This window comes from Oxyura jamaicensis, chromosome 13, assembly GCF_011077185.1.
Source record: "Oxyura jamaicensis isolate SHBP4307 breed ruddy duck chromosome 13, BPBGC_Ojam_1.0, whole genome shotgun sequence".
In the NCBI taxonomy this organism is placed as follows: domain Eukaryota; kingdom Metazoa; phylum Chordata; class Aves; order Anseriformes; family Anatidae; genus Oxyura; species Oxyura jamaicensis.
In genome coordinates this window covers 18,537,333-18,669,385 of record NC_048905.1, presented here as the reverse complement: position 1 = coordinate 18,669,385, position 132,053 = coordinate 18,537,333, and the positions used below count along the sequence as shown (strand labels likewise).

At 46.5% G+C, this 132,053-nt stretch overlaps 1 protein-coding gene and 2 long non-coding RNA genes across 6 annotated transcripts in view; 1 reads left to right on the top strand and 2 right to left on the bottom strand.

Moving 5' to 3' along the window:
- The first annotated feature begins 35,597 nt into the window (after positions 1 to 35,597).
- LOC118173944 lies at positions 35,598 to 93,900 on the top strand. 2 transcript variants are annotated; one of them, XR_004754460.1, is made up of 5 exons: positions 35,598 to 35,652; positions 74,591 to 74,816; positions 83,666 to 83,759; positions 91,596 to 92,679; positions 93,563 to 93,900. It is a non-coding gene; the product is annotated as an uncharacterized LOC118173944 (long non-coding RNA). The 2 variants fall into 2 exon arrangements; XR_004754461.1 differs by lacking the exons at positions 91,596 to 92,679; positions 93,563 to 93,900 and adding an exon at positions 85,062 to 86,247.
- Positions 93,901 to 107,038: 13,138 nt separating this feature from the next.
- Positions 107,039 to 113,408, bottom strand: LOC118173556. Its single transcript, XR_004754281.1, has 2 exons — positions 108,785 to 113,408; positions 107,039 to 107,661 (listed from the first exon to the last, which is right to left on the bottom strand). It is a non-coding gene; the product is annotated as an uncharacterized LOC118173556 (long non-coding RNA).
- A 212-nt stretch (positions 113,409 to 113,620) lies between these two features.
- KCTD16 (potassium channel tetramerization domain containing 16) overlaps positions 113,621 to 132,053 on the bottom strand; it is a 59,153-nt gene continuing 40,720 nt past the window's right edge. For all 3 annotated transcript variants that reach the window (XM_035338244.1, XM_035338246.1, XM_035338245.1), the window contains one exon: positions 113,621 to 117,723. In XM_035338244.1, coding sequence (XP_035194135.1) covers positions 117,272 to 117,723 — 452 coding nt within the window. In that variant the 3' untranslated portion in view covers positions 113,621 to 117,271. The remainder of the gene's footprint in view (positions 117,724 to 132,053) is intronic.

Below are 132,053 nucleotides of genomic sequence, written 5' to 3'. Positions count from 1 at the left end.
TTCCTTTGCAGGAGCTGGTAGCTGGTGCCTCCTCCCAGGAGGTGGCACACAGAGTCAGAGGGGAGTTTAGATCTGTGCTCTGTGGCGTTGCAGCCCAGCTGCACATCTCCAGCTCCCCATCAGGCTGTTTTGAGGAAGCACACGTGTCATTCTCCTAGGTACTAAGGTGTCTGGAGGAAAAGGTTTCCATCCAATCTCTTGCTTAAGTAGAAAAGTTTATTTAAATAGGTCTTGGATGTGACTTGTCAGGTTTATGCTTTAGAGACCCTGCAATAATTTAAACTGTAGTTTTTCAGAGCTGACATAAAAATCTATGGAAATAAATTGCTTCAGAGTGAGCCCCACCACCCCAGCACTGGAGACATGGCCAGGCAGGGGTCTGGGCCACCAGGAAAGGGTCCGAGACAATCCCAGGGACAGCTGCTAAGGGGATGAGCTGTGGTGGTGGTGGTGGTCCCGTCTCGAGCAGAGCCTGGAGGCTGTCTGGGAGATTTACAGGAAAGATATTACTCCTTCTTCAGAAGAGGTAATGTGAATGCAGGTAGGGAGCAGTGACAACAAAATGTGGGTGGTTCGTGTTTCTCATCAGCTTCCACCAAGCCCAGCTCCTCTCTGCGTCGTCCCACTCTGGGATTCCAGGTCTGCGTTTCACAGCTAAAATTGCCACGAGGAAGAGGGGCCTGTCTGACGCCAAGAACACGGGCTTGGCAGCACATAGGTTTTTCCTTTCCAAAACAGAAGATTTCATACTCTGCCATGTGGGAATTCAGTTTTTCCCAAGCTCTTGTTCTGATGTCTGTTCCTTTCTGAGCGATCTGTTGGTTTTTGAGGCTGGCACCCCATGTGAAGCAGGAGGGATTATACTCACAGATTAGTGCTGCAGTGATAGCACAGCACACTGACAAGATGCTCTACAAAACACAGAAAAGCAAAGACATAAGATACAGGGAAAAAAAAAAGAAGACATTTAAATTTGTTACTAGGAGGAGTAAAATAAACATGGGAACATTTCCCGGGAGAACTTGTTATGGTATATATGTAAAACTAGAGAGGGTCACATGTGTGGTATTTGCAGAAACATGTCGCTCTCAGTCGTGAGTTACTCTTCTGTGACACTGCCGCTCTTTGCCTACTGCATGAAGCATACCAGGTTAATTTGCCCAAACTGGTAAAGTGCTTGACCTTTTTGAACATGTTATGGTCAAGAAAGATCAAAAAAGGGAAAACTGCAGTTGTTCGATTTTTTTTTTCCCTGATATTTCAGCCACAAAAAAAATATCTTTGAGGCTATTGAAAAAGTCAGTTATGATATAAAAGAATGTTTCTACTGAAAATTTTAAGCCAGCTTTGCTGAGCAGGGGTGGTTTGTGGTTTCCTTAAGGAGTCTGTGTTGCTGGGGCAATGCAGCATGAATGGGGTGGAAATCTGGTCTGTTGTCCCAGGGTAGTTCCTGTGCCATGGGACTCTGTGCTCGGATATTCCTTACCTTACTTTTTCATTTTATTTTATTGTGGTTACAGCAGTTAAGCACAGTTATTTAATAAAGGTAATTATGAGGATATTGAATTAGGAAAGGTTAAACTTGTTGAACTGTAAAATGTTTGCTACTTTTGGTATTGAACTGATTAGTTTGTTGCAGGTATTTATTGGTAAGAAACTTGAAGAATCAGCACATATTAATACAAGGCCCATTTCCAACTCTTCACAGCAATTATTTGATTAGCATTTCTCACAGTTCTTACAGAACTTAAATAAGCAGAGTGCAAACAATCGTTCAAACACTGAGTCCAGTCAGTCGCTGCAGAATGAGCTCTAGGAGCAGAGGCAAGCCCGGGAGCAGGACAGGTAAAGGACTTTGGCAGCCAGAGGGGGGACTTCACGGCCGTGCAGTGCTGCTTTTCTGTCGCCTCATTTCCCAGTGGGTGAATTAGCTTTCATAACATGGAGATCTTTTTTGTATAGGGCTGACAAGAAAGACAAGAAAGATATTTGCAGGAACTTAATGAGTTACTGCTGCCTCCTTGGTGTAGACCGAACTGTCGGGCATTCAGGTATTTCCACGTGGAAAATAAATCCATGTGGATTCCTTTAACTAACTTTGGTTGGATACCCAGCAAATGTCCTTATGCCTTCTGGCACTAATTTGTCTGAATTTGTCCAGGCTCTACTGAAGGCATTAAAAAAAAAAAAGTATTCAAGACCTCAAATCAGTAGAAAAATGTCCTCTTGTAATCAGAATCTTCTCAGCATTTATACTGATAGATACCCACTTCTAAGCTGGTGATTACATGTTGCTTTTCACTCTGTGGTCTCACACACTCAGGTTTCTTCATATAAAAATGTGGCTTATGTTCTGATTATACTTCCATAAACATTGCCTTGGAGATCATCTAACAGATTATTTAGTGTTTTTCTTTTTATGTGCGGTGGTATTAAAAACGAGGCCTTTTTAATATTTGTTTTTTATTTTTAACTCATGTTAGTGATCTGTTTTCATCTCCTGTGGAAGCTTGTGAAGTACTTCAGAGCTGGGCCCTGGCACAGATGGGTTGGTCACAGCCCCGCGCCCGACAGGAGTGCTCCCTGTGCCATGCGTCGCTCACGGGCTATTCCGGAGCTCAAACTGCTGAAGTGGTAAAGGTGCTGGTGTATTTGCTGCATTCCTCAAGGCACAAACCTAATAAATTTGTTAGGTTTGATATCCTCTGGTACCTGCTTGCCTGATGGTATTTGAAGTGCTGGGACCAGCTCTCAGGAAACGCAGAGCTGTCACCCGGGGGTCACAGCTGCCCAGAGCAGCGTGCTGCTCGCCAAGGGGTCTGTCATCAACGCTGCTGGGAGGTGGAAGAAACACGACAGCCCTGTTATGGTCTGATTATCCCCCAGAGCGATAAAATGTGCTTTAAACTGGCTGAACGGGTAATGCTCCCTTGTACACACTCCTAATCTCTTTAATCAGGCAGACATCGTACACGCAAGAGTTACCAGGACTCATGTCCTTAGGCACATGATGCCAAAGTAGAAATTTATTCCGCATCATATATCGTTCATAGCTACACTTTTTAATTCCGTGAAGCAGGGCTGTGCTAGGGAGCTGCATAGCTACATGATGTTAGGCTCGCCCCCCGCGTGGGGCCTGGGCAGCGTGGGCCGGCGCCAGCCTCCTGTCCTGGAGGCACTGGGCCCGGGTTCCTGCAAAGTGCTGAGTAAGCTGTGGTAGTCACTGGGGAGAAGAGCGAGATTTAACAACAGCTCTGGGTAATTAAAGAGCATGGAAAGACCAAGTGTACTTTACTGTATTTACTTCAGATGGATCTTTCCCATCTGATGAAGGCTGCTTCTTATTCAAGCTGCACCTTAAGCTCTTAGAAATCAGGAGGAGCAGGGTGAACAAAAGTTAAGATGTTTAGCCACAGAAAAAACTCTGTGTTTAACACTTCAGAGAGTGAAAAGGATGAAGAGAGAACTGCAGGTGGAAGGAGAAATACATCAAAGTACCTCTTCTTTGTTGGGGCGGGTTGCTCTTATTTCTTAAAACAAAGCTGTAATCTCAGTGTTCATAATGGTGCTGTTTCGTGGCACAATTAGATAAATTTGAAAGGAGCCTTTGAACTAGAATCGTAATGAGAACTTACACCCTGGCTGGTTTGTGTTCCCCAACTTGTAGCACTTCTCTGCTTCGTACTGAGGTAGCTGTAGGCATGTACAAGAAGCTCAGAACAAGTATGAAGACTTCTTATGACTTATTTAATCCTCATGACAACTTATTGTTGCAAAGAACCAACTCAAAGCTCCAGTGTTTAATGCTCAAAAATGGTGGAGTTAACATTAATCTTGTTGAAAAAAGATTACAGCAGATTTCTTCATCCTGTTGCCCCCTCAAACAGGCATAAGTTATTGATGGCACTCTTACTTGCTGTATTTTTATTTTACTTAATAAAAACACATCATTGAACCTCAAATGTGATAAAGAATTGTTTGGCCAAATTACTTTCTTACAGACCAGCTCTTCACTCGAGTTCAGTATGAAAACAAGCATCTGCCAGAAGATGATTCTTATTCAAAAATCCAACCTGTAAGCATTAAAATTACATATTTAGGTGAAGATATGGGGGAAAAAAAATTGTCATTTGTATGAATTCATAAGGAGTTTGTTGTAGGTATTTGCAGTACATTATCTGAGTATATATTGTTTTTTGAATATGTATTTATAGGCAGATATTTACAGAAACTGAATAATAATAATAAAAGTACAATAGTATTTTCCTTTCTTAAAAGCATAATATGTTGTGCAACGTGGCTTCCTCAGCGGACTGGTCATACAAGCAGGACGCAGGCAGAGGTGAGTAGAGCATCATCCCCGATCGCTAGAGAAACGGCTTCCTGCTCCTGGGCGCGGAGAGCCCGGCGTCTCCAGTAATTTCAGCCAGGCCAACCCACAGCCACGGAAGTGATAGGTGACCAAATCCCCTGCGTATTTATAGGACTGGACAAAGCGAACAGGAATTGGGCATTTAGAAACACCTTCGGGCATCCTGGGGCTCAGGTCACATTGCAGGTCGTTCGGATTAGCAGGCATTAGAGCAGCAGAAAGCCCTCAGTCAGGTATGTCTCAGGGACAAGTGTAGGTCTTCAAAGAGTAGCGTATCTTTGCAGGGCAGTTGTCTTGATTTGTTGTCCTCACTTGAAAAGACTTGTCTTAATAATACCGATGTAATACTTGCCTCATACTTTTGAGTTAAAAATCGGCTTTTGATTACTGCATTTAACTAATTTAGTGGAAAAGCTCAGTACTGGACAGATTGTGGCTTTTGGGGAGTACAGCAATGCCTTTTAGAGTCTCCTCAATGAAATTGGATCTGTTGTTCTGCTTTAAATACCACTGACAATGTCAATATAACCAAGTATGCTTTGACAGGGAACATTGTCTCATCTCATATATTAACCATCAATTGGAAGACGAGTACAGCATTCTCCAAATACCACAATCAATAAGGGTTCAAGTGGCAGAACATCCAGTGTCTGGTGAGAACGGGGTGCCTTTACCAAGCAGCCTTTCTGAAAGACAGGATGTAAGACAGTCTAGCTCGTTTGGTAGATATGCCTATTACTTCATCTCAAGAGAAGTAAAATGTTTTAAACAAAAAACATGATCTAGGAGAGACAAAGGACTCAACCCTGATTTCTTTACTCATCTTTTTCCTTTGAGTGCCCATGGTACAATCTCAGCAAGGAGGAGATGCAACATTATTATATTCACCTTGAAGAACAGAGGTGATCCAATCCCTGGATGGAAGTAACTACTATATTGAAAAGTGACATTTGTGTGACATTTCCAGGACAGGAGAAGAATAATAATTAAGACATTTTTATGGAGTAGCACTGCTTATCTGCACATCTCCATGTGCCTTTCAGAAGTGTAGGAGATGTGTCATCACCTTCTGATAGAGAAATGGCTTAGCAGAGCTGGGGAGGACACAGGATGATACCTTCAGCCTCTGTCCCAAGTCTTATCTGGCCTGCCGTGAAACAGCTGAGCAGCAAACTGTGGGGAATATGCTGCTGCCCAGGCGTGTTTCCTGTTTTCTCCCAAGCACTGAGCAGGGCTGGGGCTGGGCAGAAGCAGCAGGGAGGCTGGTTTGGAGGCAGAGACGTGGGCCACAAACATGGTGTAGGCACAAGAGTGCTAAAAAGCCCCAGGAGGTGCTAGATTATGTCTGGAAAATAACTTCAGGGCATTCTCCTGGACTGTTGTGCAGCACCTTGACCAATACAGGGTGCCATGAGGATTTCACAGCTAACTGCTGGCTGCCAAATTAACTTTTTCTTGAACTGTGCTTGCTTCTATCTCATTAATGGACACTTTGTGAGACTAATTTACAAGAAAAGACAATGAAATGAAAGCTGTAGGTAAGGACTTCCCAGGTCTGGCCTTCTGCAGACACCAATTTGCTCTCTGATGAAAAATTTCAAGATGTGCCTACCCATTGCTGGTACTGTGGACTGAAAGTGAATGTCTTTACATCAAGACTGGAGAGGGTAAGGCGGCAGTGAGCTAACGTGCACTCTTGTCCATAGGGTTACATGTCTAAGTTAAAGTCTATGCGATTGGACAGCTTTTATTGCCTTTGACGTTCACTGTTGGTCTATCACTCCTCAGGAATAAAAAAACGTGCTCTGGCTATCAAAACTGTTATGATCTGAAACTTTTTCTATTTGCCAAAGTACTTGAGCTCCAACTGAAATGAGGTAAATTGAATCATATTAATGCTGAGGAGTTAAACTCAAAAGGAGGTTGTTTATCGTTAATAAACGTTAAGGCAAAATTTAAAAGCATGAGCAGGTATCCAGGGAAAGACATGGTTTGCTATGACAGCGAAAGGTGGCCCTCTGGGTAGGGTGTGTGTTCGTAAATACACAGTGGAGCGGTCATATAAGCAAGCTGCACGCAGACTCCTGCTGACAGGGAATTAAGGCGATGCGGAGCCTTGTAAGTACACGATATAACTGCCTGCAGCACGGGGGTGCATTGGGTGACCGACCTTCGTGGCCGTGTTGTAGGCACAGTGCACTGCCGCGCGGTTTTACCTACACCAGGGACAGCACAAGTGCAACCCGCCCGTGAACTTGTGCACCGTGCTCTGGTTTGCTTGGACCTGCCTTTTGCCTTGAAAGTGATCTCTGTTGCTTCTAATCAGGCAGCAGAGACCAAAGGGCACATTAGATGAGATTATTAATGGCTCCAGGAACCCTTGTCCATAACTTCGGACTGCAGAGCCGTGGGGCTGTTGTGGTGTGTTAGAAGGGCTGCACAGGGTCCGGACAAAGGTCCGTTTCTGAGTCCTGACGTGGTGAATAGTCACTAGGGAACATCAAAACGAGAGAAGGAAAAGGTAGCAGCTCTCACCCAGCTTCCACCTACACCTTTGCATTTAGCACCCATTGACAGCCTTTTCGGCAGGAGTTTGCCCCTTGTTTTCTGAGCGCATTCACACTTTGTGCTTTTCAGTGCATTCCATGGCAATGATTTCCAAAATGTAATTACATGTACTTCTTTTTGTTTGTTTTAAAACTGCTGCTAGATAATTTAATTTTGTGTTCCTTGTTCTTGTTCTATGTGAAAGATTAGTTTTTCCCTATTCACCCTTAATCTGCCATTCATAATTTCATATAACTTCATTGTGGCCTCTCCCATTATACATACAAAACAATTACATGCGTCTCACATTTCTCCAGCATTTGATAAGCCATCAAGTGTAAAAATAAGAAAAACATCCCCCTAAGCTATAGCATCGAAAAATCCACAGTTGAAAAATAGCTGGAGATTTGCACTGACTCCAGCTATTTTGACCAAATAGAGATCAGCCTTTGGGCAGATTTACACCTGAAATTACAGAAATAGATCTCCCTATGTGCAGGCTGGAAAAATGAAGAGTAACTCTTGATCTTCCTCAGCAATGTGCTGTCCTTGCTAAGGTACAGGAGCTAGTGCTACTTGTATTTTATTTCATTTGACATAGACACAGGGCTGTGGATGTGGAGAGCTGCTGCAGGAAAAAAAAAAAAAAAAAAAAAGTAAAAGTGAACAGCAAAAACTGTGATTAATATGAAATAACTAATTGTGCCAGAGCTCTGGAGGGAGAAGTAAGGATTAGAGATAAGAGAAGCACAAATCTTTCTGTTTGTTCTTTTTAAATGAAAGACTACTATTGTTTAAATTTCTTCTCATTGGTATGCTATATAGAGTGTAGCTAAATTTTCTTACTGCATTTTGTTTGCAAATGTTTAAGAGGGTGACCTTTCAAGTTACTTAATGAATATGCCAAATACCTAAATATCAATCGTTTCTTTTACTAAAACATTGGCTTTGGTCTGTCTTGCCTTATGGAAAGTGGATTTTTCAGCCTGTTTGCTAGCCAGCCATGGTGACAATCAGCCTGTTTCTTAGACTGATTCAGTGGAAAACACAGCTGGGCATGCAACATCCAGAAGCTGCTCAGTTACACGAAAAGAGATGCTTTGAAAAACAAGGTTGTGGAAACGCGACTGCGCATTTGTCTGTTCAGATGGTAACATGGATAGCTAGGAAACTGCTTAGACACCTGCAGAGGAGTTTTAGCTTTTATATTTTCCCTACCCAGCAGTGCAAGACCCAGCTTTTCAAGTATGCGGGAGAGGTGAAGGAGCAGACACAGCCCCAGGTTTATGGCTGGTGGGGAGGGCGCTCCCCTCGGCAGTGGTGCCTGTGCTCGGGGCACAGCGGGACGCAGCGCGGGCAACGCCACGCCGTCCCTCCCAGAGCCTCTCTGGGCTGAACAGGTGCTTTCATCCAACAGCTGAGAAATTATATCCAGCTGAAAATGTAGTTGAAACACCTATGTTCTTGTAAATGCCTGGGGTCCTGTGGCAGCTGCCGGGACAGCAGGGCAAACCCCTGGCCATGAGGAGCTGCCATAACGCCACGAGGAGTGTACCTGCACGGATCTCGCACCTCAGTGAATGATGTGTGCAGCGCCTATAGAGGGAACAGAATGACCAGCTTCAGTGAGGCATCCACATCTAAATGATGGTGGCTGAGATGAATTTCATCCAAGATGATTGATTAATCTCTGTGTGCCTACTGACAAGAGGAACCAAGCAATCCAACGCATGCGGGACGCCTGGCGTGTGACACTGGGGCTGCACGGGGGGCAGTGATCGGGAGGAGGCAACCGAACCCCGGGCTGGAGCCCTGCCAGAGGCACCCCAGAAAGTGCTCAGCACACAGGATTCCTTCTTCCTACAATCATTGTGGTACAGGTAGTCCATCTTCCTGGAAGTTTTCTGGTTCCTGGAGCCAGTGATGCTCTCCTGCAACATCTCTGGAAGTGTTTCTGCTTACCAACCGCAGAAGTTTAACAAAGTGAAGATTTGTCCCAGGAAATCGGGGATCTCCACCGAGGGGAACTTCTGCTCCACTGCAGCTTTGAATGCATGCTTGGAGGCAGCAGAAAGACAAGGGGAGTGTGGTGAAGCTCGGTGTGTTTGTTTAAAGTACAGCTTTATATAAAGTGCAGCTCCATATCTGAACTGAAGCCATGAATTTACACAACAATCTGTGCGTGCACATCATTTATTGTAGCCGCTGTTCACAGAGGCCACACGTGGCATTAGTAAAATGTGTTAGGCTTGGGATGAGGTGTTTTTAATCAACCCTTTTTCCCACAAACAGGGCTAGTTGTAGGATTATCATGTTACAGATACGTTAAATGTGCAATAAACACACCATCAAACCCACTGTAAATGCAAACAATTTTCCATTCTGTACAGTAAATGAGGTTTGACAGAAAAAAGGAATTTGCTGTAGGGTCTACACAGTCATCCCCCTGAATTATAGCTTTGTATTAAATGTGAAATCTAGAATGTACTAATTTACACCAGCAGTCCTGGTTGCCCTCTGAGCTACTGCTGTGAGAAATATTAACAGATTGCTGAAGTACTTCAACTTTAGAGAATAAAATGGTTCGACCTCCTGATCAGATAAAGTATGTCTGGCTGCTAACCAGAGAAACACGTGCTTCAGATAAAAAGGTATTTCTGAAGGAAAAAATAAAAATAATAAAAACAACAACAACATAACACAACAAACAACCCTGGGAGGTGGAAGAGTAAAAGATATTCTGTTCTTATTTCTGGGAAATAAAACAGCATATTTGTGCATTGATTTACATTGATTCCAACCATCTTCCAGCCAGGATTCACAGTCCCCTCTTCCTGTTTCTTAACATGCTACAGCACATGGATGTGGCCTTCGCAGTGGAAATCCATACATCTGAAGGATGCCTCTGGTGCTAGCACATTCCATGGCTTCTTTGATTAAACTCTACTAAAACATAATTACCTGGAACGCCTTACTATTTCCTTGGCAATGCTCACGCCGTTTTCAAACCAGGAAGGCTTTTGTCCAGGCATTAGAGCCACACATGGCACAGAGTGGATAGAGGGAATTACTGTCCTCAGGACAAGAAAACATTTTTATGCCATCCAGCTTTTGCAGCCTGTAGGAAAGGAGCCACACATTTCTTTCTGAACCACGTGTTGACGGCAGACTTCGGCTCCATCTGGGTTCAGGTGTTCCACCCAGAGAGCTGGTGCGTGGGTTTTGCCAGCGATTCTGTGTGACCCGCCGTGGGGCGAGCAGCGGTGCTGGCACCCACAGAGCCCCCCGGAGCCCCCGGCCGGGGGGCAGAGGTGCTGAGCCCCGGCTGCCCCCCGCTCGCTGCTCCCCCCGGTCGGGCGATGGGGCGGCGGTGGCGGGGCCAGTGTGAGCGTGGCGTTGTCCTCTGCAGGGCCTCCTCCGAACAGGGAGCAGGAGAACTGTCATGTTAACATTTTAGCTGCCTCCAACCTCCTCCTTTCTCCTTTTTTTTCCAAGCTTGTGTATGAAATCCGCCTCTTCTCCCCTACGCTGCCAGATGAAACTGCTGTACAACACTTCGAGTAGTGTGTGAAAACCCCTGCCTCTCACAGGGAAAGTTTGAGTCACAAAATGTCAGCGTGCAACCCAAGACAACGGGTGAGTCAGGATGGTTGCTGTGGGCTTCAAAAGAGGTGTTTTAATCCTGCAGGGCTGTGCCAAGTCAAACTGTTATTCTGAAAGGTGTCTCTGCAAAATGGGCCCACGCTGGCCAGATGCCAACAGCCACTCTGCAGCCCCTTCCTTCCTTCGTCCGAAGCTTGGTGCAATTGGCGCTTGAGATGCAGCTTCTGCTACAAAGGGGTAAAAACCACCTGAAGTTCCAGACAGCAGCAAGCTGAATGCTCTGCTGCATTGTTACACCTCACTTCTACCGTAATGCCTAATGCCTGCGTGCTTGCCCCCAAGGCAGGAGGAGGCTGCCCTGGGGGTGCACTGCAGGGGGACCCCATGGCCACACCTGATGGTGCCGAGGAGGAGCAGCCAACAGCCTCCAGCCACTGTCTGAGGGCCAGGAATGCCTCATGGAAAGCTAAGATGGGAAGATACGACAGACAAGCACAAAGTCACTCTGTTTCCAAGCAATGAGGATATTCTTAGGCACGCCCATGTTGCCAATTAAAGAAAGTAAAACAAAAAAGCTGTCCTTTGCACTAGCAATCAACTAACACAACTCTGGTAAAAATAATTCAGAGCAGCTTGCAGCAGATTCTGAGGCTCAACACCCAGCTAGGGAAGCAGGGAGTTTGTGGTTCCCAGCCTGAGCATGGGTGGTAGGTGCTGCAATCCAGCTTTCAGGCTCCCTCACAAGGACCTGCTGCCACCAGCCTCACAAAGGAGCCAGAGCAAAGGAATTCATTCCTTGTTGTCCCAACACCCCTGGGAATCCACATACTCCCCTGGTCTGCGGCCGACCTGGGGGCAAGCACATGGAGCGTTGGATCAACCATCAGCTTTTGTCCATCATCTCCCCAGCATCAGAGGAAGAACTCTGCTTCACTAATGCAGATGACAGACACAGAATAGGTGGCTTTAGTTTTCTATTTCTCCTGTACACCTGCAATATTTCTTCAGACTCTAGAGAAAAGATAGCGCTTTCTTTTATGCTGGGAAGCTTAAGAGCAATTCAGAACTATAGTGCAGTACCTACAGTGCAGCTTCTGAGTCTGGGCCCTCCAAAACATGATTAATGACACGTCTTAATGATGACCCATACTAGCCTACTTGTTTCTTAAGCTTTACTGAAAAAGGCTGCAAACAACTCTGTAAGCACCAGAATGAAATGATGCCCCTTTGCAGCTGTATCTTACCATACAAGATGTGCGGGGATTTCTTTACTGATGAGGTTTATTCATTAATTGTAGCCACTTGCTAAGTTAGGCTTTCCAAAATCTTAGTGCCCTGGCAAGAGAGGGACCTAATGCCAAGAACCAAACCTCATCTGCTCTCTTGACACTGGAAGAAGAAATCATAGTGCTCATCTTGACTTTGTGTTTTTTTAGGTGGCCGGTAATGATGGAAAAGATGAACAGCATCTAATGGCATACTGGCTTTCTAAAGATTTGGCTTGTGCACTCTGCAATATACAGACAATTAAGTGCTAATAATAGCTCATGAAGTCTGACTCTCACTTGAGTTACGCCTCTTTTTGATCACATGAGCAATTGCACACGGACAGTTTGGCCAACATGGATTTATTGTCTGACAAGGACGCAGCCTCCCCAGGCCGCGTTCAGCATCCTGCGGCCGCGGAAACACCCCAGCCACGGTCCTGCACAGCCTGACCAGGGCTTTGCACCGTTCAGGGCTCTTTACAGTCTAAGCAAGCAGAACCAGCTGAGCACTGCCAAAACAGCACGGAGCAGTACTTTGCGTCCCATCTGGTGGCCAGTGCAGTCATGTTTGTGTCCTCTGCTTGTTGTATCATTATTTTTGTTTGTTTTTCATACAAGTATTTTGGGCGTAGTTTTCTTTGTTCAAGGAACTGTATTTGTATACAAATGCTAGAAACTATACACAAATAAGGCTGTCTCTAATCCATCTGTTATGAAACATGCCATAAAAACAGCAAAGAGAGCATACTGTGCCATTTCTTCTACGGACACCCATCCTGTCTGGCTAAGCTGTGCTGGGGGCGAGGGCTCTGCCCGTTCCCAGCTGCTGATCGTGATGTCAATCTGCCAGCAGAGCTGAGTGTGATCACTCTCTAATCCCTCCCATCCAAAATGAACCTGTTAAGAAAAGACCTACACTTTAAAAGGCTTAAAGCAACACGGCACATATAAAATGTTCTCCAGGATATGTCAGATGTCTGAGCAACTCTGTGGAAAGATCTGAGCAAGAAGCTAAAATGCAGATGAGCAGGTAGGATTGCAATGTGGGTGGTATTTTCATGAGATAGTATGGCTACAACAGTAGAAGAAAGCTTGTCTATATGCTAGGTGATGCTCACACATCCAAAACATTCAAAGAAAATCTGATGAGAAGCTTTTCAGCAACCTATGAGGAAAGTTTATGCAGATAGCCAAGGTGAATCCATATGAAGAACTACCTATGTTCTTCATAGCACTAATGCTCAAGGGTCAGCCTCTGGGAGACTCGGTGTGAAATCCCAAACCATCAAACACAAACTGCTGTGTGGGGTTGGAATGAACAAGTCAGATACAGCTTTAGCAGGAAATATGTACAAACATGGTTCAGAGGGTATTTGGTAGGGTGCAAACTGCTGGTGTCTTAGAGGTTGCAAACTTGTTGTCCAAGTTAATGTGAAATTTTTTTCAAGTGATATTCAGGCAGAATGTGTGAGTCTTGCAGCAGAAAAGAGCTACTGTCTTGTCCATTTAAGTTAAATGCTCAGAATTCATTAAACTTAATGTTCTGTTCTGTCCAATCGTTAACCTGCTCACACTGCCTGGTGCTTTTGTTTCTGTAATCATCAGAGACTGTGAAATTGACTTTAAGCCAAAATGGATTAGCATCTTTATTATTGGCCTGGATGATATGACACAGTGGTGCACCCTCAGTGAGTTTGCAGACCACACTGAGACTGTCTGGAAAGTAGCTTTGCAGAAAAAAATGTGGGCTTCCTGGTGGGCACCAGGTTGAACATGAGCCAGCAATGTGCTCCTGCTGGGGAAAAAAAGTCAACAGCCTCCTGGGCTGCCTTAGGATGAGTGTTGCAATCAGGTCAATTATCCTGTCAGAGCATAAGGAAAACAAATACTTTTGTGAGTGGGATCAAACACTGGAATGGGTTGCCTGGAGAAGCTGTGGAGTCTCCATCCATGGAGAGAGATGCTCCAAAATGCAATTGGACTGAGACCTGAGCAACCTGCTGCAGCTTGTGCTGCTTCAGCAGAGGGTTGGACTAGATGGTCTCCAGAGTTGTTGCCAACCTTGGCTACTCAGATTCATGTGAGCTGCTAATGATTTTGGTGATGAACCAAACTAAGGAATATGTGACCAGATTTCTTCTACACTAAGCTCGGTGACTCTGGGGCACTTGTAGGCAATGGTAGTACATGTGCTGTGATTCTGAACATGGAGAAAACTAAACGCAATTGAAAAAAACTGAGAAAAGATATGGAAAGTGAAGAGGTAGTGCTGTCTTATCACTGGTTGATCACTTTGTCTTGTAGGTACTCATCCAGCTGGAAGAAAAGATAGAGCAACCTGTCCATTGGAAATCCTTCTGTGCAAGGACTGTGCTTTTGTGTTTATTTTGTAAAGCCCCAGTTAATTTATGAATAACGAGTGTGATTATTCTAAGAGCTAGAAGGTTCTGCCAGAAAGACCGAGAGTTGTAACAGCCTTGAGATATTTTTCTCATTTTGTTCACAATATAAGTGATGCTTGAATTAATATTCATGCTGAAATAAAATTTGAGGGGGGCTTGGTCAGTAACACAGTAAGTAAATAACACAGAGAATATATATATATTTTTTCTTTTGGTGGCATAAAGGTGCAAAATACAAGATAAACTGGGAGCTTTTTTCACACCTTCCGAAAAACAGAACAAGTATTATGCATTTATATTCTGTTTTGCCTTTGTCCAAGGACATTAATTATCCTCAAACAGCACAACTGGGTGACAGAGCAGTGAGTTGCCATGTGGAACTCCAGGACAGTTAAGGCATCATAATGAATTCTATTAAAGTGAAAGTCACTTATAAAGTGATCAAAAGCACTGGTTAGGCTGTGTAAATGACTTACCAGATACCAGAGCGTCGTTACCCATTTACCATATGGGAGTAATGGAGCACAGGCTGTGCAGTGTTGGAACGTGTTCAGATAATCCATTTACTCAAATGGTGAACGTACACTGTACTGTCGAGGGATGCTTTATGCTGCAGAATAATGACATGGATGTTGTTTTCACATTTGATGTCTTCCTCTGTTTTCATCCTGATTTGCTTCCTATTGTGATATTGCTAATCTTTCTTCTGCAGTAAGTGTTGCTGTTCTGTTTGAGCAACTTTGAGCGTTGCTGGGAAGTCGCACCAACTGGCACACACCCTGAGCTTCCGAGCTACGTGGAGCACTACCCTTCCATTCCTTTGTCAGTGTGAAAATTAGGAATGTAAATAGATTAATTAGGATTGAGCTCTGTTTGTACAGAGCAAACACAGCTTTGAGTAGCTCTGCATATGTTGTTGAAGCAATAACGTTTAACCCGGAATGCACTTTACAGCAATTACAAATGGAAAAAGGGTCATTCTTCCAGTTGGTCAGCTCCTATTACAAAATAGTGTACACAAGGTCATTATCACTATTAGAAACATTGCAGTAGAACCCAAATTTTGTGGATAAATGCTTACTTATTGCATCATCTTTACTTCTATTAATAGCAGTGCTCCAGCCCATTGTTCTATTTCCTTCAGGTAGTTATGATGCACTACTTCATGAGGCATCTGAACGCCTTCTGGATGAGCAAGTGAGCAGCTTGGGCCATGGTCCTCCTCTCCTTCAGCTGCGCAGGGAATAAATTAATTTATTAATTTAAATGTTATTGCTTGTATTCATTACTATAAGCTCAGAACACAAGGTCAGGAGGGGAAAACAAAACAAAAACAACAACAACAAAAATTGTGAAGGAGAAGGTCCTGCAGGAGGTAATCCTGTTTATCCTACACAACTTGCTTCTTTAGAGAAGATAATCACTTGTGGTTTTAGGTTGGGAAAGATGCCCTGCAGGGGTGGGGAGAGCAAGCAAATCCCTATTCTACCATCCCTTCTTTGTTTACACTTCATGGCATCTTTCTGATAGTGGACTGGACAAGCAAGAGATGTCCTGGATTATGAATTTGATACCCAGCTCTCATGGGGGGTCTAACTAATTTTGCTCATTCACAAAGTTTAGAACCAGCCTGAAACTGACTTTTCTTCTGCACAGAGTTATTGCCCCAGCACTTCTCTCTTTCCTCCATTTGGGATCTAATTAACCCACTTTTTGGGTGGATTCATGTAGACATCAATCTTTATTTTTCCCCCATCAAAAGCTAATAAAAGTTTTGGTTGTTTTTAACTAGATTAAAAAAATAAAAAGTCAGCAATGTGGCCACAGGAGAAATCTACTGATCCCTTATGCTGGGGAAGCAAGAGCAAAGCAGATGGAGATGCCAGGGTTTCTGCTATGCGCTGATACTTGACTGGGGGCAAGGCTGAGGACAGACTAATTTCTGCTCTGTGGAAAAATGGCTATAGGTTTCATGGGTACGCTAAGCAGGCTTAGCCAAAAGACATGCTTGTCATTAACTACGGCTCATAAACTCCAGCATTACAGGAGACGGTGCTAGAGACAAACAGCAATGAAACCAAATGACTGTCGGAGTTTTCAAGAAAAATGGCAATGGCAAGAAAAGCAGAAAACTGTTGCGGCTGCCAGGAGCCTGTAAAGCATCTGCATCAAAATGCATCACAGCACAGAAGTTGGTTATTCAATAACTTTTTTGGCACGTACAGCAAGTGGCTAAATAGCTGAAGAAGTGCCGCTCAAACACCATTCTTATGGGTAACTGCTAGCAGTCCAGTGAACATCAGTTTGTTCATTTACCCAAATCTAAAATGCTCGCCATGCTCCTGGGTACTCCTGGAACGGCGTTTATTTGGTGCTGTGCCTTCGGGCTGAAGCGGGTGGTAGCTGTGCTGCTGTGGTCGCTGCTGGTGCTGCCCGGGGCAGGGGGCTGTGAGCGGGGCTGGGTGCCGTGCCTCAGGCAGAGCCTCGGAGGTCTCTGCACCTCACCAAGGATGCTGCCAGGCTTTTGCATAAAACTGCCAGGCAAAACTGCCATAAGGACCGCAAAACACTTCTCTGAGCCTCAGTCATCTCTGGCCCCTGGAGGGGAAGAAGCAGTCTGGTTGAGGGGAGCCAAAGCCAGCATTTACTTCCTAGCAGACGTCCAAATAACTGCTCTGAAACCTACTAAATTTCCAACTTATGGGATTTCCGATCTTAAAATTGGTCCCTTTTAAGTGCCTTCTTGGTTGTCACAATTTGGGGTGGAAAAAAATAAGGGATATTTGTCAGGAAGAAAAAAAACAAAAACAAACAAACAAAAAAACTGATGACCAATTCTGCCACTGATGCTTGGTTTCTTCACAGTTAATATATATATATATATTTTTTTTCACTTTGTTTTCTTAGAAATATGACTGCTTTTTACCCTGTTTTGTGAAACCAGTTTGCATCTGAGATGCATTGTCTGAGATCTCGGCAGTGATGAGACTGGCATCGCTTCTCTGAACAGAGCACCATATGCTTCCTTTTGTGTTTGTTTGCTGCCTCCTGAACGCTCCCGGATAGTCTCACTGGTGAGTGTATGACAAAGTACCAGAAAGACGTTAGTACACAAAAGCTGCCATTCTCACAAAAGGGGAAAAAAGTGATAAATGCTTTTCTCATCTAAAGAAAAAGATGAGGTCTTATTGCAACTGTCAGTTTGGTTCCAAAAATATCTGTTAGCATTTTTCATGTTAAGATCAAGATTTTTAGGAAAGGTAGGTAGATTCTATCATTATATCTGCATTGGTTTCCTTAAAAAAAAAATCACCAAGAAGTACCAACCAACTCTGGATGTGACTTTGAAAATGTCTCTTATTAGACAATCAAAGGAAATGCAGCAGGGTTTTTAAAAGCATCTGAAAATGAAGTACCTTGTTTCTATTCACATAAAGTTACCAGGAGTTAGTCCCGGATCAGGAATGCAAAGCTTTTCTCTTAGAAGTAGATATTTATTTGTCATGCGAGTAACAATACGGAACTCAGAGAACAGACATTATTCTGCTGTGCTGGGAAAAAACAAAACACGTTAGAAAGTTCAGTAAAAGAGGTAGTCCAGGAAATCTGCCTGGTGGTGCTCCTAACGTGTCCTCTGGCTTTTGGGACTACCTGGGATATTTGGGGATGGGGGACAGAGTTCATCTTGGCTCTGCTGTGTGAATTCTGTGAGCCTTTTCTGATTTTCTTGCATGCCAGACATGGCTGCAAACATGATGTAAAAACTGAAACAAAAGAAAAAAATAAAAAACACAAACATTTTGATCAGTTTTGGTTTCAATTGATCAGACACTGGCAACTCCCTTTCCTGCAGCACGTGGCCACTCTGCTCTCTGGCCAGGGCAAAGGTAACTTGTCCCCATGTCCCCAAGGACTCTGACACCACAGCTGACCCCCCCAGCCAGGATGAGGCACAAGCACCGTGCTCGGGGCGGTGGTGTGGCTGAGCAGCACATCTCCGGCATCTGTGCCTAACCTGCCTCTGCCAGGACCCCAGCACAACAGGAATATTGCTCAGTGCATCAGCATTACAAAACTAATTATGATAAATCAGCCTCTGTGCGCCCGCAGGAGGGGTTCCCCCATGATCAGCAGCCCTCAGAAAGCCTTCTGCTTCCTGTGGTGGTCTAATGGTTGCTCCCTGAGCCCCCCGATAAATCACGGGAGGAACGACGGGAGGGCCCTGTCACCGCGTGAGCGCAGGAAGATTCCTCACTGTTATTGTTCCTACTCTGTTAAATCCTGCAAAATGAATGGAGATCATCTGAATCCTAAGAACCATAACAAGTACTCTTCAGCGTTAACCGACAGCAGACGGGACCTCTCAGTCTGTTACTTTACTTCGAGATGGTCAATCTTTTGCTAATTACCAAAGCTCAGGGCTCTGCCTCCTTATTTGTTTCCTTCTGTTTAGCTTCTCCACATCAGCGTCGTTTATCACGTACAAGGTTACTCTCTAACCTTTACACCTGCCACGAGCAGGTACCGTGTTTTTACATTTGTAATCTGTGGGTGATCTGTTCCAATTTGCCTCCTACTGCAATCATTACTGCAGGTGGTGTGTTTATACAAGCAAGGCAAGGCAAAAGCTGCCCTCCAGCTCTTCCCCTAGAGCCTGTCAGCCTCTTGTTCCTAATGGCCTCTCCGTAGGTACCCTGCTGTCGAGCTGTCCTCATTTCTGCCTCTGCCACGTCGTGGGCTAGCTGCGGGTGTAGGTGCCTGCAGGATGGCAGGAGCTGTCCCGAAATCCTGCTGCTCTTAGACAGGTAGGTTGGGGAGCTAAAGGAGTCGGCAGCAGACAGGTGGCCAGAGCCCTCGGCACGTGCCCGGCTCCCGACGGGCATCCCCTGGTAGTGCCGCGGCAGTGCCTGGTGTCCCCCTGCCGCTCCGAGGACGGCACCCCAGGGGCCTGGCCAGCAGCCCTGGCCACCAGCCCTCCTCTGGGTCCCAGCTGCGTGGCGTGGGCAGCCCCAGCCAGCACCCCGTGTGCCCGGGAGTGCGTGGCCGCTGCTGGACCTGGCAGCTGCTGACCTGCAGCGGGGACAAAGTGCGCAGAACAGAGAGCTGCAGGGACAGGCACTTGTTCTGGTGGGCACAGGAGCCAGCTCTCTGTAAGAAACCGAAACCAGGGCAGGTGGGAAACATTATGAAGAGCTCATAGGACTCTCCTGTCCCGACAGCAGTGTGCTGCCTTCCTTGTCCTGCTGCTGCTGGCGGCCCTGACTTCCCAGGCAGCTGCCGCCCTGCTGTTTGCAAAGCCACCTGTAGCAACAGCAACGCTGTTTGCCTGTACTGCTGTAACGGGGAGTCAGAGCTATGGGTAGAGAAACCACCGCACATGCATGGCTACATCTCAGAAGTAAGCAGTTATTTTGGAGACTGGTTTTGTGTAAGATAGCCTCAATTTAACCAGGAGATTTAAAACACCTTGAGTTTAGAATTTTGTTTCATTGAAGAAAATCCCTGAAAACCTCTGTGAAGAGGATCAAAGTATATTTGATTTCAGAGAAAACATTAAAACCAGTTACAATTTTTTTCATTTTGAAATTAATTTTGTTGTAACTTTTATAAGGGTTGAGATTCACAGAATCATCCAGGTGTGATTCTCAAAACCAAGCAGTTCAGTATTCTGGAAAGCTTATGTAGTTTTTTCTCCCATACCTTAAAAACAATCCCTTTGTCTGTAAGCACCCAGAATACTTATGAGTTGAAAGTCCCCCAAAATAACAGCTCAGTCTAACTTTCATCTCTCATTTGAGGATTTGGGGCATGCTCAGCTCTGAGTGCAGGTGGTGCTGCAGGGAAAACTCCCGGGCTCCTGCCCTGTGGGCTTAGTGCTGGCAGACTATTGAGTTTTCCCCTCAAAGTCAACAGTGTTTTCCTTTAATGCAGCTGGTTGCCATTAAATAAAATTGATAGTTCCCCTTGCAGCCATGTTGTGTCATTTCACTTGCTGAGTTGTTTAAACCAGCTCCATTTGATCAGCTCTCTTCTTGGTTGCCTTTCTTTTCTCTATTTTTTAAGTTTTTTTCCTGGAACATCATTGATGATTATGCCATCTGAATATAATGATGGAACAAGATGATCCTGGTGATCCCAGCTGTAACACAAATTAATTTTACCCTTTCTATCTGTTTGCTCTTCATCCCCAGCTCTCCAGTGGCAGGCTGCATGCTTGTTACCTCCGGCTCCCTTCATGAAGCATGACAGGCTGCTTGCACGAGTGCCTGGTTTTTATACAAATTTCCACACACATAGATTCAAATGATATCTTTAAGGAACATAGGTCTGTGTCTATAGGTGTCCACTTGTACCTTTGGAATTAAGGTTGTTGCTTTGCTCTGCCTGCTTCTGTGGCTGTAGCTAATTGCAGGATCACCACTCGTTGCTCGAGCAGAGCACGTCGGGAAGTACTTGGACCTGATGACATCTCATTAACTCTTCTCTGAGGCAAAGAAAAATCTGGAGGCAGCCTGTAGTCAAAATACTCATGGAACAGATAAGTTGGGATGCAGCAGAGCAGGCTGTGATGTACAGGGCCAGCGTGGGGTAACCCTGAGGTACCTGGTTTGGGGCGAGGAGCGTGGGGGGCCTTCTGCCAGCCGGGTCCCAGCTCAAGGGGTGCTGCGGGGCTCTGCCAGGATGCTGACTGGCTTCAGGTGAAAAACAAGCTACAGAAACCTCAGGACTGGGACAGGATGCTGAGATTTTACACACAATTTCTGGTTCTTCCATTATCTAAAACACATAAGCCTACAGAAACTGCAAAGCTAGGGAGGGAAAAGAGCTTTGTCCCCTGCCTTAAACCTTTGCAGAGCTTTTTCTTTCCTTGCATCCGTGCCAGGCAGTGACGGTGAGCAGGCAGCCCTACAAAGCTCTGCGTGGCATATAAAGCACTCGCTGCCCAAACGGATCTGCGCATCCCCCTCTGACACAGCCTCCCCCCTGCGGGGTGTCACCGAGACGATTGCCACGGCAGGGACCGGCCACCCTGCTGCAGGTGGCGGCTGTGACCCACACCGCCTGCCCGGGCAGCCCCCCGGGACCCAGAGCGGGCCAGCGGGAGGCCGGGCGGCCCCGGCTGTGCTGAGCTGCGAGTGCGGACTGCCGAGAGAATGCTGCAGTCGGTGTTCTGGGGGTTGTGGGAGGAAAATATTCAGTACGTCTTTCTGTAGGCCTGGGCATCAGAGTAAGTCATGACTTGGGCTCTCCTGGTCCCACCGCTGGTTCCCATGTTGGTAAAAAAAACCTTTTCTGTGTCTTTCTGCCCTGCTGGCTCAGTCTGTGCTGAGGTGCAGAGCTCTTCCGAACCATCACGCTGTGCCCTCAGTTACATCTCTATGGCAAAGGCGTACAGGCGCACAGAGGAACAGAATAATTCCTCCTTCTTCAGCTCATTCCCTGCAATGGCCTCGTGCAGCACTTCTGCCCTCGGCAGGGCTGGTGCAGGAGTAGGTGTGCAGGACTTGACAAAGAGCCGTGTTGCGGGTGGAGGACCCGGTGCTCGGTGTGCCCTCCCTGGAGCTCCGGCAGGCCTGAGAGCGGTGGCAGCGTGCTGCTGAGCCTGCTGGATCTGCCCTTAAGTGGTTGGGGAAAGGGCACCGTTGGTGAGATACCGCTGGTGTCATCTGGCCATGGCTAGTAGGCTGCGGAGTCCAGCTTTGCTCTTTTTGAGAAGTTTCTTAGTGCAGGGTGTTCTGTGGCTCAGCTACAGCTGAGTGGAGCCGTCGGCAGGACAGCCTGGACATGTCTCTGGGACATCTGCCAGAGGCCTCACCTGTATCAGCTGGCAGGGCAAGGAGCAGCCTCTCGGTGTGGAGACCACCCAGAGTTACTGCACAGGGCAATGCAGTTACTGCTCCCCTGCACCGTGTACCAATGTCCCCTTGAGCAGTACATTAACAAGGATGGAATGGCATTTGGTAGCTTTTTCAGGCATCATTTCTGAAGGGTGATGGTTAACCTGAAGTTTCTGGTGCTTTCATATTTTAGGTGTGTTTTTTTTGTTGTTTGTTTGTTTGCTTTTTCCCCATGAGGTCTGTTCTGTGGAGAAAAGGGTGCTGTGCACAGTTAGTTGGCAACCTCTTTCCTGCTCCTGAATTTTAAGGTAACCGAGCTGACTGGCTCTAGGTGGACTTTGCTTGTTCTCAGCTGCTAGAGGCACACAGATTTATTTTAAAAGACATAAATAGGAATTTGAAGAGTTTGGTCAAAAATGGAGACAGACAACTGGAGACAGAGGGAAAATGCGTTAGAGCAGAAGGAGCTTTGTTTCTGCCATCAGCGCAGCTCTAGCAGCTGATTTTGTCTCTGCCTTCTGATGTGCTCTCTTGTGAAACATGTCTGGGGGAGGCAGAGCTCCTGGCACAGAGCTGCTCTCATGGGCTCCGAGAACTTTGCTTCCACCAAGCTGTTTACTGGGGGTGGAAGGAGAGTTTTGTTTCAGCCCTCAGTAGATGAGGATTTGTGAAATGTTTGCCAACACGGAGAATGGTATTTAGCTGGTATGGTATGTCATAACTCCTAGATTTTCGTGTAGCTGTATAATTTACATGAGCTAAGGATCAGCCCCCGTATGTTGGCAAACACTCCAAACTCACGTTGCAGGTTGAAATGGTGCTCTCCCGTATCTTTAGCCATGTATTTTTTTTAATTGTTATTAATTTCTGGGTCTTCGGCAGTTCTGCAAATATGGAAGGTGAAGACATTCTCTGAGCACCCCACTGAAGGAAAACCTTGGCTGCATCTACCCCACTCCCACGAGACTCGCCAGTCAGCTCATTTTCTCATTTGGGACTTTTTCCTGCACTGGTACTAACGTATCTAACGTATACAGTTCTCTTAGAAATCTTATTTCCAGAACGTTGCCTGGTTCGGGGTCCGGCAGGGTGCTGGTGCTGGAGCAGGTGAGCCGTGGCTGCAGGGCTGGCGGTGACTGGCACCGCGTGGCCCCCTGACGGGTCCCTGTCTGCCCCTTGGCACTCGTGTGCCCTGGTTGCTGTTGGTTTGCCCTGCTGTGGCTGTAAAGTGAGCTGACTTTAAGGGTGGAATTTATTTGCATTGTTAGGGTGTCTTTTTCACGCCTACTTTAAATATTTTCTGCCATCAGGCTGCCTTCTGGTCCCAATTAAATACCTTCTATCTTTGAATGTAAAGACAAGCTGATCAAGAGCCATGTTTCAACTCACATAATTTAATCTGGTCGTCTTAAGCTTCTGGGAGCAAACTTTCTTTTTCTCACAACACGTCTTCCTTGGCAGAGCTGGAGAGCTTCTCTCCAGCTGAGATGTTCTTTTCCACTTGAAGCTCATTTTCTTTTGCTTTTTCTTTTCCATTTTTCACCTGTGCTATCTTTCTGCTGTAACTTAGTCTTGCAAATTTCAGTTCTTTTGTACAGCTTGTTCCCCTGGTAAGAAATACAGATTGTGTTGTAGAAACCATCTCTATTTTTGGACTACATTTCAGCTATTATCCATTTTTGCAGTCCTGAATTTTTAAGTGTATTTTTAGGTTATTCTTTTTCCTATTCTGATCAATACTGTTATTTTCCCTAAAATGCTTACATTTCTTTAAGTTCTTGTGTGATGCTCCCTAATTAATACCTAGCACATTCACAAATAGCAGTTATTTTCTACCCAGTTCAGGTTGTTCCAAAATGTAAGTTTATATTTCAGCGTGTTTGAGAGTTCAGTAAAAAAACTGAGAAAGTAGCAGGACTAAGACTAGGTGGTGGCTAAAAACAAAGGGAAAAACAAACAAACAAACAAACAAACAAAAAGGAATTTTTTTTCTCCAGTGTGGCAGAGTTTTAGCATCTACTCACTAATGCTGCAACAGTCGCTGGTGGCTGTGCGGCAGCACTGTGCTCTTGCTCTGTTCCTGGTCCAGGATCGTCAGGGTGCTGGGATGTGTTGCTAGTGACAGACCCTGCGGGTGTGGGGGGTGGAAGATGGGCAGTGAGATGGGATTGTGGTAGGAGGATGCCAGTGGTGGCATTTTTGGACTTGTTTTGAGTTGCTTATGGCTGCTATGAAGTTCCACTCTTCTGTAAAATCCAGCCTCTCTACCACGGCTCCCACACTTCTTTCCCGAGGGAAGCCTGTCTGATTGAGCTGTTACTAATGCTGGCAGGAGAGAGGAACAAACATTTCACACACTGCAGCATTCTGCCTGCTTGGAACTCCTGGAAGTGCTGCTGAGTGCCTCCCTCTTACTTCAATTTTTACTTAAAACATCAGGGTTTTACTAATGAAGGAAACACTTTTGCTCGGTCATTGTGTTTCTTTTGGGGTGCTGTCAGGGACGTGGGGTGTCAAACCTGCAAGTGTGCAGAGCCCCACTGAGATGTGCTGGGCGTGGGGTCAGAAACAGCCCTGGTGCTGCCTGGGTCCTCCCGCAGCTCACTGAAGGACAGGCGCGAGTCACAGCCCTTCCTCTTGGCTCAAGGACATTCAGGAAGATAATAGGTGGGAAAAACAACAGCTGATCCTGAGGCTGAAACTGGAAGCCGTTTGTGCATATAAATTAGTGTGTGACCTCAAACTGTCCTGTTTTCCGCCGGCTTGTCAGCATCATTCCTTGCCTGAGCCTAGCCTTTGTCTTTCCTTTGTCCCTCTTTCACTTTCACATGGGTTCCCTTTTCTTTGCACTCTACTGGCACCACCCTGTGCTGACAAGTGCCGGACAATGTGGCTTGTCTAGAGATGGGCGCTCTTCATTCTGCTCTGTGGAGGTGTAAAAATCCTGCCTTGTTCTGCACAGGTTGGTTGCAGGATTCCCCCAGCTTTCAGGGAGTATGAACAGTCTGTTTTCTTTAAAATTAATCTGGTGCTCTGAGCTCAGAAATGGCTTGTGAGCTGCAAACTTGCGCAAACTTGCTGCTCATTTTAACTCCATTTTACCTGAGCTGGAATCTTCCACGGCCAGCAGTCCTGGGTCTCCCAGCAGGCACAAGCCGTTTGCCCACCTGTGGGGGTGTGAGCCAGCCCTGTGACGGAGCATTGCTTCACCTCCCCTCTCTCACCTCTCCCTCATTTCTGCCTGGCAGAACGTTAATGGGCTACACCATGTGTGTCTCTTTGAGAGCAAAATGCCAGCAGAGAAGTCTGACAATTAAAAGGAGAGAGAGAAAAACAAAAACAAACAATCAAAAATCCACAACCCACCTACCCACAAACAAACATCAAAAGATAAATCCATGAGCCCTGTATTGCTGGATGGCATTTAAGTACGAGCTGGCAGCTCTTGGATCCTCAGGAGGGCCAGAACCTTCTCCCTGTGTGGCATGGAAGAGGACCAAAGCCTTTTTCCCTACTTGGTATCAAATATGACTCCTGAAGGTGTGATATGGAGGGATACAAGTGACGAGTTAAGGGAAGAGAAAATGCCACCAAAGCCAGCGAGCAGCACCATGCCACGTCCCCTGCAGGCCCCGTACCTGCTGCTCTCTGCTGCTGCTCCCAACCTGGGAAGCAGCCACGTGGAGACAGCTCGGAGAAATGTTAATCCTTGAAATCCTTCACAAGCCAGAGGAGGCTGAGCATTTCATGGTTGAAGAGCAAAGGCCGTCAGGACCTGAGATTTTGCAGCACCCACGTCGGCTCCCTGCCTGTGCCCTAGGGCACGTGCCGTCGGTAGCTGCTCCAAGAAGAGCACAGAAAGCACAGGGAGAACTGCTGGACTTCCACAGCAGCGCATTTCCTTCGGTCAGGTTGGTGGCTCACAGAGCTCCCGACGGGCAGGGGGGAGCACGGCAGCGTGCAGGTGCCCCGATGGGGATCCCACCCCTCACCTGGCACCGCTGCGTGCTGAGTGACCTCCAGCACCTTCCAAGGGAGGGGGACAGGAGAGCGAGGGACGGTGTGCAGGAACGGGGCAGAAACATGGGCTTTTCTGCATTATCTCTCCCGGGTGTATTTTAGGGTGTTTTGTTTCCTTAAGCATATGCTGATGGCAGCATCTACTAATTCTACATCATTAAAGCCAAAGCACAAAGGCTATTCAAATTTCTCTGTCTGAGAACCTAAAAGCAGTCGGGAAAATCCCTTGAAACCATCTGCCATCCTGCGTGTAAGTGTTCAGGCACTTGTTACTTTGGTTTGCGTTGACCTTTACTGACTCCTGAAGCACAGTGAACTGGCAGATCTCAGAGGTTTCATTTTTGTTCCAGTGCTGTTGACAGGGTCTGAAACATTAATTGGGCAACTACCCCGGTTCCAGTTGCAAAAAGCTCATTTTCCACGTAGTGCTGACAGCTGCAGAATGCTTACTGTTGCTGGGGTCCTCAGGCCTGGGAAGCTGAGGATCAGGACTGTTTTCAGGTCAGGACTATGGCAGGTAAAATCGAAAGATGTTAAGACTGGGCAGACATTAATCATTTCACTGTGAACTGCAAGCACATTTGAAGAAAGTATCACATTTCTTCAGCTGCTTTGCACTCACATTTCAGTTCAGAGGTTCGCAAGGAGTGTTTTGATTATTCTATTTCTATTGATGTGCTTTTATGCTGTGTTCCGGTAATGTGATAAGAACATCTTCTGCGTGGGCACTCGATGCCTGGGCGGCCAGGCAGTGCCCTCTGTGCCCACTGGCAGCGGTCTGGGTGCTACCAAAGCGTCCCCAGCATGGTCAGAGGAGAGGCGGTGCCCGCGGCAGGGTGCTGGCGCCTGCAGGTGCTGCTGCAGGAGGGGGGGCTCGTGCTTACACAACAAATTGCTTGGGGAGGAACGATAAAAATAATGAGAACACGCGTGATTACCTAATGATATTTGATAATGTGTGCTACTGTCTCGTTTTGCTGGAATGCAGCTGGGGGGCTGGTTTAGAAGCAGCACTTACTGCAAGGGCTGGGCTGCTCATTGCCAGCCCGTAATGCCGGGTCTGTGTGACCCCTGCAGCCCCCCCGTGTCACTGAGGGTCAGAGGAATTCCTGCACAGCCGCTGCAGCGGCGCCAGCACCGTGTCAGCACCATCACCACCATGGGTTTACTTGAAGAGGGTGTGCAGCTTAGTTTTTACTCAGTGAATTTGCTGTGATCTAGGTCAGTGCTCGGGACACATAATTCGCACTGATATGCCAAGCAGCCTTCCAAACAGATTTGTTAGTAAGCTTTAGGGAAAAAAAAAAATCTCCAGGTGGTTTCAAACTTACAAGGTCCCTGTTCAGGTTCTTGCCCTTCAGCTTCCCAGGGAAAAGGTTTGGATTCATTTTTCTGGCTTTAGGTCTCGATGCATTGATGAGAGAAGCTGAGAGTAACCAACTTCAGTTTTCCCTCAGAGTCACTATCTGTGAACATCTACTAAAGAGGTTGCATGTTGCAAAGAAGAAAGCTGCGAGGATGCCTGCGGTCAATGTGCACAGGCCAAAGGAGCAACTAGGAGTCTTGATTTGAAATGAAGGCTCAATATCATAAACGTGCTGTCCGGAAGCAAGGCCAAATACACAGTGTATGTGTTTTTGGGTGGTTCTTCTGTTATTCCAGCAGATATTTAGAGTTGAGGAAGAAATTATTATTTTTTCATTGAATCCGTTTGTGATGATAAATGATGCATTTTTCTATCATTGCAATGCTCCAGTCTCTAGGAAGGTCTTCCTATTTCTTTTGTACCTCAGGTTCAGATCATCATTGTGGCGTGCTCATGTTCTAGGGTTTGTCTGTGCCTAGTTTCAAGTTAATCTGTTGTGACACAATGACACTGGAGAGATGAAATAGTTTCAGTACTTGGCAAACTACAGTTAATGGTAGTTGATGAGGAAAGCAAATAGTAAAATTTGCTTTCTCCAGCAAGACTATCATCACTAGTTTGTCAGGTTGTATTTCTCAGCGCCAGGTCATGTTAACTTCTGCTGTGGGATGGTGCTGAGCTGCAGCAGCACAACATGGCATCAGAGCTTCAAATTAAGGCACGGCAAGTTACTCTGAACAAAATTCAAACTATGGTGAAAAGCCTCTGTGGCCACACAGGGTAGGAGCACAGGTGTATTTGCTGCAAGGCTGGTGTTTGCTCTGACTTCAGATACACGTTTCGGTCAGGCTCCTGCCCTCTCTGAGCCCTGTGGGATGTGCATGCAGCCTGGCCGAGGTGGCCGCTCAGCCCAGACCTGGAGCTGTGATGAGCAGACACTGCTTGGTGCTGCTGCCAGCCTCTGCACCGGCGCCGCGCTGCGCCGTGGCAAATCCACACCAGAACGGGTTTGCTCAGCCAGCATGAACCCGATTGGGTTTTGTTTATTATTAGTACTAGTTTAGTGCATATTTGCTCAATGTTTCAAAAGGGTTTAGTGGCAGTGAGCTACATGCTTATTTCTATGGCTTATTTTTTTTTTTTTTTCTCCAAAACATGACACCTTATTTGCTAATAGGTGTTGCTATGAATAATCAAAACTAAATTGCAGCTGTCAAAGGAAGAGAACATCGCAGAGGTAGTGATGTTTTGTCCTTGGCTTCTTTAAAAGAGAGTGCTGATGTCTGAACATCCATCCTACCTCTCTTCCTCTGTGTGGAAGGATTTCAAAGAAACAAATGGAGATTTAGGAGACATCAGGAACGGGGCACTGAAGGCCTCAATTGCCATTGTATTTTCACAGCTGGTCTATCATTATGGTTGCTTGCACTTTGTGCAAACCAATTAAAATGAATAAGTGCACTCTGATCTAATATTCAACTCATTTTTTGGCATGCAATCACTCATAAATGCACATAAAACTGGAATTCAATTAATCAGATCGTACAATAAGCCTGTCTCTTCCTATTTTTTCCTAATACATTTTTTCTTTGAATAAAAATGTAATTGTCGGTGCAAAATATCAAACCAGAGCCACATAACGAATAGCTATGGATTTGTAATTAAACCCAATAAAGCCTAAGATGATGTATAAAAGGCAGAGAGCTAAAACCGAATTAAAACTAATTATGGGAAAAACAAAGCCAAGTTGGTGGCTTTTTTATTATTATTATTATTATTATTTTTCCGGGCGGATTGCAATGCCACTGGTTGAAGAGCTGCCGCCAGCAGCGGGCACGGACGCGCGGGGGCCGGGGGCAGCCCAGTCCCCTGCCGTTACCGTCGGCAGCCGCGTTGCAGCCGTTTCCCGACCCCGAAGAACCAGGGGCTGAGCTCCGGGGGCTCCGGGCAGCACGGCAGGGTTTTGCCCCGGCAGCCCCCGTCCCGGGCACGCTCCGGCCGCCCCCCGCTGCCAGCCCGGCCGGGTCCCAGCGAGCGGCACGGGCTGCGGGGATGAGGAAGCAGAGCCAGCAGCAGCCTGGTTGAGATTAGCTTTGTGCCCTCGTTGCATTCCTTGTACTAGCTGATCTGAAATGGGAATGGGTTACAAACAGACACTGTTTTCTTTTCTTTGCTTGGTTCCCAGCACCAAAGTTTCTGAGGCATGGAAAATACATGCATGAAGTTAACCCAGACTGAAAACGACTGGAATTTGTCCTTAAAATGGAGAAAAAAATGTTAGATTTCTCTTCCCAGATTTCTCATTGTTCCAAAATAACTGTAATTATTCTTTTTTTTTTTTTTTTTTTTTTTTTTTTGTTTTTTTTCATTTTTGAAAAATTAAATTTTTTTAACGAGCAGAGAGAATCATCTAAGTCTGGCCTTTCATTTCATTCTGACCCTAATCTTTTTTTAAAAATTGATTATAGGCATGACTCCCTAGTGCCTATTTTGTGTCTTTGTAGCATTAATGGTCTATTGAATAATACCCAATTGCTTTGTTTATCCATAGATGGTATTTTTTTTTTCTTTGCTGATGGCTGGCACTGGCTTTGCAGCTCCATCTTTCTTCACCTGACCACCTCTTGCTGCCCTTTAATTTCCTCCCTTTCCATGCAGCCCCTTAGCCTGCTGTAGGTGTGGGGCATGCGCTGCGAGCCCACCTTGTCCCACCTGCATGGGACTGAGTGTGCGGGGCTGGGCACCCTGGCACTGGCTGGAGCTGTCCTCCTGAGCAGGTGGCACCTCTGGGGAGGGAGGCCCTGGACATGCAGCTGCTGAACCTTCCATGTTTTCCGGCGACCTGCAAACTCCTCCTCATCTTCACCTTCATTGCAGCGGTCCCAGCTTCATGCCAGGAACCCCTCCTGAGCTTCAAGTTCCTGCTGGAAGCCTGGGGAAAGCTGTATGGTTCTGGAGAAAAAAGGTCACTGGTATTTTTAGTAAACTTATTCTCAGAAATGTCCAGCTCATGACTAAAATTTTTCAGACAAATCAACCTCAAAAAAGAGCACAGAGTGAGATGTTTCAGTCCAAGCAGCCAAGCTGGGAAGAGTGTAATGGTGGGACACAGCAGGGAAAAGGTAAACCTGGATCCTTCCACACTGCTCTTTTTGTTTGTTTGTGTGAGTGTTTGTTATTCTGGCTGAAAGAGACAGATGAATAGCAGAAAACTGTTTCTTTTGCCTTTTGGGAGCCGGGTGAGCCCCCTCCTTTCTTCCCTTCCATGGCTACCGTGCGGAGTGGCAGAACTGCGCCTGCAGTGGGAAACTGGGTCAGGGGCACGCTATCGCAGCTCCGAGTGCTGCCTCTTGGTGATTTACGTGTATCAAATGTGATATCCTGCTACCTTCCATTTCACAGGCTCTTCGAGGTGTCTTAAATAACTGACATCTCCTAGACCTTGCCCTTGCTGTTCATTCTTCCCCTCTCCCCGGCAGCACACGTGCCACGGGGGAGGGAAGCCTCAGCTCGTGCACTTCTTGCAAAAGTTGTTGAGCAGCAAAAGGCTTGTATGGGTTAAATACTGAAGTCTTCTGCAGGCAGTGCTGGAGCTGTGTTTTCAAAGCAGCTCTTCTGTTCACGTGTCTGAAGTGATTTTGAGCTCTTCTGGAAACACAGCCACTTATGATGTGACCTTCAAGTGTGAAGGAAAGAATGAACATTCACAGACTCCAGAAGGCTCCTGCTGCTCCCAGCTATGAGTGGTAAGCTCTTAGGAAAACCTTGAGTAAGATCCAGATAGAATATAGCCTCTTATTTTGCAGCGGTTTTTAACAACATCATCTGTACCAAAGCAACAGGAAAATGATATAACTCATCTCATCAGACTGCGAGTAAGAGAAAAACTGCACCTGAAATCAGAGAGAGAATGAGATCCTAGTTTGCACATGAGCTTGGAATGGAATGACTACTCTTTGGGTAATGTTTATGTTTTTTTATACTGAAATGAAATACTGACCACCTAGCCTAGATTGTTAGGCACATGCATTTGACATAAGTTAAATAGTAAATATCAGGTATTAAAGCTATCTGGCACTAACATAGCAACAAACATTGGTGAAATTGTGGTGGAGATTCAATCGCAGAATTCAGTTATTGGCACACTACAGCCATATCCACCCCCTAAATATCTTCCGCCCTGTATTAATTCACCTGCTCCACAACGGCTGTCTCACAGCCTGACCCTCATTCTGCAGCCTTAACCTGAAGCTGTTCTGCGGGAAGTTAATAATGCTCTTGTGCAGGTACTGATCCATCCTCGCTTAGCAGGCTCCTCTTTAACAATTAGCAGCGTTAACAACACTCTTAATATTATGTCAGCTGCACAGTCATTATTCACATTCAGTGCCTGGACTGTAATTGAAGCCATCTGTTTGATGCTTTCTCCTCTGTTCGAGCTTGCTGCTGGAGCTGCCATCTCCTGCTCCTTGCTAGGGAGCAGAGCCCTGAGCTATGAAAATGAGGTGCTGGCAGCGGCGTTCCTTGCTGGCTTTGTGCAGCAGGTCTCACCCCCCCCAAGTGCCACTTTCAGGTGTGAAGCAGGGCTGCACGCTGGATGACAGATGAACACATTAGGTGATAAGTTATTGATCCCGGTGACAGCACGTGGTTTCTGTAGAACCGTGCTGGTGGTCCCCTGGGCATGGTCAGGGGGTATGTCCCCTCTGCTCCCAGCCTGCAGCCCCTGGGGCACTGCCACCTTCCGAAGGAAAGGCTTACCCAAAGGTCTTACTTTGGTGGGCTCGGGTGTTCTGAGCTGTGATCACTGGGGCAAAGGAGCTCTGTGTCCCGTGACAAAGCCACAAGCCCAGAGTAGGTTTCCTCAGTCATATCAGGGCAGGTTATTTTCCTGTTGCCTGGTTTTACCCACTAATAAAACAGGACAGTCTTATTTCAGGAGACAAAAATACTTAATTCCACTAAATGAATCTAGAGAAAAACAAGCTATGCAGTATATTGTCTTCATCCTCTGCTGTTTCTGATGCGCAGAGATTCTTTCCCTGTGCTGGGTTTGGTAACCCCCGCTGACCTCAGTGATGCTTACACTGAACTCAGTCATTCCTCGGGCCAAATGGGTGGAATTATACCTAATAATTTAATTTAGGCTTAAGCACTAGCCTTTTATGACACAGGTGCTACTAAAGGGCATGGTTATATTGTAATTCAGGCAGACAAACTTGCGCTGGTGATAAACCTGCCAGGAGCCATGGAGATAATAGGCTACCCGCACCAGCGAAGGCTCCAGCAAATCGTGCAAAACCAACCCAGGAACACGGGCAGGTCTCCAAGAGGAGTCCATATGGAGCCTGAGCTTTCCTCATCCACAGAGACAGAAAATCTGAGCTAGCTAACTGAATGTGGCTCAGTGCAACTGTAGAAGCCGTTGAGCCTCTGAAGACATATATCCCCAAATCTCACTTTGATTCCTACCTATATCTTTGAATTCTCACCTATGCCTTTGAATCCTTCCTATATTCTAACTCATTGAAATCACGTCACATTTCTATTTATATATTTGTCTGTGTCGTACGTTTATACACAAAGAACTCTGTTGACAAACAATTTGGTGTTTGGAACATTTGAATCAAGCTTAAATACATTGAAGTTTCTGTCACAGACAACAGAACAGTTCCATATTCCCTGTCCTACAGACGAGCATTAGAAACTCTGCTATCAAGATATAAAGCTTCAAGAATGCTGCTCAATAAATAATGCCCACTAAATGTGCACTTTCTGTTTTTCCTTGATTTTTGGACTGTTTAGACTCATGCTCAGCTGTTTCTTCATGTGCTTGAGTGCAGGCAGTGGCGTTGCAGCAGCATGTAGGACCATGCAGAACACTTTTCCTTGAAGGAGTTGCACCACTGAAAATAAGGGTTTGTTTTACAAACACCATGTTTCTCAGACATATTTCTCAGATTTCTTCAGGCTGGAGGAAAGCACCATCTCTTTCACAGGGACCGAAGAGTTTCCTAGGAGCACAAACAGTTGATCGGGGAGCTGTTGGGGAAGCTGTTCCGTACGAAGCAGCCCGGCTCGGCGCCCTGCTGCACGCTGCGGGCAGGGAGCAGGCAGCGGCCTCCCTCGGTGGGCTGCTGCTGGCTGAGCCCCCGCTGAGCAGCCCCGCGCAAATGCTGTGAGCGTGATCGCACTGCTCAGCACAGGCTTTACTTGTTATTCACTAGCTGAAGGCAGTCTTGGATGGTAAATGACACAAGGGTGCAGGTTTTCTCGTCTGAAAACCTCTGCCTATGACCCTTGTTAAACTTTGTCTTTCCACCTTGCTGTTCAGAGATGCCAGTTATCATTGCCCCCCCCCCCTCCCCCCCCCAGATTTCTTTTGATTTAATGAAGTAGTGATTTGTTAAATTTGATTTTCTGGCACTATTATTCAGAATTCTTTTTTTATTATTTAGGTGGTTGGTTGGATTTTGAACTCTTTCTTAGTGACAGCTTGCTTAGAAACAGTATCTAAATGGCACACAAAATGTTGACATTGCCAGAATCCATTTCCAGGGACTCAATTTTGTATTTCCATGCGGCTTCCTGCCAGCCCTGGGAGGCTGAACTCAGGAGCAGGCATTAAATCCAGGGCTTCACAGGGCAGCGCAGGTCGGTGCTGGGGCAGCTGCAAGCAGCTCCAGGAGCTGAACACGCTGCAGCAATCAGGCGAGCAGAGCTGCTCCACCTCTCCCCGAGCACCGGGAGACATTTTGAGCTCCCTCCCTGCAATCAGAGCAGCACAAGGAGAAGTGAGGTGGTCTTCACTTGCGAAAGCCTTGTCTGCAGGTGTCCCAGTTTGTGTCTTCAGAGGAGAATCTCATACTGATTTTTTTGGCTGTTTGATTTTTTTTTTTTTTCCAGAAGATTACATTGGGGATTGAAGATGTGCTCTTCCCTTCCCTTCCCTTCCCTTCCCTTCCCTTCCCTTCCCTTCCCTTTCCTTCCTTCCTGGCTTTGTAATTCATCTTCAAACTCCTAGATGTTGTCACTTGGCATCTGGAGATCATTTACCTTGTGCAGCTCTGTACGAACACAGCAAACACAACAGAAGTGCACGCAGCATCTGCCCACAATCTGGTGCTTCTATTCTCTCTCTCAAAAATGAAATTTGCCCAGGTTAAATTTAAGCGACCAATTATCCCTGCCAGTATGTCACCTAGGCCACCCGAGACGTGGCTGCCAACTGCACTCATGTCCCTTCAAGCTGCGACGCCGTCCTCCTCGGCCATGTCACTGCCACCCACCCTCTGGCAGGGTGCTCTCCCCTCGCTTCCCGGGCCAAGGCTGAGCCACCCCCGCCTGCCGCCCCCTTGCTCTGCGCTGCTGCCGTACCTACGCACTCTTCCTGCTCGGCTCCTCCTGCCCTCACACATTCCTGCAGCCACCAGGTGTGCCCGGTGCCCGGCTCCCCGTGACCCATCTGCATCTCCCCGGAGCCTCCCCGCGCCTGCCCCTGCCCTGCGCTGCCTGGGTTGCAGGGGGTGCGCGGAGGTGGCGCTGCGCCTGCATGCGCGACACAGTTTGTTCTCTTTGGTTGCCTAAGATTTGCTTTCTGTTTATTTTTGTCTCTCTTTTTCTTTAATTATTCTATTAGTACAACATTTTAAGTGTATTAACCAAAATAATGTCAAAGGATTTTTACTTCGGTATGTGTGCCAACAATAATCTCTGCTAAGTCTTAAACAATTGTAATAAAATGAGTGTCTTGCTGCTAATGATACCTCATTTGTATTAAAGATGCTTTAGTAGAAGCAGTTTCTGCAATTATTTCAACTAACGCTTATCTACTATGTCGGATTTTGAAATCAAAGTACATGCATGGAAAATTACAAGCTACTTGGCTTTGCTCAGCAGTGGCACAATAATTCCAGAAGCCCGAGAGCACTGCTGGCTTTTGAAGATCATTTCGGAAGATTAGCTACCTGTAGTGGAAATTAGCAGTGTGAATTGCAGACCCACGATCGGAGTCCTCCGAGTGTGGCAGCGGGTAACAGCTCCAACAGGAGCCTGACCCCCGGCCATGGTTGGGTTGATTGACTAAGAGCAGGCACCTGGCACCGGGGTGGGCAGGGGCCGGTGCAGCTCCCTCAGGGAGGTATAAAAGGGCCTCACGGGCAGGGAGAGGGCTTTTGGGACCAAGGTGTGATCTCTGGGAACCTGTGACTTGTTAAAGCTGCCAGGCTGAGGAAAGGTTTGTCTGAGTTTTCTTTCTTTTAAATTTTAATGCTGCTGTTTTGAAGAACTGTTTAGATGCTGGAACAAAATTGCCTTTGGATCAGTTCATGAGTATGCTTTTATAAGGCTCTTTTCCTAGCTCCATTAGAGAGCTTTCTGGGGCAGCTGTTACATCTCGGTGCTCCCTGAAGATGTTCCTGAGAGCCCCTGGTACTGCATCGAGCTCTGGAAATGAGCAGATGAGGCTATGATTCATGACTGCTGTCCTAAATGCATTGGAAAGTAATTAGCAGTGATGGGTAATTGGGATCTATTTCAGCAAAGGGCCTCAAGAATTTTTCTTGAGCTTCAGGGTGAATGATCTGTGCAAAGCTGGATACTGGAGACTTTACTAACTCGTTCAGCCTCATGACTAGTGCTTTGCTTTAGTTGCTGGTTACAAGCAACTGGCTGAGGAATAAGTAGTTGGGGAAGCATGTTGCACACAAAATGCGTGTATGTGGAATACCTGAAACTTTACAGGGATGAAATGTGTCCCTATAAAATTCTTTAGGAAGAAAGAAAGCATTACTTTTAAAATCTGACCAAGTTATGTTAAGTGTAGCCTTCCAACATTTTCAAGCCAAGTAAAACTTGGTTAATTTTCCTAAAGAAAACAAATATAGACTTAAATTTTTACAAAATCATTAAGTAATTACAGGCTTCTTGAACAGGAAAATTCCTACAGACCTCAGCTCTTCTGCCTTGTTCTGGGTGTCTGTGTTAGGTTCTCTGGAGCAGCCTCAGACCAGTCACCCCCACTTCATGCCCTGGTTTCACTGGTTTGAGTGACTGCTGAACTGCCTCGGTGCTCCATCATGCTCCCAGCTCGGGTTCACCAGCCAGAAGTCCCCACGTAGCTATATGTATCTGGGCAGGGTTAAGGGTCTCCTGTTACCTCTGGAGGCTACCCCAGTCCGAGCTGCTACCCAGCTTCCTTACCTGTTCAGGGTGCACAGGAGGCAGGCAGCTCGTGTCGCGCTGAGCCCCAGCTGCTCTGTGCTGCGTTTCTCTGTGCCGCCCGATAAAGCCTTGCTGACTGCCTGCACAAGGCCTGAGAGTTGGTGTTGGCAGGGGTCTCTGATTTCAAGTCTCTGTTTTTAAGGGGGATGGTAAGCAAGTCTTCAGAAACCTCTTCTGAATCTGTTACCTTGCATTTTGTAAGTTTTGATCCTATAGAGGGAAGAAGCTCCCCTGTCCTTGTCCTGAGCCTGTGGCCCTGCAGCGAGGTGCTGGGGCTGCTGCCGGCGGGGTACAGGAGCAATGGCACGCAGCTCATGCGGATTTAGTTCCTTCCTTAAACCCAAACGACAGCATGGTAAAAAGCATTTATGCCTCAGATTTTATCACTGAAGTGTGGAGAAGGAAAAGCCACTAACAAGTAAACTTCAGGGAAGAAATTAAAATATATGCAAACACAGATGCTGCTTCAGGAGAAATTTTTGAAAGTTACTTTTTAAAATAAATGAGAAAATATATAAAACATTTGCAGCTTGGCGAAATTCAACAAGCTGTGAAGATTATCAGCTGGGCCATGAGAAACTTTCTTCAACAGTGATTAATAAGTAAAATGCAACACAAAATGAAATGGGGGGCTTTAGAGAAGCGGAACTTTTTTTTTCTCCTGTTTGAAAATTGTATCAGTATGGAAAGCAGCTATAGTTTTAGACTTAAGCTTACTTTAGACTTAAAAGCTTGCATTTAATATAGTCTTTAGTATCTCGGGTGAATGGTAGGGGCTGAATATGGCCCCAGAAAGGACAGTACTGAGAGTGGTGGTGAGGAATTCAGTTTCTCGTTAGCCTGAGTATGGTATTAAAGTTGTTCTTGTATTTGCTGGGCTTTTAGTTACAAGCTTTTTTTTTTTGAGGGGGGTATTTTTTAAACACTAATTAGAAAATTAAGAATACTCAACTCCCACACATCAATTTGTCATGTTCTGCTTTACCACAGTAATTTAAATAGAGGGAATTCAGAATTTCAGTGTGATACTCAGCCTAAAATACAGGCATCTACCTACAGCAGAAATGTATTATTTCATTAACAGCTCCCCACTGCAAATCAGGAACACAGCAAAGTATGCACGCTAACTTGCTTACAAATAAATGTTACTGCTTACCTTCACAGTGAAGCAGGCGAGCTTCGTGTGGCCTCGGCCTGTGCCTTGGGGCTGTACCTGTCCCCAGGGTCCAGGGCTGCGTGGCTGGGGGGCGGCGGTGGCTTCTCCTCCAGGGCTGAGCCCTTCAGTTTGAAGGGGAGGAAGCGGAGCAGTGCCCCCCTCCCGGCACCTAGTTGCTGCTTGGTGTGCTGAGGTGTGAAGGCAGGTCTGTCCTGAGCTTCCATCAAAAACCCACAACTTTCCCACTTAGCGTGAGCAGCAGTACTGGCAGGTTCAGTAATAAAGGAACTGGTGCTGCTCCGTGGGCCTGTTATGCTTAGAGTATGCCTACAGAGTGGAACGAGCAGCTGTGGTATTTTGTCTTAATTTTGCCAAAGTGAAACTTTTTTTTTTTTCCTGAGATGAAGAGAACTTTTGAAATCAAAATTTTCTCTTGAGTGTATGTTCTTTTCTTTAAATCTAACTATCCATCAACTTTGCAAGTAATTTCTAGAGTTCAATTTAAAGAGGATTTTAATGACTTTCCTCTAATAAATTGTACATAGAGATAACAGTATGCAGTATAGGCTTTGTATGAGGGAAATGTTTCACAGCCAAATGTAGTTCACTATTTGCTTAATCTCCATGTTTTATGTCAGAACCTTTAATTTAATTTTGCCATTAGCTTCTAAAATCTGCCATGTCTGAAATGCCACATATTAAGAAAGCCTTTTTAATGACATTATATCCATTTTTTTCTTTGTGATATTAATTCTGAAAAATGGAAATTAAAAAGTGGTGAATGTTATTTCAGTACATTTACTGGAAGCAATTAAAGTACAAACACATTTTTGTGATTGCAGAGGAGCCAGTACTAGCAAACGTGAATTTTTCTCTAATGACTATATATTTTCCCCCTTCAAGGAAAAGTTTAAAGTATCAACAGAAATGGTGGTCTTTTTCAGAGATTTTTCTCTATTTAATTGAACGTCGCATGTGTGCTTGCCTCTTTCAAAGTGTTAAATCTAATCCTCCAAGCCTGAAAATCTTTTGTAGGCATGAAGGTCATTAATTTTAATTAAATGGAACTTTTTTTACACTTGCTAGAAAATGAGGATTAGTCTCAATGAATTTCATTAAATAAACAGCAAATCACAATTTATAACATCTCTGAACAGATCTAAGCCCTCTCAGCAGCTGTGAGCTGGGCGGGTGGCAGGGTGCAGCACAGCCCAGCACACCCACGGGCTGCGGGTGTCCTGCGGGTGCGCAGCCACTGCTGGGCTGCTCTGGGGCAGGGCTGGTGCCGCTGAAGGGGCACTGGGGTTGCAGCTTTCTGCTAGGGCGTCCACTTCAGGGCATGTTCAGCGTTTATTTACCTCCTGCATGTGCATGCTTCTTCCAGTTCCTGTATTAGCAAGCAATTCCTGTTTTTGAAGAGGTGATCCAGAAGTGAGCTGGATTTCCATTGCAAAGTAATGGAACTGAAGACCAACGATCATTAATTTACTTTTTGAATAATGTAGCTTGGAATTTCTTTGCACAGAGTGGTGATCGTACTTAATGAAGACATCTTACACAAGTGGATGAACACCCAAATATTATGAATAAATGACTGGATGAAATGTGATCGCTACAAATAACTGTTGCACTGATTAATAGGAATGGAATAATTTTATTTCACAAGTATGGATGGTGTCCTTCCCATTTTCTGTTCCCACCTTGCCAGACAGATTTTACGTGATAGAACTATGAAACTGAACCTCTAAACCATTCGGTCCACTTTTAAATCCACAACAGTAACAAGGTGTGCAGTCTTCCTCAGCATATCTAAGGCTTGTTTAAATCAGGAAAAAAAAGTCTATCTACAAATACAACCATAAATAGAGTGAAAATTGGCTGATTTTTTTAGACTTTTGTTTTCCTACTGTCAGTTCATATTCCGCCTTCTGGTTTGCTCATATTCTTGGTGTGATTCAGGACAACTATAACAATTTCTTAAAAAATCTTGTGCAATTTGAGCTGCGAAGACCTGTAGATTTCAGCTGGTACCCAACTGCTGTTCTGAAATATTAGCTGAATACTTGCCCATAAGGGAAGAAGTGGGTTGCATTTAGCATGACAGGATCTATGTACACCCTGCAGAAAGATGTTCAGGGGGCTGATTTAACTCCCAAGTGATACAGCCAGTCGGCTTTGGTAATGTTTCCACATGAAGTACCTGTGGTCATGTTGGATCCCTGCAGCAGAAGAGGAGGGGATCTTCTGTTTCACGGCCGTGTCCTCCTGTGGGTGTGTGCCTGTGTACAGCACTCAGGTGTCTAAATGAGCCCATTGGGAAGAGGAGTGTCTAATTGTCCCAAAGGTGTTACAGCTTGTGACTCTTTGCTTAAAGAAACCAAAATCCAAACCAAACCCATGCCCTCCCCTTCCAGACCGCATCCCCTCAGGCAGCCAGCCTGTGCGAAATGCTGGGTAACAGCCCGGCTGTCGTCTGCACGTGCTGGAAAGCTCCACTGCACGCTTGTCCACGTTTTGAATCACTCCCTTCAGACCTGTACGTACTGTTTTTTCCAGATGCTGGGATGTAACTTATAGACTACTCATTTAAAATGTAGCTGCAAATACACTGGGGAGGCTCACAGTCCTACGCGCAGAGTTAAATTTGGTACATTGGGCCCGCAGTAACAAGCCGCGTGTTGTCCTGTTGTACTGAGGATAAACTGTGGTCTTCCACTCCTGTAGTTTTGCATCTTTTCAGTCATTCTAATGCTCTCTGACTTTGTCTGGCTAATGCATCCATTTCTCTTTTCGGCTGAGGTTTTTGATGGCTGTGAAAATCAAAGCATTTGAATATCTGAGATTGGATTAGCACCACAGAAGCTGCTCTTCCAGGAACGTCTGCATCTCAGCTGCCAGCTCTCCTTTTACTGCAGACTGACAGGATAGCTGCTCAAAGTGTTTCCTTTTCACTTCTTGTTTGGCATGTCTGATTTAATTAATAATGTACTGAACTGCATGCAGGATCTTTCTCAATGGGAATCCCGAAATACACTTTGTGTGAAAGCTCTCTCAGTGCAGTGTATAAGAAATGGTTGCTCTTGCTGGTCAGCTTGAAGGTGTATGGTAAGTATTTTGCTAAAATTAAAAAAAAAAAAAAAAGGCACTGAAAGCAGCCTGAGTGTAGAGTATGTTGCTTTTATTTCAGCCTCTTTGGGTTTGAAAAATGGCTGTTGTTTAGCATGTTTCCAGGCAAAGTCTGATATTATCTTTAAAAGAAGCAAACTGGTGCAACTTAAACAGCTCAATGTCATCCTGGAGTTTTTTTTAGTAATGATGCTGCTATTCCTGGCAAATAAATAGACCCCTCAGCTCCTTTGCTGTGGGCAACATTGGAGTCAACATCTGTAATTCTGCTCCCCTCCTCTGGTGTCGTTTCTGAATCGCTGAACTCGTGACCAGCAAAGGCAGGCTTGTATCAGCAGCTTGATATTTATATCTTGGCAGGGAGCTGGTGTTTGCTGGTGTCATTTGTCTCTGAAGAACAATATCTGTAGTACATGAGAGTACATTTTCTACCCTTCTCCCTCGCCCCCATTACTGATGTCACCTGAGGCTGGCCATCTCCCAGCCATGCTGCTTTTCATAGCACTGTCTATTTGTACCATTTTTCTCATTCAGATGGGGGAAAAAAATCAGCACGGCATCTCAGCTATCTCAGCTGAGGGTGGGGGGGGGGGGGGGGGGTTGAAAGGAGGTCCTGCAGTCACTGGGCAAACCTGCCCACATTCACTGGGGCAGAGGGGCCAGCTGCCCCGTGGGGACAATGCTATCCCCATGGCGTGGCTTACTGGCAGGCTGATCCGCGGTCTTTGGTCACCTGGCATATTTCTATTCCATGAAGAGCGATGTGCCTTTCTAGCTGAGCTGAAATGGGGAAATTTCTCCCTTGTAGCAGGGCTGCCCCCAGGCCTCCAAAGCTGCATGGTGCAGGGGGCATGGCTGCACACAGGTTTAGGTAGAGTTACACCCAATTATATTGTTTATTTTTAGTTTTTCTTTAACTTGACCTACCATACTGCGAATTTGCTGCATTAGGTCTTTGTCTACTGTAAAAAAAAAAAAAAAGGCAATTGTTCAATAATCAGTAAATACTGAATTTAAGAAATACATGTTCGTTTCTCTCTAACTGAAATAATTTTAGGTAGAGGAGCTTAAAATATGTTGTAAAATATAAAAGCTCTTTAAAAGCAGGAAAAAAACGCACTCTTACAGGCTGGCACCTGCTGGTGTGGTAGCTCTGCAGCTCTGAGGTAGCTGGCTTCCCTTCCTTTCCCCAAACATTTGATTAAACAGGTTCAACTAGAGGGAAAGCAAAGCTTTGGGGGGCAAAATGAATAAATGTGGTAAGAGTGAGCTGCTCTGCAAAGGTAGAACAAAGACATCAAAAGAGGTGAAAAGCAGAGCTGCCTTCTAAACTGTACAAGGTAGAGGTCCGCATGGAACGTGATGCGGGTGCTCCGAGCACTGCTCCCGTGTGTCTGCCTGCCCCGTGCTGCCCAGGGTCAATGCGCACATCCAGCTCCGCAGCAGCAGGCGCTGCAAGCGCCTCCCTGCCTTGTCTGTCTAGCCTGTCATGGGTCTTCTGTCAGCAGCGTGTTGTCCCAGGCCTGATCTGAATTAAACGTCGAACTAGTAGGAGTAAATTCACTACATGCTTGTCTGCACAAACTGGGTGTAATTTAGCAGGGACGCCTCAGTGCCTTTCAAAGTGGCATCTCACTTAGTCAGAAAAAAAAAATGGAATAGATAGCAAGCCAGAGGTCTGCAGCAGGATGTCATAGTATTTTATAGAGCCAAAGAAAACTATAAAACCAAACTGAAAAACTCTGACAGCCAGAAGAAATGGACAGCCTCAAGCAGCTTTTTTTGTCTACGTGATTCAGTGTGCTGCCTCTGAAAACACATTCTTTCTGGAATTTAAATGGCTGCAATAAGGCACAATTGTGTTCAGCTAGGACAGCGAAGAATTTTCTTCCTGCAAGTTTACCTGGTTTTTCAGTTGGTTTGTTCTGGAGTAGGCACTGCACAGGTGCATGAATTCCTGCATGCTTGGCATGCATTCAGCATTACCCTGGGGCACTTCTCACTGTGTGCAGCACACAGCTGCGGAGCGGTGTGAGCGGTGTGAAGGCAAAGTAATTTTAAAGGCATTGCTAGAAAGGTTAGAAAGCTGAAAGTAAATAAAAAGGAACTCTTCTTCAAGCGTTACTTTTTATTTTCTTAAGAAAATAAGCTTACACGTGGTCTTTGCCTGAGAAGGACCAAGGCTTCCTTGCTGGCTGAGCTTCCCAGGGGCAGCGTCCCCATCAGGAGCTGCCTGAGTTGGGCAGGAGCTGGGACTTGGGAAGTGGGGGGAGGTGACAGAAATCTGGGAATGGTAGATGAAAGCCAGTTTGGCCCGAGTTTGTAGCAAGTCATGCTGGCAAGAAGTGAGGGGAACCATGGAACCATCCATGTTTTAATTTTAAAATAATTAAGTCATTAATCAGCCTAAAAGTTTCAGCATTTAGCTGTGAAACGTGAATGCAGAAATCTAGGTGCAGTCTTACCAGTGTTGTTTGAAGAGGGATTATAGATTTTTGGCCTCTTAAATATGCATCTAAATTTGGGCAGATTCATTCTTGGCATGGCTCTATTAACTTACAAGTGTTATTATCAAGAGTACCAAAATGCCAGCAAGCTGTGTATTACAATGAAGCCAGGGATGTACAGCAAAATGATTAAGGAGCTTGAAAAACTTAGAAGGAAAGATTAAAAGAACAAAATGTTTCAATTGGATAAACAGCAACTAAGAGTGGCTGTGATAATCAGCTACCGCTGTGTGAAGGGTACAAGTGCCAAGAAGAGAACATAATTTTAAAATGGATTCAGCTACAAGTAACAGGATAAACTATATGGCACGGATGAGAGGTTTCTTCTTTTAACATTCAGAGCTGTTAGACTGGAGAGATGCTCCCAGATGTTTGTCTCTGGCTAGGTCACCCCTTCTAGGCAGAGTTTGGTTTCTTTCCCTTGCCCTTTATGTTTTCCCAACCTACCTGGGCTTTGTAGACTTCTTCAAGGGTGCGTAGCTCTGTAACAAAGAGTATTGGAAAAGCAGTTTCCAAGGAGGACTGTAGACTCTGATAGGCAGTGTGGCGCCTCAGACGTGTGGTGTTTGCAGATCCCTGAGGAAAATGGGTGTCAGTCTCTGAGAACCCCAAGTTCAGTAGGCATCAGTGGGAATGAGGATGCTGAGGGGCAAAGCTACCTCTGAGGAAAATAATGTGGAAAATAGAAGTGAATACCCAGACAGCTGGCAATACCTGCATGGGCATTTATGTACCTAATGCCAACATCCAGGCACTGCTGTCATTAAGTTCCTGTTTGGTTTTCATGTCGTTCTGAGATTGCCTTGGCATAAATCCCAATCTGAAAAGTTTGCACTGGTAAGCATGTCAATACCACCTAAAACCTGATGTTGAGCATTGCTCAAAATCCTGGATCAAAGCTATGTCTGTCTGACAGGCTTGCTGAGCACAGCACACTTCCCCCTCTTCGTTGCACCCTTTGGCAACTGTGAAGCAGCTGGGCTCAGGTAGGCCTTAGAAATCCAGATGATGCTTTCCTGATCAGGTGGTTCTGAAAATCCAGCCTGAGGTAGTGAGAATGCCTTGGGAATAAAGACGTGGTATAAGGCAGAATCTTCTGTGGAGAGGTGCAGAAGCTGCAGGGTGCGGCAGCACATCATAGACCCTTAGTTTCAAGAGGCGAGCAGGTGTGTGCAAACAGCCAGACTCGTGGGGTGTGAGGCTGCTGTCGGTAGAGCAGTGGCCGTGATGTTCCTGCAGCAGTGCTTACAAAGGGGGGAGCAGGCACGACCTCCGGGGGGTCAGGGATGCTCCTTTAAGTGCTCGGAAGTGGTGACACCAAACTGCACCTGGCGATCTCTGAGCCATGTTTGTTTATGAAGAAGTCTGTAATCGGCAGCAAAGCTCATGTTTGTTTCACAAAACATTGGGTAAGGGGAAGGAGAACGTCCTAATTGCCTTCTAGGTAAATGCTTCCTTTGGTTTATCAGGCTCCTGCTTTAATTAACAACGTTTTCCTCTCAAACATGTGGTAAGAATGTGCTGGGGGTGAAGACAGCGGCTTCGACCAAGCTGCTCACACTTTGAGATAAAATTGTGCAAAAGTATCTTCTCTATTTCCATAAGTCACATTCTGCTTGGATCTAGCTCTTCTCCCCAGTAACCTGCTTGGTCTGCAGCCTTGCACAAGTGTTGGTACAAAGTGCTGGACTCCTGTTTCATTTTGTGCCATACCCTGCTTTTCTACTGATACTTTAATAACAAACATCGTGATGGCTTTATGAAGGAATGTTCTATTACCCCGTTTTTTGTTGTTCTTGTACTCAGACTGCTACTTTATGCAGGCAGCTGTTGAGCTGAACACAGTTTCAAGAACCTGCAACTAGCTGCTTTGTTCTCTAATGTTAAAACAAATCTCAGAACACTATTGTGATATAGGAAAGTGATTCATTGAAAATTGCCAAGTTGGACTAAGCATCAATTGCTGCTGATATACAGAAGTCACTATAAACTGCCAGAGTGTAGGGCAGAGGCATGTTATATGGCATGTGAGAAATGGCACGAATTCTCTGGTAGAAATCTATTAAACTGCTTGGGGAGGAAAATACCTGCAGTGCTCATAAATACCGATCAGTCTGACTTCATGGCTTGCCCAATAGAATCAACATCAGATATATTCTACTTAGCTGACTGGCTTTCACTTGGGCGGTGCCTGCTCTGGCAATGAGATACCGATGGTATTTTAACAAGGACTTTTAATAAAAGGGGCCATAGTTAGGCTGGGATAAGCCTGGTACCTCTGCAGAGAGTGGGGTAAAAGCCATTTGTTTGTCTCTGTATGACAATAAAGCACTTTAATTCCAGCAACCAAGGAGGTAATGCTGTTTGACAAATAAGCTTTTATTGCTTAGTATTTTTTCAAAGCACTCTTGAAAAATGTCTTTGATAGACTGCTAGTAGAGAGTCTTCAAAGTATTGCTTTGAAATAAGGTGTGGGAGGGAGAACTTGTATGGAATTATAGCTCTTAGGGAAATCTGTTGTAAATACCTGTTGTACAGCACAACCTGATCTATCCCATGGACACGCAACCTGTCTGTCAAACACTTTTCAGCTACAAGAAGTTTGTCAGGAATATTCTGGGGGCTTCCAAAAGTAGGTGATAAACTCTACTGGAGGCAGGAAAATCTCTTAAGGCTTTGCTAGAGCTGCTGCATCAATGGCCTCTGGGACACCCCTGCCATTAACCAGAACTTTGGAAGAGGATGTATCTGAAGCCAGCTGAACTGCGTGTGTGGCTGTGCAGGACCTTGAGGAGGCTGTGCTCACTGCTGTGACACGGGGCTGCAGCGCTGCCTCCTGCTCCTCCTGCCGCTTCGTTCAGTGCAGCCGTCTGGGCAAGGCTCTGCCTCTCCAAGGCCCGTGTGCTCACAGCTGCTTCTCGCCAGGTTTCTGAAGCACCATGCTGACAAACTGCCAGGCTTGAGCCTGGTCACCAAACCATTGAACCAGGAGTAGCTGCAGCTTTTGCTGACCCTTCAGCTTGTCATGCACCTGAGAGCTTTGGGTTGACATAGGATGTGTGAAGCCTTCAGACTCATTAGCTTAATGAGCTCCCCAAGCCTGGGAGGTGCTTCAAACTGAGCACAGACTGGAGTTACACGTGTCTGCTGTCAGAGACAATTTTTGTGAGCCAGCCATAAGCTGTGCTAGTGCGTTCTTGCCATTCCTCATGTTTTGGACCTTACTAGTAAGCAGAGCACCGTATTGTTTTCTGTAGATATTCCCGCCCTGCCTGTAAGGGGTTTAAGTGCTTGCACTCACTTCGTGTAAGCCTGGCTGCGTTGCTTAGTGCTTGGGAAGTGAGTGCCGGGTGAAGTGAAGAAGTCAGTGCAGTGAGAGTGCGGGGAGCCTGCTCTGGCACGTCTAATTATTGTGCCTGCCACAAGGTTTACTGAATTTTGGCCTCCAGGGTCAGGGATCTTAAATAAAATCTTCAGACCTGGAGGGATAAACGTGTTCCGTAGTGCCATAATCAGTTTGGAGAATGAGCTTGTGCTGCAGCTTCAAATTAGGTCTTCAAATGGAGGTGCTGTTAATAGGATTTTACGTGTGCTGTGAAATTTCTGAACCTATCTGCGCTGTTGTTTGACATGCAAAGTGCGATGTTGTCTTTTTATTAGCAGCGCGGCATGTCTGACGTATCTCCCTGCTAGTGCTGTGGATAGACATCTTAAAAGCAAATTGTAATCGAAATTCTGAGCAGGATGAGATGAGAATTAGCTGCCTGTCTAGTGCTTTTCTGTTTATCTCCAAATGTCAGCACTCTGCACTGAAAGTTTTGATAGGAAGGCATCTGTTGTTCCAGGCTAGAGAATTAGCAAATGAGAGAATTAGGGTGTGTGGAGAGAGAGGGCTAATTGAATCACGCAGCAATGACAATAGCTCTGGAATATGCTCATGGCAGGTCAAAAGCAGCAACAAGGTGAGATGCAGCAGGAATGACTCATGCTGATTTGCAGAAAAGCCCTTTACAGAGCCTTGTATCACCAAATGCCTGAGGCGGTGGCTGAAGGTGATGCTCTCTGTGCCTTAGCTCACCGGTGGTGGTGGGGGGGACAGGAGACAGCATCTTTCTAACACACCTGAGGATATGGGCTCACACCCATCTTCTGGTCTTGAACCCAAAGAGACCCAGCTGTAAGGGCATGTTTGAGCAAGGAGGCGATGGGAGTGCATCCCTGCGACTCTGCTTTTTGTGTGAGGCCCTAGAGCTTTGGGGCCACCACGTCTCCTGATGGACCATTGATTCTAACACCACCTTACCAGTGGTGATACTGCAAGCAGTGATAGCCCAAGGGAGTATTTTCTGACACATTTGTGGGCCAGACTGGGATATTTGGCCTGTGCTGCTCAGATACCATCACTGAAGTCAGAAAGTTTTTCCCAGTGTCTGTCCTAACAGTAATAAAGGCTTCCAGACCTGAGAAGGTGGGCTAGGGAACTAACCACGCACAAAGTTGGAACTGGTTGTGTAGAAGCTGAAATAACATTTGTCTAAAAATGGTTGTTGCTGTTAAAGGTTTCATGGGGTGAAATTCAGCAGGATGATGCGCTCTTTTGAGCTATCATCATCTAACTGTTCATGCCTGTTAATAGATTTGGAATAACTTCCACTTTCTTTGGTTAAAGAACTTGACCCACATGGCTTCTGCTGCTGTTACATGGATGCTAAGACTGGTGCTGAACTGTTTTAAGGCTTTGTGCCTTCTCAATCAAAAGTGAGTGTGTATCTAGAGGTCTGTAAATCTCGCAGTCTTCTCTAGGTCCTTGCCCACGTCTGCTGCAATGTAAACAGCATTTGTTTCAGGATGGGGACGCACTGAAAGGATCAGAATGGAATAGTTTACATTTTGCTTTCCTGGTAGATGCAGTCACAAGTGAACATTGCGTCTCTGATCTTTTCACCTGAAATCAGTAACTTTTATTGAATCATCTGATGGAGTCACTAGTTATGTTGTGGCACGTTCTGGACAGTATTGTCCTGCAGAGAACGAGTGAAGTTATTGTGTGGCTGCCCATCTTACAGCAGCTGATGCTGTTCTGCTGCTGGAGGGAGTGCAGAAGGTCCAGCTCCAGACCTGCTCACCCCAGGTTTCTCACAGCTTTTTGTCACTGTTCTCACACATGCAAATTCCATTCCTCTCCCTGTGGCTTTTCAATCCATGCTCCCAGCAGGCTGTTATATTTTTAACACCTGTTCAACACTGGGACTTCCTTACAGCTTTCTGTAACCACACCAGTGGTGCTACTTTTACCAGGAGTACAGAAATGCCAGCACAGCACCGAAAAGTCTCCAACAGTGCAGCTGTATCTATACAAATCCTTATCGTACCACTGAGCCTCAGCTCAGTTTATTCTTTCCTGGCTTTACGTTTCATTATTTGCAGCATTTTCTGACACAATCTTCATCATCATTTCCAAGTTCACTTGGGTTACAAAACTCCTTGGAGCTTCACTGCAGCATTTCAGATGCTTTCTGGACTGGGAGAACTCTCGCTGTGCTGGTAGAGTCCTTCATGCTTACACCTGTGTGCAGACAAGCACATGTAAAACCCAGCCAGCATCGCCTCTGGCACATTTGCACACTATTCTGTACCTTTCAGGTGTCTGTGACCCCCTGTTACTGCAGCGGGGGGGCTCTCGTTGTTGCCCCTTGGCTGTGCGGATGCCGCACGGTGCGCAGCTCAGCGCAGAGCGCTGCTGGCTGCTGTCTCTCCTACCATCTGTTTGAGAATTATCTGTTCCTTGCTTGTTTTTCTATTGATCATGCTGCTTGTATACAGCATTATGATCAGCGCTCTCTGTGGAGCACTAACTGCTCCTTCCATCTTCCTCTCACCTTCCTTACTGCTGATATTTCCATCTTGGCAGCAAAAATAAAAAGACCAAATAGAAAATAACCTTTTTCTCTAAGACCTCTTCAACAACCTCTGGAATGAGATGAAAATGTAATAGCAAGAGCACTATTTGATTATATAATTAGATAAGGTCTGTATTGTCCTGTGATAATGGGGGCTGTTGGAACTGCCTGCTAGGTGAAACCTGGCTTTTTGAACATTCAAATTGTTTAATTTGGGAATTAACTTGTCTTTTGACAACACTTCTTTCAATTAATTTTCAGGAGTACCTTAGCCAAAAATTTTAAACTATGTTAGAAACCCAAAAGCTCAAAAATGACACCCAAGGTTTTTCTGTTCTGCAGGATGAAAGTTACCAAACATTCTTGCATCCCTATGCCACGTACCCCAGAGAGATGAGACCTGGACACATTTGAGTTGCATTTAAACTTAAAGATAAAACTAGGAAATTACCATATTTTCCCTCACTTCCTGATTTGTCATTACTGATCTTTTAATTGAGATTTTAGACAAAGAACATGACACAGTTATTCTCTACCGACTGTTGTCTTTGCTGTAAGACTCCAGTGAGCAGGTAATCTGTTAAGTGCTGGAAAGAAGGGAAAGTTGACCCCTTTTAAAAAGGGCTGTGCAAAAGGCAGTTCTCCTCCATACCTGGCTGCCCAGGTATGTGCTGGACAGAAAGGGCCCTGCTGGTCAGCTTTTTCAGGTGATCCCTACACAACATTTTCACAATCACTTCATCACTTGATTTGTTCTTCGTTCCAACCATAAGCACCATGCAGAGGAAAAACTCAGTCCGTGCTTCTCAGAGCTTGAAATCTAAATGAAGAGAAGAAATATTGGGCCTCCTGCCCACAAATGGGTTTATAAGACAATTATAAATCCATAAATGCACTTATTAGAAAGCAGATGCCTATAAAAGCAGTATCAAACAATTCTGCTACCAGTGCAGCTGTCTGCAGTTCTTCAGTTTCAGTCCATCAGAACGTTAAACGGCAGCGAAGGGAGGGGGAACCAGGAGTATTTTTGATAGTATTTGTTCCATTATGCACCTACTTTATTCCTTATGCGTCATCCTGTGGCAGAACTTCTTTTCAAGAACGCGCTGTGAGCTGTTGAGCAAGTGCAGGGAAGAGGGTGCTGTCAGCGTGCTGTGGAGCCAGCACGTGTGGGAGTCGCTGCGAATCTCTCGGGGAGCGCTGCGCTCTCGGCAACGAGATGGAGATGTTCAGTGCTCCTTCATCAGTGAGGGAATGTAAATGTGGTGAAAGTCTGTGACGAATCAAATCCTGCTTTGTGGTTAACCTGCAAAATGTTGTTTTAAGAGAATTCTTACAAAGCTCTTTTATGCAAATGTGTTGTATAGGAAAGTGATGAGAAAGTGATGAAGTACTGTGGGTCCTCACGTGTGTTAAGAATTATGGCTGGTATACAGTGAAACTGATGTTACTAAGAAGCTGGAAGAGAAAATACAGGGAGAGTTTGGGAGGAAGGCGTTTTTTAAGGAAAAAAGATAGTTATCTCCCTTAAAATTAAGGGGAGTAAAATAAGAGGTTGGGATTAAAACTTGTTGTATAAGTGATTTGTAGCTGAAACTTCTTGTCCAAGGTGTAGAGGGAGGAAAAAGTTTGAGTTAAGGTGTTCTCATCTCTTGCTGCAATTAAGGGAAGATCTTGTCCAGCATGAGTAAAAGGGCTGCTTGCACAGCTGCTTGTAGTTGTAAAACCAAATGAACCCTTCCATGGGTGTGCGGTGTACCCCTGGAGGTCTGGGGACCATTCCTGTCTACAGCATAAATGTGTTAGTTTATCTCACACAGAGGGAGCTGTGGTGACCTTAGTGCCTGTACGTTGTCACCTGCACGTCTCCATCCTGCATCACACTGATCCTACTGCTGGAACCGGGGAGGGCTCTGATACTGCCTGCAGCTCAGCATCAGCGTCCTTGGTGTTTGTTATCTCAGGGCTTGAAGAATGGGGTTTTGATCCAGCTCCATGGGGACTGACTTCCTCTTGAACTAAACATCTGGTATGAAATACAGAGTGGTAAAAGAATTAATTTTAGCTCTACGCAGACTGTGTGGCTCTCGGGAACAATGGGAAGCAGCAGCAGCTTCCATGTACTGGGAGCTATCAGCTCCTCGTTGCACTGCAAGTTCAGATCCCTCTTTTTTCTCTTCCCTGGCAGCAGCATGAAAGGGTAGGAGGAAAGAATAAACTGAATGCTAATCTCCTCCCCCCGCTCGCCTTTAGATACGTGTTTCAGAAATGATTTGTTTCTGTACAAATCCTGTTTTTTATACCTTTTTATTAAACAAAGCCTCCAAATAAATTTTAGCTGCTTTCCTGCCTGCCTAATCCTCATGTTTTCGTACAGATAAATCCTGTATAATTAGCTGTAGCTCCACAAGACTGCAGTGCCTGACGAGAATGAAATGAAACATTTCATCGCACAGCAGCAGGCAGGCGGCTCCGGGTCAGCATCGGGAGTGGGGACGGCCCCGGCCCTGCTTCATGCCACATGTAGCTGCTGCAGCCCCATCACAGCCCTCATCTCTAATCTCTAGCTGCCCTTTCAGGGGGTGCAGAGTGTGCTGAAGATGGTGGGATTGAAAACAGTTGAAACCTCATGTTTCCATTTGAGTAGGAAAGGGTTCTGCATCCAGATCTCACCACTCTGTGCTCGGCACCCTGTGTGTTCGGCTGGCACTCACGGGGGGGGGGGGAACCAATCCCCCAAGCTGTCAGTGAAGTCCAGGTGCTGCAGAACAGGCACCCAAACTTAAGAATGGCAGAATAAGCTTCTTTAGCTTCTTATAAGCTTTTTTAGAAAGATGTATTTGAATTAAGGACTGAGTTGGATCTTTTTACCAAGGTGTCTGATTTTTAAATTAAAGACTTGCTAAGATACATCAGCGAGTTTTGGCCTCGCACGACAGGGACTGCGGAGCTGTGGGTAGTTACGTTCACTGGTTTCCATAGATGTTGGCTTGGTCCCAATGTGCATAATATGTTTGATCATATTTCCACTGCTAACTGTGAGTTGCTTGTGTTGCATTGTCTCATTTTTCTTCTTGAATCGTATATGATTAAGCAAATATTTCATCTCTAAAATGGCTATTTAGCACACAATACATGGGTTTTCATTTCAAATCACCAATGCCTATCATTTATGAATTCATCCAATTGTGGATCATACAGAACAGTCACAGGGACTTGGCGCAGAACAGGAAAAGCTTCCTTTTGGTGTTTTTTCAGGTTTTGTGCTGGTAGGGACTTCTGGCAGTGGTGTGCAATGTTTTTCATGTCTTTCACAGAATCTTCCTAAACTATTTGATAGCAGGGTGAGGAGGCTTTTCCAGCTGTGTAAGTGACTGAGACAATGATACTAATAGCAACAGAGTTGGAAAGATGATTCTTTTAAGGGTGAGCATTATGTTGCACCACAGAGCGGGATGTCAGGTTAACCTGTCTCAGCTTGTAGCTTTGCCTTGTATCTTGTCTCTGTGAATCACTTCATTAGCACAAGGGCAGAACCACTGCAAGATAGCGGAGCAACTCGTATCATCTATCCAGCAGACCACTTGAGTAGTTTTTTCACTAGAAAGTTGCTCTGGTTCTGGCAAAGCAGCTTAAAACAGGGCAGCCTTATTCTTTTCACAGCCCAGGCTCTGGGCAGTTGTCTCACCTACCGACATTACTAACCCACTACTTGGGCAGCTTTGTGTAATGGCAATTGGCATCTGAATGTTAATTTCTCTTGCTGACTTCTTCTGTGACCACACAGTCTTTCTCTTCTGCAGAGCTGGGAGACATGCAGTTGTACATAAAGAAAGCACAAAAAGAGAACTCGGTAGGAGTGGTTTTAAACTGTAGAGCTATCCTGATCCAAACATACATCAAAGCACCCAGGCATCAAACCAGCCTGCTTCAGAGTTCGAGAGAACATTTCCACTTCAAACTACACAAGCTTAATATTTTTCAAGCAAATTTTTCTTCTGTCACATAAAAAAATATATATATATGAAAAAAAAAAAAAAACACAAAAGAAAAAAAGGAACTGAGATGCAAACATGGCTTTTTGTTTTTTGGAGTGCAGGGAAGTTTGTGTTTGTGACTGCACACCCGCAACACCTCCGCGCTGCTGATGTGCCCGTCCGCCTTCGGGCGCAGTGAGCGCCGTGTCCTGAAGCACTCAGTGCCCAGCTCTTGTGGAGCCTGGAGAGGACACAAGTGTCCTGACACTTGGTGATGAAGTTCGAAATGGAAACCAATTTTCTGGATCTCTTTTTAAGCAGCAGCTGCTGAAACTAACATTCCTTATGTTCTGTATGAACAGTGCTTTGTGCATAGCATGTTTCTCCCCCCTTTCCACCCCAAGAAGGGTTAAAAATATTGTTTTTGCTTTGACCTTGAGCTGAAAATGAGAAGTCTCAATTTTTTTTTTGAAGGCACAGGGCTGGGCAGTATTACAAACTGAGCTCAGCTAATGCTTAATGCTGTTGTTTGGTGGCACTGAGTATATCATCCCAGGCTGCATGGAAGTATAGAGAAAAAAAATTGATTATATTAAGAACATGGCAGACTGATTTTAAAAAAAAGGCGAAACTCTACAAATGTTATTTAGAAGGCCCTCCTTCCTTTACCCAAATATGAAAATAAATGATGAAAGGAGGACAAAGATTATAACCTCTCAAACCCTTTCCTTTGGGGTTGGTTTTTCTCCCTCTTCCACTATGGCTGTGGCTTTTGCCTGACCCAGAGCTCAGGGAAGAAACTGAAATTAGTAATCACTGTTAATGTGGGTGATTGCTGGGCTGCTTCAGCATTCCTGGCCTATCGGTGCCCCACGGCTCAGGGTGGCTGGGGCAGGGTGAGCCGCTCCTGCCCGCCCGCTCCCACAAGCTCTTAGAACTCTGGAAGCGCAGAGCTTCAGGATGGGGGCATTTTTAGGAGACTTTTTGTGGTGATCAGACTGGGACTTCATTGTGAAATGAAATCTCAAGGAAACAATGTAGAGGAATGGTTTTTTTCTTGTTAAGTGCATGTAAGCAGATGGCTTGTGTGTCTTGAGGTATTTAAGGATTTCTGTGTGGTAATGCTCAAAAGAAAATGCCCACCACTTCTTCACCGAAGTGATCCCTTCTGATTATTCAGTTATCACGTTATTTAAGCAATCTAGGAACCGCAGTGGAAAGAATGGCTTGCTAAATCTTTAAAATGAAGCTGAACAAAAAAAAAAAAAAAAAAAAAAATGAATGCATTCCAGCAATAATTGGTTTCTGTACACAGAGATAAGCTGCCAAAATAACAAGGCTGTGATTTGAAATGCTGGCTAGCCTCCTACAAGAAATTGTTGGTCTGATTCTTAACTGGAGTAAAAAATAACGAAGTTCCACAAGAGTAATGGTGCTGTGACAGCTTACATCAGCTAAGCATCTGACCCCTTCCCTTTCAGGGCATACAGAAATATATTGGTGCAGATTTCTGGAAAGCACAGAACCTGTCATTTTGAAATAACTCTCTAAAACCTTTCCCAGGAAGACATGGTAATTTATGCAATCACCACAGTGGGACCTTGTTGATTTTCAAAACAGGCAAGGAAAAGTGCTAGCATGCTCCATTGCCTCTAAGTTGTGAGGCTATAGAACAAAGTTGGCTGGGAAATAGATTATTAGGGAAGCAAATCAGAAATGTAACAAGCTGTGCATGGGCAATGTTCCTGTGGTAATCAGAGGACGAGTCCTGTGAGAAGAGGCTGAGGGAATTGGGTGTTTCTGGTCTGGCAGGAGAGGGCTTTGGGGGACCTAGCAGCAGCCTTCCAGTAACTGCAAGGAGATCATCAGGAACGTGAAGCCAGGCCCTCTGCTGAGATGCAAAGAGGGAGAAGGAACAATGAGAGTCATCAGCTGGGGAGGGGAGGCATGGACTGGATACCAGGATCAGACTTTGACCATGAGGATAACTAAACACTGGCCCTTGAGGATTTGGTGGCTCTCAAAACTTGACTGCTCCGAGCAACCTGGCCAGAGCTCAGCGCTGACCCTGCCTGGAGCAGAAGCCTGGGGTCTTCCTGAAGTCCCCTGCAGCACAAATGATTCTGTGACCCTCATGCCCATGGGAGGAAATGAAAAGATTTCTTCTGACTTCCATCAACCCTGGATCAAGCTCACAGCACATTCTTCCATTTTCTGATGGAAGAATATCTGTGGAAGTTCTCTGTATTCACTTAGGTGTGGTGTAGGGGCAGGAGCTTGGCATAAGAGGTTAACATACGAAATTGAACACAAGTGAGAGATTCTTCAAGGTCCAAGGCTGCCCAAGAGTTCTCACATGCAAAATTATTTATGGAATCAGTGCAAATATGACTTAATTCTGTGTGGGTTCAAGAGAACAGCACGACATGTCCCTAAGGCACAATTTCCTCATGGAGACAGCTCTGTTGGCTTCTGAACTGAAGCAAGCTCAGCTCACTTGCTGATTACAGTGTTATTCTTAAAAAAAAAAAAAAAAAAAAAAAAAAAGGCGCTTTAAAGACATGCTATTATATTTTGATAATCATTTAGCTGGTCTTAGATCAGGAACTAAATTCCCAAGGATTCTCATTTGTGCAAATTATGCCCTGATGCTTTGATATGTACTTGCGTGTGACCTGGCATGATGCATGATCCGAATGTTTCATCTCTGCATGCAGGCCTCCCGCAATAACAGATGTCCAAAGAATAGGCTGGCACCACTCAGTAGGTTGTTAGAGACAGAAACATCCCAGAGTAATTTATATGATTTTAAAGAATGCACAATGTAATGCATAGGGTGGGAGAGAACAGCTTTTTTTTTTTTTTTTTTTTTTTTTTTTTTTTTTTTAATACAAAAATCTCTGCATAAAACTGAGGTGAAAATAGTCAGCAATGTGTGGAACAGAAATAAAAGGAATTTGTTTTGCTTCCCTGCTTGCATCTGCTGGCAGTAATTGAATATATCATTCCCAGGAGAAAAGAGAAGCAGCTCACCTGCTAGAATTCAGGCATTAATTGGTGTGAACATTAAGAGTCTCTTGAGAAAATGGTACGTACATTCAGGGTGTTGGCGGTTTGTTTTTCTTGTCTTGGCAGAAATGAAGGAAGACTTGCAAATATATAGTGGCTAAAATGGTTGAAATCCTGAGGTCAAATTCTGTGACTCTCATTCCACATTTGCAGTAGACAAAGTGCTGATTTATATTGAAGTATGTGTCCAGAAAGGCACAGATCTACGATCTATGCAGCTGATGCTTCTCCAGACTCACAAAAAGGGTGCTGAACAACTTAGTTTGCCATGCAGTCTCTGGTGCTGTTTGAATGTTTCCACTTGAGAGAGAAACTTCCCAGTATCTTCATTCTCTGCCAACTAGTCCTATAATTTTTTATTTGGTCTGTTCTTTTGAAGCAGCTTTTGCCAGCAGAAATCTACAACCTTGCATTATGGCAGGCAGAGCCCAATAAAACTGGAAGCTGTTGGTGTTTTTGTATGCGGTCAGGGCTTTGCATCTGAATGCTGAGCAGTTCGGTCTGGCTTACAAGACAATAGTGCTCATCGCCTTATATCGTGCATAGAATATATAGGCAGAGAAACTGGGCATTATATCTGCAAGCAGTGCTTAAGGTATGGTGTACTGCTGACTGTGCTGTGATGTGCTTTTGGAGGCTGAGATAATTATGAAGAAACAACAAAGATAAATGATTTCATGAAGCTGGAGTTGTGTTCAAACTGTTCCATTCATACCTTTGTCTACTGTAGTGCTTTATACACGGCTCTGCGGAGTGGTACACTGTGAGAGTGGTTCTGAGCTGCCCGTTGTGGGATGGGTGATCTGGCGGTGGGTTTTACGTGGTCATTGCTGCAAATGCCGTCTTTAATTTGAATGCTCTGTGGTATGTTTCAAGGCTGCTAGGTACCCTGATTGCTCTGCTGTAACCTATTAATATTCTTTATAAACATTTTGTTAATATCCATTTGTAGAAATTATAGAAACTACAGGAGTACAATAAAAGGCCGTAATGAAACTTACAGAGAGATTGCCCACTCTGAAATACTGTCGTTGTGGATTGCAGCCATGCAGCTGTGATTATGTTGGTATAATATAAAATAAATCTAATCTAGATTACTTGACTGCAGTTACTGAGGCAGGAATTTGTGCTGAGGAATTTGTGGTTTGCTTTGCAAAATGCTGTGGTTACTTTAATCAGTTTTTATTTGGCTTATTTGTATTAGGGTAGCTTATCCAAGTCTTCAAGAGAGCTTCAACCACACAGGCAGTGCCAGTTCCAGAAATACTTGTGTTCAGCTACATGCTGAATTGATTCCCACATAAATTGAGATGTAAAAACTAAAGGTATATACCATCCACTTATGATCATATCTATCAGGTGTATTTCAGATTGTAAGCTTTTAAAGGTTGTAATTTTTATTTTTTTCCTACAATAAAATGCAGTTAACTGCAATTTATTATCTAAATTATCATGGTTTTGGAAAGACCAGTGAACTTCCAGAGTCTGATAAGAAAACGAAGTGTTGAGATATTTGTGTGCTTGATTTATCTTGTTACATGACCTGAGACAGGTACCAACCATTCTGGTACTGCCTTGTTTATTCCTCTCCCAGTCCTGTGTTGCTGTCTGTCAGGAACACAGAAGTTCTTGAAGGTCACATAAGGATGCTGCCTGTTTGTCCTTTCTTATGAGGGACAAACAGTAGAACATGCTCAACTGAATGCATAGGTTAGGAAACTAGGGAGGTTTTTTATTTGCTGACTCTAGGTAGCAAAGCAGATATGTCAGGTGCCTGGGATAAGATGAGCTTGCAAACAGGGAGGTAATTTTTCCTCTCTTGGGACTGAGGAGCTCAGTCATGAATGCTCATAATTGCCTGTTGCAGCTCTTTGTTCTGGGCTACTAGCAAAATAGCCTCGTAAATAGTGTCTTCAGATATTATCTGAGCCTACTTCCAAGTAAATGACTTACGTGCCCTGGAAGGTCAAGATTTGTGGCGATTTTTTTCTGTACTAAACTGTGTCTGGAACTTTTGGCTTTCAGGACAGTAATTGCAAGAACACTTCTGTGCTAGTTTTGTAGGTAACATTTTTAACAGCTAAATGAGCTGGTAACACTTCTAGCTATGCAAGAAATGCACTGCTTTTGGTTTATATGATAAAGTAGTTTTAAATTGGATTCCCTCTATGCTTCTCTGTGAAGTCACAGGAAGAATAGCTTTTCAATGTGCAAATATTATAGTCTAATACAAATGTAAGCTAGGATTTACTCAGCTGTTTTAATCTGTATGGATGCTGCTTAATTATGAATGAAAGGTTTTTTTTAGCTGAACTTAGGTATTTTTATGAAGAATCTGCATATAATAAGCTACAACTGAAGATATTTTTTTTTACTGCATGAAGACATAGAACTTCATATTTGAATTAAATTTAGGGCTGGCATAAAACAGTGCAGCTAACTTGACACCCAACATCAGGTCTGGAACAATATTTTTACTACATGGTTTTACAACTTCCTTAATGTTTAGGATTTTTCTTGCAGCTATGCTTCATCAGTTTTTAGCAGAGTAATCAATGAAAGAGATAAATTAAGTGCAGAAAAACCTAACATTGATTTTGTGATAGACTTTATTCTTCCAACAGATTATGTCCACTTGTGAAAAGAACAGGTCAAGAACTTTGTAGCAAAATTGATTTCATTGGAATGTGCCAGTTAACAGGAACTGAAAGGTGTCACAGGAATCTGCCCAATCTGCAAAACTTGGCGTTTTGCCCTGGGGAGAGGCTCTGAGCTCTGGCTGAGAACCACGGAGGCTGCTGGCTGCTGTGCAGTGACAGCTGAGAAAGGTAGGGGGATGCACTTAACTTACTGCTGGCTCTGTGGGGCATCCTTCATATAGGAAATATCAAAACATTGCTTCCAGCATGATTTTTATTTTCATTTAGTGGGAAATTAATGGTTTTGAACTGAATCAAAGTGGAGCCTGGGGTTCCCCACGGCTCCGTTCTCAGACCAGTTCAATGTTTGAGATGAAGGACTTGAAGGTTTCATTGATAACTAATTGTGTGGAGCTGTTGACTCTTTACAGAGTGGTGAGGCCTTGCAGAGGTATCTGGACAAATTAGATGGGTGGGCAATCACCAGCAATATGAAGTTTAACAAGAGCAAGTGCCAGGTCCTGCACCTGGGAAGGGGCAACCCTGGCTGCACGTCCAGGCTGGGGACGAGACGCGGGACAGCAGCCCTGCAGAAAGTGACCCGGGGGCTGGGGCGGACAGCAAGCTGAACGTGAGCCAGCAGTGTGCCCTGGCAGCCAGGAGGCACAACCTTGCCCTGGGGAGCATTCTGGTCCTTGTGGGTCCCTTCCAACTTGGTGATTCTATGAATGGGTACAAAAATGAATTAGGTATTAATTTTTTTCTTAAAGGAGAAAGCCAGATATGGTTTATTGGTTGTTTATGGCCTAAGTCTATACATGTCGAAATAAAGGAGAAAAAGCAGGGCTGATTTCAAGAGGGCTGGCAATAAACTGCAGTGGCAGCATTGGTTGGAGCTAGGTAAAAAGATCACTTCAGAGGTTTTCGAGTATTATGAACCTGGAGTTTGTTACCTCCATCAATGCTCAGGGCTGAGCTCCACCGCAGCTCCCGTATGGGGCTCGAGGTGTACTGGGGAGGTGTACTGGGGAGTTATTTCACTCTGTATGAGGGGTGGTGCTAACTACAGATGTTAAGACCCTCAGCTGAGGGCTCCTGCTGTTTATTTACTGGTTTTAAAAATGGAAAGGGTTTTAAAAATGGAAACCCTGAGAGAAAAAGGAGTGCTTTCACCAGCTGGAGCTCCATGCTCAGTAATAGGACTTTAAAGTCATGTGTTAATGATGGGCACCATGTGCGCCACCGGCCGCTTCCTGTAGTGCCAGCTCCTCGGTGTGCTGTCAGCACAGATAAGCGAGGATGCAAGAGATTAAATCTCTTTGATGAAGTTGGGGGCAGGAGCTTTGATGTAAGCAAGTCCATCTGAACGTGCTCTCGTTCTTTCTGGAGTGAATTAGGGGGTATTTTCTGGTCCTCTTTGATATAATGCTTAGTCAAATATTAAGTGGACTGTTAACTGGGGAATAGCATAACAAGAAGTTTAATCTTCTTTGTCAAATCATTTCTGTTGAGAGCTAAATATTTGTGCACCTTGTGATTCCTGCATGTTTTATGTATTATCCCACGCAGAAGTAGGGAGAGAAGGCAGTGTTAGACCCTAGATACAGAAGTCAGGTCTCCGAAAGGACTGTACAAACTGGAAGTGCTTATGGTGCCTCGCTGTGCATTCTGGAAGACCAGGTTTGTGCATTAACTACACAGTTTCACTTATAGAGCAAGACAGTTTTCAGAGCTGAGATCAGTCGGTTTCACCTGTTTGAGTGCTACAGCTGGTGCTTATTTCACACCAATAAACTTGCCTTCAGCCTGAATGTTCAGAGCACTGTAAATGTGCATGTCTTCAAAGTGTAAATCTGAAGCATAGACAGTCTTTGCGCTTTTTCTTTTCTATTTTCACTGGAATGAAAACATGAGAATGAAAAAAGCAGAAAAACTCGAAGGAGAAAAACTAACCCATACTTATGAAGAACAAATAAACCAACAAAAAATGAATCAGCGTTACAGTATGGTTTATTCAAAATGTTATGCTGGAGTTGTTGGGTTTTTCAAAGGGGAATCCTTGTTTTTATATATTTCTGCAGGATATTGTCTCTGGAGAAGATGACAGAGCTGGTGCTGTGGATAGTTTGGAGGAAGAGAGACAGGATACAGAAAGCTAGAAAACACTAAATCATATGCTCAGGGTATCAATGAAAGCAGAATAGAGGACAGCTTTTCAAGGCAGGGAAGTAAAATGAATGCCGTTTGTTGCTTATAGTGGCTATTAGGCGCTAAAGCGGTAACCAGAAGTAGATAGGACAGATACAGTTTGGGGGTTATTCTCTCCTCACCCCTCCTGATGCACCTTTGCTTTCAGCATCACAAAATAATTCTCAGTAGGAGATGCACAGAAAGGTACAAGCCATCTCGCAGCCCCTTTTCCCACAGTTATCTGTTCTCAGCATGGGAGATGCTGCATTGATTAAAGTGCCAAATGACTCCTGTTCGCATCACAATGAAATGTGGCCACTGCTCTCCATGAATGGGACATTTTTGTCACCTCTTCCCTCTCTTCTCTAATAGCAATATCTATCTGCTGTATGCTAGGTAATGTGAATGTCTATTCATATTTCAGCTACAGTGAGATGACTTGTGCTTGACAGATCTCATTATGTCACCCAGTCTAAAATTTACGTAGGCTTGGATTAAAAGCCTTTATGCAGAAGGCTTTCGCTCCATGTGGTTTCAGGTAGGCAAAACCCTCCTTATGTCATCTTTTAAATAGAATCTAATGCAAAAATTGCAGAAATGTAACAAAATCCAATCAACGCAATTGTGGCTGTCAAAAGACAGCAATTGAAACTCACAACCTGGACTCTCTCAAAGAAGATGAGTCACAGCTGGCCTGAAAACTGTCTCAATGTCTTTAGACCTTCTAAAGCAAAAATTCTTTCTCCTTATGAAACTTCATTATCCTTGAAGTGATACTGTACTGTTTTTAAAGCCTGCCTTAGTATTTGAATGCTGGCACAGACATTGACACAATGAGTATGCACCTAATGAAAATCTGTAACAGGTTCATGCAGTAACATTTCTTCTCAGCTGCCACCTCGCGAGGTTGTTGAGCTCCCGTGTGAAGAGAGGTGGTGCCGGAGACCTGCCAAGTACTCCGGGCAGTCTCCAGAGGGTGCATTGGAACAGCAAAGGCAATCTGTGCCCAGCGAGCAATCTCTGCATATGTTTGTCCTTGCAAAATTGAAACATATGGTAAACAATGGGTGCCTAATTAGAGCTTCTCAGGGAAACTTTCATTATGTGACCTAGGTATCTGAGTGTGATAATACAACAAAGAACTATTCTCTATCACCCGCTGCTCCTTCTAACATCACCCAGCTGAAATAACCTTGAGATGAGAAGCTAACCCACCCCTTACATATTCTTTTTTTTCCCACTGCTGTTTCCTTCAGATCAGGGCTTGCCTTCTCTGCACACTCTTTCAAGCTGGATTATGCCCCCCTCATGCCATTTATGATTTGCCTCATCATAGAGGTGGTCATTTTTATTTAAAAGGTTTTCTGCTTTTTCTTTTAAAATAAGGCTAGGTCTGCTTGTCACCAAGGAAAGTTTGCTATTTGTTCAAAAGTCAGGCTTTTCACTTGCATTGTGTGCTTTTCTGAAAGAGCTGGAAAATCCTTATGGGAGGAAAATCTAACTCCAATACCAGCTGCCAGCTAGCCTTTGAGTTAGCAACCAATGTTGCCACTGCAGTTTATTGCCAGCCCTCTGGAAAACTAAATTTTTGGGGAACTACATGCGAGTTCTGCAAAACTAAGCTTATCCTAAATATGTAATCAGCAACCTAACTCTATATGAGTTACAATATGACCATGCTGGGTGGACTTCCATTAACTGTTTGCACCACACCATGGCACACGCTTGCCAACATCTCTGCAGCCTCCACTGTGGCCAAGCTTTTCTTGACCTCATCTGTGTCCAAGTGTCTTGATGTGATGGTATTTCTGGAACTGATGTCTAATTCTAAGGTCTTCACTACCTTTGTTTAAATGATAGGCAAATTAAAGGACACAAGAGTGCAGAAGCACGTGAAGAACTTGTGCTGCTGATAGTTAATTGTTCTCCAGTTACTGCCATATTGTAGACTTATTTTTGTTGGAGTAGTCACACATTTCTCTTTCTAGCAAATCAGTAGAACTGCTTAATTATTCCATTGCTGTGCAGATAGCAAAGGGATGAAGCTAGGCAAATACCTTGTAGCTTTGGAAATCTGTGCACTAATGAGATTTTCTGCATGGGCAATTTTGGAAAAGTTCCTTTTCTGTACTCAGTTTTACAAGTTAGGCAAGGTCTTCTCTTGGTGTTTCACCAGAGACTTGATTAAAAAACTCAATTCAAAATATTTCCAATGAAACTTTGTAAATATATAGAAATGTAAGCATTTATCAAAGCCATGTATTCCAGCCCTTGATGCACAGCATACAAATATTAAAAGCGAGAGCCTTAACCTGAGCGCCTTAACCTGAGATTTCCAATAGCTCCTCATGGTGTTTCATTATTCCAGATTTGATTCACTGTCTCCTTTGCCTAATTATTCCATGATGGGACTGAAACATTCATAGGGGGATTAGGGTGGGAGGGAACTTATTTTTTTATGGTTTACTTTTTCTTTGGAGAAAATAGACTTCCATCTCCAGCACCATCAGATTTTATAAACACTAACTGTGTTAATGAGTGAGAAAAGAAATTGCATTTGTGCCAACAGTGGGAACAAAATGCTTAATTTTTCCATTAGTCTATCAGGTTAGCTCATGTAAACAGCATGATTAAATTTGTCTGCATGCATCATGCTACATAAATAATAATGATAATTAAAAAACCATGCAAAGCCCGAAGATAACAAGATTATGTTAGAGAAGGACTAGGAGGGGGAAGGAAATATTGAAACAGATTGAATTCATCAGTGAAAGTGACAGCCTGGACATCGGTGATGGGTAGTGCCACTTTGGGACTGGAAAATGAATGCTGACCAAAAGCAAGTTTCTCCCCAGTGTTGGTCTCTGTAGTGCTCTTTGTGAAATATCATAGAAGAGAGTAAAAGCTTGAACAAAAGGCGTGAATGTTTAAGTGATGTCTAATCCATGTGGTTAGTGTGCTTCTAGGTCAAAATTAAAATATAGGTTAATGGCTTGCAGTTTACCCGTATAGAAGTAATGGCTTGATATAGACTGGAACAGTGAAGATGAAAGCAACGGGTATGTGGACAAACGTCAGAATTTAACTGTTATTTCTTCCTTGTTTTCTTAAGTGACTTGTACTAGCATGGCCCGAGCTTCTGCTGGGAAGTGTGAACTTGCAGACAAACAGAATCATCCAGCGCCCGGCATTGCGGCAGATTAGCTGAGAGCTTATTGTCTTTGTCTGAAACGTACCTCTGCAGACCCTGAGGAGGTTGGTGGTGTGGTGGCACTTACAGCTAAACAGCCATCATGGAATGTTGGACATTTGTACCTGAAATGAAATTCTAGTACAAAGAAATCTTTGTTCAAAGTATTTCTGATACCAGTTCTAGCCTCATGTGCCCGGTTAGTGTGTCATGGGCTTTTTGGGAATACAAACAATGACGAATGGAAGATGGGTACTGACCTTCATCTTGCCCAAGGTTACCTGCTCTGAACATCTGAGTGAGATGTTCAGGCCTTTTCATAGTGTATAGCCGTACTCTTCAGGCAATACTTTCCTAACAGGCAACGTGTTGGCAAGTTATCCTCACCAGTGTCATGGAGGTGTCAGTAAAGCATGCTCCTCCTTCATATAACTCTATACAATGAATGAGGATGAATATTTATGGGAGAAGGAAGTCTGGAATGTCAGCTTGATTCATCAGATGAACTAACTTTCCCCTTATAGATTGGGTTTACTCTGTAATGTTTGAAGAAACTTCACTTGCAAAACACTCACAGGAGGCAAATGCTGAGGCTGCATTTTCCACAATTTCTAGTTACTGACTCTGAGATTTACACACAGAGGAAAAGCACACCATGGAATTGCTTGCACTGATTTTCAATTAGGGAAGACAAATCTTGCCTTGTGAGAGATTTAGAAAAAAATAAAATAAGCAGCACAATGAATTTTGAGTATGTTTGATCAGGGCAGTAAAGTAGATATGATTTTCTTGTACATTAGCTGACAAGAAATTGATTGGAATTTGTCACCTGTTGTAAGTTAGGGCGCTGTTCCCTGAGCCTCTGTTCAGTGGAAGACGCAGCAGACCCTGGGCTGCTCATCCTGAAATTCAGGGAGTCCTCACTTGGGGAAGCAGTTTTAAGGAAGTGGAGCTGGGAGAGCAGTGGCAGCTCTGGGGGCCTGAATGAGGCGCTCCTGGCCACCACACTGAGCCGTCCCTTGGCGCTGGTAGTGCTGCCAAGCGTGTGCACAAATTGGAAATAAATTGGAAATTCGCAGAATGAAATAATTCACAGGCTACACTAAATTACAGAGAGGGGCAGTGCTTTGGCACACGCAGCCTAGCAGCTGGTGGATGAGTTCAGCAGAACGGCCTCAATTTTGGATTTCAAGATAAAGCTGCTGCCTGGCATGAGGCTTGGAGGTGGGCTTTTTCACCTCCGCTCCGTTTGCTGATGTCTCCAGCATGCAGAAATGATCATGGGCTCCAAGCTCATCTGAAAGAAAGAGCATTAAATAAAAAGGAAAAAGAGGAGTGTATGAAATTATGGAAATGCACCATTGAAGCATTATGGAAATTGGTGGATATTTGCAATACTATCATTTACTTAATGTCGTGTTGTTCTGATAATAGCTGTATTTCCATTATGGAAAAACAAAAAAGAAGCATAACTTGATGCCGCTTTATCCTTACCTGCTCCCATGAGACCACCTAGATTGTCAGGACGCTTAATATGCGAATCTAAATGTATATGATTTAAGGGCACAATGGACCACAAGAAATCCATGAGAGCCATTTGAACTGCAGTGACACCATCTGTGATTGCTCAGTGCTTCTGCCTGTGGAATAGGAATAAGGCTGTCCCCAGACTGCAGAGCATTACCTAGTCTGCATCAAGGGGAGCTATGATTTTAAACATTTACCATGTACCTACCTTGCAATGGCACTCTTGTTCACTCCTACAGCGTCTGCAAGGTGAGCAGGAAGGAAAGGACTTTCCTGGAGGTGTGCGGCAGAGACCCCAGCTCCTGACTCGCAGTGCTCATCTTCCCCACTTTGTGCTACTTGGCATCCTCTATCCCATAATCATGCAAACAAATCTATCTTTTCAAAGGCTTGTCTGGCCGTTCCCCCACTTCTAAGCTTATGTTACTGAAATGTGAAGGAGGGAAAGACCGCAAGTGGGTCTGAGTGTATTGCTGTCTGATGATTTCTGGTTTGGTGCATTTTGATTCATAGGTTGGCAGGTAGTTTGGCAAATCTCTGCAAGAAACTCATGTGTACCATAAAATTTTGAATTATCTCATTTAGGAGAGGTTCATTAGGAAGATTAATGAGGTGTTATTTTTCTCTCACTCAATGCCCTGGTACAGAGGGGGCACAAGGATTTTTCCCAGCTGTGCACAGCAGTAATTGGCCCTCTCCGGGGTCCCAGCATCACTGCATTGTGATCAGTTAAACTGCTCATCTTTGGAAGCGTTATTTGTCAGCTTAATTAACCTTAAAGGAAGCACTTGCTTCAAAATAGGACAACAGTTTTCTGTTTCTCCGAGAAGGAAATAAGGATATTAAAGTTACCACTGGTAAAGGAGCTCTTAAGGTGAGTTTTAAATGAACCTCAGTGGAGCACAAAAGATCCTCTACGCATCCTGCCCCTCAGGTTCCCTGCTCATCTGCTCCCCCCTCTCCCGGGGCCTGCCAGCTTCATCAGGGTCAGATTAGTGCAATTATAAGGTTCTGCAGTGTGTCAAATGCTGCCACGCAGCACAGAGAGGGAAGTCCGATGTCTTCATCAGGAAGGTGGGGCAGGCTATGAAATAGCCCTGCTGTCTAGCTCTCATTCAGCTGAGACGTTTGTTTCTTTGGTTTATAGCAGAAGCGTTTCAGAATGTCTTATTGCACTGCTCTTTTAGGGTAAAAAGGTCAGAAAAAATCTTAAAACAAAAAGACAACGTAGGTGAATCTGCCACTGCATTTGCCACAGACTGATATGACTACAAAAATCACTTCAAGCCAAGCTAAAAATAGCCAGTGAGGTTGTAGATAGCTTCCACAAATGTTAATTCTGTGGGAGAGCTCGAAGCTGAGCAGCAGCAACCAGTTCTGCAGCCCTGTTCCCAACCCGAAGGCTTGGGTATGTGTTGGGCAGAGGTGCAGAGGGGATAGGAAGAATTTCTAACCCCGGGGGACACAGCAAGGTCCTCAAGGTGTGATGAGTTTAAAATAAAATAAACAGCCTCAGATTGGTGACAGGAATATTTTCTGTGGGACTGTGAACAAAGAAAAGCAGCACTAGGTCTTAGTGAGTAGTCAGCATTCTGGTGGCTCTTGCTTCATGTTGTCACAGCAGAAAGACAGAGGAAGGTAATGATGGTCTTCTACGAGCACCCAGTTACCATTGCTATGGGTGCAAAATCCAGTCACTGGCAGGACGCTCGCTGTGTGCACTCAGCCCGTGCGCCCTGCAGGACGTGGAGGTCTCCTTGGGGTCAGGGCTCTTCATGCATGCAGACACGGATTTCCCTCTCTAAGCAAGGATGACAAAAGATTTGGGCTGCTTGTTTGAGATTGCTGTTGGGAGGAAGAAAAAGGAGTGACAAGAATGATAGCAAGAGGGGACGTGAGCTGGGATTTCCTCTAAAAGGTAACCATTCTGTAAGATACAGTTTTGTCTGTTTGCAAAAGTCATTTAAATCTTTTTTTGTCTTCATCATGCTCCCCTCTCCTCTTAAAAATAAATAAATAAAACAACCTGACAACCCGAGAGTGACGGGTCTGTGGTTCACTAAAAGGTCTGCTGCCCGCTTACAGGTGGCTGCAGCTGTGACAGGGTCTGGAGACCTCCTGCTCTACCTGTAGGTGGCTACGGAGAACAGATTAATTGCAATTTCAGGCTGTTCTCGTTATCGCTGTGCTATTAATTACGTTAATGATGCATTCATTTAGATTGAAAATATGATACCAGTAAAGTTTAATTAAAAAAATCAATAACTCATTAGCACGTTATTGGTACACCTATATGCGTCACCAGATTAATCTCCTGTGCTGGAGAAGTGATCACACTTCAGTTCTGCATCGATACGTCTTTGTGCTGGAAGTGATTTGTTGGTAGGATAATTGCAAAAGGAGAGTTATTTAGTCACCACTTTTCTTTAGACAGCAGGCTACGGACCGAGAGCCAGATCAATTCTTCTCTTCGGTCTAGGCAGAGCCGATGGTAGCCCCGGGTAATATTTATCTTTTCTATTTTTATTCGTAGAGAAAATACGCCGTTGGTGTTTGCATGGCCAGTTGGAGTTTTGTCTTCTCACAGCATGTGGGAAGGAATAAGACACTGAACGGTTAATTAGTGGCCACAGTTCTGGCACAGAGCCTGGAAAGCTATGGATAAAGCCACCTGCCTTGGTGCTGGGGCTCGGCGGCACGGCCGGCTGCCGGCCCCCGCTCAGCCCGCAGCCTCACGCCCCGCCAGAGCGTGGTGGTGGCATGTCTGGAGCATTAACGCCTCCTGGGTGTACGTACGGGAGTCTTTGTGCACACATGTGCCTGAGCAGAGCTATGTGTTGTATTAGTGGGACAGATGGGAGAAGGAGCAGCAGTGAACCACTGGAAACTATCCAAACGCTTAAATGAGAAGTGAACTGAAGGAAGAACGTTTCTGAAAATGTCTTTGCTCCTTAATGGGTAAAATACGCTCGTTACTGTTGTGTTCGCATGCATCAGCTCGTATAGTCTTTAATTAAATCATCCCTGACTGATGTAGTGTCATAGTTTCTCAGGCAGCAGCTGAAGCTCGTGCTGCAGCACAGAAATCTCGACAGGCGATGGAGACCGTGACTGTGCCCAGCAGACTGGTAGACCAGTCCCTGCCTGACCAGCAGCACTGGGCACAGGCGTTTCACTGCCATAGCAGAGCGCTGGATTTCAGGTGCTGCAGGGACCACGCCACGTAGCATCTCTGACCTAGGCCCATGCCGCAGCTTCCAGTGCTGAGGGGCTGGACAGGGGCTGCCCGGGCCAGGAGCCTACAAGGAGAATGCAGATGCGTTTTGGGGCTGGGAGTTCCTCCCCTTCAGACCCCTGCCACATCCCCAGATCGTGATCAGCAGTCCTGCTGGTGACTAATTACCGTACCTGTCCCTGCTGCTCCCTGCTCTTTGCCCAGCCGGGGCCGTGCACCAGCTGGAGACTCACCGGCTGCTGCCAGGGCTGCACATCGCCTCTCCAGGCAGAGCGTCCTTGTAATGAACTGAGACACCACAGGCAAGATGCAGCACAAGGAACAATAGGTTTGAGGAGGAGGAGCCCAAGGAGTGTTTTTTTTTTTTTTTTTTTTTTTTTTTTTTTTTCCTCCTAATTCATTGCTCTTTTATGCTTAAGAAAAAAGTATATGTCATACTTGTAAAAACCTCTTTGGATTTCTCATTTCACCAGACACTATTTCCTAGATTACCTTGGGTTTGATGGGAAAGATCCAAGGTTCACAACAGGGGCACTTCTGGGTGTGCCCTGTTGCCAGCCTTCAAATCCCACACCAAGTTCCTGAAGCTGTAAAGGTGCTAACGATGCTAACAGTGACTTGTTATTAATAACTCTGCTTTGCCAATGTGCATTGCTTTTCATTTTCCTTGTACTGTACATAGATTAACTAATAATTCTCCACAATATCCCAGTGAGATTGGTAAATGCTGTTATTTTTGTTTCATGGACAGCAGAATGAGATACAGAGAGGTTAATAGCAAGTCTAATTGGACAATAATTACCCACTTACCACACTGGAAATTAAGAAATAATCCTCCCATTGTCATTACATCAGCGGAACAAGGAGACAGCAGTACTCACATCCTTCTTATCCCACTGTTTAGCCAAACAGTTCACATGCAGAGGGAATGCAAGAGCAGACAAATTGTTCTTTTTTGTTTAATGTTTATTTTCCATCATTGAGTAACTTCAGGGTAGAAGACAATTATACAGTTTCCTCTGAAATATGTTAGATTTAAGTAAAAGTTAAGCCCTGATTGTAAAATGTATGTTTTGGAAAAGAACTGGCAGAAATGTGATTTAATTACTGCTGTGGACTATCAGCTCTGGATCAGCCAGCCTGCCCCAGGGAAGGGGCTGCTGGGCTGGGGTGTTACTGCAGCATCTCACCGCAGTGCACCCTTAGCACCCGTGCAGAGCTCTGCTGGGGGTGCCATATGGACCAGGAGATAAATGCAGCCACAGACATCACCCTTCTGCTGTATTTACTTATCCCCTAGATAAACTGAGGGGGGAAAAAGACTTCTGCATTAATGGAATTGATTTTCCTATTTGTTAATGTCAGAACTTAGAGATTTTCTTTCATATCAGATTTCTGCAGACCTCACTACCAAGGAATAGGTGGTAGGTAATAGGTAGCCACACGTAGTTGTCGTTAATCCATTGCGAAAAGTCATAAATCATGATTTTTTGGCAAAAAGCCCCGCACTGCCCTCTGATTCAATATCCTGGGTACCGGGGAGGTCAGGTCAGCACCAGGGTGGGGGGTGCAGGTCCACCTTCTGCAGCGCCGCTCAGATTATAAATCGCTCTCAGTGCCTATATCCACGTGGGCATTTCTCCTCAAATCTGCACTGTCCGTAAGGAAATTGCGCTGTGCTCTGCCCAGCTGCCAGGTGTGCCCTGCTTACCTCTGCACCGCTGCGGGTGCTCACGGAGCAGCCTGCTGCACGCAAATGGGGCCGCACCGTGCCCTGCACGAACCCGAGGGGCCGTGCTTCTCCCAAGAAAGGTTTCCTTTTCTGTGATTTATTGTACTCGACACAGTTTGAGCTGAAGGAGAAGCTACATCCCAGTAGTTTCAGTGGGTATAAAGATAATAAATGCTCAATGAAAATATACGATAGACATGTTTTGGAAATGGATTAGCTGACGGCCAAAGACCTGATACAGCAGGCAGTGTTGCTAAGGTTGTACTTTATTAGGCACTTCCTCATTGTGGATGTTTAGGGCATTAATTCTAAATGCTGACTTGTTTCTTAAACCACCTGTCTGTTTCATAATTGCTTTCTGCTTTATATGCAGAAATTTCACTGTGATTCCATATTAAATTGATTCACAGTCCGTTTACTGCACGCTTCCATATGTCTGTGTGTGTGCGATGGATGTGAGTCTGCCAGTTAAACGCTGCTGTTTAACCAATAACTAGAACGCTATACATAACGTGGTTAATTGTCTGAGATCTGAACAATGAGATTGAACGTAAATTGAACTTGTTTTATTCATTCTGACCACTCATAAAGAAAAATGTTGGACAAATCATAATAGTTTGGACAATTGTATCTACACAAATATAAAAGCATACCCACCCTATGGTTAATTTCCAATGGGAACGCTACGTTAATTCACTTTTTCTTAATGTTTAACCTTTCCTCTACAAAGTAAGAGTATTATACTAATGATAGTCGCTGTACTAATTTAGCACTTTGAATATTAGTTCCCTAGTGACCTGATTCACAGCAATTTTTTCTTCCAAATCAGCATTTCTGAAGGTGTTTTGATACACAGTGGAACTCAACTTTCGGTGTTACAAATGAAAACAAACTGTAAGAGTTATTGGAAGAAATACCATATTACATTCTGATTTCCTGTGATGAGCTGTAACGGTTGCATACAAGTAGAAGCAAATGTCTGCCTGTGCAATCTATCTACAATTCTCATACAGCTTCTACAGAAAGTAGGATTTGGGTTCTGCAGTCTCTAAAGCACCAGGATAATGTTATTTAAGTAGCTAGTCCTCCTTGCGTAGGTGTTTCAGGATCACTGCTACAGAGTTTAATGCAGAATGAAATTTCTTATATGTAATGGCATTTTCCCGATTTCATCAAAAATCTATATTGTACAATGTAAAATCATCATCTTTATCCTGAGGTGAATTGTGTAGCACTAATGTAGTTTTTGATTAAATTATTTAATGATCAATAGATCTACAAAAATCTGTTATTTGCAATTATTCTATAAAATTGCTCGGTAGGTATACAAACTGTGAGCTCAGACAGGAGATCGGCCTTTTGATGCATCATATTTTGATGGGAATGCTCCTCCAGATAAAAAAACAATGGCAAAAATAGATTTTCTGTCACGGGTGTTTCATCCTTTTTTTTTTTTTTTAATGCACTCCAAAGATTTCCATAAGGCATCATCTGCTCTTTAAATGCATATTATGGAACATCAATGAAGCTCCCTGAAAGTCAGTATCTTTTGTCGATGAATAAAATATTAAAACTAATGATCTGACCTGTTTTGTATTTAGCTATTGATTCTGCCTCTCCCTCTGGCTTTGTTTTCCTGCAGCCCCCCCAAGTTAGGGATTTGGTTCTGTTCCTTTGCAGGGAAGCTGCAGCCATGTTGCTGATGCTCCGGGGTCCTGTGCCCACCGGTGGGGGCCTGGGGCTGGTCCGGGTGGGGGCACTGGGGGCTCTGCCCTGGCAGGACAGCTGCTGCCTCCCCGCCTTGCTGCAGTGGGGAGGCAAATCGGCTTCAGGGAGGTGGTTGTTCCCATTCTGATGAGTGAATTAAATTACTCTTAAGTTGGCTTATGTGAATCGATCGGTGCAGCGTGGTGCTGGAAAGGCAGGGGCATCCAGTTATTTTATTTACAGTGATGCTGCCTGCAGTGGGAAAAGGGTACTTCTATTGTATAGATTTTAATTAAGGCTGAAAATAGCCTCTCAATTTTATAGCTAAAATTGGATGGAAAATTCATTTCTGCATGAATCTGAGCTGCCTGTTTCAGTAATTTGGTTGATTAGAAGTTGAATTGGAGATTGAGGACACCAGTTTACACAAACAGTATTTTAAGTATTTTAATGGCACTAAATAAGTGCTGTTGCGAGTAAATTGTGGTAAGTGGCTACAGGGGAGTGAAAGGACGAGAAATGGTGTTGTACCTTCAGTCCTGCTTTCTGAAGGCTGAACTGTGCATTTCAGCACTAAATGGCAGATCCTGGTGAGCTGTGTGAAATGTTCCTGAATTGCAATCAGCGCTGCTCGGGGCACCCCCCCCCCCCTCCCCCAGGAGCACGCTGCTGCCCCCGTTGTGCTCGGTGCCGGAGGAGGCGGTCAGCAGCGAAGGGGGGCAAGGGAAGCCCACAGGTGGCACAGGATGCTTGGAAAAGCACCTCAGTGGGCTCAGAAATGCCCTCGGTCACTGCTGCCATCCCGGGGCATGAGGGAAACCCCTGCCCTCTGCTCACGGAGATGCGCTCTGTGCCCCGGGGTATGTGCATGCACCTCCTGAGGGTGCTCATGAAGAGCAGACTTGTCAGCACCCAACAGGGATGCGCCTCCCTGGTACATGCTGAAATATTTCCCTTGCTTACCAGTCCTTCCTAGAGTTCTGCTGTGAGTCCTGCAGAACAAAGTGATTTTGCAAGCTTTGTTTCATCTGCTTGCGAGAAAAAAACAACAGCATTTACTGCATAGTTCCTGTGTTTCAGTTGCAGAACTTAAAATTTTAGATCATTTATTGTCATGTTCTATGACAATAGAACATGACAATAGAAGGAAGTGCCAACCAGTGACAATAGGCAGCATTTTGCCTTTTCTGCCAAGAATCTAACGTACAGGAAGCAGGTGCCACAACGGTGGCAGTGCAGAGATGATGGAGTTGCAGCTGGCAAAGCTCAAGGTTTCTCAGAAGAAGAAAAGAATTGCAAGCATCCCAAATGCCACTGGGGAAAGCTGGAAAAGCACTGTTTCCTTTCAGATCAAGACAATTTTACTCACGTTTTTCAAATAACTCACATGTTATGTTTTTGTTCATCCTTGTTTCTCTCAGAAAGGACAAGTTGCCATCCAGCACTATCTGCTCTGGCGCAGGGAGCATTATCTTGCTTTGCAGCCTGTACTGCATTTTCCTAGGGCAGATAAATGAAAGAGGGTTAGTGACTCTGTTATTTACATATGTAATGTTTTTGTTTCCACTACCCGCTCTTTGTCACAAGGCCTAACCAGCTAGGTAACTGCAGATGACGGCTGTTGGCTGCTGTCAGTGTCCAGAGCCATCACCGACTGCTGGGAAGTACAAGAAATAATGAAATGGTCGGTAATTCAACCCCAAACACTTCCTCATAAGTAATATGCAGATAAGTCCCAAAGTAGAAAGCATTTGGACAAATCACACTAAAGTCAGCCAAAATTATGTTTATCTCACCAAAATATTACTAGAAATCCTTGCTTGTTTCTCCAAAAGTTGCATTTCTTTGTAAGTTGGGTTTGTTTGTGTACTTCAAAAGAATTATCAGACTTGTTCGTTTGGTTAATTTATGTTATTTGGGTCAAGCCTTCCAGTCAAGCATAACTGCTGTGGAACACAGGATGTGTTTCTTGAGTGACTGTTGTCTTTCTGGCACAGGAGGTGCTTCAGGTGGCAGCGGCCCATCAGTGCTGTCCTCAGGAGCTCTCGGCCGCCCTGGATTTTCTCCAGGAGCGTGGGAACAAGTTCAGCCAGACTGAGAAGCAGTCCAGAAATATCTTACGGACAGAAGGGATAAGGGCAAGGTTGCTGTTTGGGGGCTTTGGACTCATTCCCATCTGCTGTCAAGGCATCTCCAGCAGGAATAGCATGTAAAGTGAAGGAGGTAAGATCCATCTTGTAGAAAATGGATGTACAGAAGGAAAAAAACTTTTAACTGTAGTCAGTTTTAATTGGTCACTTCAGTTGATCTCTTTTGCTTGATATGTACCTGATGACCATTATAGCCTGGTTATTTTATCAGGAGTTTAGCACTGGGAAAGCTCTCTTACAAATATGATTTAAAGAAAAGCTCAGAGTCAAGACCATAAGCTAATGCTGTGCTGCTGATCTGATAGATAGGAAGAGAGAATGAATGTTAACTGCAAATTAATACACGACAGATTTCCAGTATATCGTATCCTGATACATCAAGAAATTTTGCTTGCCACTTGGAAAAAATAATTGCACTACTCATGCTTATTTATACATTTACCGCTTTAGAAATCAGTTATTTCTCTACCACGCACTCGCAGAACATTTTGAAGATGTCCTGTTATCTCAGTATATCAGCAGTACTGTAGTTACCGGCGGAGGTATTCCTGCAGGGTCTCATAACCATGCAGGAACAGAACTAGAACGATGCAGGACCAAAGTCCTTCTTTCCAGACACCTCCAGTGGCCGTTACACAACACAAATGAGGCGAAAAAAAATATTAAACACAAACACTCGAATCAAGATCCTTCCTCTTCTTTTGCTAATGAGGTTTCTGGAGAAGGGTCCCTTTGCTTTCAGGCAGGGTTGCTGTGAGGTTGCAGCCCGGCGGCCAGAGGCTGGCGCGGTGCCCTGGGGGCCTCCCACGCCTCCATCTGCCGCCAGCCGGCCGCTCGTGGGGCGACCGCACTGAGCAGCCTGGTCAGTGAACGACCTCTGAGAGGGAAAGACTGAACCTTTGCTGCCCTGAAAAACACCTAAGTCAGAAGGTGTCAGTCAGAATTTAGCCCTTTCGTGTTCTACGATAATTAAGGAAACCTTAAAAAAATGAATTTGTCATCAATTCTGGATGGAAGGAGGGATGACTGCTGAAAGTTTCTTTTAATCACAATTGATTCTGCCAGCAAACTGCAGAAAGAGGAGTTTTTCCTGTACAAATAGAACTATATTTTCTTATTTCAATGTAAAAATGAATGAAGCATCAGGAACTGGTTTGAGTGAAAATTATTATAAAGACCTTCATTATAAAGACCAGTCACATCCTTAAAAAAATTCTCAGTGAAGACTCAAAAAAATCAAAACCTTGCTGACTAAAGAGCACAGAGCAGAACATTTTGTTGGGTGAAAAAATGAGTATCATCCAAGTATTTTGGGAAAGAAAGATGATACTGTGACACCCCAGTACAAGTGTTGGGATGTTATATCTGTAAAAATATATCACTGGCCTAATGAAAAACCCCACCTGTAAGGGCAGAGTAGGTATTCCCAAAGCGTGCACAATATAAACAGTAAAATAGAGCAGACTGTATCTGGCTGCCTGCAGACTAGCAGTAGAGAGGCAGCTGTATATACAGGCGTATGAACTTCAGCAAATTTTAAAAAGACAGAGCGGGATGAAATAGGAAGGAAAAGGACTGCTATGAGTAACGCAACTTGAGCAGATAAGAACAGCTCCAGTATCACAGCAGTGCTGGAGCGGAACACAAAATGGGTGGTGGGGTAAGAAAGTTCAAACACCATCTCTAGCAGACATTAGGAGCTGAGTGGGATGTGGGAATTACCCCTTTGGTGGAAAAATCAATAGGAAGAGCCAGGAAGAGGGAATTATTGGATTGCAGCATCAGAAGTACCTAAATTTTCCAGTCCCAGGTAGCCCATCTGTATTTGATAGATTTCTAATGAGTGTGTCCCTTTGGCCTTGCCAGCACCGATGCTTTTATTTATCTAATCTTCAGGGTTGCTTTCCAGGTGATGAGAAAGAAAACAGCAATGATAATTAGTACATAGTTTGTCTATAACATTGCTCATGTTCAGCTCTCAGAGCGGTTGCAAAGTGGCACCATTTCGGCAGGAGGAGGACTGGGATGGACGCTGAGAGGGAAGGATGGGGGCCAGGACCCGCGCGGCCCACATCCTGCCGCGCGCCGTGCTCGTCTCCGTCCTTGTTTCACCTCTCCTGTAGGAATGCTCTGAAAGCAGAAGGGAAGGGCTGGGCCGGTACCTATCAAAGAGGCAATGTTCTCTTATGTTCACCCAGCAGTTATATACCGTCTTCCACGTTCTGTTCATTTTCCCTGTGAAGCTCGCGAAGCATCGCACAGAGCTGCTCACCCGCGGCCCTCGGTGTCAGGAAGAACTCCTGGAGCCTTAGCAGGCTGACCAGCGAAGGTGTGCGCAGGGCTGCGCTCGTGGGCTCGCAGCCATGCTCCTCATCAGGGACCCGGGTAACTGGAGGCAGTGCTGGGAGGAGGCAAGAGGGATGGTCTCTTGCAATAGGGAGCAGCAGCGCCATTCAGTATGGCTCTGAGACTGCAAGACGGGGACCCTCCTCCCCTTTTGCCCGTGGTAAGTTGAATGCAGCTTTCCCCATTTCACACAAGGATATTAAGAAACAAATTAGCCTAGAAACTTCAGTTAGTGGTAATCCCAACGAGGCCCCCGGGAAGAGATAACCAGGCAAACAAACTTCTTAACATTTCCCCAGCCAGGCCAGCTGGCAGGACTGCACTCTCCAGAAAATTAATCAAATCAGTTGCCCAGAGAAAATTGCTCAGCCCAGCACCGCTTTCTCGTTGTTTACAGGAACTTCTGCCAGGTGGTAAGGTTATTAATGCAGTGCAGGTGAGTGGGAAAATAAAAATCATACAAATAACAGTGGGTTTATACTGCCCCACTAATGATCTTACGTGACTTTTAGACTAAGTGGAGCTTTAGTAGCTGTGCAGTTAATTCAGAAAATCAGCTCTGGCAGGACTTTGGTGTTCTGTGGCACAATTGATCTGAATGCTATGCAGGTTTTGGGGTGTCACCCCGAACTTCTAGTGTGAGAAGATTTAAGATCATACGCCAACCTAATGTGCTTTGGCATATTTTATTTATCAGTTCTCCTGTTCCAAACAGGGTGGAGCTAGACAAAATTACAAATTATCTGCATTTTCCTTGTATAGCAGAAGATCATGCGTACAGAGCTTAGAACCACAGTAAAACCACAGGCTGCGAGGTACCGTCCCCTCCCTGGGAGCCCCTCTCCAGGTACGGCTCCGCAGTGCACCGGACCCTGTGAGGTGGCGATACCTTGACTACCTTTGGCTGTGAGAGTAGTGCTCCTCTTTCAAGATGTGACCATGTGGAAGTGGAGAGGAATGCTGACTGTAACAGAGCTGATAAGGTTTACGTGTGTACTTTACTGTTTGGGATTTTGCTGGCAATTACCGGAGTGAGATAAAAGCATTCCAGGAAAAAGAGGGATGGGAGAAAAACAAACAAAAAATCCAAACTGCAAATAAGCAGAGGGGTATCGTAGTTTTACAGATGCACATAATACTGATCAAAATGCCACTTGCACAACCTGGTTGGTACCTCCAAATTATGCATTTTCCCTGAGCTTACAGAATGCATAAAATACGTTTGATGGATCCACCAGTTTGTGGATGCAGGAGGCTTAAGAACTGGAGTATGGAACATATATGCCTGATGCCCATATAGTATATACGTGCCTGAAATAGGTTATGAGATCAAGAAAAGGATAAGTACCCATTTCATCAAAGTAACAAGTATTAATTTTTATGACTTAGTAGGTGGAATCTCAAAATGTTCAAAATAAGTCCCAGTGCTTTCTGGAACCCAGCCTGGAGCTGGCACCAGAGCAGCCCTTGGCCCTGGGTGATCGTTATTGCTTTGTGGTCTCGTGTTCAGACCTACCATTACTTCTGTCTGAACAAATGGCACAGATTTTCTTGGCCTTCTCTAATGCTAACCTAGTGCTCCTTTTATATGTTTTATATGAGGATTATAACCCTTGAGCAGGGGCTGGTGCAGACAACCTCCAGACATCCCTTCCAACCTCAGCTGTTCTGTGCCTGTGAACCCTGGCTCCAATGCGAAGCCGCTCGTGTCCTGCACGCCACGGGGACGTTACCGTGCCGGGTGTGCCACGCGCCTGCCCCCGTCCTCCTGCAGCTCTTCGTGGTGGGGATGAACCACGCATTCAGAAAGCACTTAGGTTCAATTCTAATCTATTGTCAGTAATCATTAACAAAGATTTCTAATTGGAATGACATCTACTGCTGGATGGTAATAGTTGCCCAGAACTGAAATGGATACTTACTGAAATCTTTAGTTCAATCCTTATTAAAACATCAGCGACTGCCAATTTTTAATACACATTTTCAGTTGTTAAAATTGTTGTATATGAATTATAATCAAGCCCTAATATGCCCAACTTAGGACAAAATATATTGGAAAATATATTTAAAGCTATTGCTTGGACTACAGCCTAATACATCTTACCTATAATAATTGCTTTCTCTGAATAGATTTGGTCACACAAGAAACATTACCGAATTTTAGCAGAGAAAAATAGAAACAAAGAACAGTCTTTTTTCACTCTATTTTTATTTCAGTGTGCATCAAATCCTGGTTTTATAACTTATTAATGATAAATTGATCTCAGGAGATATTAACTCTGTATTTACAGAGCGTTTAGACATGCTGGGGGCTGTTTTAAATGTACCAGCTGCTCAGCATTGATTTAAGCACACAGATGTTCCTATTAGCATAACATTCAAATTCGATGCCCTTCTTATCTGCATCCTCCAAGCGCACAAAAGCAACAGCAGCCGTAGCACAGCGCGGGGGGATGCGTGCAGGAGGAAGCCCCTTCTCCCTCTGCAGCCTGCTCCCGGCGGGGTCTGCAGCGGGGCCCGGTGCCATGGTCCCACCATGGCCCTCTGGTCCCCTCCTGCACGCGGCTGCCCTGGCGCACCCCTGGGCTCGTGCCCCTGGAACCCAGGCGGGTACCAGCGAGGGCAGGGCTGGGGGATGGGACCCCAACCACCCTGGGTTACGTGGGAAGGACGGGCACTGGCCGGGGCTCAGCTGGGTGCAGGCGCGCTTCCTGCTGCCCGCCCCGCTCTTGGGCTGTGCTGTCCTTTGAGGTGCTGCTTGCAGCTCTGTTCTTGCTTTTGCTTTGTGTTTTAGAGGCACGGGCTGTAATGGGAACTAATGTTAGTTGTCTTCGAACCCAAGGAACTGCGTATAATGGCAGCAAATTGGTGTCTGGCTCAGTGAATTGCACGTTACAGAAATGTGCCTGAATCGTCGCCCAGGACTGGAGCTCCACGCAGCTCCTGAGAAGGTCGGGTCCAAGCCTGGTGTGACTGCCCCGGCGCGCCTCCTGCTGCGGGAGGCAGAGCCATTTCCTCAGCAGCAAGGCAGCAGGCGTTTCGCAGTGTTTCTGAGTAAGCGCTGAATTCTCCCTGGCTTCACGGTAATCTTCATAGTAAAAATGTTCATTTAACTTTTCTTTCCTTATTAGCTATTTTAAAATATACTTTCTGTGGTTAATCACAATGAAAATTACAGCAATTATGACATACTTATAAAGTAAATGTTATCACAGGGGCTATGAAGTCTTCATGCAGAGGGCTGCTCGCTCCAGGTAGCAGAGGTGGGAGCATCTCTTTCTCAGTTTTTTGTTTAAATTCCTACATGGTTTTCTGGAGAAAGAAATATCTTCTGATTATTTTCAGTCTATCCGTGATCAGGAATTTTATTAAATTCCACCATAAAACCTCCCTTTGCTTCAGCTCAGCCTCCTGAAACCACCACACTTCCACGCTCTAAATAAAGAGCTGGACTTTAAATATTTTAGGCCAATATATATTTTTTTTTTGGAGGAGAAGGGGATTAATTTTACCTTCCACTTTTCTTTGTCTGTTAAACAGAGTTGGTCTCCAGCCATTTTCTCACTGGGATGTTTTACGTGTACGATTTTCCACATGTATATTTTTGTTCCTTTTTCCCAGCAGCAGCTTTGAGCAATACCTCTTAGCAGTTGATGCCTGCATTTTAATACCTTGTGGGCTTAGGTAGTATGCTTTCAATAACAAGAAGCTTTACTCAAGAGATCAGGACCGTACGAGGAACACAGGAAGGAGAATTGTTTGCTGGTTCCTTGCAGCCCCGTAAGAACCATCCAGCTACCCAGTAGAAATATGAAGTAACGCCAGCAACAGAACTGGAAATGGCTTCAAAGTCCAACTCATATCTTGTCAAAGATGAGGAAAATATTGCAAAGAAAATATCAAAGGCTCAAGAAGGATTTTCCTAGGCACTTTGTTACAGAAGTCTTTACCACCCCCTGCAGAGGCAGTCAAGACTAATGGGAACATTAGTACAGCAGAAGACTGCATATCAAAAGAGTCCCTGGAGCAAATAACACCCAGTAACTAGAGCATCACTGGCACTGCACTCCAAACCACCACCCCCCTGTCACAGAAATGAGTAAAAGGGTCATAAACAGCAGAGACAAAATTTTTGCCTTGTGACTGCAAATAAGCACCCAGCAGAGCTGTTAAAAGTTGCTTGCTGAAGAGAAAAATATGATTCTTCCAGTTTTATGGGCCATGTTCAGATAGCTCTTACTCCTATACCATAAATCCAATTTTCACATAGATTAAACAGAAAGCCATCACGGGCTCTGCTGAATAATGCCCTGGGTTGTCGTGCCTCTGCTGCGTGGCGTGCGGCGATCCAACCCTCGTCCCCTCCCGCGGCACCCGTGGCTGCAGCGGCTGGCAGCAGCACTGCCAGGCTTGCCTCGGACGCGTGCTCCACAGCAACGCCTCCCGCTCTGAGGGGAGAAGTACCACCAACACCCTCACACATTCTGCTGGGGCAGACTCGATTCTTGCATAAAGACTTACTTGAATCGTTTCTGTAAAAAAATAAAAAAGCTTATAATAGATTTTAAGCTAAAAATATGGAGCCAGAAGTAGCTTGAGGAATGCCTGATTCCCCTGGAAGAGCCCTGAGAGATGTAGCTCTCCAAGGGTTGTGGAGACAGGAGCATGTGAGTGCTTCCCGTAGCATTTCTTAGCAATGTAGCCAGTGTATCGTTGTGCCCTGATGGCAGTAGCTCACAAAACACTTGGGTTCCGCTGTCACTAAGCTGGGGATCCTCCCAGGGTCTGGGTGCTGTGCTCCCGGGGAAGGGCTGCTTTGTAAAAAGTGCTTTGTCCAGGTGTCGCGTTCAGCACTGGTGCCCTTCTGGAAAATCCCGATGTCCTGGCTGGTCTCCCAGGTACTCTGATTTTTGCTGGTATCTCCTTAAGTGTGAATAGCAGACGCAGAGCTTACTGATTTGCAAGCATTTAGGAGTACTGTGAATACGTAGTGTGCTGTGCCACGTAGAATGTGCTGTGTGCCTCGATTAATGCTAAATGAAAATAAATGCCCCTGAATAGGTGTTTTAAATAAATGACCCAAGTTAACTGATGCAGGTTGAGGTACCTTGGGGTTGTTCCTCACTATAATTAGAACAAAGATCGGATTGTTTTTTATCCTTCAAGATTGGTTTTTGTCCTTCAAGATTTTATGAGTACTACAGAAATGGGACAGGATTTTGTTCCGTCCATCTATAGATGGTCAGTTTGGGAAACTCCTCAGAACAGGGTTTTGGACTACTTTTCATCCTGCATTCCTGGCATTATTTCCTTGTGGTCTGCATGCTTGCATTCTTGTTAGTGATGTTAAGTCTGCGCCAATTTGTTCTTGCTATGATTGCTGATTTTTTCTTTTTATATATACTCACATCTACCTACTGAAATTAACTTTCTCATAGTAAATTGAAGACCAAGATCCCAGGCACGTTAAAATTACCGGAGTTGGGGGGTTTCCTTTGACTTGACAGGAATCAGGCTCCCCCCCCCCCCCATGACTATTGTCATAGTCTTTTTCTCAAGCCATTTCTCCTAGCTGATGTCTTTGAGGGAGTAATACCTGGTTTAAACCTCTGAAAATGCAATGAGGCTGGCTCTGGGCAAGCCACCTTCTGCTGGAAAGCTTTGCAGCATGAGCTGTTTAGATGCCTGCTGTTCTGTGCCCTCCAGTTCAGCGCTGAATGCTAAACATGTTTTGTTAAAAACAGTGAGCTTGACTGCTTTGGACTTGAATCATATGTGAAAATGGATAGCTAAAAATAAACGTGTAGAGATTCCTGGAAGCAACACTGGGATGTGGGTGGGAGAGATGGGGAGTACGTTTTTGAGATGTCAACTTTTTTCTCACTCGGAAAAATTTAAATTCTAAAAAAATTCCCGAAACAATATTCAGCATTACGTGTTTAGTTTTCCCATGAGAGCGTCTCATTTAGGTGTTATCGCATTGAAATTTTTATCAGGTTCGTCCTTAGAACTTTTTTAAACCAGAAGTGAGCAACAATTTCTGAAATTTTTCTTTTTGCTTCACACCAGAAAACATTTTTCCAGAAAAATTCATAGATGAGAGAGGCTTGTCGCAGCTAAACCTTCATCGCCGTGCTCACAGCTGGCAGAGCTGACAGTGCCCAGCACTGAAGCGCTGTGCCATGGAGGTGAGAGCTGAGGACAACGCGCTGGGGCTGGTGCCGTCCCCGCGCTGCCCGCTCAGCGCAGGGGGCTCGCAGGGCACCGCACTTCATCGCAGTGCTGTAGGTGTGACTCTTCCAGAAATGCTTTATGCTATTTAGATTGCGATTCAGGATTGAGACTGAAGGAAGTGTGGACTAATAAAAGCTTCGGTAGTGTCGCGGTTCTGTGCCCACCCGTTTCTTCCTTCCAGCCTGCCCCAGCGCTGTCACCAGGCCGTGCCTTACCTCTGTCCGTGTCTCTGTCCGTCGTAATCTCACCATCAGGACCTCAGCTGCCTCCCTGCTGATGGCACCGCCTTACATGACACAGGTATTTTCATAACGCCAGTAAAAGCTGCTTATTATTTTACAGGGTGTTTCCAATCTGTTGTCAGATTGGTTCCTGGCAGCCTGAGCACAAGCCACTGGCAGCTAGATAGCTTCATGCAAGATTAATGAAGCACAAGGTAAGTGGAAATACAATGCAGAGAGGAGGTCAGCAAAACGAGTTTATTCCTTCAATAGAGAGAACTTTAACTGCAGCACGGGAGTGGTATCTTTCTGGAGGTGCACCTAAATGCCAGTTCAACCAAGAAGTGACGCAGGCGCTTGCGTTTAGGTGCAGCTCTGGAAAGGTAAAACGATCACCCAGCACGTGGCAGGAGGCATTTCATCTCAAACGAGCCTGAGTTACAGCAGCTCCGTGGTCCTACAGCTCCCAGTAGCAGAGAAAGCATTGAGTGAGGGTTGAGAAAAGTTAATTATGGTTAATATTTGTAGTTTCCCTGCAATATATTTTATCTATCATCACAAAATACACTACAAAAAAAAAAAAAAAAAAGCAAAAGCTTTTATTTATTTATTTTTTGAGTTGGAAAACTGCAAATACTGGATGGGGAGAGATCTGCCTGGCCCTTTCCCACTCTTCCCATTTCAGGCCCAGCACCGCTGTGCCCAGGGAGGTTTCCCCGCACCGTGGCCTTTGCCACTTCGTCCCTGCAGCCTGGCTGCCCCAGTGCCTTGCCAGCCCCATGCCTCTCCTGCTTGGCAGAGGGGCAGCACATGTCCACAGTTGTGCAAGCCCCCTCCGCTCCCATCCCCTGCCTTCAGCCACCCCGCTGAAGTCGTTAACTCTCTTCAAAACGCTGTTGTTCTCTTGAATTATCGGCTGAATCTGCCAGCTGAGCGGAGAAGCGATTTAATTTTCCAGTTCAGGCATGGCAGATGTGTGTGTGGGAGGGCTGCGAGGGAGAAGGGAGTGTGGTTGTTGTTTTTCGGATGACCAGAAATCTGGCCCACCCGATCTGATCTAACCTCCTTCCAGTCCTGGAGCTGCTGCAGCTGCGGGGGCTGCTCCCATGGCCCGGCCCCAGGGCTGGGGCAGGGGCTGGGGGCAGCGGCACAGCCTGCGGCAGCTCGATGCCACCCGGCCCTGCGCAGGGTCCCCAGGGGTGACATCCCCGTGGTGTCCTGCTGGCCCTGCTGCAGGGTGCCTGTGGGCAGCACAGGCTCACGCAGGGCATTTTGCAGAAGCTCTCGCTGTAAGGTGTTAATCCTCTCGCAGTCCCCTCTCGCCTGAGGTGCGCTGGCATTGCCTCTCCCCGGCTGCAGGCCATTTGCACGTTACTTGTTCGGCCTGACATGTGTCTTGCCTTAGCATTCAGTTCCATGTCCTGAAGGTCACAGCCCTGCTTTGGGCTTGCACTGTAAGGCGATAAGCTGGAATAAAAACCCAAGCACTGGTTAACTGTTTTCAGCTCCTGCTGCAGGTAGAGCGAGACTTGTGTGATGCCAGGAAGGCGGCCGTGCAGGAGCCAGAGGAGAGATGAAGGTTGGTTCTTATCCTTTTCTTTCTGTTCTACAAGAACAACCAGAGATGTAAGCTTCAGTAGCTGAAAGGATAACTTGGCACAGGAAATAACCAAATACAATGTCTCGTGTTAATCAAAAACCTGTGATAAAAGAACAGTACAGTCTGTTACTCATAATTAGTCCTGTCTTGAACTATGGAGGCTAACAATATCCAAAACAGCAATTTTAACTCCAGAACAGTGAGCCATCACAATATGCAGCACAGTAGGAGACAGAACTGCTCACTGCCTGCCAGCTCCGTCCCTACTCCTGCATTTCTTAGATGAATATTGCACCTTCTATTGCCGCACATCAGCCCCTCATCTACCAGCCCTCTGCTCTTCCCACAGCTGGCGGGGTGCTGCTGCCCATGCCGAGGCAGAACACAAAGACCACTTCAAGCCAAAGCCGTGCACGAAGAACGTCCTTCTCCTCGGGGAGCAGCCAGTAGTGGGAAATGCCAAAAAAAAAAGCAGCTCCAGATATTTCCCTTCTGGGTTTGCAGCGCTCACCCAGAAACCTAAATATCAGCCTTGCTGGTAACAGCTTGCTAACGGAAAGAAGCAGCCAGCGATCGAGGATCTTGCACTGGAAGAAATGTGATGTACTTTGAATTATTCGGCACAGAACGCAATCTTCAAAACCATCATTTTTGTCTCTACTTGAAAATTACAGTCTCTGCTTTTGAATTATTAGATGAAGAAACAAGAACCAGAATTTGTGTGATGACTGGGAGATTTCTCTACAATGTACAAAATGAAAATTCATTACAGACATAATGCAACAACAAAGAAAGCAAATGTGCAGACTTGGGTAAATGGAAAACACATTCAGCAAAAAGAAACATTGTGTATTTAGTGGAGAATGACACCGTAAGGTGTCTCTGCACACTTCAAATGAGAACTGCGTTAATTCCTTTTGGAGCCGGTTCGTTCCTGTAGTTTGGTAACAGTGATACTTCACCTGGTAACAGTGGCACTCGTTCTGAAACCCTGCGTGGTCCTTACAGAAAATACGAGCACGTGGCAGTGCAGTAGTGGCGGCAGATGGCAAGCAATGGGATCCCGGCTTGGAGCTGCAGGGAAAGGCGCAGAGAGAGCACTGGTGTGGGGCTGATCACTTAGTCCTGGCCTCAGGGTCGCGGTGCCACAGGTCTGCAGCAGGGCCCGGAGCCTCCCCAGCGGGGTGCGGGAAGCTGGTGTGCGGCTGCCTGCATCGTACATGGGAGAGAGGAAAGGGGGCTGGCGCTGGGCTGGACTCGTTCATGTCTGTAAAGCCTTCCGAAGTGTCCACAGGTAATGCAGCTCAAATGTCAGCATCGACTCACCTGGCACCACGCAGTGTAAACATATGGAAGCAAACCTCGCAGCAGACCACGAGCAGGCTGTAATCTCACTCATCAGTACCTGCTCTAGGAATGTGCTAAGCCAGACAGCACCGCACAGCACCAGGAAGGCTTTGGCAGGCCTTTCAGCACGTCTTGGTGATGCAAGAGCTGAAGAGAGCTGTTTGTCTTCCTTAAATCAGTATGGGAACCACTTGTTCTATTGCTCTGTCAAAAATTATCAATCAGAGGTTTGAGGAGGTTGGTTTTTCTCTGCCCCTTTTAACCTTTTCTGGTTTTGCAAATTAAAAGAAGTTTTCCAATCAGATTCAATTTCTCCTTCAAATAAGTAGGCTGTATGCTGGGGAGACGCTCTTCAAACTGCTCCGAGATTGAGCCGTAAATCAATGGCAGCTTCAGGACAAGTTAGTGATGCTGAGAATCCGAGATGAAGTCATGGATTGATGGGAAGGCTTTCAGAATGACACACAAGTCGAAATCACACCTTTTAAGTTCAGATCTCAGCATATTTGTCTCTGGGAAGCTATTCCTTCCCTGACTGACTTGGGGAAGTGATAAACGTACGGAAAAAGGCAGCTAGTTATACATTGTGCTCTAGGACTACCCAATTCAGCAGCCATTTAAGTGTGCTCCAGATATTCCAGCACCAGATAAGATGTTACAGAAAGGTTGTCTCTGTGCCTGATAAGAAACGTTTGCTTACCTGCCTGGCTTTAGGCAGGAGTAAAACACTTCTTTTGCTTATTCATGAGTAATATAATTAAGTAGAAACAGAACATGCAGAAACCGAGTACTCTGAGACCGCCTCCAGCCCCCAAGAAAACTAAATATTTGGGGTTGAGGATATGTACAGAGATGCACAGTTGGTAATCACACGCAAATGAAGCATTGCGGCGGAGCCAGCTGCTCAGCAGCGGAGCTGCTCCGGCTGCGCCCAGCAAGGGCACGCCTGCGGCACCAGGGGATTTGCTGCCGCTCCTCCCGCTCTTTGCTGGCTCTAACTCGAATCTCTCGCAGGCAAATGAGAGGGAAGGAATGACAAAGGGATTTGAATCTCCGTTCTGATGACTGCAATATTATGTGTAGGTTTCCTGGTGGAGAAAACGCTGCAATGCATCTTATGTATTTTTAGCGTAACAGGACCATTGAGCAGAGATGAACCATTCTGGAGCACTAACGCTGCGTGAAAAGGCGTCGTTATATTTGGCAAGTGCTGCTTTCTGCCAACAGCAACCTGTTCTTTGACTTCAGTTATTTATTTTTGTTAAATGAGGGGCACATTTCCAAGTGATACATTTTTTAAGTGTTATTCTGAGGACTAGGACGTATTTCAGGGGACACCAGGAAGATTACCTGGTTTGCCTGTCGCTCTGGTATGTGCTGCCCGCACCCCATCCTCTTTGCTACTGAAGCTTCTTTGGCGTGGCTGATGCCCTGCATTCGCAGGCCGGGCAGCAACAGGAACGTGGTTTCCCTGAAGTACCTCACTTACGATCAGGATAAGGAAATGACCCAATCTGTGATGTCTTGCAGTCACGTTAAAATGAGATCACAGTGTTCATGAAAAAGAAGTCTATTCCATGGCCACACATAAATCTGTTGAATTTTGTCAGTGCTGTCACATCCTGCCTCTTCTCTTCCTTGTGGTTCAGGCTCAGGCTTTTGTTGTTCCCAGTCCTTTTATTCAATTAATTCCTCTTCCTTATGGTCGGTCTGAAATGTCATCTTCTGCACTGGCTTAACACATCTATTTGTGTTTAACCTGCCTTCTGCCTGAGCTCTGAGCCCATTTTAAAAGCCTCAGCAGTCTGGGACTTTCTATAAGGTTTTCCATTTCCTTTTCTTATTTACTGTAGAAAATTGCTGATGGAAGGAAAAAAAAAAAAAGTTCCCCTTTTGTTCATGGAAAGTACATCAGAAACTGAATACAGCTTCAAGGAATAGCAGAAGTCCATTTGGCTGGAACAGGAGGGCAGAAACAAAAAGGGGGAGATCAGAATGAGAACACCTCGATGTCGGTCCCAAGGTATTCGCATAACAGACTGAATTTCAGAGATACCCAAACCGCAGTGCTAATGTTTACCTGGGTGCATGTGGGCCTCGGCTGAAAAAGAGGGATAGAGAAATAGGTGAGGGAATAAGCAGGGATCACACAGAATATTAACTAACATCTGCTTACCATCCAGAAACCCTCACCTTAGGGTAAGCCGTGTCCAAAACTGCCTTACTGTTCTCCCTGTCCTTGCTCCCTGGTCTCTCTGCAGCCACCCAGCATCTTTCTTGCTTTGTCCACTGGGCTGTCAGACCCCCTTGCAGAGGAAAGCCGCCCTACCTCAGCGTGCCAGGGGGCCCCATCCCTCCCACTGTGTTTGCCCCTTCCCAGCGATGTGCGGAGCTTGCTGGAGCCCAGCGGGCATGGCACAGAAGTGTCCGGGGCTCCTTCGCTGGCTCCCTTTAGGGCTGCAGAGGAAGGCTTGTCTTTCCCCATGCTGTGTGCATCGGAAGCGATTCTAATCTTTTAATAGCCATAGGAGGCATTATCCTTGCACACATTTATTCCTGTGTCTCCGTTCCAGAAAATTTAATTGGCAATGCAGCCAAACCGCCCGTCTCTTGGTGTGAAGATAGAGGCAGGAGAACATCTCTGCTGTTCGGGGTTTTTCCAGTGCTTTCACCACAGGGTCAGAAGAAGATCTTTTCTGAACACCATCAGATTACCTATCAATTTACAGGCACACAGCAAAATTAATCTGTTGCGGAGGGTCAGTGCTTGGTTTCCTCCGGTGTCTTCTTTCCTCCCTTGCAGACTGGGGTTATTCTGAAGCGCTTGTCCTGGTGCCTCCTTACAGAGCTCCAGCACCTCCAAGATGAAACAGGGTCCAGCTAGGAGTGGGCTCTGGGAGCGAGTTTCCATTGTGCTGGGTGTGCCTCCGTCCCCTGGGCAAGTCACTCGTGGCTCGTTCCTCTGCCAGCGGCTGGTGCCACCCCTCGCCGCACGGCAGGAGCCAGCGGAGGGGCAGGCGCTCGTGGATCACAGGGCATGGGCTCGATGTGGTGCTCCCTGTGCAGCGCAGTGACAGTGTAAAAAATGTTTTCTGCTCTGAAGTACTTGGAGGTGACTTAAAAAGCAAAGGCACAATATTTTATGGGTGGATGTGTTAATCGCTGTACCACGGCAGTATCTCATGGCATGAGTAACGGCTATAAAAGCATTTTGGGCTGATTTGTTGAAAAATGTTTTGTGGCTGTTCTCTGTTTCTTCCCCTGCTGTTTTACACTCCTGCACTGTGCCACCAGCATCGCCGAGTGGCTGAGCTCCGTCAGGGAGCGCTGCGCTGGGCGAGAGGCAGCGGCCGTGCCTCCCAGGACAGTGGGGCAGGAGGTGAGGGAGGCTCTGGGGGCTCGGGGTCCACAGCCCCTTCCCCGTTCTGAGGCTGAATTCCACCTGGATGCCATGGGTGAAGGAAGGCTCCAGCAGCAGGTGAGATACAGCAGCTTGCTTTCAAGCGTTGTAAATTTTCAGGTGGGCAGAACCAAATGGATTGCCCTTTACCCAGTAATGCAATCTGTTACAGAACAGCAGCGTGTATAAAGAGCTTTAACCTGGACAGCCTCTGAGTGCGGATGCTCTGACCAGTAACAAAGCAGTGTCTCATGGGGTACGGAGGGAGCAATAAATTCTATATTGACACTAAACAAAATTTAGTATCTACTGCATTTTCTTGCAAGGCAATATGCTGAGCAATTGTGAATAATTCAGGTAGCCAAAGGCACTTCTAGATACAGGCGTATGATGTGCTTCAAACCTGCATGCCTTCCAGAGATCCCTTTTTAAGCTCGGTACCTGCTGAACCCTTCTCTTTCTCTTGGTGAGGATGTGGTGCCCATCCGTGCAGCTTTACCTCCTTCAGCCCAGGATTAGATTTCCTTTGCTCTCACCTCAGAGTGCCAATTAAAAAAAAAGAAGCCTCCACAATTCTACAAAAGAGCATGAAAGTAAACACGGGAGACTCGTCATGAGCTGCTTCCTTTCTGTGTCACCATGCACACCGGGCACGGCTGCTCCTGCTAGTTGCAAGTAATCGAAACAGGTGCGGGATTAATATTTATAAGTTCTCCCTAAAGCACTACTCGATCTGCTCATGTGAAATGCTGCATGTGGAGCACTTTCAGTGACCTGGGTCTCAAGTGCCCTCCATTGCCCATGCTTGGTGCACACAGTAAGTGCATTGCCAGTAGGATTTCATATTATTTATAACTAATTTTCTGTATCTCAAGATGTCCGAAGGCTGACGTCAATGTCCCTTTTCTCCCCAGAGGTGGCCAGGGAGCACGGTTCTCTAAGAAGGAGCCTCTGCTCAATCCAGCTGAGCACTAATAGTCAAACGAGCAGCTCTGACCAGCCGGCCGCCCGGACAGTGCCCTGCACCCTGTGGGCTGTGGGTGCTCTGCTGGCCATGGGGTGGGAACGGCCCTGTACCCACACCCCCCCACTTATTTCCACCCTTCCTGGGTTTTCACCAGGGACATCAGCGGAGAGCGTTTTGGATTAAGCATGGCCGATGGCAGCACCCTGCACCGGGCGTATCAGCCCTCGCTCGGCCAGCAGCTCCCAGCTTCATCTTGGTATTCTGCTGGCGTAGCAGCCAGCGAGGGCTCGCCAGTTCTTTTCAGCGTGTCATTACTGGGCTATTAGCTGCCTGTGAACTGTGTAATTGAGACAGAGTGGATTATGCGTAGGCACGAGATGCTGCCTCATGTCCTCGCCTTCCCCCGGACCCGCTGGCACGTGTCCCCGGCCCCGTGGCCGCCTCGCCCCGCGACATCGCTCGCGCCCGCCGCTGTGCCACGCAGCGTTATTTCTGCAGCTGGGCTGGGTGAGCAGAGACAGGAGAATAACGGGAGGTGAATATTGCCACATGTAATGACTTTTCACATGAATTCATACCAAATTTTGTGAGGAATGATGGATAGCTTTATGAATAGGTAGCAATAAACCATACACTCATTTTGCAAGAGCAGGGCCAGGTGAGCCTTAATTCCACAACTCTATTTCACTGAAATGTCAATGATCTGGGGGCTTTTATTGCTTCTTTTCTGTTGGCAGACTCAGCAAGCAAAAGGAAGCGCTGCGATGTCTCGCCTGCCCTCTCCAGAGGCTTCCCAGCCAAACGTGCCACGTCCCGGGTGACGTGCGGCAGAGCCACGCGGTCTGACCGGGGCGCTCGGTGGCGCTGGGGCTGCAGAGGATGCTGAGTGATGTAAACACCTTCACCTTGAGAGCTGCTGCAATAAAAAACAGAGTAACAGAGTAAAGCATGGGGACAGATGGGCAGGCATATTGAGAAGCACCCATTGTAGGGGCTTGAAGTGGAGCACAGAGGCATGACACATCTTTGGGTACGTTTGGCTGCGTGCCCCGGGGGCGAGTGTCCTGCAGCCGTGTGCCGGCCCTGCCGCCCTGGGGCAGCGCACACAGCAGGCACAAGGCTGTTTGCTGGGCTGCTGGAGCGCTTTATGTCAAGGCCGTTGCCTGGAGGACATTTTTCAGCTTGTAGAACTTAATTCAATTAATGGAATATCTGGGAAAGCGGAAACATTCTTTTTGTGACGCTTCTTCAAAGGAATTAATTTTGGCAATAGATAGCTTTAATACCATTGTTTATTTTTCTCAATTTGCAGAAGACTCAGAGGGATGCCTGTATAAGAGACAGACATCTAGACAAAATAGTTCAAAATAATGCTTTTTTTTTTTAAAAAAAAAAAAAAAAAAAGAGAAAAGAATAATCTTGAATCTACCACCCAGTCTTTCTGAGAGTTTGCTGTGTGGTACATGAAAACTGGGGTGCCAGGAGGAGTACTTTTGTATGGAATCAGGATAAAAGACGAGTCTGAAAAGAAGAGTTGCCTGGGAACGAAGGCTGTTGCTGGAAAATGATTATGAGGACATTTTAATGCACTGAATATGTACAACTGGAAAAGCTGAAATAAAGAAAATGAGTATTGTTATTGTTCCATCATCCAGTTTAACAACTTCTCCCCATTTCTTGTAAAACCTGGATCATATGAAAGAATCCACTAAAACAGCAGAAAGGAGAATTGCTGTGATAATGAGTTACACTTCCTGGGCAAGGCACACATTTGGACAAAGGCAGCTACCTTCATGGAAATGGTCAGAGAAGTGAATAAAGGTGTGATTTAGCTAAACTGGCACTAAATCTTACTTTGACACCCCAAATGAAGGTAAATTGAACCAAAGTCCCTTTGATTCTGAAACCATTTGAGAGATTTAATGACTAAGCTAATTGTTTTTCCTAACTGATAATGCATAATTCATTGTGAATTTTAATTCTGCAGTGTTCGGGTGGGTTTTGGTGCAACATTTTCCTTTACTTTGTGTGGAGGCAATCATCTCTTGGGTACAGGGAGCTGGAGAGCCAGAGGAAAATCAGCCTGCTGGAGGATTTGCAGCAGACCTGGAGTCAGAAGGCTTTTCAGACCTGTACTGGTGCAGTACTTTTCTGTTGCCCTGAACTGCAGGGAATATTGAAGGCAGCTGGAAGGGTTTCATGCTGCCAGTGGTGACTGCAGAGCTGGGATGGGTCGGGTCCATCCTGAGCCCAGCCTGTAGCACTGGGGAGAGGACGCCTGTGCTGGGTGCACCTGGGGGCCCCAACATGCAGCGTGAGCCCGCGGTGTCCCGGCACGGCACGCTGGCAATGCTCGCAGCCCGCTGGAGGTGCCACCGAGAAGGGAGCTGCTGCTGCTGAGCAGCCTCTGCTTAGCACCGGGACAAGGCAAGGGCTCACGCTGCTGAAGAACTCACTCTGGTATGCTCAGATCATTGTATCTTGGAAAAACTAGCTCTCTGGCCACCTTAGGTTTTTATCCTGGAGCATTAATTGCTTATCAGTGAGGAGCATTGTGCTTAAGGGAGCATGAATTTTGTTTCCACTTTGCTCTTCTAGGCTTTTACCTGGTTCTGGTATGTGTGGCAGTGTGTGCTGTTACTGGCTCGGATCAAATATGCAAGAACAGGCTGGGACACGAGTGCACTTGTCTTTTCTCCCAGAGATGCCTACTGGCAGCGACAGTAAGAAAGATTTTTCCCTGCATAAAACAAAAGTGGAGGTGAGGAGATTAACTGAGCAAGAAACCGAGCTAAGCGGATCTCCACAAGCTTCACATCCGAAGCAGAGGCCAGCAGCACTGCTGCGCTATGTGGGCAGGAAGGAGACAGGGAGACGTTTCCCGGCATGGAGAGAACACTTCTAGTCCTTTCTCAGGCAATTTTTTAAGTATTAGCAACCATGGTAACTGAATAGAAATGTAACCCGTGTGCTGTGCATTCAGCTTGACACAATTATCTCTGCAGAACAGTCACGTTAAAAATAAACATGGCTTGCACCAGATTCCCCAGCCACCTCGCTCCGTGCCGTGTGGGAGACCTGCCCGAAGCTGGGTTCAGGCTGGGCAAGTGCATCGCATGCCGAGGCCTGTGCAGGCAGCCTGCTGCTCTTCGAATGGCACCAGGGGCAGCAGGGGCCTCTGTGGGCCCCCCTCGCCCAGGAGCAGGGGGGTGGCAGCAGGGACAGTGCATGGCTGGGGAGGGGGGATGACCCGGGGACCTGCTCCCCAGCTCTGCAGGTGGGTGGTGAGGGCGGCGGGTGGCTCCAGGTGCCTGGGGAGGTGCGGAGCTCTGCGGGCATGCTGGGGCTGCCCCTGGGGTGGCTGTCCCTGGGGTGGCTTCGTGGCACTGCAGCCTTGGTCTAAGCTGGCACGGTGTAACGGCGGGGGCAGGCATGGTCTCTTCAGTTCTGGCACCGCAGCCTGAGCTCTGTGCTCCAGCGCTGGAGCGGGGGTCCTTGCTGGTAACCTCTGTGCAGGCAGAAACACGCCACGGTCTTCCTTTAAGGGCTGTTACTGGTTTTATTTCATTCTTACATCATTTAGAGAAAGCCTTAACATTCTCTGGATTTACTGGTACGTCAGTGCATTTGCCTACTAAGCACAGCTATTTTTCCACTCCAGACAGCTTTTGAAGAAAGTAGCTGGTGTTTTAGCAGTACTTACTGCATCTAATATGGCACATGTGCAGCCATGCAAAAACAGCTAGAATCAATGTTTGCTCTCATAGCCATTGACCTAGATCAGTAATAATTCAGATTTGATTGATAACAGTGCATCATCCATTTACAGTAGAGCAAACCTTGGATAGTAAATCTCTTGCTTTTAGCAATCCTACATAAGATCAGTCGAGGATGCACTTAGCCCAAATACAGATTGCAAGCTGTGACTTGATATAATTGCTAGAAATAAGTTTAGGAAGAAAAAGGAGATGGGTCTTTCGTTTTGTCAACAAACATACTGTGATTTAAAATTCAGAATAGTTTGGATCTGACATTCCTGCCTCACATCAGTATAGTGCCTACAAGACAGAGCAGAATGTGAGGGAAAATTGTTATCAAGTTGATCTTGTTTGAAATCAGCCATTCTTGGTTGGTCTGCGCATTTCAAACTGCATTCACACTCAGTGGTGGGCATGCACTACAAGCCTGACATGCTTTTCTCATTTGTACACTTGTGATGAATTCTTCCCCCAGCTTCAGCAGATGAGTGGGATTGAAAAGAGACGTGTCAAATACTCCTCCGGTTTTGTTGGAGAGCAGATTGCCCAGCACCTTGGGCTCCTGTGTTTGCTTAGGAATAGGTCACCGATAAATCCACAGAGGCAAATATTTCAGAACACAAACTAATGCAGCCTAAATCACTGCTAAGCTGTTGTGGTCTTACTTCTAAGCCTGAGGGAGAGGTTCCCTGCACTTGCACCAGAGTGGGTGAGGGCAGGCAGACTCACTGCGGAGGGGTGGAGGGAAGCGCACCTTGTGCACCACATGGCTCTGGATCAGAGCAGCAGCTAAATCATCAGGAAAAAGCATGTCGAAGTGGAGAAGAGAGTTTGAGCATAAGGAAGCATGAAAATGATCTTTTCTTTTCTTTCTTTCTTTTTTTTTTTTTTTTTAAATCTTTTTTAATAGTAAATGCTGTGGAAATCAAGAGAAAGGCATAGATTGCAAGCTCTTAACCACTAAAGATTTTTGCAAGAGTCATTTCCGCAAATGTCTTACATTCCATATATAGATCTTCAGTCTATGCTGTTAATGGACTGACAAATGTACAATAACCCCAGATGACTGTTGCTTCATTGCTTGGCCATACAGATAAGAGGAATGCTTCCTTTTGATTGAGATCTTAAATCAATTGTTCCCTTACCAAAATGTCTAGTGGTTATTATCCAAGGAGAAGATAAAGTTCAGATGGTAAATTGTTAATATTGTAAGAAAAATGTCTGTTGTGTCCTACTTAAAGTTTCCTGTCTAGATGAAATACATTCTCCTATAATATTTAAGATTGCGTGTAATCCATCAGAGTGCATGTTTGATCAGTGGCCAGACTTGCTCTGCCACTGCCGCCTGGTTTAAAGCATGGCTCTGCAGTCTGCAGGGGTAGCAAACACGGCCTCCCCCACGGCTGCTCAGTGCTCCTGCTCCTGGGTGAGGAGCAAACAGCTGGGGAGCCTCCCGGGAAGGGCACGAGGCACAACGCTGTGCATCCCTGCACCGAGCTGCTGGGACAGAGCTGGTGCCAGCACGGGGCCCGAGCAGAGCCCAGAAGGGACAGCAGCATGGAGCCGCTGCCCCTCCGCGGGGTGCAGGAGGGCAGGAGCTGTCGGTGAGCCTTCAGACAAGGACACGGGATGGGGCAGGGGGCGTCTGGCTGAGGCTGCGCCTAACCAGCGCTTGTGAGGACAGTGCTTGTTGTCAGACCCTGACATTGCCTCTTCAAGTTCTGCGTCTATGGTAATAAATGGCAACCGTGCAGATGATCTTCCTTCATATCTCTGTATCTGATCAAAGATACCAAATTTCCTCTCAAGCACTCAAAATACATCGTCTCGCATTTGCTTCCCAAATGAGCAACTACTGTAATTCTTCATCCACTCATCTCTGATTTAGCAGAGGTCATTATATTTCCTACCAATTTGTTACTGAATTTTCACCCTGTGTCACCGAGAGAAATAGTTCTGTTATTTTCTAACAGTGACTCATATTGCACCTTATGAACCTTAACTAGTCCCAGGGTCATTTTCATTGACAAATTGCTGTAGGCTGATCGAGTAATTATTTGTCCTTGGGAAGATGTATATTCTTTACTGAAGTTATCCTAAGAGTAAAACAATCTTAACTATTAAAATGTCTGCTGTATCATTGGAAGATTAAATGCTTATCCTTTAGACCAGCTCAGGCTAGTCCTTGAGAAGCAGAAATCTTGCAAGAAGTGCTAAAATCTACCGCATGAAAGGCTAGCTGCTAGAGAAGGCATATAACTAATCCAAAAGCACAGAACGAATTCTGATGCACTTCTGCTTTCATGTCATTGTGATGTTTTAGGTCTGATCACCAAGGATCACACACCGCCGGTGGCTCCCCGTGTCTCCGGGCTGGCTGCTGGCGGCAGCGTGCTGCACCAGGCCCAGGCCGCCCAGCACTGCCAGGCCGCGGCGCTCCCTCCGCTTTCTCTCTGGGGTTCGAAGGCAAGAAGGGGTCTCTCCGCGGCCAGAGGGCTCTGCGGGAGGAAGAACAGCTCTCATGAGCTGCCCCTGTCCTGGGGCGCTGGTGGACGTGCAAGGGGACTCCCTTTCGCCGCTGGGCTCTCACATTTGTGTAGCTTCTTCAGCAACGTGCTCTGAATGACCCTGTTCAAGGCACCACTGAATAATCCAGGCGATAGGCACAGGTACAGACTGTGTACAGAATTAGGGGCGTGCCTTGAATCTGAAAGGTGTCAGCTGAGGGTCTGGTAAATTAAAGCAAGCCCTAGCTCCACTGAAACCAAAGGGAAAGCTGCAGGAAAGTTGGCCGAATGGGCTTTGCCCCTCAATTTGGTAAGGAAGAAGCAGAGGGTGAAGAAGCTCTGCCCCTGCAGAGCCCGGTTACCACAGCCCCAGGGCCTAATGCTGCAGCAAGCTCTGAGACCTGCGTACACGGGCTGGATCCTTCCCACCCCCGCCGGGTCCGCGTGATGTTCAAGGACCTGACATAAAAGAGAAACCCAGTTCCCACATCGCCCTCTCAGACACTTTTATATTGCTTGTCTCCTTAACCCAGAATTTGTGGTAGTGGTGGCGGCTGCTGCTGTGACAGATGCTGGAAGAGGCTGGCAATATTTTTGGTGCTAAAAACAGCACTTCTTTGTTGACAAACTGTTAAAAAAAAAGATTTACTGTTATGGGGCTGTTTCCCCTCAGGGTCATTTTCTGCAGGGAATGACTTTGGCTCTGTCAGCTAAGGACATGGCTGCACAGCACCGGGGACGTGCAGATAGCAGCCCTTGGGGAAGGGACACTGATGTCCCGCACTGGGAGCAGTGGTTTGCCCAGCGGTGGGTCTTCATGCCAAGTTCCTTTGCAATTGCTTTGGGGTCAGGTGAGATGCAAGCCGGCTGGGCTGTGGGGTTGCTGCTCTTCGGTGCCCAGCCCAAGCAAGGGGACAGTCCCACACAGGGACTTTGTGGGCATCTTCATGGGCATCAATCTGTGGTATCCTATCCCCTGCCCCCTCCCACAGACAGTCTCTCTCTCTTTTTTTTTTTTGTCTCCCTCTTTTTTTTTTTTTTTTTTCCGGTTCATTGCTTGGAGAGCTTGCACTGAGCAGTTTGTGCTTTTCTTGCCATGGGAATAAAGAGAAGACAGTTGTCAGTCTGGGACTTTTCACCAATATTGAATGCAATGCCTTTTTTTTCTTCAAAGACACTTTGGGGATTTTAAATGATCTTTTTGACTGTTAACAGCAACCATGTAGCTGTGCATCTCCATTAACGTCTTTGCAAATATTCATCTACAGCAAGTGCCTCCTGGCTCTATTGCATTCCTGATATTTTTTTTTTCTATTGACAGGAATCAATAGCAGCATATATGATGAGGAAACAGATAAATATATATCTAGCTAATGAGGGGTAAATGGCTCTTCAGAGCACGTTGGTCTTGCAGATTTCCATTTGTCTCTGCCTTTTTTTTTTTTTTTTTTTTTTTTGGCTAAATACTCTGCTATGCATGTTATCTCGCTCACCTTGAATGTGTCTGAAATCTCCAGTCTCTCTCCAACATGTTTTCAGCATTTTGCAATGTCAGATGTTGCTTCCAGCTGTAAGAGAAATTATCTTTTATATTTCTTTAAAGTAAAAGCAATTTAGAGCATTTACATCTGCAGAAACAGTAGCTCCTTGTGGAGTCCAACACCCAAGAGGTGCTTGTTTTTTATACGCTATCGGACTATATCAAAGGCAGCATTGTGGAGTAGTTAATGATTGCCTTTTCATGGCAGTTTTTAAAATCTTGTGTAGTGTCTTTATTATTCACACCAATCTGTCTTTTAGATCATCTTCCATAGACACTCCAGATTAAATTTTCTTCATTATCATTATAGAACTAGATGAATAAGTGGCACATCTGTTCATGAAGTAGTTTATTATCTGTTCTGATGAGGTTTTGGATGAATGACTTAAATATGGAACAGACAAATGCATACAGGTTTATGCATAATCTCAAATTTGTAACCAGTAATGCTATATTGAGGAATCTGATTTTATACTGAAGAGTTAATTATTAACTAATGATCTGGGTCAGCTTATTATGAGGGCAAGCTTAATGAAGGGACAAGATGAGGCAGAAAACAAACCTGCATGTGAAATAGCACTAATGAAGACCCACACATTGTTTAATTGGTTCTCATTCCATCACTGCAGAGGAAAACTCTATAAATATTTTATAAACACACCATTCTAGCCATGTAAAACCAAATTGCACCAATAAATCTATTTATCCAGAAGTTATTTCCTAATTTCTTACAGCTGCATCATTTACAAAGGCGGACGCTGATTGTTTGTCTTTCACGGAGACAAAAAGGCTACGTTTTCAGCACCCGTGTGGCAGTCAGTGGTGGTTTCCACGAGCACCCCCGGACCGCCACATGCACCCCGTCCCACCTGTCCAGGCTGCAGTGGTCCCGCGGGGGCACGAGCCCAGGAGCTGGCTCAGGATGGACGTGGGCAGCTGAGGTTTCCCATCTGCGGGTCAGGCTCCTTTTTGAAGGGCCCATTCTTCTTTTCTGTGCCCCAGGTTTCTCCCGACTTCCCCAGGAGGATGCCTCAGTCCCAGCCGGGTGCCAGGGGAAGGAGCAGAGGGAACGTTGGCCCCAGTGCCTGCATGTGCAGCAGGGGCGCTGCTTGGTGCCTTTATTGACCCACCGCAGATGTAGTAAAATGAAGCGTCAGAGTTCTGTGTGATCTTTACATTTTTATTTTGGGGAAGGGAAATGTCAGCGGTTTGTATGTAAAACATGAGCCTGCGTAAGACGGAAGAGTTGAATCTTGAGATCCAAGTGACAAATCACTCGAGCTGCAGGAGCTGTCACAGTATACAAGGTTGCCAGGAACAATCAATGAAATTATAGCCTTGTACTACATGGTTGTTTATCTGCTATTATGGAAATAAGGTACCATCAAAACTGTTGAAAAAACTTGAAGATTACAGTAGGCACAATTTTGGGATATGACAGCAGCATTTAATCATGTTATTCTGACAGGTCCTGTTAAAAAAAATTGCAAATTTCTACTGTCATTGCCTGCATGTAGCTGAAAGGATAACAATTAAGGTTATTTGTCAGCTGTTGCGCAATAACAAATTTGGAATACTGTATGGTGTCTCAGGAGGCCGAAATCCCTGGAGTAGAGCAGGTAATACAACAAGCAGAGGGGTGTGCATTGCTCGTAGCGCTTGTCTTCTACCAAGCCAAAGCAACAGTGCCCTGCATGCCTCTACTCCTGGCATGCGCCGATGTATTTCTCAACCATAAACTGTATTTACATATACATGAACCAGCACAGGATCTTCTGAAATAACCAAGAGAAGGTTTAGTACTCAAAACAGAAAATGATAAAATTATGAACCTACACTTCGTTTTGTCATATGTTTGGAGCTGCATCTAATGGGGTTATTTCAGGAGCTAAACATGAAAAGGGTATTGACAATATCTTCAGAGTAAAATTTCATGCTTCTGTAATGGAAATGAGCTCCTTCAGGAGGACATTGAGATCTCAGCTTTGCCACTACTCTGAAGTGCTTTCTAAATGATCCTCAGTCTCCTGGTGCCATAGGGAGAACCAGCTGCACTAAGGCTGGCGGAACAGGGCCAAATGCTGGCCCCTTCCTGCCTTGCCCTGCCGTGAGCAGCATTTGCCGGGAGGGAAGAAGAGCCCGAACCCGGCCCGGCCCTGCGGCGCCCCTTTGTCCCCATGTCAGGCTGCACCTGCTCCCCTGCCAAGTTCTCGTTTCCCCAGCTCATCTCTGGCTCAGAGGGCCCCACATGCCCATCGGAGGAGCAGTTCTCCTGGATGCCAATGGGCCTGCGAGGTGGAAGCGAGGGGCGGTGGATGAGGAGTGCAGAGCCTGGAGTGCTGCTGCGAGACTCCGGCACCACTCGCACTCTGGGCTTCTTCACGTGATGCAGAAAAAGTTGTTCAGCTAATCCTACCAGATCATCCTCAGCTGTCTAGAGTTATGCAGAAATATTTAACTTCCACCTGAAAATACAGAATGAAAGTTAATTTAATATGTCATTTAAAGACTAGAGTGTTTTGCACTCAACTCTCTGCTGGTATTACGGCATTATGAGCCTAGCTTCAGGCTTGAGCTTGGATGTGGGAGGGAAGAGGCATCCCCAGTCTCCAGGCTCAGGACAGGGGGATCTCTCAATTAAAACTTTAGCATTTTCAGTAAATAGCAGTACCGGTATACTGACATTTTCAAAAGCAATGCACAAAAGCTGTTTGCCCCAAGACTGTATTCACACCATACTTTTGACTACATATTTTGAGATACTTTTTGCGTGTTTTCTTTATTTTCCAGATTTTATGAGTTGTAAGTCTTTACTATGGCTTTCATGAAGAGTTATGATTTACATCTGAATTGCTGCTGTAGGAATTTTAAATATATATTTAAAAAAATGTTTAGTCTAGATTAGCTTTACGCCATTATTCATATTTGGAGATGCTGTACTGAGCATTTTTGTCTGCTTCTGAGCACAGTATCAATCACCCCTGTTCTTGACAAGCCCTAAGGAAAAGAACATTTATCAGTCTCTATTAGAATGGTCAAAAAAAATAATAATTCTAGAAATGACATTTTATAAGAGAACATGCTCTGGTTGGAAAATATCTCAATAGCTCAATGTTTTCCCTCAAAAGTTCCTCCTTTTATATATATATATATATATCTCCTCCTTATATACTTGCTGACATCACAGCATCCACACCCCTCACTATTCTTATTTTAGTAGATGCTTTTTATATATTTTCGTGTCAGCCCCATGGGGGAAGATTCCAAAAAAGGACAGCAGGAAGCCAGAGCATATTCGGCTAGCATGAAACCCACCCAGAACACTGAGCCCACAGTTTTCCGTCGGCTCTGCTCCACACCCACGGTCCCCAGAGCCAAGCGTTAAGCAGCACCTGCCGCAGGGAGGGGGGATCGCAGTACTGGGGCAGGCCAGCCCCCCTCCGGGACAAAACAGGCTCACTTTCTTTCCAGCAGGCACAGTATTTGTCCAAGAACCGTCCAGAACTTCACGTGCTTAAATTTGACACCACATACATTTAGCTATAATAGTAAAATCAGTGGGACTATTAAAGTAGATTATGCACTAATAATTATGCAAATATTCCTTCGGTGAAACTATAAAAATCTCATGATTTAGCACATGGCTATTATAAGGAGAGAAACGTGGAAAATGAAAATGAAGATCATTACCTTTAAGGAGTTAGGGGAATTTTTTTGCTATCATTTAAATACGTGGTTTGGGATGCCTTTGAAGGTTTAACCTGGAGGAGGATATTTGTTATAATACTGCTAAGTACAGCTGCAGGATGAAAATCTGGTCTGCCTGGAGAAATGATCTCTGGAAAACAGCTCACCTGCTCTGTCATTTCAGGAAGGCCTTAACTGCAGCATTACAACATTATAAATAGCAGAATAACATTTGTATCCGTAGCAGGTAGGTCTAAAGTGAATATCCATTTTCCTGTTTCGGGGCACAGATGAGTAGCTGGAAGAAATTAGGAGGTGCTTTGGCTGCCCCCAGCCCAATTCGCTTGTCTGCAGCCGCAGCTCTGGGTGCAGAGCAAAGCCAGGAACTTGTTGCCCCACAAGCTGTAACAGCTTGATATTTCACTGTGTTTGATGCTATGAAATGATTTAATATTTGATAAAGAGGCCACTCAAAGGAACAAATTCAGTTTAATTTATTGAAAATGGGTTCAGCATCCAGGTCCTGATGTAACATTTAGTACTTAATTAACTTTAAAAATACAGGAACCTCTGGAAGGGTAGATACCTTACTGATAGGTGATGCTTCAAGGCTGATGGCTTTACACTGTTAATAAATAAATAAATAAATAAAAAATAAAAAAGCTTTTTCAATGCTTAAATGTCAGCTTGTGCATGTTGAAGTCAGAAAGCTGAAGTGCATTTTGCTATTTGGCCCCGGCGTGGTGTCCAGCACAGGTCCAGCTCCTGCCAGCCTCGGTGGTCTAAGTGGTTTTCTTCTCCAGGGTGCTTGGGGTGTCTGCGTAGTCCGAGCAGATCAGCAGCAGAGGTGGCGACAGCTGCTGTTCAGTTGTTTAATTCTGAGTGTCAGGGACTTGGGCACCGCCAGCGCTCAGTGTGGGAGGCTCAGGAAGGGCGAGCCTTGGCTCTGCAGGACCCCCCCGACCCAGAGCAGCCAGCGAGCTGTGCCTGAGCACAAAGAGCCTGGTCCAGAGCTGGGGACATCCTCGCCCCTCCTGCTGACGTGAGGATATGCCGTAGTAAACCCGGGCCAGAGTTACTGATGAAGGGAAAGTAATGCTATTTATGAGCTTTATTCATTCATTAATAACTAGAAAATGTACAGGCAGTTCCTGAGGCGGAATCAGAGACCAGAAATAATGCTTCTACTTGCTCACTGAGTTGGACTGTTTTTGAATATTTAAACTTTCTGGCCCAGTGAGTCTCATTTCCCTGCAGAGCTCCAGCGCATAACGAAACCTCCCCGTTCCTGCTGCAACATCCCGGGGAGCCTGCGCCCGCAGTGAGCTGAGCCCTGGAGGCTGCTGAGCTTCCCCTTTCTAACTGCATGTGCCTCTACTTCCAATGTGGATTTTTAGCTGAATACAGCACACTGCAGGGATTTCAGCACACTTGGTCTGTGCTTTAGGATCTGGGCCTTGCCATGGACTTCAACATTAGGATGGCTCCTGCCAGTGCTACCAGCGTGGTGGGCTCCTCTCCATCTGCTCAGCCAAAAACATCTTTGCCATATCCAGGCTCTGCACAAGCTTACAGAAAACCACATTCTCCAAAACAGATTCATCTGGGGTTTTTTAAAGCATCTCTGGTACTCAAGAGCTGTCCTCTGAGACTTAGACATCCAAATGCCAGCTTATATTGTCTTTAGGAAAAAATGAAAGCAAAGCTCCAACTCTTCTGGAGCTGTTCCAAATAGCACTGGAAATGGCTTATAAAGAAAGCATGCAAACTGCAGCTCTCACCATAAAAAATGGAGGACTGGGGGAAGCCTTGAGAAATCTCTGAATAATTGAAATTAGTAACAAGCTGCATGGTAGAATTGTCCTTAGCGCCCAGTGTAGGTATTAGCTCTATATCCCAGCACAGTGGACTGATGTTAGACAGCAGGGATGTTCTCCTGGTGAGGGCTGTTAGCCCAGTGATATTGGTTTACTAAAATACTAAATATCCATCTCCGGAAATACCTAAAACCAGGCTATTCAGACCTCAGCAGGGCTGGGTGCAGCTGTACAGTGGCAAGGGGACAGACCAGGTGCCTTTCAAGATCACTTCCAACACTGTTCTGTTCTTCTGTTGGATATACTCAGTGCCAGTCAGTTATCTCCAGCTGGTGCCCAAGCTATCTGTTCTTCATTGCAAGTAAGTAAGAGCTTGGAGCAGGCGTGGAGCTGGCAGCCCCCTGCGCCCCGGGTCTCTGCGGCACAGGGGAAGCAGTCGCAGGGACAAGTACCTGCTGCACCTGGGAGGTGGGGAAAGAAATGTTCTTGCTCGTATTTTCCTTGCTGGGGAGGCATCCTGAGCAACTGCAATTAAACTGCCAGGTTTTAGCTCTGCATTGTTGGCTGGATTTACTTCTCATCCCTACTGCTGAAAAATAAACCTGCTTGTGACTGAGAGATAAGTATGAATACTGCAACGCAACGCCGGGCATGACAAGCAGCTTGAAGCAGTAGCAGAGGTAAAGAGGTGAAGAATTTTCTGTGTTCAGGGAAGCTTGCCCTAGTCAAAAAGAATGGTATTAGATATGACATGAAGATGTGAGTGATTTAAAATATATGACATTATGAGGGAAAATCTTCAGTCTTCTGTTTTGGCTAAAAGCTGCACAAGTGCACGAAGAGGCTGGCACAGGATGGAATGATTTCTGTAGATAATTAGGTCAATATATTAGATTTGTGGACAGCTTAAAAAGCTAAACTGTCATATAGTGACAAATGTGGCAGTAACTGTCTGTGGGGTAAGTCAGGTAAGAAAAACAGTCCTCAGCAGGATACAAAGCTGCAGGGCAAAGTGAAGACCTCAGGGCAGAGGGGGAAGTGTGGCTGAAGGCATCCAGATTTCTGGAGTGTAGGGGGGCTAGGTCTTGCTGCCACTGCAGTCAGGGACAATTTTTCAAACAGTGCCTTTGCCAGGAAAGAAGGGAGGGATTTTTTTTTTTTCTTCCTGTAGCCACAGACAGCAATGACAACTAGCAGAGAATCCTGCAGCGGCCAGGGGGCCTGCTGGGTGGTGCCAGGCTGCCCATGGCGATGGCTGGGAACTGCCACAGCTCTCCTGCAAGAGCTGCAAGCACCCAGGAGACAAAGGACCCAGCTCCGGCCCCTGCTGTCCCAGTCAGGGGCTGCGTGGCCTCGGGGGCTCCTCCCAGGGGCACCCCCCAGCTGCCTTTCCCCTTCAGCTGGAGAGTAAAATTCTGTGGGTGTTGACGGCACTCACAACAGGACGGTGTCTAATAGAAGAGGTAAGAAGGCTCAGATGTAATGTCCTTGTGAATAACTATAAACAGATCAAGACCAGTTATTTCAGCTAATGGTGAACATTAAAGTGCACAGCTACATGAGTAGCACCATTTATTTTAGCACTGCTAGTATCACTAAACTACAGACTATTCCCAATACTTTACATTAACATTGCACATATTAGATGTCTTTATTGGATTTTTAAAAATAATTAGAGTAGCTTAATAATGACTTCGACTAACACAGACAAGATCATAGAGAAAGCAGAAATTACATTTCAGATAATAAATGTCTTCCAGCCAGCCTGGGAAGGGACGGTGCCAGAGCAGGCTGCTGGTGTGCCTGGGGTGAACGTGGCAGCCTTCCTCCGCTGGGAGAAGCCAGCCTGTAGCACAGCACGGCGGGTACCTGATGCGCTAATATCTGGGTTCCAGGATGCTAGATGAGGTCTAAGACGACAGAGCAAACAAGGAAATAATCTCATCATTTGATGTTCAGCAGGTCAGCAAATCCCTATGCAAAAAAAAAATGTTTACATTAAAATACACTAAATAATTTTTGACAGTCCAACATTGTCTACAGAGAGAAGACCTCTGCAAATGCTCCCCAGGTGTTTAAAGGGGTTAAATCTGAAACAGGATTTCTTGCTGCACTTTTTTGATGTGCCCAGCTTTATTTCATGGGTAAATGGACATTTGCAGGATCCCAGGTATTGGCTTCCCGGCACCGTCAGCACTAAATCTTGAAGTCAGTGAATGTTTTGCTTCAGTAAAGACTAAATAAAATCTGATAAAGGGTTTAGATTTGGCGGCCTGGTGTGGCACAGGCAAACCTGACTGGGAGTTAAACAAGATGAGATGTTTTAGTACCTCTGGGTACTGCTTGCTGTGATCTCTAAGGCAAAATAATTCTAACAGCTGTGCCTCAGTTTCCCCTCACAAAATATGGGCATAATAATAAAACTACATCTGCAAAGGTGCAAAGTTTATGTCACATAAAGCATGTTTGTATTGCAAATATCTGTAGTGATTTTAATGAGTCTCTGATGAAACCGTTACTCTCACGCTTTTCTTTGGGATGCAGCTAATTTACATGCGGTTACACCGCTCCAAGTTTCGTGTGTCTTGATGTGCCTTAAAATCCTCAACCTTTGGGGATAATTTGTCGGGCATTAGTGATATTTTTTGTGATATTTTTGCTTCCACGTCCAATGACACGGAGCAAATAACACACGATTCCAAGCTCAAAAAGCCTGTGCCAAGGCGTTCGCAGGAGCTGGCCACAAGGCTGATGGTTCCGGTGTCGTTCACAACGGGGCTCGCTCCCACGACACCTCTCGGTCCCCAGGGAGCCCCCCCCGCTCCACCACCACCACCCCACACCAGCTCACCCCGCTGCAGGGCCGCTCTCGTCGCCCCCTTCCCCGTGTTCCTGCTCCGGTTCCCTCCCGCCTGGTGGTGACCGGCCGGCTCTGCCTTCCTCCGCTCCCGTCCCACGCAGCACGTCAGGCTGGGAGATGCCTCCGGAGGTCATCAGCTCCAGCCTGCCGCCCGCAGCATCTGATCCCCCAGCTTCACACCCACCTCCACAAGCATCTGAGCTGCCGCTTTGTCATTCTCCCGTCAGGCACGCAAATGTTGCTCTGCGGAGATGAGGCGGCAGCAGCAGAGCTATTTTTCAGCACACACGGTGCAGTGTTCCTCTCAGGTTGGGAATGGACGTGATCAAAATTGCACTTTGATTCTTCCTCTCCAGATTTTGAGGGACCAAGCTGCTAACTCCAGGTATTGTCTTCCTTGTCAAAACTCTGCTAAGCAGCAGGATCAGGCCCGTGTCCTGCTTTTCTCTCGTTTTTGCTTGCGAAGGTGCGTGGGGCTGACCATGCCGGCTCTGCGTCAGGCCCGTGAGGAGCAGCAGCCACACCACCGGGTTGCAGTGCTCTCAGCAACACCCTTGGGACCACCGCTGCCCCCCGGGAGCTGCCAGCAGCTGAGGAGGGGCCCCCATGGCCACCCCCGTGCCCGCAGCCCCTGCTGCACGGTGGCACCGGGCGGCCCCTCGGCATGAGAGGTTCCAAGCGAGCGGCTTGGCCCGGGTCACACACACAATGCCAAATGCCTTTTTGTCTTTGGTCGGTTTTTATTTATCAATAAAACGATACTACAAAACATGGGAAACATCTGCTTTAAATACAGATCCGCAGTTACTTCGCCAGTTTTTAACCTGCTGTATTTACAGATTTCTCCCCTAAGCTCTTTCTGACCAGAGGAGCCCGGGGGTGGCTGCCGCCAGCACCAGTCCCCCAGCTCCCGGGAGCAGGAGTGCGAAGCAGCGCGAGCAGTGAGGACTTGCTGCTCCCTGCAGGAGGGCTCATCTTTCCCTGCAGCCCCTCAGGCTCTGCCTGCCTGTGGAGAGGCTCTTCCTCCTCCACCAGGCACGCTGCCGAGCTCAATTCACTCTGGTTTTGGGGCGCAGCAATAATTCATCCCCATTCCTGCCAAGCCCACGGCCTGCTCGGTTGCTCCCTGCCCGGCCTGCCTGTTGGTCTGGGGGAACTGCTGAGATCAGCCAGCAGAAAGGAAGCCGACGGGCAGCGGAGCCCTCGGCACAGAGACTTTCCTCTCCGTATGAGAACTGCTTGGATGGCATGTCATGCCGGGTGACTGTCCACCCAGGAGAGGTGTCGTCCCCTCCAAAGCGTGTGCACAAGCGGGTTGGTGCCGGTCTCCCTGCGGCGCCCCGAGCAGCACAGCCGCACTGCGCAGAGCCAGCCGTGCCTGGCCTGCTGCTGCCGGCCCTGCTGGCTCTCACGGGCCCGAACCGCTGTGAATCGATCGGCAAGAAACAGAAATATATACGTCTGTGTGTGTATATATATTTCTCTATATAAGATCCTTTAATTATATAGTTGTAAGGCAGATTAAAATTATTTTCTGATACCACCCGGTATCAAAACGCATCACTCCTACTTTCCATGCACATTGCGCAGTGTGCAGGGGAGGTAATTAAACCCGCAATAATTATCATACAGGTACTCTAATCTGAATACCCACCGCTCTTTAACACCCTCCCTTACCGAAGAAGAACACAAGACAGTACTCAGAATTGCTAGGAATAGCAAAAATTCAGCTTTCTGCCCTAGAAACTTGTGGGCACCTGTGGAGCTGCTCGGGCGCGGGGCAGCAGAGCTGTGCCCTGCGGGCAGGAGGCCTCCACCAGCCGTGGCGGCTGCGTCGCTGCCTTCTCCTCCTTTGCAGACAGAAAGGGCTGGGAAAGATGAAAAGGGAGATGAGACAGCACAGCGCTCCTTCTGCATGATGAAGAGGGACAAGCAGGGGAAGCCTGGGCTGAGCCACGACAGACGCCTCTGAAAAGGGCCTTTTCCTCATGACTGCTGGAATTTGGCTTCACCTCAGCTGTCAGTAAAGAGCAAGCTTTTTGATTTCTTTGCACATGAAAAGAAATGAAGACAATAATATATTCCAGAACAGTTCAGCTTCTCTTAAGATTTATTACCAGGGAGCTGGAGCCTTGCTAATTGGCTTTTGTTATGCAGCGCTGAGCGTGCTGGTGCTGAAGAGCTGTCTGCTGGCACCTGGTACCTGAGGCCCTGCAGCCACGACAGCACCGTACTGAGGCATGCTCTTAGAGCTCGGCTTCCCCGTGGCTACCCCCAGCACTGCCTCGACATAATGAAGTATTAGCATAATTAAATGAAATTGAAAGAAGTGAAAGAACAGGTAGAGTGCTACTGCTCTGCTTGTGATCTCTTGAGCCAGCAAAGGAAAGCAAATAATTTTTACAAAAAAAACTTTGATCTTGAACTGTTTTTCTTCTTTTCTTTCTTCTTTTCTTTGTGACTTTCTGGGCAATGGAAACAGTCCAGCGCATCTGATTATGGCTCCCAGAAGCTTGGGCAGTTTTACAGGACTTTTTCCTGTAAATGAGTCTGCTCCACCGGGGGCATTGCGGGCAAGTTGTCTGCGTGCATCCCTGAAACGCGAAGCCTCAGAGCATGGCTTACATTGGCACAAGCAAACAAGTAGAGCTGCTTAAAATATTTTCAGGAAAATGTGCTGTTTTGAAAAAGCCACAGTGCATTACGAAGAGACGCGTTTGTTGGAAGGAGCAGAGTTGTCATGGCTGCTGGTGAGGGGCATCTGGCAGAACTGGCTGGGGGTGTGGGGAAGCCAGCCCCCAGGAGCACTGCTCTGCTCTGGGAGCAGCACTGGTGCTCGCTAGGGGATCACAGCCAGGAGGAGCGAGGCGGTGGCCGGGCTGGGGGGCAGAAGCCAGCCCCTTCAGGGAGCTGGGGGCATTTGGGAATGCATGGTGGGCCTGCAATGGCTGGGAACAAGGGCACAAGGGGGCATGGTGAAATGTGCAAAAATGAGTAACTCATCATTTGAGAAGTGAAAGATTTCAGCTTGTATTCTCAGAAGACCAACAGTTCAAAACTGGTCTAACTAAAACAAACAAACAAAAAAGTTCAAAGAGGGATGTAACAAATTGTTATTAATTTTGTAGTCATTTGAAGTGAAACATTGCTGTCATTTCAGGTCAGCCAAAATGAGATTTGTAGTAGCTTCACATAAAAAAGGAACAAAAAGAATGCATTTTTGTTTATTCCAAACTGTAAAAAATAAAAATAAAAAATTTTTCTTCAAAGTCCATGAGACACAGAGATCTCATCCATACCACACACTGGTGCAGCATCTCCACGGACACGTGGAGCCCAGCTATTTGCTGTTACTGGTTGCTGTTACCAGCTCTGAACACTTGCAATAGTTTGGATATATGTGAGTAGGACAAAAAAAGCCTACCTGGAAAAGTAACGTGCGTCGTTTCTAATAGAAATCTGGTAATAGCAGCATCCCCTCTTCTGATTGCCCCGAAGACAAGCTCACTGCTGAGCAAGCCAAGATCGCGGCCGCCCCAGGCTGGCCCAGCGGGACGGGCTCCCCACCGCCGCCCTTCTCCCTGTCCCCTTGGCTCCAGGCTCGGGGTCACCGATCCGGGTGTGAGCTCGTCCCAGCAGAAGGCTCCGTCCTCTGCCGTCCTGCCCAGCTTGCTGTCCCCAGCCGGCTGCCGGCTGCCGTGGCTGCTCACACACACCTCAGCATCCGAGGAGATGAGCTTCCAGAAGGGCTTTGCCTCCCATACGCTTGTGCAGACACTGCAGCACCCAAATCCCTGCTCGGCAAGGCACCAGATGGGACGAGCTCCGCAAATCCAGGGTCTGCTCCCAGGAAGGGGCCTTCAGAAAGGGCTCCACTGGAGATCAGCCAAGTACCAAAGATTAAAAATAATAATAAAAAAAAATCATCCCAGGATATTCAGCCACACAAGTGAGCAATTGCCTACTTTTCTGGCTCTTCCAGCCCCAGCTTGCCTACAGCTATGCTTCCCTATTCGAGTCGTGTTAGCGTGGAGGAGCGATGAGAGTGCAGAGACCAGGGGTGCCATGCTGGAACTACCCCTCAGAAGGGAGGAAGGAAACATGACAGTGAACACAAGTCACAAGTCTGTCATTCTGAGAATGCAGAATTGCATTCCTTCCCTTCGTGGGGCATCCTTAAGAGCACAGCAAAGTATTTCAAAGTATTCCTGGAAATACTCCGGTAGGTAACCCCTGATGCAGCGATGGCTCTTCCAGATGTATTGCTGCTGGTGGCAGTACTTTCCAATCACGGCGTCAGAAAATCCCTGTTGAAGGTGGGGAAGAAGAAGGATGCCAGCCTGCAATCACTGAAGTGGTGCTTTCAGCGTCTCACAGACATAAATGAGGAAAATAAAACTCAAAAATTTAATCAGAGAATTATCCCCAATCTGTAAGGAACTGTTTAACATGAAGCAATGCTAAATTACAGTGGGCAAGAAAGCATGTATGTATCTACATATATATCTACGTGTGTGTATATATATGACAGGCAAAGGATACCAACTTATTTATTCTTGTCTGTGCCCTTGCACAGATCTGGATGGCAGACACGAATTAGCTGCAGATTTCAGCCACCCAGCACCACAGTGCTGATGGCTGTACATGCAGCGTATCGTGTAACACCTGACCCACTTATGAGAGCCATGAATATTTAATTCCTCCCTCCATTTACCGGGATCCTAAACGAAAGGTCGGCTCTTCTGCCAGCAGTGACGCTGGAGCAGAAGGGCAACAGCAACACGTGGTTTACCACCTCAGAGCCCCTACACGCAGGCTTTTTTGGCAGCGGGACCAAAGCCACCTGGCAGGAGCCACTGGGCAAGTGACTCTGCCCAGGTCACAGTTGTGACTGCTTTGGTTTTTCCCAACTTGTCTCTTTCTGTCTCGGTGTTATTTGTACCAGGGAAATACAGCAGGCTAAAAGCTACAGGTTGATTTTTTTTTTTTTTTTTTTTTTTTTACATACCACAGTAGAAACAGTTACTGAGTTATATTTGTCAGAGTCACAGTAGTTTATGCATATTTGCTATTCACAGACTGCAGAATATTGCCAATAACCTCACTGGTGGGGACTGACAACACGGAGATACATGCATTCATGTGAGACCATAATCAATGATGTCTATACTGTATTAAGCACATTCATTTTTTTTTAACACCTTCCAGTAAAATCGATTCCTTTAAATTTGTAGTTAAAATTTTTGTTTCCACAATTACGCACAAAATAACCTGTAAACAATTTGACATTACACTTATGTACAAGTGAACCACGTCGGAAAGTAGAAGAGGTAATTCAGTGGGTGCCACTTAATCTACATCAATGTGCAACAGACTGACTCAGCCTCGGCAAAGTCATTAAGTGCTTGTATGAGGTCCGAAAATGTAACATGAGCAAGGCCCCGTAGAGATCACAAAGTCACAAGTCACCAAACCCCCCTCTACGTCCTGTGTTGGCTGTGAGAATATTGCACTGGCGGCATTTGCTCCCCGAGTGCGCGCGTGGCTGCGCGACCTGGGCGGGAGGGGAGCCCCCGCGGGCCCCGTGCTCCCGCTGCCTCGCGCCCGGAGGTTTGGCCTCTGCTCAGCTCTGAACTCCGCTTTTTCGTGTTTGCTTTATCATTGCTATAGTTTAAAATCTGTAATAGCATTCTTATAAACTGATTTTTAGCTAAGTGATATCGATGCCAAGAAAAATAAAGAATGTCTTTTTATAATATAAATAATTTAAAAGTGCTTTTTTGTTCTTTTACTATTAATCTACAAAACCCCGTTGGGGCATAAACTATCCATAAGACTGGACAATTACTTTGTACCATGATACACATGGGGCCTTATGCATAAAGTACTCCGAATGTCAAGTCCACGTGCATACTTGCAACAGTGGAAAGGGCTTCACGGCAGGGTGGGAAGTTGGAAAGGTTTCTTCAGCCTTCCTAGGGCTAGGAGAGCAACAGGAGATGGCTGAAGATCGCTTACATTGAGGTCTCTGCCAATACAGATCAACCTAGTTTTCTCCTTCAGCCCACAGCTTTGCAGAGAGAAGGAACAAACTACCTCACAAAACTAGCATGAACCCAAAAGAGTTCCATCAGAGTACTGTGAAGCATCTATATGGCGCATGCGTGGCCTAGGGGAAAGAAATAATTTGGTCCACATGGGTCTACGTCAACTCACACGTTCTGCCTCTGTCTCCCTCTGATGTCTGAGTCCTCGAGGTGGCCGGGTGTGCAGCAGCGGCCCTGCAAACACCGCCAATTGTGCTGGAAAGCAGCCTGACCCGCTGCGGCTGGCGAGGCTGTGCGGGGCTGCACCGGGAGCAGCCCACGCCGGGGGTGCTGCCATACAGCGGCCCCATTCCCCCACCACACGCAGCCCCCTGCCAGCAGCCCCCCCGGGCACGCTGAGGCAGCCAAAGGTTGGCTCCACGACCCCGCTGCTGAAGGGCAGGACCCGCTCGCTGCACGTAGATGTAGTGAACGGTGTGAGTGGATGTGAATGGTATTACAGTTTAATGGCTTTCTCACATCTTCACCGGCACAATTGCCTGTTTATTGTGAGAAAAGGCATCTTAGGAGTCTCAGTCCCACTGAAGTCAATGTATGTTTTCAAATTAATATCAACAGAACTCATATTTGGTCTTAGTTATGCATGGAAAGTAGCTCAAAGACCAGTTTGCTCCCCGGATGGTTGAGAAAGAATAAAGTCCTCTGCTAACTGAGTGTCATTTTGGCTTGCTAGTAAGTGACCAAAAATGTCCTACGGATCAGCAGAGGTTCTTTCACTGAAACAAATTAGAATTGAGCCGAATATTTTTAGAGTCAAAAGCCAGCTATGTTTTAGACAATTTTGTTATTCCAGTCCCATTTCCCAGTGCCTCACCTCCGCCTCCCTTCTCACCCTCATCGCCTTGGCTCAGCCACGAGTGGGAGCAGGGCCGCATCCTGCCCGCTGCCACCCGCCTGCGCAGACCCCGGGAGGAGCCCGGCGGGAGGACGGTGCCGCAGGGGCCGAGCAGTGACCCCATCTCCCTGCCGTCCTGGCGGGGGGCTCAACCAGCCGCTCGGTACCCCTGCTGCAGGTACCTCCTGCCCCACGATCGGTGAGCAGTGCCAGCTCCTGCAGGCAGAGGACGAACCTGGCCTCCGAGGCATGAATTCACGCCTTGCCTCCCAAGGTGCAGGTACAAATCTCTCTAGCTGTTTATATGTGTATGTGTTTGTATATATGTGTATATGCATGTGTACCTATGTATGACGTTATTTTAGGGAAGAGGTCTTCCGAAGTAATGCTCCACGGCCGGGGGGACCCTGCCGCTGGTGATGGTGCAGGGGGACGTGCCCAAAGCCTGGCTCTGGAAGAGCAGCCGAGGCAGGGGGACAGGGAAGGGGACATCTGGGACCACGGCGGGCAGCAGGAGTGGATGCTCTGCAGCATCCCATGTGTCGCCCAACTCCCATCCAGGGCAGGCGGACGGCTCCTGCCATCTGCACAAGGGCTCGGGTGAGCTTGCCAGTCAGCCTGAAACAAAAAGCCTCGAAGCACAACCCCCAGTGCTAAGCTACCCTGTACAATACCACAGTGTAAGTTACAGCGGGGTTAGAGCCCTGCAGAAACGCAGACGTGTGTAGGGACACACACAGCACACACGTGTGCACCCGCATGTGCCTGGGCACCCCTGCTCCTCGCACACCCATTCAGCCGGTGACACATCTCTGTGCTTCCTTGTGGGCTGGGCCTGCCCATGGTTACTGAGGTTTAAGACCTTTATTTCTGTAGCGCTGGAGAGTAATAACCATTTCATCTAAAACTGAAGACATGAAGGTCACATAAATCAAGCCCATTTGGGTGCATTTCTTTGGGTCTAATTTTTCCACAGTTATTAATCATCCTGAAGCCCTGTGCACCTCCAGCGCCACTCTGCAAAGGCGCACACATGCACACCCAGCACCATTCTTTCACCTTGTCACTTGTATTTTATAGCCCAAATACTTATGATGTGAAAAGGAGCCAGGGAAAGCCCTGGAGTGAGGGAAGCTGAAATGGTTCCAGCTGCATGATCCACCCCGAACTGAGCACACGGCTGGAAATCCTGTGGGAGAACCCCATTTGCTCCCCAGTTCTGTTAAAACTGTGCCTTGGTGCCAGGGCAGGGGGGGAAATGTTATAAACCAACAAACTGCTAAGAGGAGCCAGATAGGTGCATTTCACATGTAAAAACTTGGTAAAAACCACAGCAGAGATGATGCCAAGCTGCCACCTCTGAACCATGCTCTCCACTGGCTTGGGGATGTATTGCTGGGAGGTTTTGTTCCTCTCCTTGCAGCCAGCTTGTGCTTAAGGATCGCTCTGGACACGTATTGCTTCCTTGTTTGCTGGTAAAATTTGCATCCTCACCATAAACTCCTGCTTGACATCTGCAGCCAAGCAATGGGTATGAAGCTCTGCTCATGTGGACCTTAGGATTCTTCTGGCAAAACAAAAACTCCCTTGCCCATTGCATGGCAACAACAGAGCCTTACGAGCACAAAAGAACCACCTTACTGAAACCGCATTAAGATCAGCAGAAATAATTTGTGCACACCTGACATCTCCCACAGCAGTCTGAAATTCAAGAGCTCTGGAACCTGGAGGATGCTACATAAGTCAGAACCGAAGTGGCATGTTACCAGCACTATCAGTTCCCATATATATGTATCTTTCTTTTTCTGCCTTTAGAAAATGAATAATTTCTCTCAAGTACTCTAACGGCTTGTTCCCAGCCAAAGCCAGTTGTCTGGAGCAGTTCTCTCTTCTGCAGCCCCCTGGCTGGCCCCAGCACCCTGGGCTCGGACCAGCTCAGACCCTGGTCACGGCTCTCTGCTCCCCAGCCCCTGCTGCTGGCTACCGACATGTGCACCCACTGCCCCTCCCTGGGCTCCCACGTCCCCGTGGGTCCCAGAGCATGCTCAGCGTTGCTGGCTCATGCCACGGGCTGCGAACAGGACCCGCACGCAGACAGCACCTCTGTCATGGAATATGGGTACATCCTCCTTGATTTTCAATTTTCTCTTGAAATGCACGTAGCTGCAGCAGCGCTGCTCCTGTCCTCTAGCAATTGATTCCCTGCCAGTCAAAGCATTAAACGTATCTTGTTAGGCTGATCATTTCTTGTATTTGCTTCTGCGCTGGATGGGACCGAGCGTCTGCTCGCCCTGCCGGCTCGAGCCAAGCACTGCTGGCAAACAAACGTGCCTGGCAGGCGGGCAGAGACCTGCCATCCTCACCGCGCTGCTGCTTCACCTGCCCTCGCTCCGCCTGGAAACGTTCCTCTGTCTTTCCGCTGGAATCACTACAGGTACCGCCCGCTGCCACCAGAAAGCCTTGAGGAACCCAACGAGAGGCGTGGGGAGGACACAGATGGAATGAGCTCACCAGAAACAAATGGAATATTTTGCTGATGGCAACAAAGACCCACACACTTGTCCCTGGTCTCCATTGAAATGCATTTGCAGTGTCTCAGAGAAGGGGAAAAAGGAAAAGAGAGTGAGAGGCAGCGTGATGGGGTTTCTCCTGGGGTTTCTTTACTATTCAACCCTCAAAGACCTGAAGAAGAACTGGAACATCTACAGCTGCTAAAAAAATGCTCTTTTCTGAGAAAGTGCAGTTATAAGGAGAGAGCCAGAAAATCTTTAAGCAATATATATTGATATATATATATACATATATATATACACAGAGATATATATACACACATATATATATATGCACATATATATACACACGTGCTTAAGGTAAACTGCCATGGCATAGCTTGCTTCTTGGAGCAGTGCACATCCCTCTAAACCACCGAGCTAGCAGGAGGATGCAGAAGGCATGCAGCCACGCGCCGCCCGGCCGCTGCCTGCTCGTTCCCACTGGCACCAGCAGCATCTGCACGCGAGCATCTTGTGTTGTCGGTACTGTTGTGCCCTTAAGGTATTCAGCTTGTGTAAGACTCAGAGTTTACAAATAAAAGCGTTTGTCATTGTGCTTCCACGACTGGAAAAATATCGTTACCCTATGACTATAAATGTTAAGGTGAAATAGGCAAATTAGGCAGTACTAGAGAGATGGATTTCATTTTTTTTTATGACCTAACAAATAATTATTGTTGGGAATTATTTTTGTATCACTTAGTATATCACTGTAATGGCAATAAGGCTCCATGCCTTCCTGCCCAGAGCCTATAGGTGGTACTTCCGCAGCAGTTCCGATTGCCAGGGATGCTTCCTTTCTGGAAACCTGTCTGGGATTTTGATTTTGAGGAAATCCTGGATGCATTTCTCTAGCTCCTCCTCGATGGAGAGCTTCTCCTTCACTGCCTTCTTCTTGCTGGAGTTGGACTCCCTGGAGCCCGAGGTGAGAGTCCGCAGCAGGTCGCTCTTCCGCCGGCTCTCGGACTGCTGCAGCAGCTGCACCGGGCCCTTCTTGGCCGGCCGGTCCAGAGTCTGTATGTTGGGCTGGCGCGTGACAGGGCCGCAGATGACGGTCTCCTGCGGGGAGCTGGCCTCCGACTGGCTGTCACAGCTGGATGTCGACAGCTCGTTGCAGGACGTGCCGCTCTCGCCCTCCTTGTCGCCTTTGCCGTCCTTGCAGCAGCAGTCGCAGTGGGACGAGGACCAGCGGGATGGCTCACCTGCCAGATGGAGAGAGTCAGGGGTTAGACTGCTGCGAGCCCTGCGAGCTGCCAGCATCATCCCCCCGCTCCCCACAGCCACGTTCACCCGCGGTGCGCTGCTCGGCTGGACCAGAGCAAAGCCCTTGGGGCCCCACCGTCACTGGGGCTGGGGCTCCTGCAGCCACCCCAGCCTCCTGGCAGTAATGTTCAGGACATTTACTTTTCAATTATTGCCAGTAAAAAAAGATAGCAGCGCTAATTTCTCCAGCCATCTTTTCTTCACTGGGGCTCAATAATACCTTTGCCTGCAGGACTGTGCAACTGGAGCAGCTCCTGTCCTGTGGGCACTGGGCCAGCGGAGCCCCCCGGCCCCTGCCCTCGCTGCTGCTGCCGCCCGCACAGGAGGGCTCGTCCCGCTCAGAAGGGAGGCTTCTGGGAAACGTGCTCCTTTGTTTGCATAATCCATCGGTGATGGGAACCCCTGAACTGAATTTAATTTATTTCCCGATTCATATAGCATACGGCTTGATTTTTTATTTTATTTTTTTTCAGCTGGAGACTTGCCTGAATGCAATAATCCACGACAAAGGGAAAGAGCTGGCATTGATAAAAACTGTTTCCTGACCAAACCGCTGTGATAATGATGGATTTAAACGTCATTTGGAAGCATCCATCTTCCCACTAAAATGTAATTATCATTTCCAGCTCGTGCAGATTGGTAATATTATCCAGATCAAGAAAAGCATAATGTAGCTGAGCAACTTCCCACGAGCCACACAGGCCCTGCTCTCTCTCATGAAGCAGAAATGTGGGTGCTGCGGCCGGTCCCGCACACCTGGCACTCCACCGCTTTGATGAGCCCAGCAGCCCTCTGGCAGCCACAGCACTGTGACCAGGCCGGGGGGGATGCACAGCTCCGGGACCACCAGGCAGCTCTGTCCGCGGCCCCCTGAGACCCCAGGAACAGGGGGAAGCGCCGCTGCCACCTCCAAAACCCCGCGCCTTGGGAGAGCAGACCCTGGGGACAGGGGTTCTGCAAGCCTACGGAGGCACGTTGTTACAGAGCTGCCCTGCTCTCCCTTTTCTCCAGCTTTTTTGTAGCTATGAATACAAGGCACAAAATTTATCGAAACAGAGGCAAAAGCCCCTCCCCAGCTGTTCCTTGCTCTTCTTCCACAACAATGAAGGAGTCTTTCAGTCTGCGAGCTGTGTGGCTAAATTAAATTTAAGACCTATTCTGTATGTTGCCTGAAAAAAAAAAAAAAAAAAAAAAAAAAAAAATTAAAAAAAAGTGAAAAAAAAAAATTTTATAATTTGTTTGCCTTGACAAAGGCATTATGCACCGAGCCTTCATAAAAACCTGAGGCATGTGCTTCGCACGGGCGCCTGCCAGCCATGCTGACCAGCAGCTCGCCCAGGGCTTCCTGCAAAACCCACCCGAGGGCCTGGCCCCACCGAGCACTGCTGCTCCTGCTCCTGCACAGAGCTGGCTCCCTCCGGCCAGGCTCTGTGTGCCATCCCTGCTGCTGTCTCCTGCTCTCCCGAAAAGCCAGACATTTTGCCCTGCCAGGCAGCGTGGACGGGGCAGCCTCCGCTGACCAGAAGCAGCCGGGCTGGCCCCACATGGGCCCCACATGGGCCCAAGGCACGCTCCTTGCAGCTCTTCAGCATGAAACCTGACAAGCTCCCGGCTGCGCTGCCCACGTCTCCCCAGGAAGCTCTTTTCACACCCTCGAGTCGCGGGGATTTCTGCTCGATGTGCTTCACTGCCGGTCACGGTCCCGCGGGGACCCTCGGGCCTGCAGCGCGCTCGGCAGCCCCGCCAGGCGCGGCCCCCAGCACCGGGGGGAGATGGGGAGCGGGCAGGGACCCACCTGCCGCCATTCGGCACCTCTGGAGTGCACGCTTCATTACTGCGGAATAAACCTTTTATAACTTAATTAAGGCCTAATAAATGCTAATTTCACTTAATGAATATTCAGCAGCTGTGGGCATACTGCATGCGAGCTGGGAGGCAGAAAAGCATCTCCTCGTGAGGCAAGCCAGCAAAAACTAGGCCAGACTCAGGTGCTGGAAACAGATTTATTCTCCATATATACATTTTGACACCTTTCTAAGGGAGGGGAAGCCTGCAGACGCAGATAAAGGCCCTCCAAAACCATCCGGCCTCTCCCGAGCTCGGCTGCACCAGCAGCCTTCACGCCAGCCCCACGGCAGCCAGCCCCGCTGCCCAGCCCGTGCTGCTCCTGGCCCTTGGTTACCAAACAGGCAAAGCTCACGTTGTGTATTTTCATCACCAGAACAACATACCAGGCTAGCCAGAGCAGTCCATCAGGAAATCCTAAAGAGAATGAGAATGGGATGGAGAAAATTGAATTGCCCTTTAGCTCTTACAGAGCAGGGAGAAAAAAAAAAATAAACCATTAGGCTATCTTCAGATTACAGGGTTAGAAAAAAAAAGGAATGTTCCAGTATTAAGCAACAATACATGAAAAATGCATCTGTGCCAACCTGGATCAAAGTAATTGCTATGCCGTTAAGTTGCTTCTGTTGTTAAAACTAAAATTATCTGATCACAAGTCGAGCAAGCTGGGCTCCGCCATGCTGCAGGTGTACAATGCAAATCACAGGCATAGCTGTCGAGTTTCCTGCTTCCCCAACTCCCTTTGCCTAATTTTGCCTTAGCCAGACCCAGGCTGTGAAAGCCTTCGCTCCCGCCACGCTCTGACAAAACAACCGCAGGCACGGGCTCGGCGAAGCAGCGGTCTCCCCTCCTCAGGAGCCAGGGGACGCGGGGCGTTTCAGAGGCAGTCTGGCCAAAACAAATCTGAGAGCCTAAATCCAAAGCCAGCTATCAGTCAAACGAATTCACCAGCTAAATGAACTCACTGAAGGATGCATTTGTTCTGCCAAAAGAGTTTCAGAGACTATGAAGCGAGGAAATAAAACAGAGAAACTCTGACAAGGAAAGGAAGTTTGAGATTTTAGACATATCACACAAGACACGATTTTATAATTTTAAGTAACTAAATTACCCTCGGTGTTACATCAAGTAGTTGACATAAACGCTAGGGAGGATGATCGGTCAGCCTGACAGAACTACAGACCAGAGCTGTGGGTAACCGCGTGCATGGTTGTAACGCAGTCTGCTAGGAACAGCCCCTCAACACGGTCATTAGCGAGGGCCTGGGTAATTGGGGTGGTGAGCAGGGTCCAGACCTGCCACCAGCAGCACAGCACGCTCCGTCCCACTCGCAGGCTTCTGCCGAGGGACTTGGTGCTCCCCGAGACACAGCACAAAATGAAACAGAAGACAGTTCTGCTGAGCCCAAATAGAGAGGCCAAAAGGGGGGGGAGAAAGAGGAGAGATGGATTTCAGTAAGGAACAAGAGACAAATTATAAGGATTTTGTATAGAGGGCATCAGTCAAGAAAATAATCTTGTTCCAAGAATCTCCTAGAAATGAGTCAAAGGAACAAAAAGCTGCACTATCTGTATGCTCAAAGGTAAGAAGAAGCTGATGTGCATCAGCCAGTAAGCCAGGTCGGCCACTGCATGGGCAGGTCACATGGCAAAGGGGAACACAAAGATCTAGGATTTAGGAAAAAAAATCAGTGCTGTTGGCCTCCCCCTGGAAATCTTCCATCAACAGAGCTCAGCCATCCCCCTTCCAAAGGGGAAAAAAAATAAAAATAATAAAAAAAAAATGTTTGGCCAGTAAAAAGTCACTTTTTAGGACATATTGGAGCATGGCCAGGGGAATGGGAGGTAAAGGGCTCCCGATTCTAGGCTCTGGTGAGAGGCACCACGGGCACAGACAAGAAGAACTAAGACAAGTGATTGTCCCCTGTGCCAGGCCAGCACGGGTGGTTTTCAGGTGCTTTGCCAAACGTTTTCCAGGTTACTCTTACGGGATGTTTCACCCATCTATTCGCTTCTTGGAGTGGGATTTTGGGTCCCAGCGGTGTGAACCTGCCCAGCCACAATGCTGGGGGGGGGACAGGTCTCCTCTTCCTGGCTTTGGGAGTTGTCAGGATGACAGGGATAGAAGAGAGGAAAAAAATAAACATTTCTCTGCATTTTGCAGCAGCACCATTCTGCACAGGACTCACGGCCAAGCAGGGCAGTCACTGAGCCCCCAGACCGTGCATTGCACTGATGTAACCACAGGCTTCATTAATTAATGTCTAAATGCTTTGAGATTCTGGGATAAAAGGGGCTAATTAATTCTGGCCCGGCTCTCCTGCCTTTCTCACTGATCTCAGCACATTTCTCTTCCACTACCCTAGTTGTAATTATTATTATTAGAGGCTTCTGAAGAAGCAGTAAAGCCTCTGATGTATATTTGACACACACACCATCAGCCAGTGGTTTTCTCTTCTCCACTCCAGCTTTTACAACAAATACACTGCAGGCAGGGAATGGGAAATCCTGTGAAGTGGGAGAGCAGGTGTGCAGAAACCCCATGGGGAGAGAGAAGTTATGACATAAAATAAGCTTAGCGCGGGACCTTCAGACCAAAACCAACGAAAGGGCTGGTTAGTTTGGTTTTTGTTGTTGTTGGAAATGGTGCCCAGGCCCTAAAGCCAGCTGCCATTAAGTCCACCTCAGACACAAAGGTGTTTGATTTTTTTGGTGCTGACCATGGGGAAAGCGACCTCAGGTGCTGCAGGGCAGCGCGGCCCTTCCTCCCTTTCCCTCAGCAAGCCCCAACACCAGCTGTGATGCTCCAACAGTGGAGGTTTCACAGAAACACTCTGAAGTGCCTAAACTGCCACCAAGCCCCCTGCTGCAGCAGGTTGTACATCCCCCGCTCCCCTACTTCCAGGGACGTTGAGAAGCAGGTTTTGGCATTAGCTCCCCCAGTAGCTCCAACAAAGAGCTGTTTCTCCGTGCAGAGGCATCCCCTGCTGGGGCTGGCGTGGGGCATTTCAGCCCGGGGCTTGGGCAGCCAGCCACGGAGGTAAGTCCTGCACCGGCACCCAGCTGCTGCTCTGGGAGCCAACCTTCACCCCGGCTCTCCGAGCCCGCCTGGGAGAGGCAGAGGGAGCAGAATCAGATGTGTGGAAACCTCTGTCAGATCCCTGGAGAACCAGATGAACACTTTTCAGGTAATTCTTCACAGATAAATGCTGTTTTCTTGAAACTGAAATGTTCTAAAAGAAGTTGGTGAGTTTGATGACATTTGCACTGGGAAAGCGCTCAGCTAGATCACTTCAACACCTCCTTTCAATTTGACATCCATATTATAATGATTTTAACATCACACTACATACAGCTAATTTTCTTTTATAATGCATCAGATTTATAAAAAACACAATGTTGTGATATTTCAGAACAAGACTCTTACAAATTACTGTTCTACAAGAAATTTCAATATATATTTTTTTCCTTCCCAAATAGTGAAAGCACTCTCTCAGCTCTCACTTTCTGCTGCCTTCTCCACACTCTCTCTCCAGCTGGGGATCACCGCAGCAGCCAGCCCCCACTCGAGCAGAAACCAGCAGCGCGGCCCCGGAGCCACCCCACGCCCAGCTGCCACCACCTCCGTCACCTCCGTCCCACCAGGGTCCCAGCGCCTGGGTATCCGAGGGGCCCGTGCCCTCTCCTCCACCCTCACTTTCGTTCCAGCCTTGTGAAGCAAGTGTTCTCCTTTCAACACCACAAAAGCAAAGTGTTGAGGCATTTAAATATATCGCACATTATTCATTGGGTAAATAAAAAATTGATTGCCTCTAGGTCTGCAGATAAGGTAATGCCGGCGAAGTGACAATTTGATTTAGATCACTCATTCATGCGTGCACAACGCCTCAAACGGTTTTTGCATCCATGCATGAATTAAAGGTGTTGTGATTGATGAGAGACTAAGGTCTAATTGGTGTTTTAATAAATACACTCTGACTTGGTAATCTAGCCAGATTTATCAGCAGAAAATGCCCCTGTCTAAATAAAATTACCAAGGTAAAGCTTAGGAACAATGACAAATGCCATGCAAGTAATTGGCTCTGGTACCAGCGCTGGCAGCAGGATGGACATGCAATAGGTTTATTTGCTTTTAGGATCAAGGATCTCGAGGAAAAATTCAGCAGACAAACAAACCCAGGGAAGGACTTGACAGTAACGTTATTGGTTTGAACTCTCCCATGTGTGCAAAGACAGCAGTGACAGGGAGGATGGGACTCAGCCGAGGGCACGGCTGCTGCCAGGCACTGCCCAAGGCAATCCCATTTTTTCACCCTTCTGGCTGCAGCTGCAGACACCTGGCGCTGCTGTGGCTGTGCCAGCAGCCCAGGATTTGCTCCTCTCTGCATCCTGCTCTGGGCCGAGCTCACCGCCAGCATTTGAGCTGCTCTCTGCAGACACCAGCAATGTCTGTCCGAGGAAGTCTACCATTTGTGCAAGACAATTTCAGGCAGTCCCTAGGCAGCACGCACAGTACTGCTGTGACCTTTCCTAAAACACTTGGTTTTTGAAATGGACTTCTGTAAGAACATAAAGTTTGTTTGAAAATTAAAAAAAAAATAAGTTCCCCACATGGTGGAGAAAACATGTTAAAATTGCAGAGGGCCTATAAAGGAGACAAAATACTTTTCTACGGATCTTTTTCAAATTCAGATGTGATGAAGCTAAAATTCTGAGTGGAAAGTTGTGCAAAATATGAGCAACAACTTGGTGAGAAGCAGAAAGCCTTTGGAGGACTCGGTCCCATGTGGTCACTGACGCTGTCAAGCTGTTTCTGAAAGCTGTGACATACCTCAATACTCCTTACACCTCATAACCAAAGCCTTTTTATCAGAGGAAAACTGCTTCCGTGGTTAATTTATTCTTTGGTGCACTCCTGGGCTGTGCAATAAACATTTCTGCCTCCTCCTGGAGCCCCCACGATGGCTTCCCAGAGACCCAGCGCAGCTGCTCTCGTCTCATCCAGCAAGCACGGTCAGGTCAGCTGGCTATTTTCAGCTGTTTCTCTTCAAATCAATCCCTTTTAAAACCTCCTTATCAGCCTAACTGTACTGCCTGCTTAACCCTCCCCTTCTCTGGCAGCACTGGAGAAATAATTCGGGCTTGTGCAACTCAGATTTATCTGCTTCTACCTTTTATTTCTCATCCACAACACAAAGTCTTTGGCAAGACCACAGCAAGAGCACACCTAAGCAATACTCTTTCAAGACTCACCTGTATTTTTCATTGACAGCTTAGCAAGCAGTCGGCTTGAAAAAGAAAAGTACAACGAGCTGTCTGGGGGGGGAGAGCTGCAGAGGCCTGACTGCTCAGCATTTCCAGTACAGCAAGGCGTCGGTTAGTGTTGCTGGCTTCCATGCTCCATATTTTCCTTTCCAAATACTGGGATTGAAAACAATATTTGGCCATCAGGACTATGGCATTTATCTTCTTCTGGGAAAATTACATTGAAATGAAAAAATGATGCAAAAGTTTCCTTCTGCCAATAGTATTTGCTCTTTCTGTCCTTCTCAAACATCTCCAGCTTGTTTAAGTTTGGTGCACCTAGAATTAATAGCTGCCACTACCAACATCATCCTCCTTCATCGAGTCCAGCCTTAACTCCTCAAATTTAAGACTGTTCTGTACCTTTATTACTGCTGTTTTAACACTTTATCTTAATACAATCTTTCCTCTTGCCTTCTGCTCAGATGTGAAATTCCCACGGGTCAGAGGTTCAACCCTCACAGGTACTGGGCACCGACATACTCGGGATATTTATAAAGAAGTTCAAATGCTCCATTAATTAAAACACAGGTGAAACAGAGCCAGGCTGAGTAGTCGGAAAGCACGTCCCCTCACGGCGCCCTAATTTCGGCGGTACCCACCTGAGCGTGACTGCAGGCTCCTCAGGGGCCAATGCAAAGAATTCAGGACTAGACCGGCGTCGCCAAGCCTTAACGCCAGCAGCAGTGCCCAGAGCAGCTCAGGGTGCCCTCTGCTTGCCTCGCAGCCACGGCTGCACCCGGCTCGGAGCTAGCACAAAACACCTCGGGGTACACAACCACACCTCTTTGCGTCCATGTAGGTAAAACCCACCGCTACTAGGCTTGACTTCGTTAAACCCTTCACAGTTTACATTCAAACCCGAGCTGCCTTTTCAAGAACCGTTTTAATTAGCAAAGACAAAGTGTGCAGTACTCCTGCTTCTTGAAGATACACATTATAAATTGCCGACAGATGGTTATGATAATATGGGAGCCACAGTTTTTGAGTTTTAAAAATTAGGACTCGTGAACTGATGAATGCTCTAGAGATACGAAAACATCATGTCAGTCTATGTTGTTCCAATTAATTGCAATCAATTGCTAATTGAGAGCTATTTTAAGACTTGCCATTACTCTGAACATAATGTGGAATAATTTGCGTGGTCCTCGTTACCCCCACCACAAATGACATGGATGCAAAGAACTCCTGGGAAACAGAATCAAAAAGAGCCACAAGAACCTGCTTTTCGGTTTCCTTCTTTTTTTTCTTTTTTTCTTTTTTTCTTTTTTTCTTTTTTTCTTTTTTTCTTTTTTTCTTTCTGTTGTTGTTGTTGTTTGTTTGTTTGTTTTTTGTTGTTATTGTTGTTTGTTTGTTTGTTTTTGTTGTTTGTTTGTTTTGGGGCAGATAGGGCAAAGTTTGGAGCTCAGGATTTAAAAACCTAGGAGACAAGGGATCTCAGGCACTTGCTGGACCTCTCCCTTCAAAACTTTCCCAAATGTCGGCTCTGATATTACTGAATAAATACATCCACCCACCCTTATGATTTCCAGGCAGCACAAGTATCTCGGACAGAGCTCGGACGGAGAGGAGGCCCATGGCAGCACCACACGGGAAGGAGGACGCTAGGTGGGCATTTGGCAGCAGGAATGCAGGCACAGGCTTCCTCCTGCTGCCCGTGCTGGCAACAAGAAAGGCACATTTCTGGGCAACCGACACATTCAACAAATGTGTCCTTAACCATTTAGTGATTTCCCAGCGCAAAGGCGAAGCAGTACAGCAGGGGACCAGCTCCGTGGCCAGAAAGGGCTCTCCTCCAGGGAGATAATGCTGGAAAAGTTGCTTATTGAAAACAACTATTTTATATGGGCTGGTGGCACCGGCTGGTGCCAGCACTGTTCTTGCCCTGTAAGGATGCATCCCCGATTGAAGTCACTTCTCTAGTTAGCAGGAATCAGCGTTACAAGAGGAGCAGATCATGACCAGGGGTGTTTGCAATGCACTCCCTGCTTATTTATTGCTTAGAATCACAGAAAACTCTTTGTGGTATTTCACTCTGACAACGGGCGCTAATAAATAACTCATGTTCTTTGCTGTAGCAGTGCATTTTCGATAGCATTGAACCAAGCCTCATTTTTCATAAATGGCTTCTCAAGAACAACATCGTGCGGCTCTGGCACATCTGCCCATCGATCGCCGGGCAGGGGCTGTTACCCCGAGCTGGCCCCACAGCTCAGCCGTTGCTTCAAGGCAAGCATTGCAGCTACAGGGAAAATCAGAACACGAGAGGATGCTAGGCAAGGAAGTAGCCCTGCAGGGCTGTTGTTTATTAATTATTTGGAGCATGACTCTGACAAATGCATTCAAAGGCCGGCAGAACAAAGGAGAAAAGCCTGAATCCACAGCCAGGGGATGGTGGTACCCAGCGCCTGGCTGCTGTGTTTGCAGGAGAATCAGAGAGCCCTTTCCAGAGGGGCAGATGCTAGGTTTTTATGAGCTATTTAAGACACTCTCTCTGGAAGCTTTTATTTTTTTTTCTTGTCTGAACCTCATAAAATAGCCTTCTGCTCTATAGAGATAAATTTGGTTTATGTGAGAGAAACATTCCCAGCCACAGTGGGCTTTGCCTTAAATCCCATATCTTGCAGTTTAATCTTGCTGTGGGTTAGCTTGGTTTATTTTCTATCCTGTAAGTGGTGAATTGAACTTTAAGAAATGAATGGTTTGGTTTATCAGTTTTAGCATCTAGACCAAAGCACTTTTGCATCAAATAAATGCATGCAGTGGGAGATCCTCCAGATACTGCTTTAAAAAATCCAGCAGTTTACTCAAAGCATTTTTAGCACCAGCTTCAAGACCAATTAAGTTACCCACGCCTGGGTAACTTAATCCTACCTGCTCCGAAATCCAGAGCTCTTCTCTTGCATGAGGCAGGGGCCCGAGGGGCGAGGAGATGCTGAGCCCCGGCAGCAGCCCCGCAGGAGCACGCCAGGTCTCCGTGCCGGTCACTGACACTCCCCAGCGTGCGGCACGGCCACGACTCAAACACCTGGCTGGCTCTACTTCTCCAGCGTGTGAAAAATAAAGGTAGGAACCAGCCAAAGCCTAAGCTGACCCACTGCTTCCGACTTAAAGGAAGGCATGGCACGGAGGAGAAGGGGGCCTTCAGACTGGTATTTCCATAAAATGAATCAGTACCATTTGGGAACCTGCTCCGTGGGAGTAAATCCAAGCGAAATCTGGAGTAAGTGACATTTAGAGATGGAAAACAACACAAAACAGAGCGCCCGTGCCCAGGTGACGGAGGTGCTGGAACAAAGTGAACCAGAGAAATTTCTTACCGGGAAGGGAGGCAGAGACAGGCACAAAGAGAAGGCGCGGGGGTACGGCATCCCCTGGAGCTGCCCCCCCAGTCCCGTAGCAGGGATTCCATTGTGGGTGCACATGGGTAGCCATGAACACACCCAAGGGAGAGGTTTTCTAACGGATGCTGTAGGGATTTTCTTTAATGTGTGCAGAGGAAGATTTTATTGTTTTGAGGTGGCACACTGGGTTGGATCAGTTTTGGGATACTGAACTAGTTTGGTTAACTAATACACCACCTCCGCTCTGCATTTGTAGAAGAAAATAATTCTTTTTTTTTTTTTCTTTCTTTCAGAATCTAACAGATTCTTTCTTCCATATATTTCTAAAGGAGTATGCAAGAACTCTTTAGGGATGCTATTGGTTCCTATTAAATTCTGTAGGGTTTTTAGTGCCATTTACAGAGAGTCGACTGCCATCAGCATTATTAAATTCCATATAAATTCTCCATAAGAAAGCAGAAAATCTCAATGATTATGAGTCCAGTATCTCTGTGGATGAAAAATGTATTCATGGAAAATCTCAGAGCATTACAAATGTATTCAAAATAATTATACTGGAAGGATTTTTCTACAAGCTGTAATGTGGAAATGCATCAAGCATGGGAAAATTGGACTAACTGTCCTTTGACCTAGAAGAAATGTTGAAAATTTAAGTAAGTTCTCAGCTATGTAAAAGCCTGATCCTAATCCCTCTGGAAATAATGTGAGCATTTCTACTGACTGAAAGACTTCAAAAGAGCACAGCAGCCGCACTTGCAGCATCGCGATGTACTTCTGTGCTCTGTGCCTCGCAGTCACTATTTCCTTAGGATTCACTACGCCTCGCAGCTATCCTAAAGCTACTAAGGGAGATTGTGAAGGCAGGCAGAGTCTAAAAAAATCTTCAGAGGAAATCAAAAATACACACAGAATGAAGGTCAGGGCTGCTATGCCAGGCCTCCCAGGTTTATCACCGACACCTCAGGGCAGCACCAAGTAGGTTGGCCATGGAGCACGAGCAGGTCCTGGGGAGCAGCAACCTGGCTACGGCCAGGGGGACACTGCTCTGCTTGTACAAGGACAGCTGCAGATGTTGCAAAGGAAACTTCCCCAGGCAGGAAGCGAGACCTAGACAGCAATATACACCAGCCGGGTTTGCTGTTGTCATGTTAAAGGACAGAGGTGTTGAAGAAGCCCTGGAATCAGCCAGCGTCACCTCCATCTGCTCCAAGTGGTGGAGCTGGGGAGCAGCTGAAGATCCAGCTTGTGTTTTCTTCATTTCCATCATTCGTTTCAGGTTCGGTCAGAAGTGCCTGTGAGGCGGTTCTGGAGTGACTGCAAGCTGCACTTCCAGCAGGCTGGATGGGCAAACAGCAAGGCCAAGAACCTTTCCCAGGCCAGGAGCACAGCCCTTGGTGCAGCCAAGGCCAAGGTGGGCACGGCACAGCACGGCACAGCCCCAGCACAGCCCGACCCCAGTACAGCCCTGAACTGACTGCAACTGCCCACACGCAGCACCATTCATGGAGGGGACTGGGTGCGCTGCAGCACTCAGACACCTCGTGTGGGTTGGGGGGAGCAGCCTCCCTCCTGCCAGCACCCAAAGCCACGTCCTCCCAGTGCAATGCCAGGCAGGGATGCACGGGTGACCCCCCTGTCCCCGAGGACCACGGCTCAGAGGAGCCCCAGCTCCCCCCGTCCCCGCACTGCCACCCCATCCGTGCTGCCTTGCAGCCGGTGTGATGACAGCACAGAGCAGGTCGCTGTCAGCCTGCAGGAGCCATCAGAAACAGGATGGCCAGCAGCGCTCACCCCCGGGGCTGGCTGCATTTACCCGTGCCACAGCTGTCACCGCCCTGGCGGAAAGCTGCATGGGACGTGGAGATCACAGGTCAGTCTGCAACCAACGTGCTGGCATCCAGAGCTGCTGCCTGAGCTGCAGGGAATGGAGTGCCCGTGGAATGCAGCTTTACTTAGCATTTACACCAGAGTCACTTGCTCAGCATTGCTGACACCTCCCGGAGCCTGCCCAGAGAGGTGCCCTGCCGTGGGCACGGGGGCTGTCACCCCTCTGCCCAGCACCCTGCTGGGCCCTGGTCACGGGGAAGCCCCGCTCCCCCGGCACGGGCTGTGCCAGCAGCCACGACACGTCTGTGACCTGCATCAGTCTCTGGTGCCAGCACAGAAAACCAGACGCTGCGGTCTATGTACTTCATTCAGGAAAGACAAATTATATTCTAAAGGCATCCGTGACCTGCTGTTCAAGATACTTGTTTGGGCGTTTTATGGTCTTTGCTGATTGATTGGCTGGGAGACTCAGATCTGGTTCTCCGAGCGATCCGACCCGGGTTCAGACCTGGCGGTGTGCCCTGCGTGTCCGGGACGTGCAGCTCTGCTCCCCAGGGCCTCACCCAGCCTCACCCCGCGCTGCGCGGCCGAGAGCAGGGTGAGGCAAGCAGTGAGCCAGGTTTTAAGTGCTGCAGAGGAATAGAAATATCACGGTTATATTGAAAAAAACAGCCTAAACTGCAGTTTAAAGAGTCTAAATGTTTCAGCTTGATCTCAGCATGTCACAGTGTAAGGAAAGCTGCTTCTCACGCTGTTCTCCTCTTCCCTGCGAGCTGCTGGGGCCTGACTCAGCCCAGCTCCACTCTTACCCATTTCTGGAAGCTGGTGGCCTTGCCCCCTCGTAAAGCTGCTGTCAGCCAGATGTGAATCCGGCCAAAAGCACCTCCTGCTTCCAGGGGACTGTGTTTCTGACAGCTCTGCAGCTGCAAACCCAGCGAGTAACCTCCAAACGGAGGTGTCGGGCCCACGTAACGTGGCACAGGGCACACGCGTCGCGGCACGCCGCTCGCACTGCTCCTCCCAGCCCTCAGCCACGGGCCAGAAATAGAGCAAGCTAGTATTTACCGTGGGAGATTAATGTCTGATGCAAAATATTTAATTAATACGTTGAAGTTTTATTTCATGGGTACTTGGTTTGCGCTGTGACAAGCACTGGAGATATACGGGTCCGCAACTAAACGCTGCCCAAGATAAAGCAATCGTTCATCTGTGCTACAGTCAAGCATAACAAATACCCAACTTGTACTTTGGCGTAGCTCCATAATGCTTTCTGCATTAGCCCTTTACATGAATAATTCACTGCCAAAGGCCTGCTCCATCGCCATGACCAGAACTGAGCCATTCGCGCTGGTTACGATACCCCAGTGACACCGCGGGTGAAAGAGCTCTCACTGCGCCCGCCCCGCAACCCAGTCTTGCTGGATTTCTCTCACACATTAAATAAAAATAAAATCAGAGCACACATTACCTGCATTTGGGAAAGGCGCACGTTTTGTTACAGTTATTTATCCTTACCAAGGACAGGCTTTCGTGTGAAGGGAAGGGGCCCCCTGGGGTACGCCATGCGGCAGGGGCGCAGGAACCCAGCCCTGCCGCAGGGCCCTGGGCGAGATGGAGCTCGGCATCTCTGGGACGAAGCGCCCGCCGCATGTGCACGGCACAGCCCCGTGTCACCGCGGGGAGCCTGCCGTTTGGGAAGCTCCACCGAGCCCACAACAGCCCCGTCAGGCTCTGCGCACGCATGATGCCTTTTTATGCCTCTCTTTCTGCGTATGAGGGCCATAAAATAAGCACCAAAGTAATTTACTTCTGCTTCAAGGCCCCTTTTATAGAGTCAGAGTGATTTATGGGGCCTCGGTGCACATGACCGACAGGCCCTTAATATTTAACAGCCGTAAAAGAAATATTGAACAAACGCCGTGTATTACTGAGTCGCTTTTGGTCTACAAA